The 121,896-nt window shown below is 41.0% G+C and overlaps 4 protein-coding genes across 6 annotated transcripts in view; 1 reads left to right on the top strand and 3 right to left on the bottom strand.

The window, feature by feature from the left end:
* Positions 1 to 7,330, top strand: part of CMTM6 (CKLF like MARVEL transmembrane domain containing 6) — an 11,243-nt gene extending 3,913 nt beyond the window's left edge. The window contains exons 2-4 of the mRNA XM_063408604.1: positions 848 to 1,024; positions 1,926 to 2,024; positions 3,479 to 7,330. Coding sequence (XP_063264674.1) covers positions 848 to 1,024; positions 1,926 to 2,024; positions 3,479 to 3,628 — 426 coding nt within the window. The 3' untranslated portion in view covers positions 3,629 to 7,330. The remainder of the gene's footprint in view (positions 1 to 847; positions 1,025 to 1,925; positions 2,025 to 3,478) is intronic.
* Positions 7,331 to 15,329: 7,999 nt separating this feature from the next.
* CMTM7 (CKLF like MARVEL transmembrane domain containing 7) lies at positions 15,330 to 41,625 on the bottom strand. Its single transcript, XM_063408639.1, has 5 exons — positions 41,329 to 41,625; positions 22,325 to 22,498; positions 19,398 to 19,496; positions 18,318 to 18,399; positions 15,330 to 17,962 (listed from the first exon to the last, which is right to left on the bottom strand). The coding sequence occupies exons 1-5, from the start codon at positions 41,488 to 41,490 to the stop codon at positions 17,949 to 17,951; spliced, it is 531 nt and encodes a 176-aa protein (XP_063264709.1). The 5' UTR covers positions 41,491 to 41,625; the 3' UTR covers positions 15,330 to 17,948.
* Positions 41,626 to 45,372: 3,747 nt separating this feature from the next.
* On the bottom strand, positions 45,373 to 80,241 carry CMTM8 (CKLF like MARVEL transmembrane domain containing 8). 2 transcript variants are annotated; one of them, XM_063408618.1, is made up of 4 exons: positions 79,866 to 80,218; positions 52,527 to 52,700; positions 48,467 to 48,583; positions 45,373 to 45,923 (listed from the first exon to the last, which is right to left on the bottom strand). In XM_063408618.1, exons 1-4 carry the CDS (start codon positions 80,031 to 80,033, stop codon positions 45,840 to 45,842), a joined length of 543 nt encoding a protein of 180 aa, XP_063264688.1. In that variant the 5' UTR covers positions 80,034 to 80,218; the 3' UTR covers positions 45,373 to 45,839. The 2 variants fall into 2 exon arrangements, with proteins under 2 accessions (XP_063264688.1, XP_063264697.1); XM_063408627.1 differs by lacking the exon at positions 52,527 to 52,700 and having other exon boundaries at positions 79,866 to 80,241.
* A 15,430-nt stretch (positions 80,242 to 95,671) lies between these two features.
* On the bottom strand, positions 95,672 to 120,508 carry GPD1L (glycerol-3-phosphate dehydrogenase 1 like). Of its 2 annotated transcripts, none has more exons than XM_063408648.1 (8): positions 120,358 to 120,508; positions 115,573 to 115,750; positions 114,696 to 114,836; positions 111,027 to 111,165; positions 109,866 to 109,978; positions 101,985 to 102,218; positions 101,469 to 101,575; positions 95,672 to 98,629 (listed from the first exon to the last, which is right to left on the bottom strand). In XM_063408648.1, the coding sequence occupies exons 1-8, from the start codon at positions 120,408 to 120,410 to the stop codon at positions 98,533 to 98,535; spliced, it is 1,062 nt and encodes a 353-aa protein (XP_063264718.1). In that variant the 5' UTR covers positions 120,411 to 120,508; the 3' UTR covers positions 95,672 to 98,532. The 2 variants fall into 2 exon arrangements, with proteins under 2 accessions (XP_063264718.1, XP_063264728.1); XM_063408658.1 differs by having other exon boundaries at positions 120,384 to 120,485.
* Positions 120,509 to 121,896: the final 1,388 nt, after the last annotated feature.

The raw sequence follows: 121,896 nt of genomic DNA on the forward strand, positions 1-121,896 counted from the left end.
TCTGATTCCTGCTCATAGTTTTGTTTTAAATTGGTGAACTCCTTACTATGAAGATCTGTAAAGCTATGCCAAGTTTATGGGATGAAGGAAACTAGCAAGAAGGGGCTAAAATAAGTGAACAGTTAAATAAAGCAATATTATTTCTTGTACAATAAAATAGAAAATCCAGCAACAGGGGTATGATGACTGTACAAGGAACTAAGTCACAGTTTTTTCTCAAAACACTGTGGCAGGAAGGTGAAGATAAACCTCTGCATAGATTAAACATTGTCTAACATAGCTTGAACATAGTGTAAAGTTTCAGTTCCTACAAGAACAGTTGAGCTTCCATCATTTCTGGGTCACAAGCGCTGAGTTCACGGAGTTTCTCTTAAGTTTTATCAAGTAAGGTAACATCAGCTGTGAACTTCTAGAGAGGTAGCTGAGTGTGTCAGCGCTGCCCAGTTTCCCCCACTGCTCTGAACCCAAATACATTCAGAACTGAGTGCAGCTGTATGTGGTAGTAGCATTTTTGCAGGATGTGTGTTCTCCACAGTGCCTCATCTGCTTTCAGCTGGCTGTTGCACAAGACCACAAAACAGGAATCTTGTCTAATCAAGAAGCCTCTGTTTGGCTGTGTGCTCAGCTTAGCTGAGTGCACATTATGGACCACCTTTAACAGCCAAGTGTAAACCATGTCATTGTATAATTATTTCCATCTGTAAGAAAATAGTGCAGAACTTCACCAAACTCTTGGTAGATTGAGAATATTTGTCACAGCTAGCTTTATTAGTCTTCATATCAGAGATGTCTGCTTGTTGAAGATGTTAGAGACTTGATCCAACTCAAGCATGTTATTTTTTTGCAGATTTTCTCTTTTTCAGCTGTTGTTTGTGAAGAAGTTGTGGACAGTTGCATCACTTGTGGTGGACTTTACTTCTTTGAATTCATAAGCTGCAGTGCCTTTCTTTTGAGCCTCCTGATTCTGTGTGTGTATTGCACTGATTTGTATGAATCACTGGGGGAAGAGAAAGTGCAGAAACTGGTAAGAAAGCTTTTTTTTAAAAAAACAAACCATTTCTTCTAAGTGCATAAAGTCTGCTGAGGAGTAAAAAGCCTGTGCAAAGTGAATTTCCTTTTCTTCTCCATGTAAAGGCTAGATTAAAGTATCTTATAGTTTAAAAATGAGTCAATTTTGAGATTTTATGTTGACATCTTTTTCAAAGTTGGCTACCTGCAGGATTTTAGGACTTGTGTGGAAAAGTCTTTCCGCATTAATGCTACCAATACAACAGTGTAGCCATCACACATGTGTACGCATATGGAATACACTTTACCACCAGCATGATGCTTGCAATTTATCCGTTTATCATATTTATTTTCCTTCTGAGTGTGGACTACCTCCTTTCTGGCAATAATGGTAACTCATTTATACTTTATACTTCAGAAGATCCAGCAGTGGGAGAAGGTTGCTGTGTAGTCAGTAGGAACATTATTCCATCTCGCAAGTGTCCCTTCCCATTTGCCTTCAGAGCAAACAGTAGGGTCTTTATTTGATGGTACAGATAAGGGAGTGTATTAAAAGGTTTGAATGAGCACATTTACTTACTGTTTTCTAATATCCCAAATGTTTTACTTAGGGAATAAAGCTCATCGTTGTCCTGAGCTTGAATTTGATGATGAAAAAAGGTTAGAAAAAATTAATTAAATACTTAAAAACAAAAATAGGGCAGACTCCTTTAAATAGCTGATAATGCTGTTTAAATAGCTGATAATGTTTAATGTCATTTGGGATGTAGTTGTAAAATGTATTTTCTGAAGCCTCCATTAGCATCAAAGTATCAAAATGTAAATTCAGGTTAACTCAGCTGTTGTTATGATGCTTGTTCTTTTTAGGTAACCTATCTCCAGTTAAATTATACGTATTTTTATATATTTATTTGCAGAATTTTTGGGCTGTGCCAATCATAGCTGCCTGGTTTCTGTTAGCATCGATAGTTTTTTCTGCAAGCTGCTCTGGCTCTGCTGTTGAAAAGGCTGCATGTGTAAGTCTTAAAATGGCAAGATTTACTTTGTATTTATCTTGTACGTTCATTTCTCTGCCCTCTAAACTTCACTCAATTTGCAGAGAAGAAACTGGGCAGGGAATAGAACTCAGTGATGTTTTGGAAGGAATTAGCTATTTCAGACCTTCCAGAATCTTACCATAGGAAATGCAAAGAGTTCCAGTTCCTCAGGATTGCTGGAAAACAATCCTCCACCTTTTGCCTTCTGCCTTGTGTGATGATTTGTGTGATGTTCTGTCACCTCTTGCTATTCAACATTGTCATCTCTTGAAGCTTGCCCAGTTCTCTGATACGCTGCTTCTGAAATTTCCATTTTTCCTCAATTGTCCTTTCATGATGTCACTCCCTCACAGAGTCATGAAGAAATCCTGTCTTTTGCTTTTACAGAGCACATGTAGACAACACTGACTTGCACAGTTGCAATTATTTCAGCAGTTTCCTCAGTGACAGAACTAGTAGAGCAACAGGGCATTCATCTCCTAGAGAGCACTGAGGAGGCTCAGGTCAAGGCACTGAAGGGGCTTTTGGGATGCTGTAGATGTCAGAATTCCCAAGTCATTTGAATACCTCTTTTGAACAGCCTTGCAATTGTGAACATGTGAGTTTAAAAGATCAAATTCTTGAATGAGAAAAAATGATTTGGAAAAGAAAGCAAGATAATTCTGTTTCATGGGCAGCATCAGCTGTTAGAGACACACACTTCTGTATAGTAATCTTAAGTGATGTAGATCTATTTAGACCTAATAATTGGAGCATAAATCAGTTTTCAGCTTTGCTTTTTATTCTGGTGCAGGAAAAATGAAAACTACTGTGATTTAATTCTTATTAATGTCAAATTCCTTTGGTCCAAACCAGTTGTGTAAAATTTAGGTAGAGTTAGAATAATGCATATGTTTCTTTCCTTGTTTGAAAAAAGCTGCCTTCTCTTTACCAATTCTCCTCTTGCCATGACTAGTAACAAAATGTCATTCACAAAATGTCATTTCATTTTCCCTTGCTGACCTAGGCTCTGCAGATCTTCTCTTCCTTCACCTTCTGCATGTTATTCTTCTTCATTTACTCATTAATCAGCAGCCCTCTCTTTGATAAATAGTCTGCTAACATGCCATGCTACTTTAATAACTGATTTTGACAATGAAACAAATATACTTTTACTGTTAAAGGTTGATTAGAACACAGTATAAAGTTCACATGTGATTAAAAGAGTGAGAACTGTAAAATCTTCAGCAATGAATGTGCTAGAAGGATGATTTCTGGTCTGTGTCTAATGTAAATAGAACTATCTATTTAAGGAGGACTTTAATCTTAATATATAAGCATTATTAATGTATATAAAATGGTACAGCAAATCTCTCCAAACAATGTTAGGACAATGTTAGGATATTATTACTGTTTATGCATATTAAGATCATGTATTTCTGTCACTTTCACAGGCATTTGGATATTTTGCAACTTTTGCATTTGCAGCTGAATGTGGTATAGAGATCTATCTCAGGCAAAAACAAAAGATCGATGAACGCTCTCAAAATCCAGCTAACATTCCGAGGGCTGCAGAAAATCGGCCATTGAATAAAAAAAGATAACTTCCTGAAACTGTTTCTTTTTTTTTTTTTTTTAAATTGGAGCAAACTGAGATGAACTTCCAGTGCACTGTAGGTAACAACCTCTGTTTATTTGTTCTAATTGATTTTGTATGCATTGCTCATCACAAGTTTTTATGGATTCCTGGGTCAGGTAATGGCATCTTGAGCATCAGGTTCTAAGGCAACTGGTCCTGCCACCTGCTGGGATGAGAGGCACTAAAACACCTTGGGTCTAAACAGAATAACTTCAGGACAGCAGTGTGTTGATTTGATTTTGACAGAGCTGACTAATAAAGGTTAATGCCTGAGGCATAAAATCTGAGCTATAGCTTAAAGATATTTCCTGGTTAAATGGACCAGATTCTTCTGTTGTGAGTTATAAATTAGTACAGCAGAATTGATTTTTGTACTTCCTGGTCAAACTGAATGCGGAAGGGATACCTAAATGGAACCTTACAGAAATGTTTATCCTTAAATAGGGGGGTTTGGATTGATTTTACTATGCCTATGTCTCAGTTCTGTCTGTGGAGATCATTTTAATGGTATAGGGACTGTAGGGGGTTTATGGGGAAGGTAATGTAAATGGTATATTAAGGAGACAATTTTCCACTCCATGATTGTCAAATTTTGGACTTGTATGCCAGAATCTTCTTTCAGATGGTTTCGAAAGCTGAAACTGAAAGTAACAGTTGCAAGAAGAAACTTAAAAAGCCAGCACTGAGAGGAATAAGATAAAGAATAAATAATTACGTGAAACAATCCCAGAAGTAGCCATCTGAATATCAATGGGAAAAACCTTACAGCATGTGGGTTCTACCCTGGTGGATATTACTTGCAAGGTTAATACCATATGCATCTTGTTTATGTATAGATAATGCTAAGTTTTGCCAGAATGGTTTTGAACCTCACCATTTTCTGTGTTTATAAATAAGGCAGTAGCTTGAGACTCCTTGCTGCTGACTAGCTCAGTTGGTAAACAGATAAATAAGCACTTGTCCCCTTGATTTGTTTTGCAAGCAACAGTCTGTAGGACTGCAAGGAACAGCACTGATGGGACACATATCAGACAAGTGACGGATGTGTCAGACCGGATGTTGATGGCTGTCAAAGAAATGAAGTGCTGAAAAAGCATTTTGCTGATCTCTGAGGTAAAATCAAGACTGCTATGCCTCTCTTAAGAGGAAAGCCTTCAAAAGCAGAGCAAATTACTGTAAGCCAGGAGATGTTCCAAAATACCAAAGCCAATAAGAAAAAGCCGATTATGCAATAACAGTTCTTGTCTGAGTGCTTGAGACACTTGCCGTTTCTCCCAGGCGTTAACTGCATTTCACCAATATCCCAATCTGGCGTGTTCCCCGTCCTGTGAGCTGTTGTGGCAGCACTGGGACCTCCAGAAACTGGCTCACCTGTATTTGGGAAAGGAAGAGAAAGCTGTTTTAAGGCAAAGGACTGTAATAACAAGTCAAAGTTGGTTTTTTCCCATTGCTGCCACTTTCTGATGAGTGTGAGTTTGTGATGTTCTCTTTCTCTATGGCCTGAGACTTAAGCCTAACACTATACTTTGCATGGAGGATGTAAAATTTTGCCAGGTGGTGTGAAGCACCAAGTTAAAGTTGTAGCTTGGTTTTAGAGCTATGCATAGAAGAGATACTTTCCTTTCTAGAATTGTCTGTGTTGTAAAGAAGAAATGATCTTTGGAGTGGCTTTTTTTTTTCTTGTATTTATTAGTGTCTGTTTGCACTAAAACTTGATTTCAGTCAGTGCTTGCTTAGGTGTCCCTGATAACTGGATAGATTAGAGATGTTTGGTTTACAAGCAGTGTTACTGGTGATACAAAATATCCATAATGAGAAATATCTCCTCTGTGATCTGCAATGTCTTACTCTGGGGACTGTGCCCATATAAGTAACATTCCAACAGTCTCATTTTGGTTTCTTTTTATTGCCTAGAGTCCTACTGAATTTTTTCCACATCAAAATGTCTATAGTCTTTAAATTTTCATCTGTAATTGGTAGCTGTAAATATAGTGTAAGAGCAACCCTGTGCTGCTAAGTATTTATTAAGTAATGCAGCACTGTGAATGGACTTTTATCTTGAGATAATTTTTCCTGTTATTTTTCTCAGCCTGAAGATAAGTGAATTGAGATTTGGTTTTGGTTGCTCTTTCTATAGGCTTTTTCCCACCTAAGTGGGATGTGTTACTGATGTCCATTCCTGGAGATACAGAAAGGGAACTGTGAAGTCATCTCCCAGCCTTGGTAGTTTACCTGGCAATAGTCTGTCACATAGCAGTTAAATACTAGGGGCAGATCACATAATGGTTATAGATTTAAGGCAATTGCCTATAATGTTGCTTCCAAACCAGTTGTTGGCTAACATGCATGATGGTGCTGTTAATCCTTGCACCTCATAAGGTGTTTTTGCTCTGTTTAAAATAGTTGAGAAGCAGATTTGCATGTGTGTGTGCTATTTTCTGCTTCTGTGAAGTTATTTTTTAACTGCTTTATCAGCTTATATCCTAGCTTTCCTTATCACTCCTACCTCCTCTGCCCTCCCAATATATGTGGGGGAGAGGCTTCCTTGCCGCAGGGACTGAGCAGACTGGTCTGCAGTCTTGACGTGGCCCTTTGATGGCTCTGGTGTCAGGTGCTGGTTTTAAATGTCTGTCTCTTAATTAGACTGATCGTGGACAATGCTGTTGGAGCTGGATTAAACATCTGGATCTGCAGGAGCTCTGTGTGTATGGCCGGATGTCTCTTACCCCTCGTGCTCTGTCAGCAAAGCCCTTTGCTTGTTTTCCAGCCTGCTTCTGATGAAATCAGCCGACCTTATTCAAACCACCTATTTAAATTGCTTCCATTAAGGTGGCTGATTTTGGCTTAAGTGGATTAGGGATTGTTCAGGAGAGTGATGGGAGCTCTGGCAGAAGTGCTGTTAGATGCAACAGCCTCAAATTTCTTCTGTTGGCAAAGTGAACATTTCTGTACATCATAACTGGTAGTGAAGCCTGTTGGAAAGATGTAAAAATCACATTAAAATCACAGTGCTACCAGTGCCCTTTGGTTCTGAGTATGGGAAGGAATTGTGCCTTACTGCCTGTGCCCTGTGCTTCAAAAGAGCAGGGAAGGGTTTTGGTCTGTCACAGGTGAGTTCTACCTTTGCACCTTCCAGCCTGAAAGAGCCGTGAGCGATCTCATGCAATTCTCAGGGCTCAGCTCAAGATGTTTTTGCATAAAGGCTGTCATGGTGATCCTTGTTCAAATTTGTGCAATAAAATACCAAGCTTTCTACACTGAAGGGAAATTCTTAGTAATATTTTTCCAAGGTTCTATAAAATTGTAACAAATCAAGATGCTGATAGTGCCTTCAAGATGGATATTCATCTCTTTTTTAGTCTATTGCTGTAAACATAAGCAGCTCTCTGGATATTAAATTTTGTGATGGACAGAGCTATATATCACTTTTAATACCATTAAGAATTAAAGCAGGATGATAATACAATAATTTTATATATATAAAGTAAGAATTTTATAGTTTTGTTTCCAGTGTTGCCTTGAATTTCCATCTAAATAATTTTTAAATGCTTAAATATTTTTTATCATTCTAAACCTGTGATTTTTTGAATGCATTATGCTTTCTTGATCTAACAAACTTCATAAAATATTTTGTAATAATTTTTTAAAATAAAGGTTTCATAAATAAGTGTTTCTTGTTTTTACTGTGATTTGGTGCTGCTGTGTAGTTGTCCCAAAGCCAGCCATAGGAAATAACATCATTCTTTGTTCCTGGTTTGGAGGAAAGATCTTGCATTGTGTGTGCCTGTTCCTGGGGAAGAGGGTCCAAGTGGCTGGATATTCTCACTGGAAGTTCCCAGGAAAAAAGATCCTATAAGGTCAGTATTGCTCCTGACCACAGGGTGCAGCCAAAGTAGCTTGCAGTAGCCTTTACATGTGGTCCATAAGTTAGTGTGAGAAGCATAATCCAGGTCCTGTTGTCCTTATTACATGGAACTGGAAAAAAGAAAGGGGCAGACTTGCTAAAGGAAGGAGCACAACTTGGCAAAAGGTGTTGAGAGTGAATAATTTATTCTGGTGTAGAAGAATGCAGGTCGCTGACTTCCTTAGTTGAGGGAGAGCAGCTTGATCTTTAAAAAATTGTTTGGCTGAGGAAAAGGAATCAAACCTGCATGTTTTGCTTTCTGGCAGAGGAGCACTTTTTTGTTTCATAATCCTACAGATTACTTATTACCTGGTGGTCATCTTGTACACAGGAGGAGAATGATGCTTCCTTCATTGTTGGCACAGAAACTGGAATGCCACAGAATGCTTTTTCTTTATTTTGTAACATGAAAAGATGAAACTGTCTCTTTGATGAAGTTGCCGGAGATGAGTGTAATCATAAGGAGTCAAAAGGGAAAAAGGCCTCAAATGCTTTTAATTATCTAGATGCAGGAAAACAGTTAAGGCAAAATGTTGTATTAGAAAAGTATGTGAATTTTACACCATGAGGAAATAACTCAGAAATACTAGATTTGATAATTTGAAGCATGACCACACAGTTTGTGTTGTTGCTAGAATCACGACAACCCCCTTCTGAGGAGTGTAGTCCAAGTTGGTTCACTGAATGACCAGAATGTAGTGCAGCAGGGCAGAATATGGGCTAGCAGCACGCAGCTTTCCTTTGTTGGTGCACAGGCACCGCCTGGCCACTGTGTGTCCGTCCCTCGGTCAAGGCACAGATGTGTTCCTTGCTTTGGGATGGCTTTTGTTCTTACAGCGAGGAGCAGGACCTGCTCTCTCACAGAGCTGCGGTCATGCAGGAGCCAGGCAAGGTCCCTGCCTGGCTGGGCTTCAGGTGTGGCTGTCCCTTGGGCTCGGAATGGCCATTCTTAGCCCGCGGAAGGAAGCACAGGGAAGGGCAGAAATGTATTTTGCATTGTTCCTGCCGTCGGCACAGGAACCTGCCGAGAAGCTGCAGGAGGGAAGGTTGTCCACAAGAGGGCAAAGATGATCCTAGAATTGAAATTATTTGGTCTGAAGGACTCCGTCCTCTTCCCGCCTGTATTTCCAGTGGGATTGAAGCCCCCATGTCCCTCCATTGTCAGTGTGGCTTTGAACTGAACGGTGCATTGTAGGGATACTCCTTTCATTAATTTTCTTATTTCTTAATATGCACCTTGAAGGATTTTTTGCAATATAATCTCATCAGTATTGTCTCAAGGAGATACTTTGCCTGAGCAGTTTTGAAAGGGTTTTACTTGCATTACTTGTGTTTTATAAACTGCCAATAAATGTTTTTAAAAATTCAAGTCGAGCTTCAGCTGCATGACAACACCTGCACTTAAAACACTGCACTGCAGTCTTGGGAAACTTTGTGGTCTGTACTATGCTGTGGTTTTCAATGAAAGGTCTGTGGATCATGGTTGGGAGAGGAATGGAGTGGGGCATACCTGTGCATTTCCTGGACTCTGCAGAAGTTAAATGAGGGAAGCTTATTATCCAAAAATGCAAATTATGCATGCTGGAAAAAAATAGGGCCCACAAACAGACATGTTGGCAACCACAGCTGTAAAGCATGCCAAGCGGGACTTGCAATTCCAGTCCTCTCCAGGCATCCCAGTGAAACTTGCTTTGAGCAGCCCACATGCCCTAATCACTTACTCAGTTTGTTTCTTATGACCTATTATTTCTTGGCTGAATTATTGGTGGGAAAAGAAACCAGACTTGGCTGTTTTAAAGCTGGCAAGTCCTGAGGTGAGAGTCAGGCTTCACGAGGAGGTGACAGCACAAGCACATTCTTCTGCAGCATGACACATATGCAGCCAGATGGGGACAGCAAATCCCCAGTCAGGTATGCACTGCTGCATGGAGGCAGGCACTATTCTGCAGTGCTGAGCCTGGCGTGTGTGTCAGAGCTCTCTTTTTAGTCCTCACTTGGACTTACAGGAAGCATAACATGGTAAGACAAAAAGGATGACAAGTTTTCTGTTACCATATGCTCTACCCTTCCTTAGAGAATGGAGCAGTGTTGCTCAAAATAATGCAAGTCTGTCTGCACTACAGCCCTCCTTTTAACTACTTCCTTTGCACCAGCTGTTCCTCTCCCAGAAATATCAGTGCAGACATGATTCTGAAATCCCTGCTCGTGTGGAGCTCTAGGTGGGGAGGGGACAGTTACTTAATTGTTCTGTGGTCTCCGCACTCCACTAACCAAAGGTGTGGAGCTGCTATCCTGATGTGAGCAGCACGGCATCCTCAGCAAGAAGGACAGACTGATCACTCCTGTTTTCATTAACACCCATTTTCATTCTCCTTTGCCTGCCTGCTCAGTTTCAAATGCTTCAGAGCCCTGAGTTTTGATACATTGCTAAAGCCCTGCTTCCCATTCCTGTACCCCAAACCTAAACTAAACCTCCCTATCAGTGCAACTCATTGCAAAAAGAGCTTTGGCTAAATCTCTGCCTGCTAGTTTCTCAAAACAGCTGGGCTAAAGAGGCTGTGGAGGCCTTTCTGAGAGGGTACAATACAGCTCTAGAAACAACTGGCTCATTAATGTAAGCCTGTTTTCTGCCTCATCGTCCTTCTGCTCAGAAAGGCTTGTTTTATGAATGAACCAATGTTGTCCTTGACTTGATACAGTTTTTTTTTTTAATTGTAAATGCTTGTTTCTGGCAATTGTGCCTCTCATTTGAGGGTAACAAGGGCATAATTATTCAGCTCTCATGCATCACAAACTGCTGAGCATGAGGTATTAATGGAGTGCTTTGCTGCCACCATAGCTTAATAGCTACAGCTGCAGCATTGTGCTCTTGTTTGGCAGGGGTTCATGGAAAAGGGGGATGCAGATCATTAAGCTTTATGTTAGGAGTGATTTACAGATGTAGCAATAGCAGTAGACTGTGCTAGACAGACAAAGCACTTCTGATGTAAAAGGAGCTGTTATACCAGCAGAGCTGTAATTCATACTAGTGGTGGTACAAAGCCCCCAGCACCAGTCCACCTCATATAACTCCCAATAATGATAATAAAGGAAAGTTGTATTAGTGTAATTGTGTGTGTGCTGGCAGGGGGAGAAGGAGAATCATACCCTACCATCACAGCTGGCTTGCAGATGTAATAGAAGGAAGCTGCAAATGGGTGCTTTTGGCTAGCTACAGGCTTCGAGGTGGTATCAAACCCCTAGCCTGGTCCCTTCCCATCTACCCAGCTGTTATGTGCTGAGATACAAGTGCTAGAATTAAAAGGTGAGTATTGCCCCAGCTGCACATGGGAAGGTAAAAGCAGTGTCTCAGCTCTACCCTGAGGTGTTCCAGCTGAGAGGCCAAGCTGCCCTGGTAGCTGATGGAGGAAGAGGCACATCTAGAGGGTGAATCAGAGGGGAAGGGTAACTCCTGCACTCTGACTTGCTGCCATGATTCACTCTTGCCCTTCTCTTCCTTCATTGGATGTGCAGGGGCGAGTGGCTGAGTATTAAGGCTGGCCCCATGCAAATGATCTCCAAGAAACACTGTGCTTTTTCCTGGGACAATATTTGCTCTCTTTGAGCTGTAAAAGTAGTGCAGAATGAGTGCTGTCTCTGATTTCCTAGTCTGACCTTGTATGCCGAACGGTTATATGCCTCAAGTCTGCACCTGTGGAGTTTTCTTCCCCAAATTCCAGTTCCTTCTTGTTACAATGCCTCCTGTGCTAAGAGGGTTGCCTGTCTGTGTTGCTCCTCGTACACAAGTGCAAACACGTAAGAAAAGAACAAGTGGTTCAGGCATACTTAATTTAGCAATGGCTCTCTATTAGTGGCCTGGGGTTATTCCCCTCTGCGGGGAGGAATGCCCCACAAGCCTGTGTAGCTGCCATGTCATTCACACCCATGCCAGCTCTGCCTCCAGAGCTGGTGTGTTCTTGTCTTTCTGGGAGCCCTTTCAGCGCCCATAGAAACACGCAGGTGCTTCCTTCACCCCCACACAGGACTGGTTTGCTACACATATCCACACATGCAAGCATAGAGCACTCAGCCTGCTCCTTTTCTTCTGTGCTATTCCCTCCTTCCCAGGTGCTTGGCTTGCTGCACAGTTGCCTTCCTGCCTTTGCACGGCCCCAGCTATCTGGAGTCCCCTGGGAGAATGGCTCTGAAGTGACAGATGTGACAGTGCCTCTGTGCACCAGGCAGGGCCAAAACCATTGCAGGGCCAGGCAGAGTAACCTGGGGGCTTTGCAGCACCAAGTGTTGGCACCAGGACACCTGGGCATTCCTGGGTTACACTGCACTGCAGGCAGAACTTCTTGTCATCATGAGGAGGGCAGGACTGCTGCTCTTCAGCTTAGGCTTTAGAGCTTGCAGTTTATTCCTTTCAAATGGTTGCTTTGTGTCTTGCTGTTATTCTAGGTCTGCAAACATCTAAAGAGCAATAAATGAAATTTACACTATCTTAGGCACTCTGAATTCAACTCAGTCCAAACCAGGATTATCAAAAATTAGTTGAAGCAAATTTATCTATGCTCTAATCCCTTTTTTTCTGCTTCAAAAATTCAGGCCTTTATGGCTGGCTCTGAAGGACATGCTTCACTCAAACACGTCTCACCTGAGAACCAGCATTTATCCAGTGACAAAACTGCTTTTGAAAAGAGTAATGTGCCTTTCTGTAATGCTGTAGTTCAGCAATATGGAAAAACCAGGTGCTGCTGGAGGTGTTATGCTCAGGAAGTGATATAAAAATATTAACCCAAGGAACAGCACTGTTCTGGGCTGTTCCCTCAGGAAAGGTTGGGTAGTGCTGCTACTCTGCACTGACCCCTTGATTTTAGCCCCTTCATCTGCACTTTCTCTTTTAGCTCTGTCCTCATTCCTCACCATCACCACACAAAAAGCCAAGGTCCCTCACAGCCTCCTTTCCATGAGCCCTCCTATCACACTGCTGTCCCCTGCAGCACATTACAAGCAGCCACAGTCAAAGTGGGCCTTTGACTATTCAGCGCTGGAATCTTAAAGCCAAGATTTCACAGCACTAAGCCAGAACAATGCCAGGGATTTTGATATCTAAGTTCTGCCTCCCTGTAAAACTGAAAGCTTGTCTTGGCAGCCACCTCATCCCTGAGGCAGGAAACTCCTGTGATGCTGCAACTCTTTTAATGATTGTTTTCTTCTTCTTCTTTTGTTTTTTTTTTTCCCCATAACTTTCAGTCTTCCTATCTGTGAAGTGCTGCTTCTGGGCATGGCCAGACAGCTTCACTTTCACTGTTAGCACAGCTCAGGCAGAGGTTTGGTAAAGGGTAAAAAGTAAACAGATTTTTTTTTTTTTTTTGCCAACTGCCTCAAGGCAGAGGGACTGGTTCAGGCAGGTGATGAGAGCCTGTTTGATCCTTAATAAACTGGCAAGTCATTTACACAGTAGGACAGTGCAGATATGAGATAACAAGAGGATAAATCATCAGTTAATTAGAAATATAGCCCTTTTTTACTTTATTTTATGCAAGCTCTGGGATGGTGGGAACCCGCTGTTTTGATCAGTCCCTAGTAACAAACACTGATGTGCACTTGCCATATTGGCCGTGAGAAACCAGTGTACTCACCCAGGGGACCAGCTGAGGCTGATGGACTGGCTCAGGACAGGCAGAACAGAAATAAACTCTGGAGCAGCCTGCTGTGGGTAATCAGTGACCTCTAGAAAGGACATAAATCTTTTCCTGTTTTCCAGCTGCTGTTGTGCTGGAAAAAAGGAATTGTTCTTTTCCGGGAGAGGAGGATAACAAGCACTAGTGCCACTTTCTGATCTGCTCCCATGTAGCAGAGTTAAACACGCCCTGGGACCAGGGATGGAACAAGAGCCACCTGTTCCCAACAGGGTGGCCTCCCAAGTGTGCAGCCCTGTGTGTCTGCAGAGGAGCGAGAGGTAAGCCAAGGGCATGGCACTTGCACTTGCTCCAGTGTGAAACTTGAAACAGCCCAAACAGGTGGATTGCTTAAGAGCACCCTGGAGATTTGTGGTGAGGGCTCTCTCCTGCCACCTGGGTGTAAATCTCTGCAGGCAGAAAGAACAGGATATGGGCCTCCCTCTCTCTGGTACCCACTTCTCCCTGGCTCACACAACCAGTAGCACAGATGCCCAGCAGAGGCCAGTGATAGGTAAATCCAGCTTTCCTTGGCTTTCTGATGGCACTCAGACTAAAAGGAGGTCCACACTTTGCCCAAGCTGCAGGGATGGCCAAGGCCTCTGGCCAGCACACGGCCTCAGCAGCACCATGTATCTCCATGCTGTCTCTAAGCACAGTGGAGCCCACAGCAATTTTAAGTTAAACAGGACAGAGCAGATGGCAACTTGATGCCACATTCCACAGCCTGTGGTCATGTCTTGTCCATCCCCCCTTTAGGAGAACAGGAAAATCCCAGCCACAGGATTTTTAGGCAGTAAAGAGCCTTCTCTGCCACTCCAGGCAGATCTGCCCTTTAATAACCAGCCCAGCCAGAAACTGTTAATATCTGCCACCACTTCTGTTAGTGCACAAGGCACTCACATTAGTTCCTCCCCTAAGCTTTCTACTGATGTTTGCACCTGATCTTCCTTCTCTCCTGCTCCTTTTTGTTCTAGTAAGTTCCTAATCCTCTTCCATGGGGCATCACTTGATACCCCATCACCACACACACACTTCTTTACAAGTTATCATTATCCTGGTGTCCTGCTACCCCTTTAAACCCCACATAGTGAACTGTTTCCAAACACTGCAACCAATTCTCAACAGCAGAAAGTGTGCAAGTTATACAGGTCACATAACCTGCACTGTCTTCATCCAGCACTGTGGTCCTCAAGCTTTTCAAAACCACTCTTCCTCTTTTTCAAAATGTTTCATTTCCCCTTCTCATTTTCCTGGTTTCTACCAGACAAAAGCACTATTCAATCTCTAGCTTATCTCAAGCCCTCAGAGCTCAAAAATGAGGTTTCGTTTTTTTCACAGTACGAAACAGTTTGTACTGCTGATTTTCTTCTCCCAACATTTACATTTTAATTTTTCAGTAAAAAATTGAATCCCAAATTCTGTGTTAGCTCAAAGGATAAATTACACTGATCTTGAGCTGAAGTGGATGGACAACTTTTGGGTGGGGTAGTTGGAGACCAGCACATCCAAACACAACAGCAGGGAGCAGGTTTTTCTGTGGCTGTTACCTATTGTCCTCCAGTGACAGGATGTATTCTGATACTCCCGTGAGAGAAAGCCACTGCTGTAATAGAGGAAAGAAAAAAATGACCACGACAACGGTCTGATTCTCCACATCACCCAAATAGCTAACAGAGTTTATTTCTAAAACAGCTGGAATCCCATATTTGACAAAGTTGCAGACAGATGGAGCTTTCAGAACCAGGTTGACACTGAAGGAAACTTAAAACACTTTTGCTGGCAGAGGTACAGCAGAGAGGTGTTGAATTCCCTGCCAGACGGAGCTGTCATTCAACGACCCCCGGTGGAGCTGGTGATAACAGAAAATCTGTGCTTTTCTTGGTAGACACACTTCACAAGGAGGATTTGGGAAAAGCAAGGAAACTTTGGCAGCAGAGATGTCAGTCTTCCAGCCTGAGAGCATCCTGATTAGGAGCATCTGGTGGGTCTATGGACCCAGCACTGTCACAACAGCCAAAGCTGCAGGAATATTTTAGCCCTGTTAGTAGGCACAAAAATTGAAAGGGAACTGGTAACTTACATCTCTTGATCCAGTATAAGCAAGTGCACTTATGGCAAAATATATTCTTTGGATGATCACAGAACATAGTTCAGAAATTCTTTGGTTGTTAGACTCCATGAAATTCCCCCTTACTTTTTTTTTCCTCCATATGGTGACAAAGTGGCAGAGTGATGTGAGAGGCTGAGGAAAAAAAAGCTAGTATAGTGCCAGGAGAGGGGGCCAGCAGAGTTCCAGGAGGAATTGGAAACAGACTTTTCTGCAGAGCAAGCTCAGGCTCCAGCCCCACTCCTTAGCAGGTGCTTCTCCCCACTGCCACCACAGCGCTGAAATCTCAGCTGCATTCACAGTGTCTGCAGCAGAACATTGGCTTGCCACAGGATTGCCAAGCGAGCTTAAAGCTTGTGGGAAGGTTCCTACTGTCAATCTGGGGTGATACCTCAGGAGGTGAAGGAGAAATAACAGTCTTTTCTTCTAGGGGAACAGGAGAGACTGTATCCTTGAACGTCTGTTTATCAGTCCAAATTACAGTCACAGCACTGATTTCCAAAAACTGTAAAGTCAGTCTTGGCAGGAGGACTGGTGATCAAGCAGCCCTGTTGCAAAAAATTAGACACACGTGTTTGTGTGTGTGAGTACCTTCTTCTGCAGGTATTTTCACTCAAAGTGCCCAGAATGAAGTCCCTTGTCACATAAGGCCACCTGACTGGTCCTGTGCTGGCAGTGCAAGGAAGGCTGAGCTATCACTGACACTGCTGACAATGGATTCCCAGCTGAGAAGAATCTTTGTTCTTTTAAGAAGGCTCCAGAGAGCCTTTGAGCCATGCTCAGTTCTGGTTGTTAAAAAGAAAAAAAATGGCTCATTCCTGACTAATCATAAAACACATCAACGGAAGGTAGGGGGCAGAAGTTGAACATGGTAAAAAAATAAGAAATAGACAATATGAAATTAGTAATAATATACCTGCCTGATATAAGGTTCATTTGAATAATCCTCTGTATTAATGTTGAAGCACTTTATCTTGGAGTGAATGTATGTACTTTCATCCACTAAAACAGGATTTTGTGCTTTCAAATTGTTTCATGCTCTATGTTGCTCTGTAATAGGGCACTTTTGAAAAGGAATAGCAAAAAGAATCACAGAAACTGTGCACCATGACAAGGGGAGTTCTTAGCTCATCAAGTTATCTGTTTAGTTATTTTTGTTTACTTACTCAAACTTTCGACACTTTAGCAGTTGGCCAATTTTCTGTTGTCAGAGTTAAAAATAAATTCTAAGCAAAGATACATATATTAGAATAGAAAAAAAAAAGGTGGCAACAAATATATGTTGACCTACCATGAGGCACAAAAAGTATTTTCTGAGAGAACCATTAAATTACTTAGCAGTATTGATGCAGAATTTCAGACAAATAGAAAAATATATAGCAGGCCAGAAAAGGCTTTTTTCTCCAGACTGTCCCTGGTAAACTGTATAAACCCAACTTCTGCAGCACTGTCATGCAGTTATCTTGACAGAATAAACCAAGCTCTACTTCCCAGCTAGACGTGAAAGGAGAAGCACCAAGGAGGAAGAGAGGCCCATGCTTCCTTTTTTCCTGCAAAGAATTCCCAGCTCACCAGAGATGGATTCCAAACGGAAAGACAAAGGTGCTGAGAAGGCATTGTCTCAGCACTGAAGTTACATAGAATTTCATGATGATACCAGGTAGGACAAAACGGAACTGTTTTGTCTGTCCAGGCTCTGGGCAGAGTCTCCAGGAGCACAGATTCCAGCTGAGGCAGAGGAAGTGACAAAACCACATGTAAGAGAGAGACAGAAGCACCTTGTTCCATTCACAAACACTGTGAGATTACAAAGTGAATAATTTATAGCAAAAGCATAGAGACTTTTTACAGAGGTGGTCTTACTATGAAAAGGAGAAGAAAAAAAGACCCGATAAAATATTAAATGTATGTTCTTGGGTACATATTTTTCTGTATCTGGCAAGGGAGTTTTTAATGAATAATCTTAGCTACAAATTCACTGAGAAAATCCTTGATTTCATCATGTACTGTTGGGGCTAGGAGAAAGTGCTTGCAGTGATGTTTTCAAGTTGCAGTTTATAATTTTTGATGCTGGCTGAGCTGATGTTAATAAAAGTCCACAGTTCTGATAGAAAGAGGTAACAATGGCTCGTGTCAGCTTATCCAGGCACAAATTAGTTTGTAACTCTTCCTTTGTTAAAAGTATAATCCTTGGAAGTTAAGAATCAGGTAGGAATTTGCAAGGATTCTCCTTGTGTAAACAGATGGAGGAAATCAGAAGGAATTTTTCCATCCCTCTGAAAGAAGAACCAAATGACTGTCCAAATGAGTTTTAAATACACTTATTGCAAATAGCTGGAAATGGCCACAGCCCAGCTTGAGAGACAGAAGCTGTCTTTCTCCGAAACAAGCAGGTTCTCCATTATAAACTTCTTTGGGTGGGGGGAGGTGGGGGGAGCAAGAAAACTTTGGTTCACAACATTGTTTTGCATAGGCATTCAAGTAGATCTTCCAAAGTTACCAGCTTGTCCAGGCTAGTAACAAAATAGCCACGGCTCTCTCCTCAGTAGTGGACACTCCTCTTTGGTATCCTGTTTTGTAAGGCAGACGTCTTGCACAGGTGGTGGAGTCACACAGATGCATCTTTGGAAAGGAAGACAGCGTCACTTGTGTCACCACAAACAAATTCATCCAGTCTATTAAGCAACATGCTGGAAACCTTTTGGTGAGGGGTGGGGGAGGGAGAAAAGAAGGCGTTGCTATATTCACTATTTTCTAGAAGCAAGTTATTTTGCTCATGTAGTTATTTGTTAACAGCTCTCAGTAGCTGTGATAATTCTGTGATGACAGAAAATTGGGAATTATTGCTTTTTGAGTAATTTTGAGTCACAACAACCAGAGCATTAATAAATCCTTCCAGGTAGACACAGCCCTGTGCCAGAAAATATAAATATTCATTTTGGGAAGCATTCTGGCAGTTACTAAGCACGATACTTACTTGTTGACTGTGTGATGCACGAAACCTTGTAGGATGACCACATGCTTATAACACAAAGTATTGTAGCCAGGAACCCGAAAGTCTGGATGAGAAAACAAACCACAAATACTTATGGAGCATTAGATGACACATATTCCATGCATGTAAGGGCACTTTTGTATATTCAGCTACACATTTTATGGGATTAACAGACCCAAAAAGAAGTGGGTTTTTTTACTCCATTCTGCCAGAAGACTAAAAAACCCAAAAGGTTCTGTAGTATAATAGCAGCTTATGTGTTGTCAAGATTGAAAGATAGACTGAGAGTCCTACACAAGGAGGGAGAAAAAGCTGGACAGCAGCACTGACTGTCAACTTCCAAACTTCTCACTAGGATTCTGCAACAAAGAAAAGTCTATTTCTAGCACCTCTGATTACTGCTCTTTTACTGCCCCATTCAAAGAAGTCTTTCCCTGCTGTCTGCCAAATAAACAAGTCAGGTAGGTCTTCTGGTCTGTTTGCATCATCAGAACTGTTTCTGAAAGTAATTCTTTATTCTGGAAGAGTGGTATTTCAGGTCCTGCTGCTGTGAAAATACTGTCACCCACACTTGGAAGTCATGTCTCTCTCTGTAAAGCCTTCTAGCCAAGAGAGGCAGAGAGCACCTGGCAGAAGTCAGCTCAAGAGTCCCAGTGGGTTTTAGCTCAGGAGAAATTATCTTGAGCAGGGCTCTGTTCAGGAGCAGGAAGCGTTGAAAGCAGAAGGATGAAATCCTTCAGGTAACTTCCAGCTGCTACAACAGTCTTTTGTCAAAAGTTAATTGTCCTAATTCTTCACCTAAACACATTAGTTCCTATGAGTTAAAACAGAAGCCTTTAGTTTCAGCTCTCTGGCAGACAAATATCAACTTGTATGGTGAGTCCAGCATCTGACAACAAAATATTTTTGTTGGCACTGTGTTACAGAACATTCACTGAAATGAGCTAAAAGGTCGTTCATTCAACCAAGACACAAGTAAGGCCAGTCTGTAAGGAAACAGAGGTACAAGTGATAGATATATTGCAAGTTTAAAAGTATCCAGCCTAATAAACACAGTCTTACCGCTCCAGCCACAAGTCCAGTTATATTGTAACTCTTGGCTGCTGCTACAATTGATCCAATGAGAAGCAGAATTGTACCAATTAAGTAATGAAGAAACTCCTGAAAAGACAGGCACAGCATGCATCAGAAGGGAAAATTATCTGGAAAGCATTTTGATATGTCTCAGAAAGCAAATAAGTTGGTAGCAATGACTCAAACCCTCAAACCCAGAGGCAAAAAACCAAAAAAACAAAAAAACAAAAACAAAAACAAACCCAAAAAAACAAAAAAAAAACCCAACAAAAAAACAAACAAACAAACAAACAAAAAAAACAAAAAAAAAAAAAACAACCCCCCAAAAAAAAAACCCCAAAACCCAACAAATCACCTTGTGAGTGGATTTTATACCAAACCTCAGTTTCTGTTCAAAAAAGAACAGTTTGGGTCTACAAATGCTACTGGACTAGGATTTGCTTACTGGGTATGGATGCAGCCCTTTCGATTCAGCATGGTACTTTACTTCATTGCATCAAGTGTGCACCTTACTTAAAGAGATGGTTCTGGAGGAAGGAAGGAGCCTTAAGGACATACTTCTCTAGCCTATATGAAATGGCATAAGTGGAAAACCAAATGCTCCTACTTCTGATAATCTTAGAAAGTAAGCACTGGATCTACTGCTGCATTTACTAAAAACTTACATCAGTCGAGACTGGAAACCACAAGGAAGGGAGGGAAGCCATGCAAAAGCACAGCTGCAGTAAAACATGATGCCATGGGGTTTTCTGAGAGAGGACCAAGGCACCACATTTAAACTCTTCTCTGGTGGGATAAGTATATGTCCAGGAGTCAAGTTTACCTTTTTACAAGCAGGAGTACCTGTGGATTTCGATTTTGAATACTCACAAGGCTTATGACAACCAGTACAGGTGTTTGCACACTGAACAGGGCTTGTTTCTTGTGCATGGTGGGGTGGGGCAGGTGGATATCTGCTTCTTTTATCTGCATTGCACTACCAGCATGAGCCAAGCAAATAGAAAGGAGAGGAGAGAGTCTGACTCAAACCAGAAGACAGAATATAGTCCCAAAAGAAAATTGTCCAAGGAAAGCCCAGAAGATGAACAGTCTCCCACACCAGTTTCACTCTGCTCAGGTGTTAAAAAGAGCTGAGGAGGATTTTTTCTGTAAAGTAGGCTCCAAGACCACAAGTTACTTTCCTAATTTGTAAACTTGTTTCGGGTAATCAAAATCTCAACCCTTTCATTTGCCAGAATAAATCATATGCATAAGGAGGCTTCTCTGACTAGCCCATGACGCAGCGGGCAAATGGGACATACCATTGCCTCCTTGGAGACATCAAATAAAGCACTGTACACAGGCTACTACTTTAGAGGAATCCAAGGGATGGGCAAAGCTGCAACAGAGTCATTAAAGGCCACATTAGGTGGAGAATCAACCCCTGCCAGGGCCGGAAGGGTGCCCCTCTGGAGAAATACTTCCAAGCTTTAAAAGGGGTCAGCAATGAACCTCTTGAACCACTTCAGCTTCACTGGCTGCAAATCACGCCCCTGATTGCAATGTAAAGATCCTGCCAGGAAACTCATCCAAATGCTAGCTGTAATTTCCCAGACTCTCTCACATGTCTTCCTCTTCTGTTCTAAAGATACTTAAATGTGACTGAAAATGATGTTGTTTCTTTTTTAACAGAACAGCAATGTTCAAGCATCATATCCTATAATGCTTTCTGAGCAGTCACAAACTTCAGTGCCTAAACTCTGGAATGTTGAGGAATAATTAAACACACAACAACAACAACAACAAAAACGGAAAATAGCCCATGTAGAGGCAAAAATAGCATAGTCCAGTTACAGCAATGAACACATTAAATGCTGCTCTGCAAAACTGTCATTCATTAGCTTACTTCACTCCTTTATTTCAATCCCTGCATCTGTATTATCTCTAGAAAAATAACTATGTTTAGAAACAGATAGCAGTGGCACACATTTGAAAAAAAAAAGTCTAACCATATTCTTCATCTGAAAAGAAAACCAAAATTAAAATTTTCTCTCTCTTTATAAGTGGATCGATAGACAAACTGTTATCTTAGATCTCTAAATTACTTACATAACTTTCATTAACCACCACCCAACCACTTCTTGGGTTTCAGAATTCCTGTCTATCTCTCCAGCTGGCTTTCCCCACTCCTTTGGTCCTTCTTCAGTGGAACTAACATATGTAAGGGAGGCATGTTCTAAGAGGCTGCTAAAATCCATCATCCCACATTAGAATGCAAAATTGTTCTGCTGGCTGACCTGAGCCAGAGCTACTGAGGAAGTTCAGGTCTCACATTTTTGGTGCTGCCTGATGGATCTCTGTTAGGATATAAGAGATGGATGTGTATGGGAAATGCAGGAATGAGGCAGGAACATCCTGCAGGATATCCCAGGAATGGCCAGGCTACGGCAATCAGGCCGAGGCTCCTATTTTTTGCTATTGTTTAAGTTATCTAAAACCATACCACAAAGAGGCACATCTGATTTAAATAGCACTCACAGATTTATTTTGGGACAGGATGTAGTACATGAATTCTAATGCTATGATTTGGTACTTTAGCAATCCCTGAGCTGCTATAAATGACCTGAGATACGACCCATCTGCTGAAGGCTTGATGATCAGTCGCTTCCTTTCGATTGTCTCTTAACGAAATTATGGCCTTCCATACAGTGAATCTAGATTTGTGTCTGTGTAAAGGAAGGCAGAATCATATCCAAATCAGCTGAAAATCTTACAGTTACAGAATCTGCTGAACTGAATACAAGCAACAAAAGGATTTGCATATGAGGCAAAAAAGAATTGAGTGAAAGGCAGTCTATCTTCGTGAGACAGCACAAGGGAATGGACTGAGAAAGTGAGACATCAAGCCCCAAGAGAGGAGAGGAACCCAGGCTTACCGCGAGTGGCCAGCTAACACAGGTCAGCTTCCTGTAGACTCTGAAAATGTGCATGATGTAGAAGAACAAAATCATAACCAAGTCGCACATGGTGACAATCTGAAAGAAGCTGTATGCACTGTAATCTGTCCATGAAGAATTATTTACGCTGATGAATCCAATCAGCAGGGAGATCTGGAAGACAAAAGGCACGTGCAAGGTTGTCACTATGGTGTTCAGAGGGTCGTGGAGATGATTTTAGGCACAACAAAATGGCGTTTAGAAGACAAATATCTAATGTAAATGGGATGGTCCCAACAAAATGAGCATGATAATAAGGTTTTATAATTAACTGATAAATGAGCTGACGAAACCATTAGGACTGGGGAAAGGGGCTACGGCCAGAAGGAAAGCAGCAGTTTCAGCCTGAAGAACTCAACTTGAATATGTCTCTATGTACAAAAGAAGAGGTTTCAAATAGAGAAATGGAACTGAATGCCTGGAGTTGCACCAGTGACTGAAGCATCTGAACCCCAGAGACTTTCAGGAGTTCACTGAAAGCTGTGAAAATGGAGGTGTCCATGAACACATCCATCTTCACTTTCATTTAGTGACATTTCTCACATGCAAAATCAGAGGACCTGAGCTAACAGTTTTACTCTTCCTTTTCTGCCACCTACAGAGCAGAAGTATTAGTGGACTGTAAGGCAGTATCAGAGTAAAAAATATAAATATTTGGAGGAACAAATTTAATTCACCTCACTCCCAAAACTTTTATAAGCTGCCACATAAAATTATAAAGCTTTATTGTACAATTTCTTTCAGCTGTAGGCTTGCTAAGGACAAAAGCCATTTCCTTTTTTTCTTTAAAGCTACTTGTTTATTTTACTAATCTTGCTACTTCCACTAGCTTGGCTAACCTGGGTGATCAAAATAAATCTATCAAGAATATATTTTTTTATTACAGACTCAGTCAATGCATACTTTCAGCCACTGTAATTTTTAGTTCATCTGAAGTCAGCCACAAGCTATAATGATTCACGTTTTAAGTGTTTCTCCTAGACATTAAAAAACTACCTGAGGAAGCCAGCACTTCAAGACTGCACCATCTTCTCCTGCACACTCATCTTCCAAACTCCTAACAAACTGCATTCATTATCAGAATAATTTCCTTAAGATTAAAAGAGAGAAAAAAACCAACACCCCAGTGCCCAAACAACATAGCTTAGATTCTCCCTAAGTGCTAGCCAAGCTTCACCTGCTCAGTTCTAAGTGGACAGGCTAAACATATGCATGTACAAGGGCACAAAAAGTCTGTATGTAAAAACTTCACAAGGACCTGTCACCTTCACCAAACTCCCTTCAAACAGCCACATCAATGTCTTGACAGTGAACCACCTCAAAACAGAGGTGTCAAAGAAAAAAAGTCAGTGCCCCGGATTCTTTCCTACACAGGTGTCTAAGCTGTTGTCAGACCTGGTCCAGCTCCACTACTTTTACTGTGGCACTCCAAGGAGTTGAGATTAGCCCTGTAAGTGATGCCCTGCTTTCTGAATCTTTATGACAGTCAAGCAGAGTCATCTGACTTAGCCACTGAATAACCTGAACAATCAGAAGGAGATAATTTACCCTATACTCTAGAAGAACACTCTAAGTGATGCAAGACACAGCTGTTATTTCCATAATTTAAAACTAAGTTTAATGAAATTTTATTCTATAGGAAGTCTCAACAACAAGTCACAGCAAGCACTGAGTCTTGCTTTTGGAAAAAGGTGGGATGAGGACAACATTCTCTAACCACCAAAGGCTAAAAGAAGTTTCCCTTGTTCAGGTGTCTTCAGAATAATCAGTTCTCAGTTTCAATTACACTGTAAAAATCAAGAAGGAAGCGTTAATTCACAGAAATATTAAATCTGCCCACTGGCTCATTTCACGCGTGAACAATTAACTTTAGCAGATTTTTTACAGTGTACAAAGGATAAAGAGAACTGGACTCTTGAAGTAGAACCATCATCCAAATAATAAAAAAACACTGGGAAAAAAACCCCTTAGTTTAAGCTAGACCCAGTTCTTTCAATTTTGTGGAATCACAGCAGTATTTTTCTTTTCAGTTAAAAGGTATAAAAAATTGAGAAGCATAAAGAAGAATGAAAGTCATCCAAGGACACAAAATATATCTGAGGTGTCACAACCCTCAGAAATAAGAAGATATATGGTACCAATGAAGAATCTGCTCAAATTCCGACAGGGTAGAACTGAGGATTTGAACAAACATGCTTTCCATTTCAACAGGTCTTCATGACTAAAACAACTCCAAATCCAATTAGTAAAGATTCCCCCTCTTTGATTCTAGATGTGCCTCAGCACACAGAGAGGAAAAAACCACCACATGGCAAGAGATATTTATTTCCAAGATTTGCTTTCTTAGCATAAAATCTTGCAACATGAGATTTACCTGCCATTTCTAAAGAGGGTCCTTGGTTCATTGGCATGTGATTCTGTTCCACAGTACAGGGGCAAAGGGCACCCTCTCGACAACTTTATATAAATCTGTACCACATCTGCCACACTATAGTGCCGGCAGGTACAGTCAGAGTTTAAAACTCACCTGTTGAAAAAAGAATGCTAACAAATACAGGTAGTAGAGCCACACAATATCACTTGTTCTTTGACAAATACTGAAGTTCCTTCACCAGATACCGGTTTATTGTGATATAAAGGGTGATGACTGTACCTTTTTTCCCCCTGGGATTCTGATTTCCAGAGAACTGAGGGATAAAGTGATAAATATGTAACTGTCTGGGATACAGTTGAACATCTATCTCAGAAGTCAGTTTGTGACACAGAGAGAGAAGGGAGTGGCAAAGCACTGAAGTGATCAAATGTTATGAGTGTTCTTTATGCACCTGTGCTAAGGGGAGCAGGTTTATATATCCTGAAAATAATAACTGGAGGCACAAAAAAAATCCAGGGCACTGCTATTTCCATTTCGATGTAGCACTTCACAGGTCATGAGAGCAACACAGACGTAAGCCATAGCCAGCAAGCCAGTGTGACCAGAAGCCCAGGTCAAGTGATGGTCAGTCTCACTGGAAGGTTTAGTGTGCCCCACAATATACATCAGGTCTCCAGACCTGCATTACATGAAGGGGTGAGGGACACATTGCAGGGCACTATTATTTAAGTGCTTTCTGGTTTCTGAGAAGCAAAATAAAGACCATACATATTAACCAGCCCCGAGGAGGGATTTCTGGATATAAATAAAGTTTCATATTTACTCGGTTTCATAGAAGTCCATCAGCTTAAACTAACCCACTGCTTGACTCTCCTTTGCACCAGATATTTGAAGTGAGTTGTGAAGCACGTTTAGGGACACTGATATATATACATATATATAAGGAACAATCTTGCAGTCAAATCAACATGAGCTAAAGGCAGTCAACACTCAGCAGACAGAAAAGACGTAACAGAGCCTTCAAGACTTTTACAGAACCTGCATTCTCTTTCCCACTTGGAGCTGAAGATGAGGTAACTACAACCTCGCAATGTGATTGTGCAAAATGCTGCCTCTTGAATAGCACTGACATACCTTCCCAAGTCTAAACCCCATTCTGACTTGAAGTTAACTCAGATTTACCAAAAAAATGAAACACAGTTTTTTCTTTCTTGATGTGCACTCCTTCCTAAAGCAGCCCAGGAAACTGTTGGCCACCATTGCCACAAAAGCACATGGTTGGCTCATGGTCAGTGTGTTGTCCCCCAAGATCTTCTCTGAAGAAGTGTTTTCCAACCTCCAGCCTGGTACTGGCCTTACCCTCAAATACCTCCAGATATCGGACATGGCATTTCCCTATGTCGAACCTGATGAGACTTCTCTCTGTCCAAGACCTCTGCCAAGACCTCGCCCCACGGCAGCACAACCCCCTGGCACATCAGTCACTCCTCCCAGGTTTTTCATCATCTACAAACTTTCCAGGAGTGCACTCTTCATCACCATTCAGGTCATTAATAAAGATGTGGAACAGTGCCAGCCCCACTGTGGACCCCTGGGATACATCACTAGTGACTGGCCTCCGACTGGACCTTGTACCACTGATCACAACCCTCTGGGCTGGGCTGTTCAGTTTTAAATCCATCTCACTGCCCACTTACCTAATCCACACCCTGTCAGCTTGTCTGTGAGGATGTTATGGGAGACTAGAACCCTACCATGATCAAGGTAAACCACATCCATCACTCTTCCCTTGTCCACCAAGCTAGTCACTTCATTATGGAAAGCAGTAAGGCTGGTCAAACATCATTTCCCCTTTATAAATCCATATTGACTACTCCTGATCACTTTCTTGTCCTTCATGCATTTGGAAATGCTTTCTAAGAGGATTTTCTTCATTTCCCAAGGGAATAAGGTGAAGCTGGCAAACCCTGGATCTTCCTTCCTGCCCATAGATACTACATCAGTCTGTTCAGAATGGCACACTTGCCTTTTGTACCTCTCAGGCTACAGAAGATAGGGAAGGACTGGACAAGAGGGATCATTTTCCTCCTCTGTGCAGCAAAATGCTTCTGGAAGTGTTCCCTGTAAATGCTATTTCTTTTTAAAAGTCAGCTGTTTTCCTCCTTGCTTCTTCTTGTCCCTGACAAAGAATGAGCATCTGAAGTCCACTGGTCATTTTTGTACTCAGTAAAAAAAAAGGAAAATTAATCTTTCACTGCAGGAAACTTCAACACCTTCTTAACAAAAAGAGAGGAATCATGCCTTTGTATTCAGAAGTGATTATATATAGGAAGAAGATATAACTTCCAATTACTCCTAAGGCAAATGCATACTGGTGAAAAGGCCCATGGCATTAGGCCCAGATGCTGTTGTACTCCTGATTTCAGATGGTTTGAATTCTGCCTCTAACTCCCCGTGCTCACTCTCGAGTGGTTGTAGTCCTGCAAATGCAATTAAGTTACAGGGAAAGCTGGGCTCCAAACACCCTGTCCACATGGGAGTGGGCTGGGCATGATGCTGGGACCCAGAGCAAGCCAGCCACACAAGCTCAGCCTCTCTGCTGGCAGGGTTCTCCTGTGGCTTCCAGTCCTGGTCACAGAGGCCACCAGTAACACTGCCCTGGAGCTGCCTCCCCTCGGGACTGACGGGCTGGGCTCTCCTGATGGAGTGCACCAGCCCAGATGGGTAAGCCAAGCTGGCGAGTTCAAAGCAGCTTCCTAGAGAATCACCTGCTCCAAGAGAGTGCATGCCCACCAGAGCAGAGATTACACGTACCATTTTCTTCACTAGTGCCCTGAGGGTAACAGAAGAAAGGACTTGTTTTGCTCTGCATGTACCTGCAAGCCAGCTGGCACCACAAAGCATTTTCTGCTCGTGTGGTAGGAGATTGTAGTTTATCTGACCACAGAACAATTTTATCACCCAGGAATCAATCTGTGCAAGTGCTTTGTATGATCTTTTTCTACTGTCCTGCTATAATGGATGTCATAAATAGAGCTCCGGCTTTATTGCCAATAGCTTATTCTTCTGTAACATTTGGATAGAACTAAATTTTCCACAGACACAGCTACCTGCACAAACATAAATCCTGCATGATCTCCAATACTGAAAAGAGCCTACTCTTAAAGGAAAGCCTAATGTTCTGAGGATGAGAGGCCCATTTCCACAGGCAAACACTGACATAGCGAGGGAAGAATTGTATGTCACTGACTCTTGAATCCTGACCCCAGTTTTGTGACCCTATTTCTGTCTGAACTTCAGTAAATCATGTATTTCACCACTTCAGCTCCTGCAGTCACCAAATTAGAACTAATAAGGACTTCACGTGGATTGTGCTAAAGTTTGCACCTTCAAAACACTTCAGACATGTAAAATAAAGGCAAAAAGGCAAAAATGTTGAGGACTGCCAATAGTCCACTCTAGGGCGAGATGACTGTTTTTCTTTACAGAGTGAATGAAAATAGATCCTCACTAAAAATTCCCCAATAAAGAAACAAAAAAAGACAAATCCCCCCAAAACCACACCAAAATACCCATATCCTTTTCCTCCCTCTCCAAAAAGCCCAAATGGACAATCAACAGATCACAGATGCCACAGACATGCAGGTGTGAAAATCATCCAAGGAGAAAGCCACACAACAAGCAAAAGGAGGAAAAGTTTCACTTTCTGAGAGTTGCTTTGAGTCGCTACCTCAGCACAGAAGATAAACAAAAAAGAGTCCTAGCTCACTGTTAAATGGAAATTGGTATTTATGTCCTGTCTATCATTTACCTACATGTAACTGACTGAGCAGTGATTCAAAAAGCACACCATGCACAAGACATTGCAAATAAACTGGTTTCTAATCTTTAATGCTAGGACTACTGTATTACTTGTCCTCTTGACCATCCCTGGCTCTTCAGGACTGCACATTTTCAGTCACCCCTGTGCAGCAGTGCTTTCACCACTCTGCCAGTGACTGTGGAGCACAGGTTATCCTTTCCCATTGTGGCCGTGCAAGGCCCTGCACAGTGGTGATGTTCTGGTGTGGGTGTGACACAAGCTGCCTTCACAGCAGCTCACAGGAGCTGGGCTTTCTGTGGTTAGAACATGGTGATAACGTTTCAGTGTTTCTGCTGCTGCTGAACTGGGCTCACACAGCAACAAGGCTTTCTGCCTCTCTTCTCCCTCCCCTCATCCCAAAGCAGTGGGCAAGACACTGGCAATGACGGCTGGCTCCAGCTGAGCAATGGGATTTTCTAGCCCATATGATGTTGTGTTCAGTGATAAAAGCTCAACACAAGGAGGTTTAAGGGGGAATATTTTAGGTTATGGCATGTCTCTTCCCAAGCAACCATTACATATAGAATCATAGACTCACTGGATGTTTTGGGCTGGAAGGGATCTTAAAGACCATTTATTCCCAACCTCCTGCCATGGGCAGAGATACCTTCAACTAGACCACCTATCCAGCCTGCCCTTGAATGGAGTAGTGGAAGAATTTACAGGTTTGCTTGTGCATGCAGCTTTTGCTTTCCTTATGACACCGTCATTATCTTGACCCATGGGTCTTTTTGCCTTCCTTCTATTTACTCCCCATCCTGTAGGGGAGGGCAGTGAGTGAGAGGCTGCCTGGCTGTTTGGCTGCTGGCTGGGGTTAACTCACTGCATGTGGCCTACCCCTTATCTGGATTTCTAGCTGCTGGGGAGTACAAAGAACAATATTAAAAAACTTTGTTGCAGAAAGACATAGGCTATGGTTTTTACAAATCCCAGGATGATGTACTGAACTGCCAGGCTGAAACTGCTATCTTACCATGTAACTTTAAGCTCTGGATAATAATTTTCTTTCTCTATATTGAAATAAGATGTGAAATGCCAACCTAACTGCAGGAGGAAAGATAACATTAATAAGAAGCAAAATTGCCTCAAGGTGCCCAGTTACAGAGAAACACTATAACTCTTATCTCAAAATTTTACCGTAATACACACATCCTCATGTATAATCCACCCAGCTCTGTGTTATCTTTTCATTTAATTACTTTGCCATGCAATGTACAACCACATCTTTGTGTTTCTCTGAGTATTTTTTTCTTTACTTTTCCCCTCTAGTATATCCTCCCATAAGAAGAGACAACTTTTGTCTCCAGTGTTTCCTTTCCTTTTTTTTTTCTGTTCCTTACTTCCCTTTCCTCTTCTTTTCCTCCATTAGACTCCACATTTCTTCTTCTTATGTATCTCTCATTCTTTCCCATCCAAATTTCCCTCTATACAATGCACCCCAATTCCCTCTTTTAATGTTTCTTAACTATCTTGACCACTCTCTGGGCATGTATTGAAATTGGCTATCCAAAAATTAGCACCATTCACGGGGAAAATGTCAGGGGACAGGATTCAGCATAGTGCTACACCTGCACAAACGCTGTAGGCAGCAGCACTGGCTCACCAGTTTCCTGTTGGCAATACCTGAAAGTGCTTTTCTTTTTCATCCACTGTACTTGCTGGAGGACTGATGAATTTTTTTCTACAGCTTTAACGTCCCTCCTCCTGAATATGAAAAGAGGAGGACCCTGAGAAATATTCATAAAATTGATAAAACCTGTTAGATTTCCACTATCTTAGAACTTACCCAAGTTTTAATGCAAACAATTGTACAGAAACTGTGTCTGCAAATTTGGAGCAAAGGACAGCACTGACTCACATGCAGTTTCATCACAGCCTTTAAAAAAATGTATAATAAGAGCTAAATGCTTTTTGTATTTGAATGAAAAAAAGTCAAAGTTTCCAGCTTGCGACACCAGCCGAGATAGTAAATGGAATTTTCCATCCCTACAAGAGCCAATCAGGATAACTGCACCCTGGAGAAATGTCACTGACTACAGCTGGACATTTTCAAATGTTACACCTCAGCACAGTGAAGCAACACCCACATATTATTAAGTACATACTTCTGGATGGAGTAAAATACTTTTTTAACACCTTTCCAAATCAGAAAGATGAGCAAAGCACAGACCAAGGTCACAAGTGCAGTTCATGCAAGACTGGTTCAGCTAATTTAAGCACCAATGTTGACTGCTGCTGTAATTGAGATTTCCTTCTTCCAGGCCGGTGTTGGAAATGTGAGCTGCAACAGACAAACCCCTACTAGAAAAAGAAGATAAAAGGTACAGTCCATTTGAGACCTCAGTAATGACAGATGAAATCAGCAGCCTGCAAGTGCATGGTTCTGTGAAGCAGTCAGCCTTTGGTTTCACAGTCATCTCTCAGCCCCTGCGTCTGGGCAGATTTCCTTCTTGTCTGGCTGCTTTGCTAAAATAAGGAGGCTGCCTGGCCTCTGATAAGTCATTTCTCTTGTGCACCACCATCCACAGGCTATTTATTGAAGATAAAAATGGTGGGAGGGTGAGAAAAGGCAAAATAATCTTATTCAGATCCTCTACAACACAGATAAGAGGACAATCCTAAGTACAAGTAAGTGGTGTTGTATATCTATTAATAAGAAATTATCTATCTGCTCAGGTCCAGGCCTCAGTGGTAGAAAAGGGCGTGGGGTAATCCCAGACCAGCATATGAAGGACATTATTACAGAGCCTTGTTGCAGGGTGTTAGCCATGATCATTAAAAAAGCAATTCTTTGTAATGACTGGCTGCAATTAAGTCTTGCCTGCCACTGATCACAGTGCATGCAGGATTTCAATCCTGCCCCTGCCAGCTGAGCTAGCTCCCTGCCTCAATCCCACAGCTGCCTGCACACACTGAAAGGCACCATACAATCCTGCATGTTATTTACTGAAAGCTGAGGACTTCATAGTTACATGGCAAACAATATGCTATATTCTCATCAGGCAGTGAATTAGTGAAAAAAAGAGAAACCTTGTTACCCACAACAACCTCATAATTTTATTTCTTCTTCTCTCCAATTCGTTTAAAAATCAACTTAAATTTAAAACATTCCAACTGTGAAAGCACTATGAGTAAGCTTTTCCAATCTACATAAAAGCTGCACACACAACTCTCAAAGTATTGCAGCAACTGAGTAACATTGCACAAGTGGCATAATGCAAGCTACAAACAAGTCCCCAAACACACAAAACCCACTGCAAAACACTATTAATGGCACAGCTGGCTGCTAGCACGTCTGCAAAGGACAGAAACAGAATTTTTAATACAGCAAATGCCCTAGCAAGGTTTCAGCTCTGGGAAACACATCTGCTTTCCCTCTAACTTTCAAAGAGGTGCCACCTGCAACAACTGAAAATACTACTGTGGACAAAGCCAGGAGAACCCTGTAGCTTGTTCATTTATTAATAAGGAATTAATTCTCTGTGCAGGCAACAGCTCTCATGTAAAAGTTAGCTGGCCACCCACTCCAGTGGTCTCTCCCACCAAGTAATAATCCCCAAATTATGGATGAGCCTGCTCCTTCAGGTAAGAGCAGAGATATGTCCTCTGTACAACTGTGTTATTTTTCTGTTGATACAAAGATACAATCACTCAGCCTATGCTCTCTGCCCTCCCCCCAGTTGTGGTGCTGGTTGGGAACCTGCATCACACATAGCTCATTTAGAAGAATACTACCTTATTGCTGCAAAAAACCATATATGCACATGCCTCCTGTTGTAGTTCAGCCCACCACAGGAGATCATCTATCTTGCATAGTAGGGAGAATCTCTAAAACACATCTCGAAAGACTACAGGAAGTAAAAAACATTGTAAGAGACTTGAATCTCCAGACTCCCCTAGGAGAAACTGGAGTATCTGGTGATAGCAACCAAAAAGTGAGGGGAATTAGTATAACCAAATCTCTCCAGATTCAAAAATTGCACAGCAAGCTGTGATTGATACTTCTCTCTTCTGCAAGTCGAGCACTTCCAACATCTAGATCCCCTTGGAGAGCCAGGTCAACCATTCTCTCCATCTGGCAAACCTGAAAGCCAGCCAGACTGACAGGAGAAGACAGTCCACAGTGTGAGTAGGTTTGTGTGAAAGGAGGACGACTGCAGGAGACTGCCCACCTCACCTGCCACACTTCCTTCTAGTTGGCTGGGAAGATAAACTACTGGCAGAAACCAGGCACCTCTGAGACCGCCACTCTGAGCCATTCTCAGATACATTGTTTGGCTTGTTTGGATTGCTTGCCCATTAGAAAGCCAGTGAAGTCCCATACTGCCAGTGACATACAATATAGAAAGAGATTAATCCATACTTGTGAGCTACAGAGCTCTTGCAGATAAACTTCATGGCTGTCTGAAAAGGGATCCACCAACTGTGCATGGCAATAGCACCTACAGAGAAGGAGCCCACGTTGCTGGCCAAACAAGCCTGGTTCAGACTGGCTGGCTGCTAGAAGCCCAGGGTACATTGTGTGTATTTACAGGTGGCAAAGCTCCCCCCATGTTCTGGATATCCAACATATACCTAGCAGCACAGAGCCGGTGAAAACTAAGATAGGAACATACAACACAAAAACCAGTACCCCATGGCAACCATCATAGTTAACCTATCAAATTAGATGCATGAAAAAACAAAAAGCCATCTCATCTTCCTGGAAGTTGTTGCTGAGATCAAGGGACGCCGTGTGGGCCGTGCGGTGACGTCTCATGCCTCCGCCTGCCAACCCTCAGCCAGCAATCTGCTCATCGCTTGCCCTCACAGATGCTGCTCACAACACAACCCCTTCTCACTGTCTGAGGCATTTAGTGCTTGACTAACTCAGATCTTCAGTTGACACCTGCCATATCTCTCCCTGCCTCAGAGATCACCACACTGACATCTGGCAGTCGCACAGACAGCAGTTAAAAAGTTCTTGTCTCTCATCTCCAGCAAGGGCTTTGCTAAGCCATGGAAATGGGGCCTTGAGCAAGGTCTCCTTGAATTAGAGGAAGTCCTATTAAACGAAGACTGAAGGAAGTCCACATTGTTAGCTGCGCTCGCATATCATGATTTTCATCAGAAAAACACAGGTGAGAGTTCCTGAAAACATCATGACAATCCCCAGATGAACAGGCATCATCACAGCCTGGATGCTGCATCAGAGAACAACCTTTTCTAGGTGTGAAAACTCAATGCTTGCAAGGTGCTAGAGAAGTGAAGGGTGATGAAAGAGGGGAAAAATGAGAATAGATGAGATTCCCCCCTGGCACTGTTGCAGCTGACAGCTTTCAGTGAGCGCCTGGGGACTGACAGGCTGGGACAGCACTTCTGTGTCTGCTAGGAGGTTGGATACGCAAGCAATTGCCAAAGGCTCAACAAGCCAGCAGGTGAGAACCAGCAAGTGAGGACTGTGCTTTTCCCAAACAAAGAAAAGAGCTCTTGCAGAGCACGATTACAGGCTCGAGGAAACAAGGCCAAGTCAGTCTGCAGTTCTGCAGCTGCTGATGGTCATCTCACATTAACAGCATACTTCTTGCCCAGCTGTCAGCACTTGTGCCTTGAACTCATTAGTGGTACTCCTAAAAAAAAGAAGCAACACAGCAATCTGCTAAAAATATTATAAGAAAATTCTCCCTGAAGCAGCTTCTTAATTTTGTCATCATCACAGTTCCATTTTCCTTAAGGGAAGCTGTGAGCAGAAGAGGAAGCCCTAAGCATTGCAGCTGCTGCTATTGTTGCAGGAACAGCAGCCAAGTTTGTTTTGGCTTTTAAAAGCCAGCCTTGACCAGTCATGCACATCTGTCCTTGCCATTACATTTATCAAATGACCATCATCACAGTGCAGGGACTCGTTTCAGCCACAATGACCCCTTTAAGAATCTCAGTTACGCACAGAAGAGGAAGCTCACAGGTGGGTGAAGGGAAATCACAGCAACTTCAGAGCCTGAACACTGTGTACAGAAAATAGCAATTTCTGGCTGCTGTATACTTTACATATCACCACAAAATAGGAGGACAAGGCCACAGCACATATGACATGACAATAGCACCAAGGGGACAGCTCAGCCGCAGGAGTGGGTGAGTACCTCACAGGGACTCCCCAGGGAGGGGAGCGGAGGAAACACTTACTCATAAAAGGACACACTGTCTGGCTTTGGGGGACAATACCCCAGTAATGCAGGGCAGGTACCAGAGCCTCAGGGTCAGGTGTGCCTCTCGCACTGATGGCTTCTAGTGGATCACAGTGAGACACAACGAATTGTTCCAGCCCCTACAGTCCCGGAACCCAGTGAAGGATGCTTGGCAAGATGCTCTGTCATGTTTAGGCTCTGAGCAGGGGCAGACTGAACTTGTGAACGAGGGATCCACTGGTTTCTGTCGCTCTGTGGCAGGAGAGGAGGATGTTCAAAGGGACACCATCTCCAAACAGAGTGAGGACAGGGAACACACTGCTCTTGCACAGCTTAAAAGGCAGTCGCAGAGCAGTAAGAATCCACATTTTTCACCACAGACACCATGTAACCTAAGATCTTTAAACGGCACCTTAAAATTTAACTTCCCATAAAACAGATGTGCCAGGAAACCACTGCCAATACTTCACTCTGCTCTTTCAGGCATACTAAACATGTCTCAGGTGAAGTGGTAAATTTCTATGCTTTATTTCCCTTTTTTTGTTGTTGTTATTTCAGAAAATGTATTTGTTGACCTGTGTTCAATCACCTCTACAGAAAGAATCACCTCTACATGCACAGAGATTGCTAATGAATGTATTACAACAAATCCTAATGGATGCATCAAATAAGCAATGAAAGATGGCTCCAACTTTGAGTTTTGAGAAAGCCTCTTTAAATAAGTAACAAATAAAACATTCACTGACATATTCAGAGCAGAGATAGCCTAGAGTTTAATAATGACTATAACTGCCTTTTTACAAAATGTACTGGAGTTGATTTTTTTAGTCTTCTAGAGTAGTTTCAACATCAGAAAAATTACAAGTTTATTTTTTTTCCTGAAAGAGGCAGATAGAAACCAAAACAGATGGTACAAAATCTTCCCCTGCCCAAGAGGAAAAAGCAAAAGGACTACATTCTCAGCTTGTGGTTTGAAACACATGGAACCACTTCAAGCTTATGTATTTCCTGCCCTTCCATGCCAGACACTTGTTCTTGCCCACAGTAGCCTCTATGGCTGCACTGTTCCCTAAAAACACTTACGGAAAAAGAAAAGCAGAGAGCTGAAGTAAAGCTCCATTAGTTCCCTGGTACTGGGTAACCTGGTGGACATCTGAGAACAGCTGCATGGAGACAAGACAGAAGGGGAAAACTCCTTAAAATGGTGTTGCTTGTGAAATTTCACCTCACCAAACAAAAGTGTGTCAGCCTACCAGCAGGCACTCCTTGGTTAACATGCAGAGAACATAGTGCTTGCTTCCAGCTCTTAAGCAAACACCTGGACAGAAAAATGGCCACCCAGAGCAGCAGCAGGGAAAAAACACCACTGGCTGAGGCAGCTGGCTTTGGTGTTCTCAGAGGGGAAATAACTGCACCTCCCAGTCCTACTGGGCTTAATTACTAAGCTTGGACATTCCTCACTCGAGTGCTCCAGATTACTTTGGAGCCATCTAAGACTCAGATAGTTGGGTTTTTTTTCTCTTTGTTCAGCATGCCCAGCAAGGTCCTTTTACTGCAGTTTCCAGCAGAAGAAGCAAAATAATGAGCAGCTACAACAGCTCTGACCTTGGCCTCAGAAAATGTGTCTCATCACTTAGCCAGTAGTTTATCTTGCACATTTTTGGGGTGATTTTCCTAGAAAGCACAGTCTATACAGGACTCACAGACAGGCTTACAATTTCAGCACCTCTGCATATCACCAGAATGCCTCCCTTCTGACAGAGCAGCTTTATTACCATAGAGGCAAAATCATGTCACTGACATACTGCTGCACAGAATTAGATGTTTTACTTAAATCACCTCCATGGACAGAAAGATGTTTCAGTCTCAAGATTAAGTTAAAAGACTGAGTAGCTCTCAAATAATTCCAAGCAGCACTTGCTTTTCTGAATTTCTTCTTCTTCCATCAATGATTTTGATTAGGAATTGTTTTCTTGTATCAGTGATTTTGATTAGGAATTGTTTTCTTGCACTGATTTTGCTTTCTTTTAATATTTTTCATATTTTAACTTCTTTTGAATATAGCTCCCCCATAAGTTTGTCTGATATTATACAGCACATTCAGAAATGGAACTTGGCTACAGCAACCTAACTACCAGCATTCCTAAAGCGTCAGTGTTAGATTAATTAATATTCTCTTGAATACTATTATGTAACTATATGTTAGTATACAAATAACCCAGAGAGGTTTCAGCACACTTCAAAGTTGCTCAGAATTACTGACTGTCTTGTTGGCCATTCACTTGTCAAGTATGTCATTGCTTTTGTCAAGGCATACTTTGGAAATTAAATAGATACTATGCAGAAAAGCTTTAGCTACGGCTTTTAACATTTTTAACAAGTTAAAATGACATTGTTAAGCCAACTTTTATTGAGTTTATCCTTTTTTTGCATTACAATTGCTTGTAAATATTTTCTTCAGCCTTGAGAAGGTAATTTTGATTTTTTGTTTTCTGTCTTGTGAAACTGATGGCTCATATTGAGCTGACAGAATCAGCACTGGTTTTAGCTTAAGGCACCCTGTGTTCTGAGGCTGTGCTTACTCTGACAGAGCTGGAACAGTAACACTGGTGTCACTGTGGGAACAATGGCCTTCAGTCTGAACTGTGACCAAAGTTAGCTTGGCCCAGCCAGGGGGAAGTGAAAGAGAGGCAAAGAAGGCCATGGGTCACCCCTCACCTCTCAGGAAAAAGGAATGGTCCAAGAACAGTTTGAGAAGCCTGAGAGACCTGCACAAGCATGTGCTGTGCCAGGATGGCTCTCCTACATGTGAGCTCTCAGCTCCTCTTTTCTCCCTTCAGCCTATATGGTCTCAGTCCTGCAAAGCTTTGCACCAGACACTTTGGACACTTTGGTGATACAATCACTCCTACCAAGTGCCTAAAGGAGTGGGACACCTACAGAGGCTCCCTGTCTAACATGGGCTGTGCTGAAAGCAGGGCCTCGTCCAATACAGCGTCAGTGGCATCCTTCAGACTTCAGCTGTAAAAATACAAAAAGCACATGAGGGCTCCAGGACAAATTCTGTGGAACCAGCCTTGTTTCAATCTATCAACGCTGGCACTTGAGCCACCCTGGTGACAACACAAATGCACATTCATACCACTGACCCTAATGGCACAGGATGCCTCAAAAAACTCCCAAGAACCCATCTACTGAGAACTTGCCAAGCTAAGCAACAGAGGTTCCCACAAAGGCTTACAACAAAACAAGGCAAGAGTAGCATGGACACAAAGCCAATGTGCCTCCACCAAACCAGCATGGCTCACGCAGAATGCTGAAGAGTGCCATCTGTGTCAATTTTGGCAAGCTGCCTGAAATTCAAGTCACTCAAGGCAGTTTCTCTGGTCCAAGTGTATTGTGCACGCTGATACACACCCACTCACACACTTGCTTAGTACACTGCTGCTACAGAACCAAGGTGGGCACAGCGGGATGCTGCATGCATCCCTAAGAGACCTTGGCAAAACAGCAAATACTAAAAAAAAAGGGAAGGGAAGGAAAGGAAAGAAAAAGCAAAAGCCATATTAACAGCATCAAGTTAAACAAGCTGGAGTAAGTTAGATGTTGAAATACTTTGCAATTTCCTGTTAAAATCATAGTGTCAGTTCCAACTGGATTTTGAAAAGAGCCCCAACTAAATTTAGTAACAGTCACACATGGAGAAGCAGCCTTCAAATTGTCTTACTGCCACACAAAATACACAAGTTTGCACAACTATGCTTTCTCCCCCGTTTTATTTTCAACATATTTATAGTCTATTTCCTAGGCCATGAAGTCAATGCATAAAATACACTGTCTTTTCAAAGCTATAACCTTTCAGCAAGGTTAAAGAAATTCTCTAGAAAATAAAAGTAGAGAAATTGTGTAGACTTATGCACAAGAAACACTTTCTTCTTCTTAATTTCACTCTATGCTAGACAGCACCCAGAATTTCAAGAGAAAGCACTGGTAACACCCAAATTAGCAACAATTCAGGCTGCACAATCTCTTCAATAATCCTGCCTTTCAGTCCTTCTGTCTTACAGCAGAACAGCGGTGACATTATCTTCTATTTCCTTCCTATGATTTCCATAGCATGTCGTTGTCATCTATCAGAATTACGTCACTCATATATACATACACATACAATTGTTGGGGTTCTTTAGCTTGCAAGCACAGCAAACAGCCCTTAACATTACAGTAAATGGTGAAATGTTTCTTTCTTGCTCTCTATCACATCCTTTACATCTTGGTAAAGGGGACTGAGGAAGAAAGAGAGAACGCAGCTTGTAACGTTTCCTCCTCACAACCACAACCACTCAGAGGCCCAGTACACAATTTAGTGTGATACATATCTAATCCAAATGATCTTAGCTTTGCCCTTTGCCAGCATAAGGGTTCTCCTTCTCAGTAAGACTACAGCCACCAGCCACACCAACACTAGTGCAGGAATGTTAACAGATTTAGCAGAAAAAAGTCCTTACCAAAAAAAGTTACTGCTGACACTTCGTACCAGGAGAACTAAATGCTACTACAAATGGACCTGTGGGTATAAATACTGTCTGAGAAGAGATAAAAGAGAATTACAAAAATATTTCACTCTCCCTATTTTATTGAGTGCAGGAATAAATATGGAACAAATGTATTATGGTTATTTCTACATGCTACAGTACAAACATAGTTTTCTTATGGAATTATTTGAGCAGACACTATTGTGATATGTGATATTGCAAGAAGTTCATTTGCTCAAAGTTCCTTGAATACCTGAGGTAACTCCTACTGATGTTTACAGGCAAGACGAAAACCAGAAAAATATAAGAAAGTGAAGCTGAATGAGTGCAAAGGAAAAGGAATTTAGATTATTTTAACTTCTGTTAAAGTCACCACAGAAAGCCACTTGCTTAAACTTGAATGAATTTTAGATTGAACAGCATTGGTAAAATATGTCTTTATGCAAAGTATGTGAAGCATTACATAAAATTACATAGATTTACATCCAGCACATTAAAATATGTAAAGCATGTAAAGAATGCACGCACTTAACACATGCACCAGAAACTGACATTACAGCACAAATAACCATGCTGTGGTAGCTTTAGGAGTCACACCTCAGAGCTGTAGAGCACCACAGCAGGGTGGAGGGCAGAGTGGATTAGTTATTTCTAGTCCATAAACGGAACTGTTTTTCCCACAGTGGTGGAAATAGACTTTCAGCTCATCAGCAGAGCACAAGTCCACTGTTTTAGGGCTACAGGTTCAGTTGCAATGTAGACACACGTGCACTTGTTTCCTCAAAAGATTCCCCAGATCCACTCAATGGTTTGGGAACAACCCAAGCCAGAAGAAGGCAGCAGACAACTCTTTGTGTTCGTGCTGCACGGAACTCATAGTGAAGGACAGCTCTGAGGGCTCACAAGTGCAGATGCTCAGCAGGTGGAGGCAGCCACGACCAGTCATGGTCAACCTCACCTTTTGCTACCGAGGGTCATTTCTAAGGGCAGCTGACAGCTAATCACAAACTGGAAGAAACCGGGCAGCTTTTACAGAGAAACTTGAGGATTTGACATTACTACTCAATAACTTTGAACATAATGACTCCTAACTTCAAACGTCAGTTTAGAAAATTGGGTGCTAACAAACCACACAACTTTCAAAAAATGACTGGACAAATACAGGCAGGGAGGAGGAAGGCATTGGGAGCTTACAAAAGATGAAGGCAACAACTCCAGGATAAAATGCTATCAAGGCAGAAGTTTTTACAGGATGAAAATGTACGTGTAGAGCTATCGGTACATGATGTCTTTCATGCTCTTTCCTGGGCATTATCACTGCCACTACCGTAATTAAGCTGACAAATCACTCCACAGATAATTATGGGCCATAAAAACGAGAAAGAGCTTATCCATCTGTTAATCTTCTCCACATCTGCATGGAGCTAAATTTCATGCACTGACTTAAGGCATCAGCTCAAATCCTGGCCGCGTTCCACCATCGACTGCTTTGGAATTCCAGCCATACATCTCCCACATCCCTCCCTGTGTCACTGGGTCACTGCTGGAGGCCTCTGGCAGGCAGGGCACGGAGCCAGCCGGAGCTGCAGCCTCAGCTGTGGTGCCTACCTATACCAGATCGCTGTGGGCACTGGCACTTGGCCCCGCTGTCTCCTAAAACTTACCCGCGCCACGGAACGGGGTGTTGCACTGCACACCCACGGTGCTAATGGCAAAAAGTTAACACTGCTCCTTTGGGCTCGTACACATCCGTCTGGTCAGAAGTGCTCACTAAGAAGAGGCAAAGGCAGCTTCCGACAGATGGTAACGCTTTGCTCTGCCAGAGGAACGTGGGCTTTTCGTCGTGCTGGGAGCTGCGAGAGCTGAGGGGCCAAACGCGCGGCCCCAGCACCGCCCGGCGGCGTCTCCGGACGCGCCGCCACAAGAACCGCCCGGCAGGACGAGCGCGATTCCCGCGGGCTCGGAGGGCCCCAGCAGGAGCCCCGGCAGCGGCCCCCGCCCCGCTCGCCCCTTACCATCTGGGCCACCTTCAGCATGCCGGCGCAGGAGCGGAAATAGCCGCCGTCCATGAGCTCCGCGTCCGAGCCCGCCGACGAGGAGGCGACGGTGACGGGCGGCGGGGCGGCGGCCCCCCCGCTGCTCACCCCGGTGCGGATCACTCGCGCCCCGTGCGACATGGCTGCGCTCCCTCACGGCTGCGCTCCCTCACGGCTGCCCGGCGCGGGGAACGGGACGGGACGGGACGGGATGGGACGGGACGGGATGGGACGGGGCCGGGCGGGGCGGAGCGCGGCGCTTCCCCGCCCGCCCAGGCTCCCGCCCGACCCCGGCGGGGCGGGGGAGGCCGAGGGGGAGCCGCGGGGCTTTCCCCGCCGCGGGGGAGACGCCGCCGCACCCAGCCGGGGCAGCGGGGCCCGGGACGGCCGGGAGCGGAGGCGCGCAGGGACGCTCCCCCCGCGCCGTGCCGGAGCGGCGGGGCAGCGGGACAGCCGCCCGGCGAGGCGGGGTGACATGGAAACCGGCCGAAGGGAGGACGCCTGCCGGGAGGGAGCTCCGCGCTTGGCGGGGACAGGGACAAACCCCGCAGCGCATCCGAGTTTGCTGGCGGTGCGATGCGAGGGGAGCGGCTCCCGTGGTTTGCTGTGGAGGTACAGCCGCCAACGGCGTCTTCCCACACGGCACCCATTCTTGGCAGCCCCCGCCTCTCCCCCCGTCCTCTGATTCTCCATCTCGTAAAAGATAAAAACGTTTGCATTAAATGGGCAGCAGCAGGTAAAACTGTAATGACTGTCCAGATGGTTCAGGCCCAGTGTTCGAATTAAATCATACAGTGGTAGTAACGAAACACAGCAAAGGAAGCTATATATTTCCTCAAGTTTAAAAATAACTTGTTCTGCTTTCTGACAAGTGAGGTAATTGTGGGCCTCTGAGCTGGGCATGTGCCACCTTTTTACTCACCCCATCTTCTGCTGCTTCGTTCTGCAGTTACGATGCAGATTCTGTTCATATTTAGTATTTAATGAGTTCCTTCAGCATTAAAATTATCCTAAGAGGGAAGACCTGTAAGCCCAGATGACCCCCAACACACATAAGGCCCCAGTGTAAGCAATTTACTTGAGCAAAATGGGTTTGCCAATGGGGGCAATGGTCCTTACTAAATTAAGCAGTACACAGTTCTGAACTTCAATTAAGCCATCTTGTGGGTTGCAATAAAAGGTATTACCTGTCCCATCACATTTTATCTCATGTCATTAGATATCAAAGCTACAACACTGGCTACCGCCACAAAAGTAAAGTGCAAGATGCTGAGAAAAAAACCCCACATTTGTTCCACTTTTAAATAGCTGCTTTTTTTCCCTCCTTCAAGTTCCCATTCAGAAACATGCATGGCTATAGGTTTCTATAAGCCCTGTGGAGGAAGGTTCCAGTAACTTCTTCACTTCCTATTTAGAAATATGGGGGGGTTTACCTGCTGGTTCAGCTTCTTTAGTTCTTTATTTCTTTTGAAAGTGTGTCTGTGACTGGGGCCCTCCTCATCTGAATTCAGGCCAGTGAAACAGAATTAACTTTAAATTAATAGAAGTAGAATAACATATGTTTTCTATACAGACGTCTTCTGTGAAGCACTGTCAAGTCAAATCAATCTAACTCTACTGCATTTGAAGTTTTTATTACAGTTCTCATGCTATTTGCTTTGTCTTGTTAAGTGCATTGTGTATGATGATGAAAAAAGGTACTGACAACTCCTTAATAAATGAAAATTAATGGCCATAAGTTGACATCGAGTACCTTTATGTATGTGATTTAGATTTTTCAGAGACTGTTTGTCTGAAACAAGTCATTTATAAGTCAAATACCTTCATTTTACAAGTTCATTAGCAGTTTTTGTATTCTTCTTAATATCTGTGTTAAGATTTTCACTAATGACTTCATCACTTACCAGTTGTTCTTTTAAGGCTTCTTTCAATCTTACAAGTATTAACCTACAGCAGATACAAACCTTGTTTTAATTGTCATATGATAAACCACAGCTAGCTTATCTTCTTTATCAATATTAGAATATACAAATGCATTAACTCATAGTTTGCAAATCAATATTTAAGACTAGTGAACTGGAAGATAACCTTTTGGGTGCTTATGCCTTTCTTCAGGCCTGAAACTGGAGGAGCAAATTCCAAAAGGAATACTCAGCTTGTGCTGATTCTTCCAATTTTAACTAGATATTCAGAACATTTGAAAAACAAGACAATTGGTATCTGGGTAACAGATGAGAAATGAAACAGATGAGAAAGAGCACGGGAAGTAAGATAATTATCTTTCTGAAAGGAAAGAGCAAGGCAGTTATGGTTTGTGAAGGAAAAAAAAGCAAGGCCAAGTACAAAGCAGTTTTTTGTCTAATATGTATTTTTTAAAATTCAGAATTAAGGATTCAACTCAGAGATTTGGAAGTCATTCTGCAAATCTTCCCTTGAGGGTCAGCACTGAAGTTTCAGACAGCACATGGATATTTTGCCAGAATCACTCCTTATCTGGTTTTATCTTACATTAAAGGGCTTACTCTGACATGTAACACACAGTTGCCATGACAGTTTTAGGCAAACTGGATGAAACAGAAATTCTTCTTAGCTCTACTCCCTCTTACTATCTCTGTCCACAAATGAGGTCTGGGTTATGAGTTTAGACCAGACCACTGCAGTTACTACAAAATCTTGAAATGTTTGTGCAAACACAGTCCCGTCCTTTGGACTTGAAATAGATACATCAAATATCAGTTAAAAAATAATTTCTATTACTACTGTAGCTTTTTTACTGATGAGTAATCACTGATGAAATTTTAATTCTGTCCATATTTCTAGTCACACTTTAACAGTAGGCACTTGGATCATTTCAAAGCCTTTGATTCTTTTTTCTCCCAGCGATGGAAAAGAGCATATGGGATTTTAATGACAATTTATCTGTGTAGATAAAATGCAGAGTTGGTATCCATTCTTCATTCTCACAACTGGATAAATTTAGCAAGCAGCAGACAGTCTGACCTATGTTGTGCAGGCCTAATGTAATTTGCACATAAGTACAGATTTTTAAATAATATCTTGGCTTCCCTTACACTGAAATCTTATGACTAACAGATAATCAAGAAGAAAACCACGTGAGCAAGAAGGGAATTAGCTGTCTGCTGATAAATCTTCTGCAAGGCACATATGTAAGTAACCACACACCATTTAGTTACAAGGAGAAATAAAGAAGTTTTTTTTAAGCAGTAAGGATTCTCTACTACCATATACTATCAACCAAATAAGCTTTTGAAGACTAGAAGGGAGTCCAAATCTTCTTAATCCAAGAATAAAAGGTTCAGTCATTTTAAATGAGGAAAACTTTAAATAACATCATAAAATAATCAAAACTTTCACTCACCACATAATTCCTGGAAAAAATCCTTAGATAATTTGTATTTGAAAGTAATTTTCAAAGGTATCTGTTTTGAAAGTCATATTCTGTCATACTTCTGCTTGATTCAAAGTTATTTGAATAACTTAATTTGGTAAACTAACAAGTTGCAGATGATGCCAGTAGACAGCAAAGGAGGGAGGAAATTCCTTGCTTGTAAGCACTGGTGTCTTGACAATTCTTATGTGGATTTAATCTTTGTATCACTTAATAGGATTTAGAAGCCCAGATTTTAATAAGAGAGATTAATGACCTGATTTGAGGAGAAGAAAAGCCAAACAACCAAAGCCTGCTGAGAAACAAGAAGTGTTACCTTTAGCCAGAGATTTGTGATACCCTCAGTAGGTTAAGCACCGTGCACTAGAGGGGGTGTTGTCTGGGCCCATGTTTTGGAGCCTGTTGGATCTGAGAAACCTGTTAAGATAATGTGTTCCAGGCACAACACATCTTCAGCTTCAGGCCTGAGCTTCAGACCTACAGTAACAGGTTCCAAAAGCAACCTCGTGATGGGAGACGTTGTTAGAATATGCACACTGACAGGATCATCAACATTCTTAGTAGTAAATATTATACTCTGAAAAAGAAATTTAAAAAGCAACCTTCTACTCCAGTTTACAAAACATGGACAGTTGGATCGTTTATTTATTTTTTTTTAAACTTGCAGGTGTTTTTTTTCTGCATAATATCACTTTTCATACATAATAATTATACAATATCAATCTTAGTTTTGGTAGCACTCAGTATCAAAAGTATACCTGTAACATTTAAAAGTTACATTTCCAAATGTGGCACATTGAGTAAGATTTATTAAAGGTCTAGTAGTAACAACTATACAATGTCTAATAAAAATACCATGTTAATTTTAAAAGAAGCAGTATGAAATTTTATTATATAGTACAAAGTTAGGTTAAAAATATCTCTAAAGATGACATCATATAAATAATAATTTGATCTTGGTTTCTATTGTGTCATTTCTAAGAGAAATGTTCAAAAATACCTCACCCCTCTTCCAAGCTCTTATCACAAGTGAATAATTCTCAAGGTACTTTACACTACAGAGTTCACTTTAACAAAGTATTTACTGCAAAGTTCGTGATCGCCAGGATATAAAGCTAAAATATGTATTTCCACCATAGCAGGAGGTAACCACGAAGGCAAAGAACTGTAGAGAGAGGGGAAAAGTAGATTAGGAAATACATATAATCGAGAGCACTGTCATTTCTAGGAAAAAAAAATAGTTATGGGACTTGGGGAAAAAGGAAAATAGCAAGCTGACTAAAATGGCACTCTCACCTCCTTGTACTTGTGTGGCCACCACAGTCAGCACTGTGTAAAGGTAAGCTTATACTATGCATGGAAATATGGGCTTGAGCAGACAAAACATGACATATTCAACTTTTCTTATAAATTCCTCCTTATATTGCCTCAGTAGGGATCTTACAGATTGGACTGCCACCAATCTAAATACTTGCTACTTTTAGAGGCTGAGGAATTGTCTGTGGGACAATGTGAGCTCAAGCTAACACTCCTGCCCTGCTGCTGTCTCCAGATATTGCCTACACCTGCCTGTACCTCAGCATGGCTCACAGTGCCTCTGTTTGCTTACAGGGAAAGCCTGGATTCAAATGCAGGGCCAGACGTGTTCTCAAACAGCACTGCTGATTAGGTTACCTGTTCCAGAGGTCCTCTGCTGATGAATAAAGATACTGCTCAGTGACAGCAGCCACACTGTCATATTACTGCCACATCAGAAATTGATAACAAAATAAGCTTTCTATAGCAGGCTAGATCTATTTCACTTGTACTGATAAAGTCCAATTCAGCACTAGTGCTTAAGCTCCTGTTAATCACTGTGTGTTGTTCAAAACAGACAATATTCAACACAGTCTTCATGACAATACCAGAATGTTTTGTGCTAGTAAAGGAACCAAGTAAAGCTGTCACTGCAAATAAGATTAACACCACTTTTCTAAGAGGGGAGCAGTGATAGGACAAGAAGGAACAAACACAAGTTACAGGACAGGAAATTTCAATTAGATACTAGGAAAAAAAAAAAAAAGAATCACAGTGTGAGTAATCAAACAGGCACACAGGCATTGTGGAATAGCCATATTTGGAAATAGTCAAATTCAGGTGGACAAAGCCCTGGCAGCCTGTTATGAGTTATCCCTGCTGTAGGAGTGGAGAGAGATGGACCAGATGACCTCCAAGAAGTCTCTTCCAGCTTCAAAATACGTTATGATTCTACAGTTGTTCCTGGCTTATATGCCATCATTAGCATGGGAAGGCACTGCTGAGCATTCATCCAGGCAGTAAATCTAAGCCTTTCAACAGAGGGCTCTTGGTGAGCATTGCCTAATGCACATTTAATCTGCAACACCAAAAAACCTGTAGATGATGATGTAAAATCTTATTACAATAAAAAACTGTAGCATTCTTCTTTTTCCAATTATTTTGTTTGTTATTAAATAAAAGCTCCATCTAAAATCTTTCTAACAGAATGACTACTGGGGATAGATGATTTGCTAAATCCTCTATCCATGAAACCCTTAATGGATTTTGAAAGCAAGAATCCACATTTAATAGTTTATTTAGGCACTGTGTTAGATAAACATTATTAGGAAGTATTAGAAGAGAATCCAAACCTCCCATGAGACACTGAACATTCGTACATTTTGCATAAAACCTGAATAAGCATGGAAACTGATCTAGGACCAAGCAAGTTCCTGTCAGCTGCAGTGGCTGAGTAACAGATCTGTAGTTACAAACTGCACAGAGGAGAGGACCCTGAACACCACTGAAATGACAGGGATTTAATGATTCAATTCCCAGGACAAAAACAGAGTAGGTGTTCAAGTTCCTGTGTTCATGGCCATATGAAATAAGCTTCAGACGGGATTTGTGAAGAGGCAGGAAGACAACTGCAGAAGCATGAACACTCAATAATTTGGAATTCCTGTATACAATTGAATATGACTCCTGTTGCTACAACCTGAAAAAAGTTCTTTTACTGTTCCTTTTTTGTTTTGAAGTTATTTTTCATCCACTTTGACTGTTTTGGATTTCTAAATCTGAGTACTAAGATAGTAATGTCAGACAAATTAGTGATTTCATCACGTTACGTGATTTTTCATGCCTTGCCCTTGCAACTCAAAGGAAAGACACTATCAAAAGTTGAAGCTGTAACAGGAAGATCATTGTGGAAACAGCAATAGCATTCCAGGGCTTTCCTCAAGGTGCTGTGTGGGCAATGTGGACAGTGGCTCAGCCCACAGAAAGCTGAATGCATCTTATCCATAAGTATGCAAAGTTTGCTGAGTTAGTTTAAACTGCTTCTGAAGCTGTCCAAGTGCATTGAGGTGACCTGATGATCACACAATCTTTTTTGTCTGATCTGATGTGCAGGCTCTGACCTCAGCCAGAGAGCTGGTAATAAATGAGAGCAGGAAGGAGGAAATCAGTGTGATCCTAAAGAAATTACTGCCTTTTCTGATGTGACTGTCATCTCCTGGTGGAATTTCTAATCACCTCGAAAGACAATGAACTAAATTGCAGTTACTTATAGGTTTTGTGTGTGACCTGTATCACTCTGCAGCTTTTCAAAATGCACAACACCTGCAACTTCAACCCACACTTCTAACGAGCCTTCATTTGCTATACATTTATTGGACGTAGAACTGTGATTTAAACAAAAAATGAACTCACTGAAGAAGCTGCCCAGCTGTTGTAATTGTGATTATCCAGATCTTTGGTAACTGAAGATGCATCTACAATGGCAGCAATGAGATACAAAACAAAGGCACTTCCATTAAAACACAGGCCCTGTTGAAAAGACAAACATACGTCATTAATATGCACAGGCACTTGTTTTCCAACATTACAAAACTCACTTCTGAAATACACCAAACACATGCAGTGTACACTAGAAATGTTATTCTTATCTATTTTTGCCTTCTTCCATGTTTCTATCTGTAAGATTAAAATTTAACTGCTTTGAAGATGCATAAACATTGAACCGTATTTTGGACAAACTGTTCTCTCCATCACACTAAATCCAGAAAGGTCCTAAAGTTGGTGTGCTGTGATTTTCCAGCAGCGAAAATAAGGACTCAGTTTGGTTAATGCAATCTAATGGTTAGGCAGTAAGGATATGACACTACATGATAAAAACAACAAAAAAAAGGAAACAATATGAAACTGCACTTTGATCACATTTCTAATCTACACAAAGATAGGAATCACTAACTCATGGCATACAGAGAATATTTACAAAGCTTCCAAAACCTTGTTTTCTACACTACTGAAGGAGATAAAGTGGGTGACTTTTTTTTTCCTTCTCAGTACCTTTCCCTTCTGCCTGTTTTTAAGAAGAGAAAGAAACAGGTAAATACAAGGAGGAGAACAGTCTGAATGGACTACATTGGTCATCAAGACCCATGGCAGATGCTGTGTTTTCTCTTTCAAGGGGCAAAGTTAATGTCTCAGGGTACTTCTATTTATTACTAAGAAAGAAGAAAAGTAGATGACAATGACCTCACATAACACTACAGAGAGCAAACAAAAAGTTTGTTTGGTTTTTGCATGTGAGAAAGAACAGGAATAGAAGAGAGAACAGATGTCTAAGAAGATGAAAGAGAAAAATGCATGAGGGTTTTTTTAAGGTACATGATTTTAATATTTTGTCCTTTACTTTCTCACTACTCGATCATGGAAATTTCTTCTTATTAAAAAAAGTCAAATATCAATCTTATTAAAAAAAAGTCAAATCCCCTCTACTACTTGTCTGAGGCATACAAATTTGGTGCCATGTTTAAGTGGAATGCCTGTGACATGCTTTGCATTTAGTTACAATTGCAGGAATTGATAACCCAATATAGACCTGGTCCTAACGTACATAATCAGCTCCCTTCAGCTTCTGACCCCAATTTTGCACTCCAGAGTGTCACACAAATATAACCTTTAACTCTGCTGTTCTAGTCATCTAAATTGTGCCACACTGGTGCAGCTCCAACTTGCTAATTCACACCGTGTGACCCAGTGGGTGCTAGGAATTTATACTCATAATTTAATTCACTTCTCCAACTTCGACAAAATCTAAAAGAGGCTGCAACTCAAGAAGAGACTTTAGAAGGAACAGTGGAAAATACCCAGTTACCCTTCTGCAGGGAACTGGACTGGGCAGTGCCTCAGCACTCAGATGGAGTCCAAGCACTGGCCCTTGAGATTTGATTCACACACTCACAAATGAGTGGGGGTTCATCTCATCAATATCAGTTTGTCTAATAAAAGGTGCTATGTGTATCCACAGATCTCAGCCCTTGTTTCATCTGGGCATTACAGCAATAACATATCAAACTCTCAACTTCAGGATGAGATGCCAACAATTGGCAGGTTGTAGTGAACTTCTGTAAGGCATTGATTTAGAAACTCCAAATTTGATTACCTAGAGTATTTGTTGTTATTTTCAGATTTCCCATTCCAAAAAGACTCAATTACCCTGGAAAGCTACAAATCCCTGCAATATCTTGTCATGCAGAAAAGAAAAAAGCACATAATTTCTGAGAAGTGCTGCTCTGGGAAATAACACTGTTGGGGAAGATGGAATGCAGTGCAAGCTGATTGGGCCTTTACTGCCAATATATTACTCAAACCAAATGGTTAATGCTAAATTACCATCTGCTTCTTAAATTCAAATTCACCAGATTTTAAAAGCTTCCATTGATTGTTTTAGCAAAAAAACTTGCACTATGAAGGAGAGTCGGTTTTGAAGCATGTCATTTGGGTTAATTTGCAGTAAAAGTAACTGCATCTTAAGCAATTTGGTAATGTGCTTAACCTGCAAAAAGTGAATTTATGACAGAGATGCCCAGATGTAATTTTGGATACTGCATACAATAGGAACAGTTTGAGCTAACTGTCGCCTAAGGAGGCAGAGCAATAAATGGCAGATACTGAAATTCAGGATTCTTCAGAGAATTGGGTAAAGGTGGGTGTAAACTCACTCAAAAAGGTGTGTGTTGTGCTCTTTCCAACAAAGATATTAAAAGCACCTCTCTGAAAAGAGACTCAGCTTTCCTCTTGGCCATACAGGAGCAGCAGAGGACCAATTCAAGAGCTGTTCCCAAAAGCTCTTTTAATACCTTAGGGTAAAACAAGCTGTAATGCAAGCATTTTTTACTTATTTTGTATTTATTTTCTCTTCATATGACCCTTTATATAAAAGGAGACTACCTTTTGGGCTTATATTTATGTACATCTACAATATTTTTGGAACTCAGAGCAAGAAATACACTCAATATGAAATAGAAACAAATCAAATATTCAGTTTGTCTACTACATGGATCAGGGGCAACTCATTTAGGTGCAGTTGTCTTGTAATAGTATTCAACTGATGAAAGAAGGGTAATGACCAAAGCTTTATTCAAATGGATATAAAGATGCTTTCCCTTTGAATGTACTTTACTTACATGTAATGCAATGGTGAAAAAAAAAAAACCCACACCTTTAAATGTACCCAGACACATTACTGCTGTAATTGAAATAATCCAACATTCTATAGCAGTGTTACAGCCTTAATGGTAATTGCTGGTTATGAAACTTGAAAATAGAGAAGCTATCTGAACATAATCCTGGTTGCTCTTATTAGTAATTGCTATAGTTGGCTATTTATTGCAGCAGCAAATGGGAACACTAAAAGAGAAGAGTATTCTAGAATTCAATTTTAGTCACATCCACAATATAGCTGATAACAAGCTGTTAGCAACATAGAAGTCAAATACATTTCATCATAAAAATAACAGAATTCTAATCAATAATATTTAGCTGTTAAAAAAAAAAAAGAACCGTTTCTCACTGTATCCAACAAATGCAAAGATAAAATTTATAGTGATTCTTAGATGGGTCACAAACAGCCAGTTGGCTGAAATGACAATGACTTTTAGGATCTACTATCCTGAAGACCAGACTGTTATGCAAATGAGGTAAAAATATACTGTTGAGAGTTAGAGCTGGCCAGGTTTGCTCAAACCATAAAAACTGGATCTACATTTTAAATGCCTGTGAAATTTTTCTGTAATTAGTTGCTGTTTATCTGATTTGCTTTAACTCTTGAGCTCAAAGCAAAGAATTACATGGTACAAGTTTTATATATATGTAATTTTCAGCACCATTTTCACAGCAGACTACAAATGGATTGTCAGAGTGTTGCTACCTCTGAACTATCCTTGCTTTAACTTTAGCAGAGGAAGACTCATGTTTTAAGAGCCCAAGTCCTGCTTCTAATACATGGTGTTGATTCCAGTAGGGATTTCTGCTGTTTAAGCCATATGGCCAGGTCTGTTAGCTCAGAGGCAGCAACAGACTCATTCTTCATGGGATGTAACCACTACAGAGAGAAAAAGAGGTCACTGTGCATAAGTAGCAGTCACACACACATAAAAAATAAAGTCACTACATCAACCACTGAACAAAATGGTGAAACATCACAAAAAAAGTGTTTTGAAAGTGTCTGGGTAGTATGAAAGTTAAACACTGCTGGTATGCAGCCACACAGTAATTAGGGAAAAATCTGCAAAGAGTACAAGTAGAATTGGTTAAATATACACATAGAATGCACCAATATTTAGAGTATGAGTTGGTTAAATATACACATAGAATGCACCAATATTTAGAGTACAAGTAGAATTGGTTAAATGTAGAATGCACTGATATTTTATTCTCTTCAAAACCCAGCAAACCTGAAACCACAAAGAATGGGTGTATTTACCACCATGGTCCATGGCACCTGGGGGATCCTGGTGTAGGTCATTGTCATGTAGATGATCAGAAAGAAGACAGTGAGAACCCAGTAAAACACAGCTACAAACATCACCCAGCCGAAGGCTGGATATAGAAAGTATTCTGTTCCAGCAATCAGAGTCCACACCAGCAGCCCCAATACCTGCAAAAGTTATGGAGAAGAAAGAAAACTGTTACACAGTTCTAGACCTCATACATTCATTCAAGGTCAAGGAGTGAAACCACTGCCATTCACATGAACCATTTGATGAGCTGAACTGGGATGCTGCACTGGCAAAATACTGATCGAACAAAAAAGAACATATAAAACTGGTTTTATTGTGGCAGTGTGTCACAAAGGGAAAGGCATCTTATCTGTTGATTTAGCTCAACCTTTAATTACTTTGGAGCCATACTTGCAGTGGTTTTACAGCTTGCTCCCAAAAGGATTGATTATTGTAGCTTACTTGCTGATGTGCATGGAGGCAAATTGCTGTTTTGCTGCCAGCAATGTCACTTTAGAAACAACAGCCTGTGAAAGACCATTGGGATTTCCAGGTTCTGTCTGCCACAGTCACAGGTGACTTACCAGTTGGAGTCGAGATCAGAATAGTCCACACCTGCTCTGTGGATTGGCAGGCACCACAGACACAGAACAACTCCTACACCTTACTGTAAAAGGTTTTAGTAAAATAACACCACTACAACATATAACTGTAACTGGAGAAGAGCAAGTCAGATTGGGAATGTCATTATATTCTACAGTTCTTAAAACATTTCCCAAGTGACTTGACCCTAAGTAGTGGACAAGGACTCACTCAAGCAAAATCCACAAGCAAACCAGTCTGGGGGAAAAAAAACCTCCCTCCAGATGTGGCAATCTGTTCAGATGTAAGACATGAAGAAATATGTGAACCAGAGGTTTTAACATACTCTCCAGTTTTCTCCAGTGTGAGGTGATCTGCAATGCATTAAAAGGAACAAGGAGCAAGTAAAACATAAGTTGTATGCCACAGGAAATAAAGGTTGCGTGTTTGCAAGTTGCCCAGCAATTAGAAAAATCTTAAACATAAAGTGATATTTTATACCTTAAAAACAAACAAGCAAACAAACAAAAAAGCAAAGCCCACCCCACACACTTTATTGGAGTCAGATGTGGGAACTAAAACTCCTGTATTTGCAACAAGGCTCATCTCCTTCTGCTATCTGGACTATGGTGAAATTGCCTAGCAGACAGAAATGGAAGGATTACAAAATTAACGTAAATAGCAACACATTTAACACGTAACAGCCACAGCTGGACAGTCTAAAGAACCTTCTACCCCAATATTCTATCTCCAGCAGCAGCTAGTACCAGACATCTGAGCACATACATTAAAGAACAGACCACGCAACAGTAATATTTCCCTGGACTACCTTTCTTAACTCTCAGGACTGTGTAGTGAAGAGACTTCTGAGCTTGTGGTGATTTTTTTTTTGTAATGAAGAGACCCTGGAAGCAGATGACAGTTTTACTACAGCTTCATTTGCACAAGAGCTGATCCTATTCCCATGCAAGCTGCTGGCCATGGTCACATTTAATTCTCTCTTGCAGAACTGAACATATATATAATGTTTTGAGATTTCATGTTTACAAGACAAAACTATACTGTTAAAGGAAGGTTTCTTGTATTTGGTCCTCCTACCACCTTACATCTGTTTATTTTGTATTCAATCCATCCTCCAAATTGCCACACAAATTTAATTCAGCCCTCTACCATGTATTGACAGTAGATTCAATGTATATTGTTTGTACATTCATCTACATCATGCATACATAAAAGCATTGCAAAAATGTCTGGTTTATGGTTTGTTTGGAGTTTTCTTTCTCTCTTAAAAGAGAAGACATATAATGGTCTGTTTAAGAGCATTTTCACCTCACCGTTTTCACCAATCCATCAATTTCTCCTCAACGGGAAGTTCTAGAACTGGCTCGGAGTGGGATAAAAATTCCAGCTCTTCGCAGCATACCAGGGGAGGGCAGCATTGCCTCGTAAGAACAGTTCAAATAGTGTTACGTGGATCCTTTAAAACACACTGCTTTCAATGCAAAGTTATCGGTTCAGCAATGCTTCCCATAGTTCATTTTAATTCTACTTCCAACAACATTTTACTAATAGTAGCAGTTCAGGTAATAGCACGTCAAATTGCATGAACCCACAATCAGATAAAAATCAACTCAATTTTAGTGTAACAAGTGTTTCAAGGCTAAACAATTTTGATAGATTCTTTACCTAACAAAATACCATTTTCTTATGATACAAAGTTGTTTCTCATTATACCTAGCCACTTTAATCCAAATTTAAATTCATCACCCAGAAATCATACCATTAAACAATTGATCTCGTGCTTGATAAATAAATATTAAAGGCAGATTTATCCTGGATCTGAGTATCTTATAAAATACCAAGAACAGAAGTTTCAAAGGTGAGAAAAAGAAATTAAACATCATTAAATAATCTGCTTGTGTTTGTTTTTAGAACACCTTAAAATATAGAAGTTGATTTTCTGTGAAATGCACAAGACTATGAAAATTTTTACTACTAAGTGCAATAAGATTGATAAGGATACCTCAGCTTATATAATGGATTATTATTCAAAAGAGCAGCAAATCTTCACAAGCAGCAAATTATTAAAATGAAAAAGGAAAATTCTGAGGTTACATGAGACCACTAATCTTACAGTGCCACACACTAAAGCTAGCAAGACATTCCCTAGAGCAGGAGTATTCATGCTGGGCCCTGTTTTTTCCAGCAGTATTCTAACCTGCAGTTACCACCCCTCTTTCAAGTTCATTTTATATTTAGGTGGCTGTACATCTCACATGTACATTTCTCCAAAGAATTGGTTTCAATCCACGTTTTTAGCTAGCTTGTATCGATGGCAGAACAACTCACCCAGGGAATTGAGATGCACCACAGATGTTGCAGATTTATACTCTTAACTGGTTCCTGCATTGTAACTTTGATGAGTTGCATATTAGAGCACATTTGACATTTTCAGTTAGATCCAGATAATCTTACAGCATATTACTGGAGCTGACAGGCTAAAATAATATTTCAGATTTCTTGATTAGATCTGAAAAGGTCAAATCAGCTCATGGTCAACAATTCACTCTGTGTAGTTAAATTATATGGCAAATGGTTTCGCTGCATATGTAAACATACGCAATAAATGGATTTAAAGTTCACACTGGCCGTCAGCATCTACAAAATACCTCAGGAGCCAAAGGAATACAGACATCTAGACAAGCCTTCCATGATTAGCTTGTATTCTCATGGCATATTAAATACTGCAGTGTTAAACACCTGCCTCATAATTTTTTGACTGTCCCTTACATGACAGGTTTGCTGTTCAACAGATCACTACAAACTGGGTGACACCGCTGTGTCTGCTGGAGCTGAGAATGCCACTTCTCCTACTGGTTTGGTATCACACCTCCCCACTGGGAAAAACTGGACTATGTTCAAATGTCATCTCAATGAGCATCCAGAGAACAGAATCTGGCAAGTGAGTGATAGGTAAGCAATACTGGAAAGCCAAGATCAGCAACAGCTGGGGAGTGCCTGCAGTCATTCAGTGAGCACAGGCAGTGCACAGACACCTTCTCTGCTCCGGGTCAGCTCAAAGACAAGGGAGGAAGCTCCACCCAGGAATTGGGAAAGGCCTTTATCTCATTATAACCAGGTAGGCTAGAGTGTATTAGTTATAGCTAAGTACTTGACTTCAATTTATGAGCAAGTCAGAATATGCTTAACTAGAATTACAGGACCATACCAGTATCCTGGAAAAAATGAGCACAGGAAAGGGGGAGGAAAAGGCATCAAGAAGGCCCAAGAAAACAATGCATGTGGTAATGGATGAGAGGGGATGCTGGGTCCTAAGACTATAAGGGTCTTTCCACCAACTGGGTTCAGTTTTTCAAGTCAGGTTGGAATGGAGATTTCAGTGCAAGATAAAGCAGTTTTCTGTTGTTTATGGCAGGTTCTGATTTCAACTCAGACATTTATTTTGTGGTCATTTGGCTGTTGCTTGATCAGGTATCTCCATTACTAAAATGCATTAATATGTCAAATGCACTAATGCATACTTCAGCAACTGGCAGATACCATAAAAAGGAAGTAACTTGGTGACAAAGTCCAACATTACTGACTGTGCAGGTTTAAATTAGATGCTTAATTACCTATTCAAGTCCTTAAACAGATGCCATAATTCTTCTGCAGTGTTGAGAACTTCAAAAGTATCAGATAGTTAGTCACTTATAAAGAAAAAAGGGCTTTGTTGTTAGTACATGAGACACATCTTGTCTCCTGTCACAAGTCAGCAGGTATAAAAGCAGGTGTGAGCTTCAATCTGTGTATCCAGTTTTGCTCTTTAAAGCAGCTTAAAAACTGCAAAAGCAAATTTGTACTTGCAACCTGCATTTAAAAAGGCTATGATGTGACAACTCCTCTCCAGCAATGCCAGGTTCTGGAATTCTCCAGCACGTCTCCTGAGTGGTTAACTCAGCAACACAAATAAAAATGTGTATACATCCTTCTGACAATAAAAGAAGTCTCATTGTAGCAGAACTGACAGGACGAAAAACCTAAGGTTCATCTATTAAAAAACAAAAAAGAAAAAAAAGAAAAGACATGTTTGCCAGAAGCTTTTTCTATCCTTTATCCGAGAGATGCTTCCTGTGACCATAAGCACAGCAGGATTTATATGGAGTTGCTACTGGCACAGATGAAAAGGATGGCAGATGGATACTGCAAGAGTTGTGCATTTGCAGTTTGAATTGCCTCCTGTATGCAAAACCACCTAAACATGGACAGCATCCAGCAAGGAGAATGCAAGACATCTTGTCTCTTCTTCCTAGCAAAGGAGATTTATGACTAGGAGACAGAGAGACCGTTCTAAATTATTACACATCATTATTTCATTACTAAATCACAAATTTGGAGCTACCTTAGCAGCAGCACAAGCAGCCTGTGAGTGTCTCAACCTCCATCCTTTTCTCCCTTGGCTACATATCAGGATGGTGGTGCTGGTGTGGTTTTTAAGGAGGAAAAAAAAAAAAAGGTGAGAAAAAGAGAATTCTCACTCTATTGTTCCTGTAAAACATGTCCAGGACAGTCAATCATAGGAACCGGCAGATTTAATTGTATTATTTCCATCTTTTCATTGTATAGATTTATTGATTTATTTGCAGATTATTTACAGATACAATTTTTAAAAAAATATTCTTAATGGGTTTTTTATGTTTTTCCAGCTCAGGCTAAATGGAGTAAATGTTTGCACTGGACTTAAAAACCGTCAATGAGAATTTAAATCAGAATTTTTGTGCTCTCATACATCATCCATGAAGTGACATACAACAATTCCTCCTTCTGCCACTAGAGCGAGCGCAGTCATTGCTTTTTTCTTTAGGAAAGGGGCACTTTGCCCAGCAGTAACACCAGGGCAATTTCCATGCAATGCAATCCCTGCAAATCGAAAAGGACCACTCAAAATAAGTAAAACAAAGGTGTATATATATGTGCGTATGTGTGTAATGAAAAAAAATCTTTCACAAGGGTAATTCCAAGTTTGAGTGTCTTCCCAAAGCAACTTTAGCAGGTTCACTTCCATACCAGGTACAATAGCAATGTCAGCTGTGGGTTTATCCATGAACTGTCAAAATAAGAACACTTGATATGTTTTACTTAAAAAAAAAAAGTATAAGAAAAAATAAGGTGAAAGCCTACAATTACTGCATAAATCAAACATCAATCCAGACTAAAATACAAAATATAAAATCTTATTTCTGCTGCAGTCAGAGAAAAGTTGATGAGCATGTTTTCAAATGGAAAGATTTAAACATAAAATATTTCTATTAACACTGAGTAAAGGTGCAAAGATGAGGAAATCCAAAAATGTTTTCCAGCTACAGTTTTTAGAGACATAAGAACCTTGTTTAAGTGCCTTTGAAATTTCAAGGGCCATGTGAATATACTCTGTAATAATCTAATCAATACATTGCCTTACTCTATTGCTTCTCTTTCCCAGTCTCAAACATTTTTTTTAAACATCAAACATTACAATGAGCTGACATCAACCACTTACTCCTGTCCCACTCTCACTAGATTTTTCAGGGCTTTGCCCTGCTAGAAAAAAATTTTAAAATCCATAGTGATCACAGAAGCATGCCAGTGGTCATAGTGGACATACCAATTTTATAATTTGCACACTACAACCCTTAGCAGCAAACTCAAGCAGCAGCTACAGGTCTCATGTCTCTCCTGGCTTTGGAAACACTTCTGCCTCATAAAAGTCCAAAATTCAGGCCTCTTCTACTTTCCCCACAATTTCTAAAAATCATCTGAATACGTGTTTAATTACTTTCAAGTGACCAACACACCTACATGTTAAATGGGCTTGAAACAGTGGCAGTACTGACCATGGCTTCAGAGAACGACCCCCCTCCGGAGTTGTTGTTTAGGACAGATTCCCTAGGAAAGATAACTGCTGGAAGCACCACGTGCCAAAATATGTTCCAGAAGTATGTCTTCATCAAAGACTGAACTCTGTTACCTCAGAGTTTAGTCCAAATGCTATGACACGTCAGAAAACCTCCTGACCCAGGACCGAAATGGGTGAAAGCCTTCTGGCAGACACTTCATTCAATAGGGAACACACCTATTCCGGAATGAGACTTCAAGACCTCTGCTGCCTTTCCCACAGCTCCACAAAGCAGGGAAGTCCTCCCACACCTACCCCAAACCCCCCTGAAAGAGTCCAGGAGCACCTCTGCCTAAAAACCTGGGGACCAGACCTCCTCATGTGCAAGCCAGTAAAGAAAGTCCTGTCCTGGTGTTCGGATCATGACGCTCATTATCCAGACCAGCCATGCAGTAAGGATGCACTGAACCAGCCATGGCATGTAAATAATGGTATCAGTTTGCACTTCCAAAAGGAGCCACACTGGGAGGCAGAGCCAGCACTCAGGAGTGCCCAAGAAACTGTAAAGTCTCCTTGGGAAGAGCGGAGAGTGGGAGGCGCTCAACTGAGAAACTTTTTTTTCTGATCAGAATGGGCACTGCCCAGGCATAAAGACAACAGCAATTGGGCAAAATGCAGCAGCACACCCAATTTCCTGCCAGCTTAGTAATCTACCACCTACTAAAAAGGTGTAAATCACAAAGGTACTCCTTCTCTACTGCAGTCCATGCATGAGGAGTCTTCTGTGATGTGGTGCTCCAGCTCACTGCATCTGGTATCCCAGAAAAATAACTCAGGGGTGGGAGTCAGAAAGGAAATCGTGCTGTCCATGCCAGCAGCACATTACAGGTTGCTTCACCTGAGAAATATTCATGGAATGTGTGAGACCAGAGCTAACACCAGTAACACAGTAAATTTAAGGAGCTAGCTTATATTAAAAAAACAAAAGATGTTTTCCGGAAAACACAGACACACCACATCAAAATTATGAAATCACCACAACAGATTTCTTACAGTTGCTCAGGAAGTTCTATTAATAACTAGAGGCAGAGTAGTGGCTATTCAGAAGGTAAACAAGAAATAAGAGTTTGTTCAGGTTGTAAATTTTGTTCATGTCATCAAAAATGTTACAACGGAAGATTAGAAATTCTTAGGAAAAAAATAAAAGTAATAAAAACCTCTACTAAAGAGAAAATAGCAGAGTGCTTTATAAATCAACAGTGTACCCACACATTGAGTATGTTCTGCTCATTCCTCCCTTCCACTTACAAAATGATTCAGTTGGATTATTCAAGGTACAGAGAACAGCTCCTACAAGAAAACAAAGTTAAAGCTGGAAAAAAGACAGATCCAATTTTCTGCTGAAGACTGAAGGAGGACATGACAGAAGTCTGCAGAATGTCATGTGGGATAAGAGGGGGGTGAGGAGTAGATTAGAACTTGCAGCAGAAGAAACATTCTGCTAAATTATCACACAAAAAGATGAAAAGCAAACAGAATGAAATGGTCTTTAAAACTAAACAAAATCAAAAAGAAGAAAAAATCCCACAGTACGTAACCAAATCACGGAATGCCATAGGAAACATCACACACAATCCAGGTCAGCCCTGTCTGTATTTATTACATACATACATGATGGTCAGGATAGCCAGCAATCTTCAGCACTGGAAATTCCTAAATGTGCAGTTTGCCAGAAGTTAGAAAACCATAACAGAGGAGAAAAGCTTGCAATACCTGCTCCTTACACTCCTCCCTAAGTTTTCAGTATCAGTGACTAGGAGAGACTGAGCTAAACAGATCACTGACCACATCCATTACTTCTGGTTTTAACTTGCCTTCCTTTCCTGCAAAAACCCAAGGACTGGAAGATATAAAAGTGTTAATGGAATAGGATGAAGTGATTACATGCCACATCAGTATATCATTTGTTTCTAAAGTAGAATTACAAGAAATAATCTCAAGCAACTGTGAAGAATCTGGCTTGAATTATATCATCATGAAATTCATCTTCTCAGTAGAGTGGAGGTTGATCATTAACAGGCCATTAAAATGTGTACAAAGCATAAAGATTGGTCCTGGTCCCAGGGCACTTTCCACATTAAATGCTCTGGAGTTTGAGGGCTGCATTCAGGAGCACAGTAGTGCTTATCATGCCTGTAAATTCTAGCTCAACCTTGTGTTTTGCCTGGGGATCTGCACACACAGAGTCATTTATATAGGTTACTGTACACTATGCATACATCAACTTGGTATCACAGTGCTACCCGTCATTTCATCTACAAAGAGGCAGCAGAAGACAGCCTTGTCTGTGCCCACCACGTTCTATAGTCTGAAAGAAGTACCTTGATGCAGAACACAGTGAGATGGGCAGCCAGGAGAAAGACCTGCAAGCTCAGAGCTGCTGCAGCTGACTGGGACCACACTGCTTACTGCTATCAGTGGCTCCATCAGGGCCACAGTGTAATGTAAAAATAAAGAGGGGTGGTACAAAATGCTACTGGAGACAAGCAGCCTGGCCTAAAGCAGCACTTACTCACCTCTCTGGAAGGGCACCTGGTGACACAGTGCAAGGCAATGACCTCCACAGTGCTCAGTCTCTAAAGGTTGACAACAAGAGCATCTAAACACCAAGGGGAAGAGACAGCCTAGCCTCTTATCTAACAATCCCCAGGGCTGCTACTTGAAAGCAGTGCTGCTGCCACTCCCTTTTCCTTCCACTTCAGCAAGGCCTGGCTGTGGCAGGGGTTTTCTCCCACCACCTGCTATTTCCTAGAGAGAAACACTGTGAGTTTTGTGCAGAAATGCTTGTTGATTCCAAATTCACTGCCTCCTCCCAGTCCTGTCAGGAAATCGTGAAGTGGCACTGCTACAGCAAACACAGCAATATCATGGAGCTGGGAATCACTCACTGGAATTGCTGCTACATTTTGCCCTTCAGCAGCAGAGAAAGGAGAATGCAAAGTAATAGCACATTAGAATCAAATACAAAATAATCTGCCTCTTCAGTTACTTTCTGAGCAAATTTTCATTTAACCATGCCTTCAAGTATGAATTTTAAAGCAGACAATTACAAAGCAAAATTGTCACATAGAAACACACAAGGCACAGCATATGTATTTCTTTGTTTCCTAGTGGCTGCTTTTGTGCAGCCTCTAGAGGTGATGGCTTTTCTGAGGAAAAATTGAAGATTCAGTACAAACACCTTCAGATTGAAAAGAAGCTATTAAATTCCATATTCCAACCATTTTTCCTTTCCAAAAGCCTGATTATTAATCAAGGTTGGTGAAGCTACAAGGCTGAATGATTTTTTTATTTAGCATTCAAATATTAATACATTTTGGAGTACTGAGTAGAAGCTGTAACAGATTTCTTTGAGAATTAACACTCAGGTTAGTCCTCTAAACAGTCCTGTCCCCACACAGGCAGTAGAGAAGTAAAAATAAATCCTGTGTGACCCACATGAGATACAGGGGGAATTTACTGACTTGATTTGTGAGGAGCGTATCATTGCAATCATACAATGCCATATGATTTAATTGGTTTAAATTTTAGATCTTCATACTATAAAATGATGAGTAGATTTGAGAACTCGCACTAGTCAGGAACATCAGCTACTTGGTGGAAGGACTTAAAAGAGCTTGCAGTGCTTCTTTGAGGCAATTTAAATTTAAAAAAAAAAAAAAAAAAAAGGAAAACCACGTTGGCAGGCTTTTTGAATAATTGTTTTGAGACATGAAGCTGAGATTTGGACAAAGGAAGAAGCTTCCTCACACTCACCAAGAATGTCAGTTGATGATGAATTTCACATCTCTTCTCAAGACAGAAGAGACTTCCAGAGTGCAGCTGCGGTTTAACTCTGGGATAGGGTTGCCCTCTTCCAGCTCAGGAGCTTGGGTGGGGCAGACAAAAAGCTTAACATACTCCTTTTCCTTTACAGAAATGCAGTGACTGGTTCACAAACACATGAGTGTTCTCCTGAGAAGGACCATGGGCTTTTAGACCAAGTAGTAGAGGTGTATTTCTGGAGGTGAAGACCACAGTATAGCCCTTGAGTCCTGAGTAGTATTTCTCCTTCATAAAGAACTTGCATAAATCAAATGTCTAGGCTTAACCTGCTGAATTGTGTTCACTGAATACAATGTTTCTTGCTTTTGGGAAGTGCATTGTGAGGAAATGATTGTCCTTGTACAGAAAAACTAGAAAAAAATGCAGTAATGTCTAACTGTCTGTAATCTCTTTTTCTTTTACTATTTAAACTGGAAAAGGGCAGAAGCAGATTCTGAGTTCAAAGATACAGGGGTATTTGTGTCTGTCTGAATGTGTCATCCCCAGTGTGGCTATTTACTATTCTTTTTTATTACTACAACTACTACTGTTTTTTTAATGGAGCATGACTGCAGAAAGGATTTGTTCTTCTGATCTAATAAAATCACATACATGAAAAGCCTTCCTCAACCTTGACATTGCCTCTTCTATCAACATACAAACTCTTCCTTTGAAAGAAGATTTGCAGCACTCTATCTTCCTTCCTCCCATCTTCCCTGAAGGGATATAGTTCCCGAGGGCAGAAAAATGCCAGCTTCTCAATAAATGGAAATGATTTTGTAAGTTGCTTTTAACATTTGGTGCATGTGTGCGTGTGAAATACGCACCCGCAAAAAAAGTCATTTTGCCATCATTTGTACATTAATAAGGTGAACTATTTTTAAAAGAGAATTCTTAACAATGGTTACTTATGAATTATGACTGATTATTTATGTAGTTCACTTTGTTTAAATGGTGTCTACGTTCTTCAAGAGAACAATGCTGTATACAGCTGCTTTATTAATAATGTCTCTGGCTCTTTGTTGCTATTTTTACATTTCCATCTTCCTGTTAGGCCATGTAAATAGAGATGCCTATAACTAGTGGGCATGCAGCATTGTTTCCCAAGTCTTAGCTGCTACATTAAAATAGGAAGCTTATTACTTCTTTGGGAATAACTTTTATTCTGCGCTATAGTTAAGATACAAAGTCATAAAGCCAGATATGAGGCAATGGAAATTCAAAGGGAGTATCTGCTATGAAAATGTTTTGCTGCATTCTTCATCCATTTAAACAGGAGGAAACCCTAACTTCTTATTCAAAAAAACCTTTAGATTAAAAGTACATTTTAATTTCCACAGCTGAAAACCACAAAAATTGATTTTGTACAGAATTTTTTCTTGCAGTGAGACAGAATCTTCTAGTCATCAAAAGTTGAAACAATTAACCTCACCTAACAAACAGAGGAGAAAATAAGATGATAAAGAGATAAGAAGTCTGCATTCAGATCTGTTGTTGTCTGCCTATTTAGAAGCTTATTGTATCTCTTGACTATTTCTGTACTGAGTCCCAGGTATAATAATCTACCCTAGCACTATGATTCACGTTTTTAGGTAAAGATTAAGGATTCTACAAAGACTGATCCACATATTTGAGAAACACTTCAACGAAAAATCCTTTTCCTTCTCTGGCAAAATTACTTTCTTTCCTGAGTACACTTTGCTATAACAACACAGAAGAACTGCATGCCTATAAATATTTAACACTTGCATATGCTGTTCTGGAGGCATTTGTGTTCAAAGACTTCACTGTCAGAAAGGACCATTTTGGCCATGTTGCCAATGGCATAAAGATTTCAACTTACAGCATGCTTTTTGGAAAGAGATGACACCTTAGCATAGACGTTGCAATGATAAAATTCATTTTGTCTCGAAAAAAAGCTGCCATAACGTCTACTGCTTTCATTGGTGAAAAACCCCGGCCCCACTTTTCATCTGAATTTTTCTGAAGTCAGTTTAAAGTCATGTCCTTTTCCAAAATGTCCATCTGTCACCAATATATCAAAGATAACTTTCAACTAAGAGCCATATTCAAAATTGTTGACAAGACACAACTGAACAAGAGATAATCACAAATATTAGCATTGCTTCTGGCAACAAGCTACACTGGGTTTTTAAATTCTGCTTTATCTTTCTCTTTATTCTTTTTGTGGTAGTGTTAGAAAGAGTTGACTTTGAAGGAATCAAGTGCAAATCCAGAATTAGGTTTTCAACAGAGGCCTATTTAAGGCTTGTTAAATGTTACACATTTAATGCTTTGCAGAGATGTTTAGGGTACTAAAGCAACTTTAGGATGAAGAGTTATATGCAAGTGAAAATATTAATACCAAATGAAAAAAAAATTAATTGGCCGAACAAGTAAAACAGCTCTACATATCAGTCATGCTTTTAGAGAACTCTTTTTCTCAAGCTCCACAACTTCATTTTCAAGGTTCTGAAGAAAAAAGGTCTACAAGCCTGAAGGACTTCCCATAGCCTCTCCGCCTGCCATAATAAATACTCAAGCAGTGCATGTAGCATAAAAGAACAAAGTAAAAAGGTCTGTGGGATACCTGACACTTGAAATTCAAACTACCGAAGTCATAAATTAAGTATACATGCCTGTTTGTGGGGCAGGGTATAATGTTCTCCAACTACTTCAATGGGCCTTATGTAAACAAAGAACAGAACAACTGGTGACAAATGTCAGCTTTCTAGTGCAAGAAAAAAGTCTCCAATCAAGGGGGAAAAAACCCTTCAATCCATTGGCATATTCAGATTTAAATATGTGACCAGAAATGATTTAATGTCCCTCAGATGTTTGCTCTGCCTTGGTGCCAGAGGTTAATGCCCTGCAAGGGTGACTGCAGACAAAGCTGCTCCTCAATTACTGCACTCTAATGCTCAGTGTATTTGAGGTAAACAAATCACTGGTTTGTGGTATCGCCATAGGCTAGAATGTGAACTGCACTGAACAGCAAGGCATGGAGACCTTGTCAGCTGTCTGCATTTATGAGCTATCAGCCTGAAACCAGAACTTCTATATTTGCCTCCCGTACTGCATATCACAGAAATGCCAAGAGCTGCTGCTCTCACTGCATTCACTCATGCGTCACTCTCCCTACAATACTGCTAATATACTTTGGGTTTTCAAGAATTTTTGATTCCATTTCTCCTCAAATCTGATTTCCCAATAGAGCTCACAGATGTCAGAATGGGTACAGGCTACACGGATTACTATGGATTAGTGAATCTTGCATGCCTGAAAGCGTTTAGAGCAATTACACCTCTTGGTGGAAAGGTACTTCCCACACATTCTCCTTCCAGCTCTGCTGTCAGCAGGGCAGTTTCCTCTGGGAGACAAGCATGTTGTTAGACCAAAAGCTGGTACAACCCCCAAACACATCTAGCAAAGTGTACCCCACAGTCCTAGCCCAGGCCAGAATTTTATTCTAAATTCCAGGGAAATGTCCTCAGCATGGCATCAAACTATTGGACTGAGATTAGTCCTGCTTGCTCTGCATCCCACCCAACCTCCACCCAGCCCCTGCACCCCCGAAGCCGCGTGAGCAGACCAGGACACCAGCTCTGTCTCAGGGCACAGTTTCATGCACAGACTAAGCTGTGAGAAGGGAGGACAAGGCTTCCGCAGCATCGCCCACTGGCTGATGAGAAAGGCAGATAAATGGAGAGCAGTCACCTTGTCAGACTCCACCACCAAAGAGTTCACGAGTCAACAACCTCTGCCGTGCTCAGGCCATGGCTTGAGCTGAGGGGAGCTGTGACTGGGTCAGCTGCTGGGTCGGTGCAGGCAGCTGAAAGTATCAGTATCCAAAAATGCAGCCACTGGCTTTGTTGAAGGCTGTCTGCATCTGAGCTGCGATTTATGAGCAGCAAATGATGCAGCACACATGCCAAGGTTATGAGGAGGAGAGCTCCTGGTAAAGGTAGCAACAGCAAGTTGCTGAGGGGTTACAGGCAGAGTGAAGGTGTGCTCCGCATTTGCTCTGGGGGAAAAAACATACTAAATATCTTTGATTGCACACAAGCTCCATTAAAAAAGCCTCCATACCACTATGCAAGCCTACAGCTTTCCCTTCCCACCCAAACGGTTCTTCTGAAAAACCCAAGTCTTTTCCTGTAGTGCTGTTTATATTATAGCATCCCAATACACACAATCAACTAAATTATATTTACTTAGCTAACTTCCACACCTTTTCCCCTTTCTATTTCCTCAGATTTGGATCACGGCTTTCTTCTGCTCAATAGTCTCTTCCCGAGAATGACAATAGTGCAGATACAATAAAGAGGTGTTACCAGCCTTTTGTTCAAGTGCTCTTTGTTGAGTATTTCAGCTATTTACTGCCTCCTCAGAAGTTCCTGTTTTCCCACTGAGGGGGGAAGGGAAAGCCTGTACAATGACATGGCAGCTCTTTGCTCAAAAATCTGTGTGCCATCAGAGATACTTAGCACATTGTCCATGCAAAGCCTGATATCAAATCAAAAAGGGGAAAATATTAAAATATTTTTTTAAAATGATACATATATATAAAGTAGTACTAGAAAAGCAGTACTTTGCAGATACCACTTTCTTCAAGCTATGAATTACTGTTATATCAAAATGCCCACATCCACAGACACTGAAAACTCAGTCCACTGTGATGAAATGTGCACAAACACAGAGGCATGTAGTGTAATCTCCTACTGCCAACAATATTACAGGTCTTAGCACATAAAACCAAGAAACTAAAAAGGAATTCGGGCACTGAAAGACAAACTGGAAGCTTTGCTAGTTCACACAAAGGGAAAAGGAAGAACACAGCACACAAAGCAATTTGTCTTTGATACAGGAAAAGGCATATATCATTTGATAATCCAGTGATAAGGTAGGACAGCTATGGGACAAACCCATTTGTTGTATTGAATAAACACATTTAGATTGATACCTGTGATGCTGAGCTGCTTTGATATGTAGGATTTAATAAATCACAATGTGGATGTAAAAAAATGATCAGTGTTTCATTACAAAATAAGGTATCTCCTGGTACTGTGGGATACATGACTATAGGGAGCTTTGAAGAAATACATAAATTAGACAATTGGGTTATAAAAGAGTATGTCCAAGCAATGGATCTGAACAGCTTCCCCTTCCATCATCTATCAGCTAGACATTCAAACCAAAGAAACTGTGTACAAGAAACAGGTAGAATGACACAGAATTTTTGGGGTAATCTTGGTACCAAGTGGGTTAACTGTGCCTTTTGTTTTCCCAAAGTCAATTTTAGCACAAGTCAACAAAAAATGGCAAAAGCTGTTAATTAGGCTCCTCCTAATCTGAATCTGATTTGACAGTGAGGGCTCCACGCAGGGGTATTTGAGAGGAAAGGTCTTAAGGGAGGTGATCTCTTTCATCAGACTAATCCGTGGCCCTGGCAGAAGAAGCCAATGGGAAAAGTTTCTGGGCACAGCCTTTCCTCAGCGCTGAAGGGAAGCAGCACCAGAGCCGCCCTTCAGTGAACGCTAACAAGTGGATAGGAAACGAGTGTCGGAAAGGGGCTGCTGGTCCTTAGGAGCCTGACAAACAATGCCAGCCCTGATGGGAGCACACAGGCTTCACGGGAGGGTGGCTTTCATGTTCTTTTCATTTTGTGTCCAGATTATGTCGGGATGACTGAAGTCAATGGGAAATTCACAACAGGTTCTAATAGAATCAAGAACTGATTCATTATAACCTTCTCTTCATAACAATATTGTTTGTGTACATTAGATCTTAATCTGATTTTGTTCCCATCAACTCATCCGGACCGTATTTACAGCAGTCCTCAGGGTCATCTTCTTGCTTGTGCACACTGTCCATGTAATCTGTAATCTACAGAAACAGCAGCCAACACAAGTCAAAATTAAATGTTCTTCTTAAATTCACTCCTCTAGCATTTTTTTAACTGGGACCAAAATTGAAGAGGCATTTTGAAATGAAGCTCAGTTTTCAGAGTGAAAATTACTTCAGGTATAGTAGGGTGGGTTGGGGGTTTTTGGGAGGTTTTTTGGGGGGACAGGGACTTTTTGTTTGGTTTGTGTTTTTTCTTTTTTTTTTTACCCCTAAGACTAGCATTCCACTGTACAGCTCAATAAGAAAGTGAAAATTAGATGTAACCAAGCTTAGAGAATTCCTTCTCATTTATCACTGTGTACTCAGTTTAATTTTAACTTGAGCTGATGAAACACTTTACAAGAGACCCCATTTCACCTTTAACACATTATCTTGACTTGCTTACTTCAGGCAAACATTTGCTAGATAGTTGTCTGTTACTGCACAAAGAGAATGTCAAGTTCTTTGTACAAGCGTCTGGTCACGTTTCATGATTGCCAAAGTCTGGGAAGAAATCCCCAGTTTGAAAAAACTGCTTGGAAACCTCATTCTCCTGGCTAAGATTCCTACCACTTTGCTGAGAAGTTAAACAGAAAATCCTTTCAATATACCAAATGAAACAATGAAATTGTACCTAGTAACATTTAAGCTGTTTATCACTGCTTCAGCCATGGCAAGTTGCATCATTAAATTACAGTTCCACAGGCCTGTGTTGTATATTACAGATTAGTTTTATACATCTTTACATGGATGCTCATATTTCAAACAGAAAACATACCACAAGAGCAGCCATCTCTTCAAGCCATCATTAATTTCCTCTTGCACACTGCCTTTTAAAGTGAAATCCCAGCAATATAAGAATGTACTCACAAGAGTAAAATAAGGATTGTGGTTTTCCAAAACTAAATATGACAACTAATGACAACTGTCTTTCTTGTCAAGTATGACTTTTATTTGGCATCCAAGCTCATTCCCATGCATTAGGAGAAATAAAAAGAACACTAATTAATGTATTGATTTGTACTGTGCTATATCTTAGTAACAGCATGGTGAAGGGAAAATATTTTCAGCTTGGAGGTCAACGGGCAATCCACAATAACTGTTGTGACTGTATTGCACAGTCTAATGAACATGGCTTATGCACATAGAGAGGTTTTGAAGCATCAATCAGAAATTCCAACAGAGATAAGTTTTGTCCACCCACAGCTTTATGAAACCATTAAAGATGGGTGTCTCATACTGAGTAGAGCCTGTTCTTTCAGTTGCCCAATACCTCCTCTCTTAAAACAACCTTTTGCCAAATTCTTAGTGTAGGAGCTGCATTTTCTCCGTCAAGCCTGAAGAAGAGCAGATGAAAATCATGCAAGCAGGCCTTTGACAGGTTGCCCTGAGCTGCTGGACAAGAGGGTTTGAAGAAATGACATGAGAGACAGCAAAACCCAAACCCACCACAGAAGAGAGATGGAAAATCAGGACTTGGGATGGAGGCAGAGGGGTGGACGAGAGAGAGACAAACATGTTGAAATACTTGCAGCTAAGTATGCAACACTTCCAGAAATGAGTTCTTCACATATCTTAATTCTATCCTTGGCTAAGAATACATTATGGTATAGCCTATAATTTTCTGACCACACACTTTCCCCTTCTCCACACCACCACCTACATGCAGCAATGGAAGGGAAAGCCTCCTTCAGAACAAATGCTTTTTCCTGTTTTGCTTTCTGCCTGTTTACTTGCGTGGCCTTGCAGAACTGCAACTCAGAGTTTTGCATCTGCTTGGGCTCTTGAAAAACACTGTGTTATCTGCATTGTCCCACAAGTCGATCAATAAACTATTACACACATCTCTGTGAGACAGAGTAGTATGTTCTCCCAGTTTCGGACAGCGCGCTAAAGTTAGGGTCAAAAGCCAATTCTTGCCAAATTTCTGGAAATCTCTTTTTCCACAGCCTTTATTATGGCACTGCATTTTGCATCTCTAGAACACAGAGTTCCTACTGACTTTTAGGTACACCTGAGGAAAAAAAAAAAATTCTGCAACTCAGACCCAAAGCTGGGGATTCAGAAAATGAGGAGTAGTAGAATGAACACAAAGAAATGTAGGGCTTACTTGCCTTGTCTAGCCTTGCCTTGTCTTGTTCCCATAGGAACATTGTGGTGCAAGCAGAAGATAAAAATCAAAATTTCCAAGGAAGCAATTAGCCAGGAGACCATCCTCTCCCTTTGAATAATCCCTTTCCTTACTCACAACATGACTTCCTCCAACACTGTGTGCACAATATCACAGTCACACCTAGAAAAGCTCTTCTGTGCAATGACCATGACAGAAGTTTCTTGATAAAAATGACACAATCAAGAAGATTTTTATTGGATTCCAGTACCTGCACACAATTCAATACGAAACCAATGCTACCAGGGTGAAACTAATTTTGATGCTTCTTAATTTCCAAGACCTTAACAAAATAATAATGTTTTTTAATTGCTTATTGAGTGCCTATACACATGTAAGCTCTTTGAAACAGCACATGGGGCTCCTGATAGCAAGGTACATCACAGTTTACAAATTAAACTACAACCAAATCAGCACAAATGCTGTGTTTTTCATTCTTTTTTCCCCACTAAGGACTGAATTATAGCACCACTCTCCCCTGCATGTATCATAGTTGTGTCCTGAGTCTGTAAAGGACAATTGTGCATTTGTTTATGCTTTCCAACCCACAGCAGTAGTAACAGACATCCACCACAGACTTACCTTCTCCTCACCTGATCCTTGTCAGCCTGCCCTACAGTGGCTGTCTCAGGCTGGGCACAACCAAAGCTGATGTTATCAGTTGAAGTGTCATTTTAAAGACACATTGTAGAGCTTTTCCTTTTGTTAGAGGCTTTTTTTTTTTGCCTCTTCCCCTGTCCCCCAGTGCTGAATTCCTGCCTGCAGCACTCTGTCTCCATTTTTAAGTTTCACCTACAGTTCCTCATACTTGTCTCAAAACTGTGCTGCTCTATTCAGCTATTATCTGCCATAGGAGCTGAGGCCTTTGAAATACCATTATTGTTGAATGTAGAGAACATATAATCCTCTAAAGTTAAAATATATATTAAAGGGACAGACACACACACACACACAAAAAAAAAGAAAGTAAGAAAACAGGAGCCTCTTAGCAGCTGCACAACTTTGAGGCTAAATAAATGGATCTGTGCAAAAACAGTGTCACCTTTAACATATCTAAATTAAGGCCTGGACACAGCAGCCACATTTGAAGCTGATGATGCAAACTGTTCTTATTTTTGGGTATGAAGCAGAGGTTCTTGACAGATTTCCTTTCAAGTTGTGCCCATTAGGCTACCAGTTAAACACAAAGAGCAATTACCAGAGTGTGATCAAAGAGGCTGCTTTTCCTACATGGCCTCTTTCCAGGGTCCTACTTGGGATGTTTTCAATTTATTTATTCCTCGTAACTAGATTATGATACATCCAGAGACTGACATCTTAGTGATTATTACCACACCTACTTTGTCTCAGTTCTACAAAACCTGAATTTAGCACATCTTAAATGAGACTAGAAACACTGTGGCTGCCCAGAACAAACTGTGCAGACTGCATGCCTCTAACAATACCAATTTGTTGAAACTGGTTTTGTTTTGCTCTAAAGATTTTTCTCTCAGCAAACCTGTGGTTCCATCATTGTCATCTGCACACCCACACATTGCAAAAAGAGTCAGTGTAAACACTCAGTATTGTGCTCTAACTTGGCAAAAATGCAGTCACACCCAGGACTCATCCAAACCTGTGCAGTGAAGAGGTCTGGCAAAGCCTGGACAGTGTATTAATGTGTGTAGAACCAAGAGCTCAGCCTCTCTAAGTTCATTAACATAAGCATAATACCAAACTTTCCTTGGACCAGTCCCAGGTGCCACTGAAAGCAGTGACTTCTTTCCTTACTCAATCCCTCCTTTACTGGAGTTTTAAGAGCCTTATACCTGATCTGGTCCTTTCAGAGGCAGGTGAATTAGAGCCAGCAGCTTCCATGGGGAACGGGCTCAGGCCAGGAACAGGAACTGAACTACCTTGCCAAAGGCCTGATGGATGCTAAAAGCTATTTGCTGTTTGACCCTAGATAAAAAAGGGCTAGGACCTCTCTGGAAGGACACTTTCTGCTGTTTTTCTGGAATTCAAAGGGGAAAGAGTGTGGAAATATCACACAATACAAAATGTACGTTATCCAAAATAAAATGAAGCTAAAACATATATATATATATATATAAAAATGTATGTGTGGATATGCATGTATATATATATGTATATTTATCTACATGACCATTATAAACTAAATATATGGCACTGTTATTCCCAGAAGAGAACAGGAAAGAACAGTAGGCTGAATGAGAAGGCAATCAACAAACAAGAACAACACATCATCATTCCCTCCACACTTCCCATTCTGAAGAGTTCAGAGTCCCCAAGAGAATTTTCCTGTGGTTTTGAGAATTCAGTTTTTAAGAAGAATCTTTGAGGCACTGCTGCTCCACTCCTGCCTGTTGGTGCTACACAGGTGGTTCAGAGCACAGAACAGAGCAGACAAACAGTGGGCTCCCCAGGTACACAGGAGTGCTCCCTTCCAAAGGGCAGGCAGGGAGTGCATGGCATCTGCTTGTGCTCTAGAAGCAGCATTTTGTTAATGGACTCAGAAACCCAGGGGCCATTAATGATTTTCCAAGAATCTGGAGTGATCCATAGACAACTTCTTTCTTTGTCCTTTTCCCACCCACATTCTTACTACACTGCCACCAAGCACACCTCTTCATCATACACTGCATGGAAAACAGGGTTCTTTAGGCAGGCATACACTACTTCAAGATCTTCTAATCTGCAGTCTTAACAGTGTGTAATAAATAATTCCAAACAGAAAGCAGGAATGACAGTACAGAAAGAGAAAAAAAGAGAATATAACAAAATGGGACAAAAAAATTCCCAACTGAAAACAACCAACCAACCAAAAAGAAAAGAGACACAGGCAAGCCCAGGATCTGAATTAATTTTAGGACAAAACACACCATCAGGTGTCTCCACCATTATCAGGTACCTCCATCAGGTATCTGCCAGTATCACTGTCTTCCCACAGTACAATTACCCAGGGATTTGGGACTCCTGTGCATATCTGGAAAAAGGCAACCTTCAGGAATGCAGTCATAGTCTCTTTGCAACTGCATCATCAGCATTTGTCCTCTGACCGTGATGGTCACCTCAGCATTTGCCCTCACGGCTCACACCCAGCCACAGCATCGTGCTCAAGCTAAGCCCCTGGGAAGCTCTGCCTATTCCATTAGGAATAATGGGAGGACTGCACATTTCACTATCATACAGACACAGGCCACTGAAGCCCAAAAAGATTATCTAAAATAAGTTTGTGCACTTAAGAATTTTTGCAGGCACAAAAGAAAAAGAAAAAGAAAAATCTAGAGTTCGGGAGGGGAGGAGGAGGAAGGATTTATATTATCTTCACTATCCACCCAACAACAAAGTTGATGTTTAAGTATGACTTTAAAGCATTCTTCTTATGAAGAGATAATAACATTTCATACATGTTGTACCTTAACTCTGACGTATAGAGAATATTTTGCATTTTTGACCTGTGGTAAAACATCTTCATTCAGTTTAAGAGGCATTTTCGCCCTCCTACCACTTAGCCCTAACACTGTTTCTATCATCACTTGGAGCATGTTCAAAAGGTTCCGTTTTCTTGTGTCCCCCAAACAGTTCTCTCTTCCCAAGGAAACACCCTGATCTTGTCCAGGAAAGACCTTACAGGAAACAGAACTTTAAATAACTATGTGATCCTAAAGGAAGATGGAGATCATACAGATGTGTGTATTAAGTACACTAAGGACAGCTAAGGGTTAGCAGTGGAACAACAGCACCTAGAAAAGGCAGAACTGAAACCTGACTTCAGCAAGAGTTTTGTCTGATCAAGACCAAAGGAGAGAGCTGGAACTCTTCATGGTGTGATTTCTTATTCATGCATAGGAACGTGAAGCTGCTGGATGAAGTGACTGACTAGTCAATACAGGACTTGATTTTTCCCATTCAGTAATTCAAAGTGAATAATATTATGATGATGCTTGTGTACATCTCCTCTAGGCAAAGCACTTGTTCAACATGTCAGGAGGTAGCTCTGTGTTGTCAACTAGTTGTGAGCAGACACACTATGACTAGAGTAAAAATTGCATTATAAGAAACAAGAAAAAATGTCTACTGTTCCTGAAATAAGAGAAAATCTTGCTGCTTTCCTCACTGAAGTGAGGAAAGGGGCTCTTTGGAACTCCCTCCATGCTTCTGAGTTATTCTTCTGAGCTATTCCAAGAAATGGGAGGACAGGAGGAGGATGATAGGTATACATAAAACTCTGAACTGCAGTCAGAGAGGGCATAAGACTAAAAGAAAAAGCTAAATGCAAGGAGAGATCTAAGTATAATTTTTGTATTTTAGCTTTCTCACAGTAGATCATCCCTCCCTAAAAACTTCTATTTTTCTTAACACTTATATGACTTTATTGCTGACTTAATTCAATGCTTGAATATCTGTAGGTGAGTTTGATCCATCTCTCAGGAAAAAGAAAAAGGTGAAAAGTCTATAGAACAAACACACTCATATTTCCAGTTGTTCTGGTTTTGGCAACCTCAGTATCTTAGATCTGACATAACTTTCAATATCTATTTAATATTCTGAGGGTCACCAGTCTACTAGAATAAACAAAGTCAACAACATAGCCTTTATGAATTAAACCGTCAAATGTCTAACATTTGAAGAAGAATAATGAACCAGTGATCAAAATTAGTTTTTATTATCCAGAAACATTAATTTGAACTGTAATTTTATGTGGTGCTAATAAAGTAAATAACTTCTTATGAGACTTCTATTTCAAGTATCTGTTTTATCCTGGGCATTTCAAAGAATAATGTGCATAGAACAGCACATAAAGAAATGCAACTGTAACTACAATTTACTAAAATTTACACCATCACAAGATCTCACGTACAGCAGCAGCATAGAAACTTTGTGAACTTTCCAAGCTATATAAGTATTTGTTTTTGTCAAGGTCAAATAGCCATCACAAGCCTTAAAATCAGTAGTGCAACTTTTACAAGAGACTCCATCTAGCAACACACTGATGTGAAGCAACAATCTGAAGAGATCAATGTCACCCTGCTAGAAAGTAAATACTTTTATAACTACATCCATAGCAACCACAAAACTCTCCACTTCCCCAAAGTGATCCATAATGCTTGACTTGAGAAGCTGATTTAAAGCTCTGAGAAGGTATCACTAGCCATCATTTTTCTTGGCCATAAAAGTCCCAGGAAGATAAACGTAGCTTTTCTGGGCCATCATTTTACAGAAAAGAAAGACTCAAAAGATATCTCTAGAAATTGCTATACTTGCTCATTTTGAAACTGTAAATCCTCCAGGGGGACTGGTGGTGCTACACTGTAGGAATCAGTATCAATTATTTTATATGATGTATTTTTACTTCAGTGTCAACCCAGGCAATTGACATCTCATTTTCTCATTTAATGACTTTTTAGAACACCACTTACATCTTCCATACTACTTTTCACCAATGGATCTCAGTGAGCCTTACAAAGATTTGTACACATATTCCATGAACAGATGAAACATTTTGAGAAGTTAGAGAGGCCCAGATAAATTAGCTTGCAGTAGTCAATGGCCAACTAAAGCCAGTAAATCCAAGTTTCCAAAGTCAGAAGCCCCTGCCCTGTCCAGCAAGCACTACTACTTGTGTATATAAGTGCTTTGGACAGCCTTCCATGCACCGAAGTTATGTTTTATGCCAGTTTCCAAAGGCCTCTCAGAAATGCACTGGCATTTTCCATTTTGCTCCTTCCACTGAAATAAACTGATCCCAGTTGTTTCCAAGTGAGTGGCAGGAAACCTTGCACTTGCTCTGGGTCGAAGGCAGTGGAAATCTGTCAGCACCAGGTAATTTAGCCTACACTTCAGGCTGAATTTCTGAGTTCATTCATGCTGGATGTGTGCAGTGCTAGACCAAAAGGCATTACAGAGTCAAGCTGAACCAGGTTTGGGTACATAACTCTATTACTGCTGAATAGGCACAGTCAGCCTCATCCCACATTTACACAGGCTCTAAAGCAGCCACATAAAGGACAGATAATACCTGATCCATCATAAAACCTGTCTTTATAAAGCTAACTCGTTTTGAACAAATTTGAAACAGCAGACTGAGTTAATGGCAGACCAGTGCTTTGCAGGAGTACAAAGAATCTCTTAGCAGGAACTGTTAAGCTGAATTTATGTGCCATTAAACCACAGTCTCAGTGCAGATGTAGGCTGGTTACCAGCACACGTGGAAATCCACACAGCAGTCAATTCACCTTCACAGTATGCAAATTAGGGAAGTGGGAGCAAAACCTGATCAAGATCCTTCATTTAAGGGGCTGGAATATTTCACGTATGTGGTAACTTTCTGCTTTTCCATTCTCTTTGGTCAAAGAATAACACAGATTTGCCCTCTGCTACACAGAGAAGAGAGCTCCAGTTTCACAGCCAGGATACACAGACTGCGCCCCTCTTGCTGCATACACACAGCTGACTGACAGCAGCAATAATCAAATATTTATGCAGCCCCACAGTGCAAACTCTCAGAGCATTTGGCACCATTGTTTAATGCCCCTAGCTCAGCTTCAACATGGACATGGGATCTGGCAGATGAGTAGCTGCACTGATAGCAGATATTACTAAAAACAGTCCTCTTCCCTGTCCATGTCACAGCTGTCCCAAAGAAGGGGCACCAGAAGCAAAGGGATGCTCCTACCACAGCAGCTGTTCTTTAGAGCTCAGTGCTTAGACTGGAAAAGAGCTATCAGGCTGCAAACTCTGAGACTGAATTACATGCTGGTCTTATCTACAGGTTTGGAAACCCTTAGCAGAAGGATCGTGCTATAAGCTGGGGGATCAGTACTGAGGGTCAGAAATATCCTGAAGGGTCAGTTGATGCAGGCAAGGCACAACAATCAGAACAGCCTGGTTTAGGGTACAGAACTCTAATACTGCTGAATATGTACAGCAAGTTTTGAAATAGAGATCTTGGGATCTCTAGTCGTGCTCCGTTAAAGCACATTTACTCTCAGGAAAAAAAAAAAGAACACACCTAACTGGTGGAAAATGTTTAACCAAAACCCAATGCCAAATATATATATATATATTTATATATATATACACATATAAAGTCACTATGTGATTTTAGTAACCGGGGTTCTTTCAGCTAATTCCATATAGAGGTCTTCACTAATATGTTTTTCTTTAATTTCACAGAAGAACAGCTACTCTAGCTGTTTTAAAATAAGTGGAGTTAAGAACTAGAAGTATTTCCTTAAAGGCGCTATCTATCAGTACTGTACTTCTGTAAGACCTGCCCACAACTTTCAATTTCATATCAGAACGGTACTCTGTTCTCTCAAGTACACTATCACAAACCAGTAAAAGTTAGAGACTTCTATTAGCTCCTTTGAGTTGGCCAGGGACTGCTCATCCTCACATTTTACAATTATTCCAGGAGCTAGGAATGGCTGAGAGGAAACAAAATCCCCCTGAAAAGTATCATCACTGTTTAGAAAGATACGCTGCACAACATCATCTGTCAACATGAACTGGAAGGCACACTTCCAACAAAGCGTAAGCAAGAGCCTGTCCATGCCCTGTGGCCATGTAGCTCAATGTGAGTGCAGCTGATCCAGTGCTCACAGCCAGGATGAATATATGACATTCCAGCAGGGCTCGGGAAAAGCCTTGGGCGCCTCTGTAACAATCTACAGTGGGATCACTCTTCAGATAAAGTACAAGAAAGGTACATAACTCTGCTGTAATTACTAACTGAAAAAGAGTGGAAAAGAAAGCAGCTGTTCTTTCAAAAACTTGTTTATTCACAGCTTTGACAGTGAAGCATCTCCTGTATTTAACAGTCAAAACCAGTCTACAATCACCCATCTACTAGAGATGGACAGAATTCCCAAGGACACTGGAACACAGGGTAGCAGCTGCTAGCAGTCTGACTTCACAGCCTCATCACCATTGGCCTGCACTGCAATCGGGCATCTCAGGGTGCATCCTCTCTCCAGTGGCACTGTTCCTGCCAGAGGTCCTACATCACACATCAGCCTGAAGCTTTGCCTGGTTATTTTAACTTCCAAGTCCGCAAAACCAACAGCCATTCCACTGCTGCGGTGAAGCACAATGTTTTCAGCCTTGGAAAACAAATGTGGGCTGATAAGTTAATCCTCAAAGCTTCAATACCACAAAAACTTCACACAGGAAACTCAAAAAGTTAGGTGGAGCAGCCAGCTCTTTGAGACCCTTAATTATTAATCGTGCAGATGAGTGGAATTAAACAAATCATTTTTAAGAGGAAATGCTGAGTATCTGTTGCTCAACACACTGATGGCACCCAGGCCTGCAGAGGGATCCCGGTGTTGTGCTGTTCGCCACCTACCACTAAGGCAAGTGACCGAATTTAACACTGCCCGGCCCTCTGTATGTTCATTTACACCTTACGGACTGCCCGCAAAAAACAAATTCGCTACCAAACCCAAAAGGTGTCAGTTCATCTCCCACTCTTGCACAGGTGTATCTAAGCACTAAGAGCGTAAGGAAATGCTTTTTATTGACCTAGGGAACAAAGATAAAATGTTTAATCAACTCTCACATCACGACTATTCGTGCGCTATATAGTGCAAAGCACACACAACCCATGTGGTTACAGAAAAGTCTCCAAAACTCAGTTCCCGATCTGCCAAAACTCGTCTTTCCTCTACGGGACGTGATGATACCGCAGATAGTACGGGAGGCTGAACAGTCCGCGGGTGCCCTGCGCTACTTTTCCAGTTTGCAGGCGGGACGTTGTGCCCCGGCCGTAGAGCCGCTCTTGCTTCCATGTGCTCGTCCTTTCCCGCGCCTCACCTGCGGGCACGGCCCCTCGGCAGCCGCGCCGGGTGATGCGCCCAGGGGAGCGCCCCGGTCCATCCCTCACCCCAGCGGCGGCCGAGGCTCCCCCGGCCCCCCGCGCCCCCGCCCCGGGTCACTCACAATCTCGGTCACCATGAGGAGCCCGGGCACGGTGCGCAGGAACTCCCTGTCGTAGGCGAGGGTGCTGGAGCTGGCCGACAGGTTGGCGGTGAAGGAGCTGCTGGTGGTGGTGACCGTGTGCGAGCGCGGGCGCGGCGGCTGCTCCTGAGGCGGCGCGGGCGGCTCCATGGCCGGCGGCTGCGGCCGGACGGGCGGCGCGGAGGCCCCGCCGTTCGCCGCTTTGTGTGGCCCCGGCGCCGCGGGCAGCCCCCGCCTGGGCAAGGGGGAGGAGGAGGGTGCTCGGCGCCCGGCCCCGGCCCGGGAGGCGGATCCGAGCGGCGCCGACCGCCCCGCAGACCGCCCGGCCCGGCCCTCCCGCCGCTGCCCCCGGGCGGGAGCCGGCGCTGCTGGGGCGAGGCATCCCCAGCGCCAGGGAACGAGGGTCAGAGCAGGGCCCCTCTCAAAACCATCTCTTGACCTCCCGGACTTACACACACTCGGTGTCCCGTCTGCTTCCAGTGCAGCCGAGGAGCCAGGCTGAGCCACGGCTATGTGTGCCACGGCTGTGTGTGCCACAGCCCCGTGGGCGAGCGCGGTTTGCGGGGTGCAGCCCCGAGCGCCGCCGTCACGGTCCCTCCAGGCTGTCACCCCCGGCTCCGAGCGCCGGCAGGAGCCGCGCTGCTGCTGCAGGTGGCTGTCCCCAGCGCCGGGGAGAGGCACCAGCGCTAAGTGCCGCGGGCGGGCAACAAGAGTCTGGGGGATAACACAGCCCTCTCAGAGCTGGAAATGGGGGTTTTGCTGGGGTCTGCCAAATAAACAAGAGACTGAACAACGCAAAAGACTTTCAAAAGCCGCAAAAGTCACTGGAAATGTCAAGTATGAAGTCATTATTGACCTGCTACCTGGCAGTGTTGAGCTGTTCCTTAACCTGTATTTTTTCAGGACTCCAGTCTGAAGTGTCATCTTTAAAAAAACAAACCCAAACATTTCTTGATCTTTTAAGAGCTTCTAAGGATATCTTCCATTCCACAAAAACCATGGGGTTTGAACAAAAAGCAAGCAGGTTATAGTTATTTTCAACGTTCAGGAACTCTAATTAGCAAAGGATTTGCATTGGCCGTTCAGTAAAAGTGTTTTCCACATGTCTGGTGGCTATTGTCCTTGAATTGTTTACTGCTGCTCTCCTACTGGATCACAAAGGCTGGATTTTGTGGTATTATCTTTCAGCAAGGGATTGAAGCAGCTGGGGAGGGAGGAGGAGGAGTATGGGGGAGTTTCTCCCAAGAAATACAGGAAACACAATTTACCCGAAGGAACTGTTCTTGTGCATTATTGTGTCTCTGCTCAGAGTGCAAGTGTGTCACGGCACAGGCTCCATGGGCTTCTGGGAATGTGTATTTTGGCTCAGGCTCTGTGAAGCCTTCATGTCCTCTAAACTTGGACTAGGAAAAGAAGTAAATTCTGATTAGAAAAAAAATGCAATTTGATGAAGCCTTTCAATGTAATTGTTTTAGACACTGGTGACTCTTTTATTTAAGATGGCAGAAGAAATGTGCCAGAGTTCTGCAAACATGAACTGGAGGTCATCGGAACACGATGTCTGTCACTTGACACGATAAGATATACAGATAGCATCTTTTTTTTTTTTTTTCTTTTTTTTTTTTTTTTTTTCTTTTTTTTTTCTTTTTTTTTTTTTCGAGGGAAAAAAAAAGATCATTAGTAAACCACACACTAAAACCACTGAACACAACTCCTTAATCATGAAACAAGGAATTTGACACTTTTTGGCATAACCATGATTTTTTTGTGACATTAACAGCATTCTGTATTTTTTGTGTTCCTATTTTATCCCTTTCGATTATATGAGTTGATATTTTAAAGGAACAGAACACACCTGTGCACTGGTCTGTGTGGAGGCCTGCTTCAACTGGCTTGCAAGTAAAAAGTGCTTTATCTGATTGTTCAGCACTGCCAAGGTTCCTTCCAATGCCAGAGCTATTTTGCCATGCCCCTGTTGTTGTTAGTGAGGACCCATTGTAACAGCACTGATTATCGCCTCTGAGAGATTCCTGTCTTTTCAGTTTTCCACCTAGAAGATCAGTAAGTAAAAGTGAGCAAATGTGGGTCTAAAATTCATGCTGCTATCAAAATTAACACTAATTTCAAAGTTGCTTGAGACATTCACATAACTTGCCCTTTGAGAGCTGATTTATTTTACACTGGATGTATATTTTCACCATGTTCTCACCATTTCCAGGATGTTATTCAGTGGTCTCAGTGTTCTTGCATAATTCTAAAATTTTTTCTTTATTTTGCTCCCTAAAGTCTTGAGGGTCAGTGTTGTTTTTCTTTCAACCATTAGAATCAGAGCAATAAATTTCTTTGCTTTTGGTCTGCACACCTGTCATTTGAGCATCCCAGCTCCTGTAGGGGAGAAAAAAATGTAAAATAAAAACACAGATAGGGAACCAAGTGTTTTCTGCTTCAGCTATATTAATACACTGTACACTTTCAGTGTCTGTTTTAGAGGTCTAGTATCATGATTAATTCAACAACAACTGGAGGGCTACACTTGTGGGCAATTTCTCTGAACACTGGCTGCCATTCTGACTTCCCTAGTTAGCTTATTTTTCCCAGCAAACATATTCAAATGAGTTTCCCTAAAAAACGGGTGAACACGCTAGAAGCTTTTCTGTATCTGATACTTCTGGAAGCAAATTTCATTCTTTAACTTGACAACATAATACTTGACATTTTGAACGTTAATTGTGAGGCTCTAATTTTTTTGTTTTGCATCCTTGCACTGAGGGCTAGAACTGGAAAGCCTTCAGGGACCAGCTAAGCCTAGCTAGATTTTTTTACATGTAGATAGCATCAGAAACAGAATAATTGAATGCTGCTGCTTGAACAATCAACCTTTTATTACAGAACTACCAAGAGAGAATAAGGTGGCCCATTTTCTTTATTTTAAATTAACCTTTCAAGGGAAGGATCGGCAAGGCTTTTAAATACCAGTCAGGATTGTAACCTCTTGTTTATCAGCTCCTATAAGGAAGTAAACTGTGATTAGGAAAAAATATGCAGTTTGGTAAAGTCTTTCAATGTAAATTGAAGGCTTTTTATAAAAGCAAAATAGTGGATACCAGTGTTATCAAGTTTCTCAGCAAAGGGATTACTCCTAAACATTTCAATATCTAATTAACAGATTCTTCCATTTAAGCTGGTTTTGTTCTCAGATCTTGAGGTATCAACATTTTTGGCATTACTGATGGAGCTCTCTAGAACTATTTTCTTAGCAACAATCTGGCCAGCTGGAAGTGCTAATTAAAGTAGACTCACAGGCCCAAGGAGTGGAACTGACTGGAATTTCCTGAACTGTTTTTCTGGTTTGAAATACAGCTTCCCTTCCCCCTTCCAAAATCCTAGACTTTTCAAATGTCAAACACATTCAAATTTTTTTTAGGTAAGTAAAACACATTAACATATAAAAGATAAGTGAGATTTTTCAGTGGTTATCAGTAGGTTTCAGCCCAAACAAAAATTTACTGTATTTAAACCACCTAGAAGTGAACTAAGAAAGCTAAGGGAGTTTGTTCTTAAGAGAGCAAGAAAGGAACTTTACTTTTCATGAAACCCAGGTCTCACACAAGGAACAGGGATTCATGTCGGATGTCCAGGACAAATATTCTCACCCTTGACATCCTACTGTGCTAATCTGAGGATATTTTTAGTTAGCATTAAATCAAGAAGTGATTGGAAATTTCCTAATGGCTTTTCATAATTAACGAAGTGTAGGCTTTGAGCTACAAAAGTATTCAAGTAAATAATTTATAACACATTTTACCCTTCGGCAGCTTACAACTATATGGAAAAGCTGATTTATACTAACCCAAACCAGAAATACTTGATTTGTACTTTGGTAGTAACGTGTGCCATAGACACATGATCAATCAAGGCAAATGTCTCTGTGTAGGAATCTGTATTTCACAGACTAAAGATGGTTTTCATGACTGAGATACTTGGATCTTCCAATGTTGCTGCAACAGAGTGAAAATAGATGAGATGCCCATATTTTCAAAATGGCTATTATTTGGCAAATCCATGGAGAGTCTTTGTTTGTACACGGGGCTACTGAACACAAGACTTGTTTTGTTTTGCAGCTTGGGCACCTAAAATTAATGAACATAAAATCAATTACCAATTCAAACAACAATCAAAGTAATGACAGTGCATGGGATTTTATCATCAGCTGTTTGTTACTACCCTAATGCTGGAAAAGGCAGGATTTAATGTATATGTTCTGTACTCCTCTTACCACAAATATTGCTTTCTTTGCATGAAGTTTACTTGAATTATATAGACAAAGTCCTAACTGTAGACACACAGTCCTTTTACCAGCCAGAAAGCCGTCTTACAACATATTTTGCCATACAAATAATTAACTCTGTGCTGGGAACAGTAATATACTGACTTTTAGATTTTATTTTCCAGTTTTGAAACCCATGACACTAAGTAAACTGTGTGGTGATAGAGACTGTGCTGAGAAAAGAAAGCACAGAGTACATAAGCTGTATATTTTCTTTGCATTAGGCTTTTACAAGGTGTTTTATCTGCTCTGGGAATCTAAATATCCTTCCCAGCCCTGAAACACAACTATGTCATAGATACTGTATTGAGGAAAAATTGATTACTTCTTTCAGAGCTGACTCGTACTTATAACACACTCATTGCACACTGAGTATATATGCTTAACTTCAGGGCAGAGAGCACATCTACTCAAATTAAAAAAGAGTTTGTAGTGAGAAGTGTGAAGTCTACATATAAATCTTTTCAGAATGGGAGCTGTGGTTTTCATGCTTTGGGGCCAGGGACCTGAGCTCTGTAGTGCATCTGCAAGAGCATGTCTGCATTTTATTTCCCAGGCTGCTTCCCAGCTGCTCTCGGCCGTCTTGCTCTCTGGGGAGCCTGCAAGCACAGCTCCAAGCACAGCTGGTGGCTGTGGCTTCTCACACCTGCAAATCAGAGGCCACCCGAATACTCAAGAGCGTCTGGTGTCATGTTGTGAGGAAGGAGCTTATTCTGCCCCTGAGCATGTCCAGGCAGGCTGTCCCTGAGGCACACTCACAAATACTTTCATTAGGGTCAGCAGTCCGCCACAGACCTTTAAATATAATTATGGAGCAAACACATACTAGTGATTACATCCTTGAGAATATAAACATTTCCACTGAAGACGTGCATTTTCTACTTGCTAAGGGTGGTGCTTGCCTAAGTGTTTATGTAAATCACAGCAGGTAATGTTTATACAGCACCCAAGCCCAGTGCAAAACAGCTGGAGGAAAATATCACCTTCAACAATTGTCAATGCCATATTTGTGTTTAGATAATTAATGAAAGATTGTATAATTCTACCATGGTTTCATCACAGCACCATCCAAGTTTAACTAGAGAGTTCACAGCCAACTCAGTTTGCTTGTAGGCTTAAACAAAATAATAAACAGTCAGCTCTGTTGCTCTGGTGTGGTTGGTACAACACCATGACACAGGCCTGAGACTTAAAGTCCTGTATTATCCCAAAGTATCCCAAAGTGTCATATATTATCCCAGATTATGAGGAGGTGACTTGAGCTTGTGGTATTTGTATATACCCTGAGAGAAGACATGGCTGGCAGGCAAAAACCTAACAAAATACTATGGCTAAAAGCTGAAACTAGGCAAATTCAGACTGAAAATAAAGTGGTTTTGTTGTTGGGCCTTTTTGAATTTATTTTTATAACATAGCATGATTAGCTATTTGTAGGATTTATTAAATAAACCAGTAAACTCTCCACCATTTTAAATCTATAATTCCAAGCTATAGGTTTATTTGAAATGTACTCTTTACCACACTTACATTGACAAATTTTGTGGTCTTTATTATACAGAACATGACAAGAGATGACCCAAATGATTTGAGAAACTGCAGAAATTAATTCCAGTTATTTCCATAAAGTGACAGTCTTTGTTAACACTAGTCACTCGGCTGTACAGTACACATGCAGTACCAATGCCTGACACATCTCCTGGAGTGGCAGCACAATAAAGGATCTCATGAATCTTACTATGTCTGGACAATGAAAGCTGCTGATGAAACCGCTGTACAGGGAGAATCAGTTTTATGCAGATATTCTGCAAGGTTCAGGGGTGGAAAATTTCTCATCCAGAGAAAGTTAAAAAGCTGTTGGGCTGACTGCAGGATCTGCAGAGAAAGATACCAGCTGACTGGGGCGAGGTGCCAGTGTACATGTACTTCTGTCACAGGGGGCTGAAGTGCAGGAGGAGTGACCTAAATCTTGGGGAACACAACACTGGAAGGAGAAGGCAGAGAAGTGCAGGCAGATGTTTTACTGCTCCTCGTGGTGGTTGACACAGCCTTTCTGTTAGTATGGATTTTTGACATCTCTCCATTTCCAGGAGAGGAAAATGTTAGCAATACACCACATAGTGGCCTGAAATCTCCAAGCAGCTGAGCGATATCATGGGCATTTTCAAATCAGCAGTTTATTTTTGCTCTAGACAAGTGCCAAAAGACTTCTGTGCAATGAAGAACAAAATGACCCTGATGTTTGTATCCTCAGAACAGTCTTAACCCTGAAACAAAACAAAACCAAAGAGACATTTCTCCCTAATACAAAACACAGTCAAAGCCGGACACAGAGGTGCCAGTGTTTCAGGATATACAGAATACTGCTCATGACTGTAAGTCATTGGAAGCTTTCATAGCATTAGTGTTAGAGATATGCAAAGAACCAGCATGCAAAGCCCCCAATACCTGGTAGGTCTTGTGTCAGTGCATGAAAAAACACCTGCAGTGATGCGAGGCATCCTCCAGTTCTAGCTTCCCAAAAACATCCTTTGCAAGAGAAGCAGGAGTTTGAAGAAACAGGAGAGAGGGAATAATGTTTCTGTTATGACTACAAATATTTATGGGGAATGGAGTGTGTTTTCTGCTGCTGGCCTAGTAAGACTTGCTGAGATTTTTAAATAAATCAGAAAGACAAATTTAGTTAAATTTCTCAATTCACTTAGTTTCCTAAGAAAATTGCAGGCTTTGGGCTCTGTGAAAACAGTACATGGTGTGAGACTATAGAACAGTTGGGGGTGGATGATGGGCTGCCTTTTGGAGGGATTGGGATTTCCTCAGAACATAGGCTTATTCCATTTATGCCATGTCTTGAGAAAGCTTATCCTGTCAAGTCGTTTATCACTCTGCTAACCAGCTACTGAGCATGGATAAAGCTTCTTCCCTAGATCAGTGAGGGTAAAGAGAATTTTAGAAGAAAGGAAGGTTTTCATTTGGGGATTTTAGGAGATTGGGAGAAGAGCAGATAGGAGTTAGGATATCTAAGCTCTTTGAATGATGAGAAAAACATACCAGCAAGGATTTTTCTATCAGTTCACAGTGCAACTAAAATAGTCTTTCTGCTGGGGGCATCCCAGGTATTTAAACTATGTGAACTGGCACTGCCCTGTAGTTTGCAGTACTAGATCTGGAGTAAGTAGAGGATGCTCTGCTTACTCCATGGATATGTCTCTAATTACTGACATTAAAGTGAATGAAGTCCATCATAGATTTACAAATATATGGCTTAATGCCAACTATGAGACAATTATGACGTGAGATTTTTAATTACACAGATGTTCCCATCCATCCCTACAATGAAAAAGCTTACTTTCCCATAAACTTTGAGGTTGGCTCACCTTAATGATCAAGTGAAGTTCAGACTCCATTGGTTGTGCTGGCTGCAGCAGGGGTATTTATAAGAGCAAGCTACTCCATGTAGATTTTTCTGCAGAGAGCATATTCTCAGTTAGCACATTCTTGGCATTTACAAGAATTTGAATCTTCTGGTAACCTTCCTCTTTGTTGTGTTCACCTGGAATTGACAGATCAGTTCAGACTCTGAAGAAGAGGACAGGTGGTGTGATAGCTTAACCTTCATCTTCTCAGCACTTCAGAAATTTGATTATATATAAATATACATACACACACAGAGGCATACAAGAGCATGTCTCATAGATCCAGACAATTATTGAAAAAAAAAAAGAAATGGTCATTAAACATGTCAAATCTATGATATTACAAGAGCAGTGTGATTCTCTGAATATACCAATCAAATAATTACTCACTTGCCTTCCTCACAAGGATTCAATCAGAGGCCCAGGAAACAAGCTGTATCAGTGTGTGCAAATGAAGGTCATGCATCAAACTGCTGGGCTTTCTTTTTAAGTGATACTATGATTGCTATTTCAATGAAGGAGTAATCAGGGAGGTCATGGTTTCATGATTCATAGTTCCAGCAGGCAGTGCAAGGAAAAATATTGAAGTTAGCAATGATTTATTTAAACCAGATATTACTTTGATGAAATCTCATTTGCTCCAAGGGAGGTTTAGATTTGATATTAGAAAAAAATCCTTTACTGGCCAGGTTTTGGAACAAGCTGCCCAGGGAAATGGTGGAATCACCATCCTTGGAAGTGTTTAAAAAAGCATGGGTATGGTACTTGGGGGCACAGTTTTGTGGTGAAGATGGCAGTGCTGGGTTAACAGGTAGACTCAATGATTTTATAGGCCTTTTCCAACCTATAGGATTCTATGACTTCTTGCATGCAAGCATCCTTCCTGTGCTAGAATACTTTCTATGGGCTATCTGAAATCACTAGTGAAGGTTTTCTTGATGTAATTAATAAGAAATACGAGTAAGTGGATTAGGTCAGTTCATCAGCGCTGAAATGCAGGATTTAATAAATTATCTTCATCAATAGCAATGAACAACACTGGGATACCTCAATGAGTATTTCAAGGTATCTATCCAACCAGCAGCTGATTTATAGGTGACATCCTACAGCGTGCAAAAATACTCCAATATATAAAACAACCCAGTGTAAGACAACCAGCGATAAGAAAAAAATACACTTAGAAAAGGGAAAAAAAGTGCTGATGAAGACATGTCTACTAAAAGGACGAGTATTCAATCATGCTTTTATAAGAGCACAGAAAGGGAGCCATGAAAGGGGGCCTCTCTAGGAGAAGAGAATGGAGGGTTTGCTGATCCTCAGCCTCCCTCGTCTGGGTGTGAGTGATACAGTTCAAATCCACCTCAGAATTTGGGAAAGTGAAGAAGAGGCAGGACTTGAAGGACTACACTCCCCACGTACTTGCTCTCTGTGTATCCCTACCTTGAAGAAGAAATCCTTATTTCCCAGTTTGTCATTAATGTGATTGAAAATATTTTTTTTAAGGTGAGTGACAAAGAGAGGCCATGATCAGACTCTCCATGATCACTACACAGAGAAACTACTTTTACACTGGGTATGTGGTAGTGAATCCTCTGACATAAGTTGTTCCAAAAAAAGCCACCAATTCATTATAATGAGTCAAGAATGTTGAACTAAAGCAGATGCAGTAAATTGCTTTCATTCAGAGGCAGCACAGAAAATTAAAAATTTGCCAACCCAAATCACCACCAACCCCAAACACTCTGAATCTGTATTAAACTGAATATCAGCTATTTCTTGAGATTTGCCTACTGGATTTCAATATATTTTACTAATCATCTCAAAACAGATAATTCCTTTGAAAGCAGAATAATCTTTCCAAAGCTCTGTCTAGCTACACAAAGACTTGGAAATAGGTATGCCCAAGAAAACTATATTGAATAGAGATAAATCACATGTTAAGGCTAATACTTCAGAACTGAAAGCAGACTTGAAAATTAAACATTTTTTCCTGTTCAAGTGTTGTCTGTGCATGCATTTCCTTTTTAAAAATGTGAATTTAACACACAGAAGCAGGTAGACAGAAAGCAGTCCCAGGGAATGATGTCACTGGTTCCTTAAGGTGTGTCCAGCAAGGTCAGCAATCCAAGGAACTGCCTTCTAACAGTCCAGTTGAAAAGCTTTTATCCTGACTCAAGCAGGCTGCCTTGAATAGTTTAGGTTCCCTGCTCATTCACCATCCAACTTCTGTAACAATAAACCACATTCTCATTTTTAGCGATGCATTCAAGGAGGACTCGTGTGAAGCCTGGTTACCTGCTGCAGAGTTCCCAGTCATTATAACATAATGAGTTTTAAATCAGGCTAGTCAAACTCAGTAATTAACACAAGGTACCTTGAGCTGAGCTTCTCAAGTTTCTGTTTGAGAAATACCCATTGAGGTAGCCCATTCTGTTTCCTAGAATCTGTCTGTCCATGCACTCTGGCCTAATTACTGTCCCAATGTTACAAAACCAGGGATGTTCAAATCTCCCAATATTTGCTCACTGCTCCTTGGATGCTCTCCTGACCCAGCCCACATGCTGACATGACAGATTCTAGCTAAAAACCATCATTTCACACGAATTCCTCTTCAAAGTCATGGAACCACATCCACTACTCTTCACTTCAGGATTAATTACAGTAGCAATTAAAAAAAAAAAACAAACCCAGAACAGTGATGCTGACTTTGTGCTAGGGAAGAGAGCTTGGGTACAACACGCAAGTTCTCAGATGGAAGCGACCAGGAAGATTTCCAGCCCACCTATTTTAGATGAATAAAATCATATCTGGAGTCAGGAGTGTCCCTGGAGTGCTCTTGCTCAATTATTTTGATTTAACCTCAACCTCTGGTGATGACAGGGCAGAGCTGCTGGCAGCATTATACTTATTTGGTTTTAAGATCAGATAAAAATGTTAATAGCCAGGGTTATGGCTACCTTGCCATTACCTAGGACTCCTGCTTCTAGTTCTAAATCTGCAATTGCAAAAGAGAAGGAAGATAATTCCCTCAGAAATTCAGGAAGAGCATTTTGAGGAGCTTTGCTTTGAGGGCTTATCTCTGACTAATTAGTCAGACTTAATCCTGCTTAGCTTAGCTCTGAGAAAAATCACAAACTGATGAAGAGGTAACCAATACTTCTTGTTAAATACAGTATGTGCAATCCTGGGGAAGTTGCAGCTATTTCTCTTGCCAGCCTTTCTCATGACCATCATCACATTTTTATGAACTCTCATCATCCCACAGCAAAGTGAGTGAAGTGCATATTTCCTCTGTATAACTTGTCTAGAACGCATGAACAGCATATTTTTCCCATCTTAATTTTCTATTTCTTGATTGTAGAAACAATACATGGAATGGAAAGGGAACTTCAACAGCAATGGTTTTCTCTCTATGCATTTTGATAACACCAAGTGTGCTTGTGAAATCTCTCTTTCACCTCAGCAACTGCTAAGTTCACTGAGGAAACATTTTCCTGGTTTTAGTTCTGAAAGGAATGCTGCTGCAATAAGCTGTTACCATCAAGCCATACCTGGTACTGACTGACAGGCCAAAAGGGGCTTCAATCAACTCTCAACAGCTTTGTCTTCACCCTTTCTATACTGTACTTCAGGGCATGTTCTTGTATTACCATCTCTTGCACTGGCTAAAACAGACAGGCTCATTCCGTATGTTCCAACAAATGCAATACTTTGCATTCTGTTCCCTCTCCACTCATAGTTCATGCATACAACACTTACAACAATTTACCTGTAGGGTTTGCAGTGCAACCCCATTCCACTCTAATCTGATTGCTTTCAGAAAGCTAATTGTGCCTGCTAGCAAACACCTCTGCTGCTCTAGCCTTGCCCAGCCTTGTCAAGGCATCTACTCTGTATTTTGGAAGAAAAGCCACACCTGGAAATTGTCATACCTGGAAACTGCACATTCCTCTGTCAAATGGTTTCAAGGAGCCGAATTACCAGTTTTTGATTGCATCTGTGAATAATGTATAGTCATTCATATATGGAGATAAAATTTCCGAGGGGAAAAAATTATGAGAGTATAGTAACTAGGTAAACTACACCTAAGTGTAGGATACTACAGCTCCAGAGCAGGAATATATTAGAATCAATACAAGCAGCTTTTGTTACAAAGCTTAAGCAGTGATGGGTTAAAGATCATTGCTAGCTACCAAGATCTTGGTGTGATCACCTACTCTAGAGACTTAAAGCAGCCTGAGCACCTGCACCAGAAAACACCACTAAGAAACAACTTGAGCTTCTGCTATTTGAAACCAGTCAATATATGAATAAAGATGGGAGTGGCATAAGGATTAAACCCAAGAGTATGAAAGCTTAGAAGACCTTATTCCACTTAACCTCCCTGCTGGGCATCAAACGTAAGACAAGGTTAAATGCACATGGCAGTATGCTGATCCTTTTTTTCCATGCTGGCTAAAGCTCTGGAAGCAATGAAAAGTATTCCTTATCTATAGTAGCCTACAGCCTGAAAAAATGCAGATAAAGAAAACAGGAGGGTAAGACTAAACAAAGACAAGGGAAGACTGGCACGACTAAGCACTGCTGCAACTACTACCTAGCTTGAAACTTCAAGAAAATGATGTTGATGACATCTACATCTATACATTTTATAAAAGCCCAGAAACAACAAAATACCCAAAGCATCTCTGTCACATTCCATTGGAAATATGCACAGTAAGTGGGAATTGGAAAAAATATAGATTTGGTTTAAAAATACCACTAAAATACTTCTATAAAACCTGGGCTTTAATCCAAAGCACAAGCACAGCCAAGGCTGGCTCTGCTCAGCTATCACAGTACAGACCACCTTGCTTTGTGCTCACTTTGCTTTCAACTATTTAGAGCCTCCTAAAGCATGGATCACAATACATGAAGATTTATTTCTCGATGCAACAATACAGGGAGTGAGTACCACAAAAAAAGAACAGCATGTTAAAAAAAAAAAAGAAAAAAAAAAGAAAAAGCCTCACAGTCCTGAGCAGCTGTGATGCAAGTGCTTGTGTTTGACTTTGCATTTCAAATACTAGTATTTAAAATGATGTAGATCAAGAACCCAGCCAGTGCTTGCTAACAGATTTGGCTTGGTTTCCAGTTCTCTCCAGCCTTTAAATAGCAAAAGAGCAAACTAAAAATCCCAAAGGCTGTACTTTCTGAGCCTACCACATGCCTGTGCTCAGTAATCATCAAACTGAAAGATACTCACCAAGTCCTCAAAAATACAAACCATACAGAAAAAATCTATCACACTGAGAGCTGAAGTATGTTCCTATGACAAGAACTGGCTTTATAATAAACCTGGATTTGGAGAAAGAAAGGGCAAAGTAGTTCAATTAATGTCACTATTATTTTCACCTGAACATGAAATATGCACTATTCTTTACAAACGTGGCATTTCAGAGCTTTAGGGACTGACAGCATGGATGTGATACTGTTCCTCTGAAAGAGTAACAATGTTTTCAATTATCCCAACCTGACTTATTGCCATCCGAGGGACCGAGGACAGGCTGGAAGAAATCTATGCACTAGCTGCACAGCCAGACAGCTTTAAATGGATAGACAGACACTAGCTAGTGCAAAGGCAGCTGAACATTAATCCTCTTGGTGGCCTTGCTAAAATCCTGTGCAAAATTCCCAGCACCTTGCAAGGCTTATTTGTGCACACAAACATTCAAAAGCAAGGTAAGAAGGGGTTTACCTGTGTAGATGAGCATGAGTGAGTGTGTACACACATCCACCTTCTGATATGAAGAAATCTTCCTAATGTTCACTACAAAACAGCACATACAGGTGCAGCTACACAAAGACGAGAAGGAAGCTGGAACAGGCATGAAGAAAAGCTGCAGGGTGAAGGACATTACATGACTCTCATCCAGGGGAGAAAAGGAAACATGCAGTGTAGCAACAAACAGCAATGCCAACATCAGAGTGCAACGTGGATTAGACTGAGCAGACTCTGGCAGCTACATCCACCTAAACAATCAGGACTGCTCACGCAGGTCAGAGCAGTACTTTATTTATCATTCACTGATTCCTTCAGCAACTTACAGGAAGAGCATACTTTAAAAATCAGTAATTCACACAGTTTCTAGTAACTTACAGAAATAACCAACAAATAGTTCTCAATGTGCCTACAATAACCCTTCACTAAACCTAAAACAGATACTGTAAATAACAGGTAAATATAACAAATAGGTAAATTCAATTTAGACATGGGGAACTCTGACAGAGATACCATCATGCTGGGTGTCACTCTATTGCTCTCCTCTTAAAATCTAGTTCTGCAACTGTTTTCAGTTAGAACAGGATTAGACTGACAGATCAGGAGTATCTCAAAGTCCTTACCCAAAGCAGTTGGGTAAGCAGTCTAAAATCTAGTTAGAACAGACTGAGAGAGAACCATGTTTCATTTAACCTGAATGCCAAACACCTTTCCTTTGCACAGGTTGGGATTGAAGGCAGATGCTCTTCTCATCCATTATTCAAAATGGAAGTGTTACCATTTAGTGCTCAGATTTCTATCAGCTCATGGCAAATCACAGGATTTTTCTCCAGCCAGGAGAGAGGCAGAAAATAAATAGTTTTATGCTTTCTAATAATATGACATTCCGTGTGTTCCTGGACATTTTATTTCAGCATTATCCAATTTCATTGCTGTGAAATCTATGTAATAATTCATATGACTCCAGGCTTACAATGAAGTCCAGGCTGAGAGCATTATGAAGAACCATCACCAAAGGCCATTGGACACTGATTTCTTGTCTGCCATGTTTCTTGTACAGCCTGGCTTTATTTGCAGACAGACAATGAGAGACACCCAGCTTGTTTGCACTGATTTTGTGAGAAAGCATCGCCCCTTCAGAAGACACATAAAACAAAGGTGTCCATTCTGATTCTCTTGTGATGGTTTTTACTATGCTGTTGACTCAGGCTAATTAGAATTTAAGCCCTTTTGGATGGTATGTCTGAGATACTTAACCTATTGGTTGATTTCATGCACTCTTAAAATAAATATAATTTTGAGATAAAAGTACCGCAAGAAATTACCTAATGGCTGAAATTCAGTCTTAAAATTAGGAATAAAATGCATCCAGACACAGATTTGCTGGGCAACCATCTTTAGTCCTCTCTATCCATATGTGTAAATGATGGATCAGGACATTGCTCTCATTTTATTAGCTGCTCTGAGGCTTTCAGTAGACAATGCATTATTCTGGTCACCAAGAAAACCATACTTGCTTTACAGTATGATGTCCCACACTAAGTATCAGAGCTTCCTCTCCCTGGATAAACACTTGTGACACCTCCCACCCCTTTGGCTGATGTACAGTGACAAAGCTGAGTACAATGTGCTCTTGTTAGTTCCCAAAGTCTTTCAGCTTCAACACCCAACAAACATTGCTTGGTACACAGTACAGGAACCCGGTGATACTGAGGTATCTCAGTGCTGTCCAACAGCTGAGGTAGTGGCTGTTGCCCTGTACTTGGGAGGGTCTTAGGCAAGGCAGTGCCTTGGGTGGAGGTTATACTGTGGTGAGCATTTTATACCAAGCTCCTTCCCTCAATTCCTGTGGATCTACAACACATGCATCTGGTGCTGAGCAATAACCATCTTCTAAATACAAGGAACACGCTGTAACACAGGTGCAGTCACAAAGGAACCTCGGGAACTTCAGAACTGCTCAGAGGAGTAACTCCAGAGCGGTGGAGCTGCTCCAGCCACCGCAGCCACTTAGCGACCAGTGCCCTCCAGTGGCTCCCACAGCAACTGAAGGAACTGAAGGCAAGAACCTCTTTTCAGAGGTCAAAGACACCACAATTGTATCACTAACGGAAAGAAAGAAAATGCCTACATCTGGACGCCAAATAGCACTTTTTAAAATTTATGGTCTTGCACGGCAACCTCGTATCTGCTATCATTACATACCACAATCAGAAAAGCCTGCATTTCATCAAGTGAATAAAATACTAATTGCAAGCCCTGTAAAATGAGACAACAGAAACCAAAGTGATTCCCAAGACAAAAATGTTTATTTGTACTAACTCTTCAAAACAACTATACATTCAACATCTCTAAACAAAATCAGTACATATGACAAGGGAAAGTTGAGTAAGTATCATTAGAGTGTAATGCCTTTCCCAGCAATTAAACTTCATAAATCAAGAATTAGTTACAAATTTATGACCCCCTTACACAGGGATTAATGTTTTCAGTAAGACTATCCCAATACTAGGCAAAACAGAGAGTTTGCAGAGCAGGCTTCTAATCATTCAGGTACCATGTCACAGTCTTTTAATGAGAAGTATTAGTGGGAAAAAAATACTTAGTGCCAAGCTGAGTGTTCTCCCGCACTAAAAAGCAAACGCAAATAGTGAACTATCAATAGAAATTTAAATAAACTATTTTAGTTGTTTTAGTTACTGAAACCTCACTTTTTGCCTGAAAAAGAAGAATATCGTAACTGACTGGAAGAAAGAATTCCATAAAAACCTTTCCTCTGGATTTGCCTTAGAATATAGGCTTCTCTACAAAACAAGAACAATTAAGATTTGGGAGTTTCAGTGGTAGAAGTACTGGAATAATAAAGAAATAATTTAAAAATATATATTAATTTACCACATTTAGCTCATATAGCCCTTTATGTATCTTACAAAATGCTACTGTCCTACATACTGCATGTAAAAAAAAAGTTTATATATATATATAATGTATATGTACACATACAAAGGAAAAGCCACCAATTTGGTATTAAAAAAACAGAACAAAACAAAGCATAAGCAAACACATTGAAAGTTATGCAGTAATGAGGAGTGTATACTCCAAGTGTGCGTTAGCATAACAGTGCCTCCAACCTTCAAACACCCTCTTAAACATCTAAGCAGAGTGCTTGCTCCAAGTCAGCTCTACCAGTGATGTTCCCAACTGCCACAAATATCTGATGCCACTTAACTTCCAGCCATCTCTTATATTTAGCACTAAATCAGAAGTAAGGCAAAGTAACTTTTCACATCCCTGAATATCTGAGGACATTCATGAGATCTTCCAAATATTAATGCAAAACAATACAGGAGCACAAAAAAGTGGTACCCCTGAGAGGAACAGTCTTTCTGTCTACACAAAGCTGCTCCAAAGCTTCCCTATTTCACAGTAATCCAGGCTATGTTAAGTATGACAATTATTCCCAGGCATTCTCTTTGTTTAAGCAAATTTTCAGTGACAACCTAACGTGTCAGGATGGGTGTGTGCTCATGATTCCTGACCTAAAACCACTACTGAGAACAGTGAGCAGCAGTTCTGATACTGCAGAAATGTTAGGTGTGAATATTCAGAGCAGATGGGCAGTCTTGTTCCATAAATTCTAATGCCAACCCTTATCTCCCATTCGGAAGAAGGATCCACTCCTAATGTACCTAGCATATATTTCACAAAAAAACCCCAAACCAAAACCCACTTTAGTTTACAAGAAAAGCAGAACAGATTTTATTTATCTTCTCTTGCCTCAATCATAAAAAAAAAAAAAAATCTAAGAAAACCAAACCAACCTCCCCCTTAAACCCCATAAAATCACAGATTTTCCAATAACAGATAAAATTAACCTCCCTGATATAACAAAGGTTCCTGAAAAAAACCTAGCTGAGATCCCTGGGGAATCCCTGGGGTGGACGCCTTTGAAAAACTTCCTGGGAGATTAGTTGTGAAGGACTTGATTCAGCACCTATAAAAGCTTTGTCCAGTGAAAGAGTAACTCCAGAACTGGGAAGGCTGGATCAGGACTACAGCCCATTGGACGTGCCAGTCACTGGCAGGCACTGGCACAGATGCAGTCATCGTGCTGGCACACAGCCCTTCTGATGACACGAGCACGTGTTGTACCAGGGAATTCCCCTGACATTCCCTGGAGTGTTGTGTGGAGCCCAACACTTCGCAGCTAAGCTAAAAAACACAGCAAAATAACGTGGAGCAGTGGGTACCCAAGGGTATTCTTCACCACCCAACCAACACTGCCAGTGAAGAACCACCATTGGTAAAACAATAAACTGTAGGCTCTAGGGTGCAGAACCCCACGTCAACACCTCTGGCTTGCTTTGGGGAGTGGGATTCTAGGAAAGCCTAACACCAAGGAATAGTATGGCAGAAACAGAGAAATACAAAAATGCAAGGATTAAAAAACAGAAGGGGAGGCCATGATCCCCGTCTAGAATATTCCCTTTAAAATAGTGTGATTAAAAACTTTAAATTCACTTAGAAATTGGTTTCAAAGTAGCCTGACAATTTCAACGACTTTCAAAAATCGAAATATTCTTCATTAGAGTTCATTGAAATATCCCTGTAGCCCCCTGAATAACTGCTACGACTTGTTTTGCATTAACATTGCTTAAATTAATATAGTCATAAGCATGCAAAATGTTAACATTTAATTGTGTATACAGAATAAAACAAAGTTCTAACAGATAGATTCCTAATATTTCAAGGTTACAGGCTTGATTCAGTCTCTGATCAAAACCACTGGGATTCTTCCCACAGTGTCCAGCGGATTTTGGACTAGGCTTTAATAAGAGACAACAAAGCATTGTGTTTTATGGTGCAGGAACAAACTCAAAGTACACTTGTGTATATATACCAGGCATGTAGTGCAACTTTTGTATTGCGTATTTTAAAAGAGTTGCATTTTAGCCAGTAAAAGGACAATTACCAAGCCAAGGCTGCATGCTGTGTCAAACCAGGCTGGGTAACAAACACCCGCTCAGAGACATTCATGTTGTTCCCGTTGCCTAAGAGCAACTTTGAACAAAGCTTAATGACAGCTACGTCCACTTGAACCCCGACATGAAGGCAGAAAGCTGCATGAGTACAGCAGCCTGATGGATTTTACTTGTGCTCTGGATGACTTTGAAGGCAGGATATTATCTCTTTAACAGGTCTCCCTTCATAGCAGATTTGATACACAGCCGTGAAGAGTGGAAACCTGAGGAAAGATGGTGGGGAAAGTCAATACAGTGTAAATTTCTTCTGCAACATTTTCTTAAATTTAAGAAATAAAAAGGGGCGAGGAGAGGGAGGGGGAAAAGGGAGAGGTGGAAAAAATTATTTCTTTCTTCTACTTGGCAGGCACAAATGCTGGGCTGAAAAGCAGTGCATAGCTACAGAACCTGAACACATCTCTGAAATACAGTGACTCTCAGAAGTGTAGCTAGCTATAATGGAGGCTGATGCATTCATTATGTATGGCACAACCATAAAGTGATCTAAAAAATAAATTTAGAACATTTTCCCTGGCTGTTCTTACAGCAGTACCCATCTGTGGTTAAAAAGGATGACTGGCACATCCGTACACATCAGTACATCAGTTATGCAGTACTTCTGAGCACTAACTTCATAATAGAGAATATGACAAGAAAAGACCCAAGAAGACATTGAAGGTCAAGTTTTTAATAAAAATCCAAAATCAAAACTGGATTTTGAAATACAAAATTCCACATCATCTTTTTTTTTCCTTTTAGATTGGCCACGTCTCCAACAACCTCCAAATTATTCAGGCTTCTCTGATAATCTGAAGTTTTGTTAAAGGCAAGATGCATTACAGAAATTTGTATTTGCTTTCTGTCCATCTCAGACAAACAGCCAGACAAGTTCAATTTTCATACAAAGACTGGTGAATTTTAGCAGCTGATCTGCTCAGCAAGTACATATACCACTTTACCACTTCATGGTCTTTTGACCATGGAAATAAAAAATAAGGTTCATTGGAGATGGTGAAATAGTTAATTTCTGAGTGATTCAGAATACATCTTTCTCCTTAAGAAAGGTGCCCCACCAGTCACTCTAAAGCTTTACCTGTAATGCACATTTCAGTGTTGAGCAGTACTGAGCACCATATATGATGGCCTATACATTCTGCTGTCACATATTACATTTTAGGAACTCTGCTATCAGCACACTGCTCTGAACTAGACCGACTTGAGTTTTGTTTCCACTTCATAGGTGGAAAAAAAGTATCATGCAGCCACATAGCTGCTCTCTCAAATCCAGTGCTTAGATTGCAAAACCCTTACCAGGAAATCTGCAGAAAAAAATCACACCATGACTTCTGCATTCCTTAACAAACCTTACTTACCACTCACTTTGTATGATGTACTGGGCTGAAAGAGTATAACATTTGCTATTACCATAAAAGCTCACATGTAGGCACTAATAAAATTTGCTATGCCTATGTGAGAGGTGGCCACAAAACGGGTGAACCTTCTGAAGCAAAAGCAGGTTTCCCACAGGTTTAGGTACAGTACTGGCAGTTACTTCTCAGTGAAGAAGCACCACTACTACAAACCACAACCTTAGTCCTGCTGCTTATCCTAGAGAACATCACTGTGCACAGGTCTGCCACACTTCACATGGAGAAACCTGTACCAAGGCTGACTGCAGGCTCAGGGCCAGCAAACTGTAAATGCATCTCAGGCCTGAGCACATCAAGAAAGCAAGGACTAAAAATGCTGAAGAAAAGTAATTGCACCACAAGTATCAATAAGCATCAACCCTGCTACCAAGGCTCTTCTGAACTTTGACTTTTGCACACTTCTACATAGCCTTGGGAATAGTTTTGCAGGATCAGACTGTGAAATTCTACTCTTACAAGACTCTTACCTCTTCACTTTGAAACCCTGGCTGCTCCACTGTGTTTTATGTTTTAAAGTTGCTTTCAAAAGTCTTGTTGAATGAGACCTTTTATGAAGAACTGACACATATATGTTGGCATACCAAAAGGAAATCAGCAACACTGTTTTCATGTCTTTGATTAAAAACACAACCCAAAATCATCTATAATGCACTCAATTTGTTATAAGATACAACAGGATACAAAACAACCCTCACACAGCATCCTGTTTCATTTGGGGAATCATAAACAGGAAAGAATGAAGCCAACATTTTAATTAATTTTTTCTGCAGTTAGCTTAATTACTGTACACTGAGGAGACAGACTTAGGTACCTTACATCCAAAGATAATACTAAAACCTTAATCATTTAATGCAGCTGATCCATTAAAACGAGACTTTAAAAAATACTTTCAAAAAAACTAACAAGGCTTAGTCTTTTGACTAGCAGTTTTTTTAATTTCTGATTTTTTCCTCTTTTACAAAGAGGAACAGATAAATGCATCCCTTAATCTCATAAGGAGACAACCGTGTGTGTTGGTATAGGAATCCTTCATGTTCTGACTCAAATACAAGCGAACCAAGCGAATATTCTGCTTAATTTCATACCACAATAAAAACACCCCCTTACCTACAGAGGCAGATGGGAGGTTTTAACCTACAGCTCACTGGAAGTCACATTAAGATGGAGAACTGCAGTATCTAAGCTAGAATCCATGTGGTGGAGGCAGTCACTCTATTCAGATGGTCACCAAGCTCCTCTCCTTGGAGGTAAGTAATGAATTTCCTACACTGAAATCAGATGTAGCGACTTTTCACAGTCTCTTTAGGAAGCTCTACTTCTACTTTCATGCATTTTTTCTTTTCACATATTAAAACGCACTTGCTGTGCTTTTCTGTAGTAGCAGAAGGCAACAATACACTCTGCAAACAGAGGGACATTCACAAATTTAATGTCACTCTAGTAGCTCTATCTACATCAATATTATTTTCAGGTTCTATTCACTTATTTCTTTGGTTTTAACTTTTAATCTAGTGTTATTACAGTGATTTTCTTTTTGGCTATTACTTGTATGAAGATATCAAAACCATGCAGAAAGAATTATGGAGATAAAAAAGGGGTATATGTGGAAGTTGTTTTATCTGTTCTTACTCACTTGTCCAGCATTCCTTTCTGCTTCAGGATGCGGTGCACTTCTGCAGAAGTTTGTGGTCCTTGGAGTTTCTGACCATTCAACATTTCTTTCTCTAATTCTTCAATAGGCTACGCAACAGAGGGGAAAAAAAAAAGAAAGCAAAGGAGAGCTATGATAAAATTTCAGAAGCCTGACAACATCACCTGGATGAAAAAAACGAAAAGCTACTGAGAGTATTTTTATTTTTCAAAACTGATCTTGAGCGAGCATATAGAATATTCTCCTATGTTCTGGTTTATAAGTATTCTTAAATTTGTGTCTCACAATGTCTTCTCTCACAAGTTTTTTTTTTTTTAAATCATCCCCCCCTTATCTTTTAATACCTTTATACTCATTCTAACCAACACGAAAATACAAGAGGAAAAGAGAAGGGTGCCCACTCAGTGAGTTACCAAGACTCAGGTAACTCTGCTATTACTCCAGCAAAGAAGGAGTGGCAGTACCTATAAGAACAGATTCAGCCAGTGAATAAGGTACCTTTCCAGTTTTAACGAATGCCTCTGCTATGCGTCGGTTCCGGCCACCGTAACACGTTGTGATGAGATCAGCAATGCCACAGCTCTCCAGGAAAGTGGCAGTAGAAACCTGCCCTTTGCAAAAAACTTTGGCAAAGGCGATCATCTCCATTAAGCCAAGGCGAATAACAGCAGCTTTGGTATTGTCACCGTAGCAAAGGCCATCACAGAAACCAGCTCCTACTGCTACTACATTCTAATAGGAAGAGAAATGGGAAATGACTCAATTACTGCTTACAGATGTCCTTAAGAACTGCAAAGGCTTTACTACTGCAAGACTAGACTGTTAGTTTGGATTATTTTGGTTTGGGGATTTTGACGTCTATGAGGATAACTTAAAAAAAAAAAAAAAAAAAAAAAAAAAAGGAAAAAGGCAAATCTTACATTTCCAAGGACAGAAGCATAGTTAAAGTCTGACACAAGTTGCTTCTGAGGCTGTGGAGGTATTATTATTGACCATCTTTAAGAACAAAGAGGTTGCACTACATCCGAACGAGGTTTTAGGTAGATTAGCTATTCCTGCCCTGAGGTAGGGGTGTAGTTAGACTGACATTCTACAGTCCTTTCATACAGTTTTTCTTTATGATTCAAGCAACAGTACAGCTAAAAAGCATTTATTGACTTCCGTGATGACATGCTAAGGGACCAAATTCAGCCATAGTATCCAACCCTTTTAAGTATGCAGAGTTTCTATAACCCTAATAGTTAATAAAGATGACATTCTGACATATTGATAAAGCAAACAAGGAAGTAATGTATGTTAATATCTTCCTGCATGCAACAGCAGCAGCAGTGATGTCAACAGAACACACAGGAGAACCAACATTATGATCCCTAATGTAGCACCTGATGCAGGGAAAGAATAAAATTAAAAAATCAACTCTAACTGTTGATGAAGAAAGAATAACAATCAGAAGATGTTACTGAAAACAACCAGCTGATTAACAGCTGGTTTGGTTTTGGACTGTAAGAAACACAAATGGCAGGCAGCTGCAGAGCTGTGTGGCAAGTCATGCCTAGGTGACTCTGAATCAAATGAGGCCAGAGAATCAGTCACTGCTTTTTGAGCAGCTAGCTGAGATCTAAAGGTGACCCTAAAAATTGCAGACAGATATCTAACATTAGACCTGAAGCAGCCCAAGACAGTCAACTTTAAAATTTAGTTGTTCAAATGATCTTGGCTATGGTGATTCAGTCAAGGCATGTCTTCATCAGAAGACACCTCTTGCAGAGCAACCTCTAATATTCTTTAATTTGATGACAAAGCAAGAGGAAGTCAAAGAGATATTTAGGAAGTTTTCAGATGGGATAACCCATTCAAATGGATTTTACAGTCAATGTGAAGTCTGTAAGTATTTAGCACTCATCTAAAAACACACACATGACTGAGCAGCCTTTGGGCTTTCTCCATGTACTTCTTGAACACTCCTATACTAAAGCTTCCCCTTCCCTCCAGCTTTGTCTGCCTGACTTTCCACTTTGGAGCAGTCTACTTAATCATAATTTACAGTACGATTTGTCCTATGATATTTCATTGTACTTGTACCTTTTGCAGTCTTTGAAGCAACAGAAATACTCTTTTAAGTAAGTCGTACCAAGACTATTTACTTCTGAGGAAATGGGCTAGGGAACAAGGGCAGTTGTGAGTCCAACTTTAAAACACTGAGCTCCTTGTTTGTACAAGGTTCCCATTGTATGCTCTTACAGTTTGCAAATAATGAGGAAACAAGACAACGGATTATGCTCTAGAACACACCCCCATGCCTAGGGGACTGTTATATCCTGGTATACATATCCCTCAGGCCATAACTATTAACTTGGTCTACCATCTGGTTTTATTTAAATCCTTGAAGAATCTCTGACAACTGTCTTGTGCCTAATATACTGCAGAGAACTAATTATACCACACTGAAAGTTATACCTTGCTCAAAGATGAGCCACCCCTTTAAAAACCAACAATAACAACGACAAAAAAAAAATCTCACAAAACTTATAACTGAGTTATCCTTCAGACCCAAACAAGACCAAAACAGACAGTCTGTTACTTGAAATCTCTGGCTATAGGCACAAAGCTGAGCTTGTTTCAGGAAGATGCACAAGGAAAACAGAAATTGACACACAAGAGCCTAGTGGCACTATCACTACTGTGATCCTCTGGGAAGTACCCGAGGCAGGAAGGGTGATTGACCTGGCAAAAACATCTTTCTGTATCTCATATGGTTGATTTTGACTGCTGCCACTGACTAAGACTACACCTGAAGTGTCCTGGTTTCAGTTAACTTCCTTCTTAGCAGTGCTGTGGTTTGAGCTCACTATGAGAATAATGTTGATAACACATTGATGTTTTGGTTGTTTGCTAAGTAGTGCTTACTTTAAGAAAGGAACTTTTTACTGTCCCATGCTCTGCCGGTGAGGAGGTGAACAAGGGCCTGGGGAGGGGTCAACATAGCCAGGGCAGCTGATCCGAACTGGCCAAAGGGATACTCCATACCATAGAATGCCATGCCCAGTACATGAACTGGAGGCAGCTGGCTGGGAGGCATCATTCACTGCTTGGGGACAGGCTGGGCATTGGTCAGCGGGTGGTGAGCAACTGCAGTGTGCATCACTTGTTCTTCCTAAGTTTTCACTCTGTCCTTCATTACAATTACTATCACCACTGCTGTTCCTATTGTATTTTCCTTTATTTCAATTGTTAAACTGTTTGTATTTTAACCCATGAGTTTTACTTTTTTCCCACTTATTCTCCTTCCCATCCCTGATGGGTAGGGGGTTAGTGACAGAGCAGCTGTGCGATACGTAGTTGCCAGCTGGGATTAAACTGCAACGTGAAGTTACAGGAATTCATGCACATGCAGTGGATATGTATTTGTGCAAGAGGAGAGAGTCCACACCTCCATGAGATTAGAAACTGACTGTATTTGCATGCACACATGGGAGCACGAGAGCCCAATAAGCAAGAGCCTACTGACAAACATGTTCCAAAGGTTCAAAGATACTGTCACAATAACCCCAAAAAGACAGCAATACAATATTGCTCCTCTCGGCTTGAGGCATTCAGAGCTCTCAAAATCACTACAGACTTAAGCAAACACACTTCCCCTATCTTGGCATTAACAGCTTCTTACATGAAAGCACACATCCTGTAACCATGATGCACAATGTTTTTATATGCATATGGTTTTAAACTACTAAAATACTTTGCCCTAACAGATGAGCTGTTCTGGTATCCTGAAGCTAGTGTAAGTCCTAGTCCTAGTTATTCTAGAACATGAGCAAGGAATGGATTCAGTTACTTTATCACTAGGATAGTGAAGCTATGCTCCAGAAAAGAAATGCTGATGCCAGGCAGTGCTCACAGTGTGTGTCAGCACAAATGAGAGAATGTGTCCTTTACTTGCACACAATCTGCTTCAAACATGCAAGAGGTCACAAACACAAGGTCAACAGACGACCAAGAAAACAAGGACGAGTCTGCAGACTCTGCTAACAGACTGTTCTCCTACAGAGTCAGTGCTCAGAAGTATCCAATATCCAGTGTACAGCATGTTTGTGGAGTGCTCATGAAGACAGCTTCAGCAGCCATTTCTGAGGAACCATCACTTCTCCATAATTAAATGGATCAATAAGAGAACTAAGCAAAAATGCTATTTTATCTTTCTTGAGGCAGTGTCACAGCTCAGCACAGCCTGCTTTCCCTCTGTTTACACATGAACTTGGAGAAGCTCACTGCTTCCCCTGATGGTTGAGAAGAGGTCAAATGAAAAGACTCAAAAAATCAAAGACGCTATCAGCAGGACTGTCAGAGAGGTTAAGAATAAACTGTTTGGTTGCTCCTGGTGAACTTGAATTTCATTTCCACTTAATCTCAGGAAAAAGGAAAAAACTCTCACAATCAACTTCTATAGTGCCTAGACTGACTATCCCACAGTGACTGCCCTAAACACACTTTGCAAGTAACAATGCTGAGTTACATAACCTGGTAAACAATAAATCATCACTGTACTTCTTCACTTAAGGCTTAGCTGGAGCCGGAAGGTTTAGAGGAGCCTGAGGCAACCTGAAAGGCAACCACAGCTGCTGCTGCTCCTCCTTCCTACAGTAACTCACATCTGTCTTGGTCCTTGGCTGCTGCCACTTGAGGGTTTTTAACTCCAGATCCCTGATCATCAGGCAGCTGGAGCATGGCTGTTTTGCCACATCCAGAGGTTAGATTCTCAATCCTCCTCCTCTCAGCCACCCCTGGCACTCCTGCACTGGGTAGGTAAGGGAAACTGGGGTACAGTTTACCCCCAAGATTGCAGCTACCAGTGTTTACATGGCCTCTCAAGGATGTGGCCAGGTTTGTACCCAGCTCAGTGTTGCCCCACATCTGTGCTGCTTCTAACACCACACTGGCACCAAGGACTCTAAGGACACCTCTGAGGTGATAACCTTGGGTCCATGTTGCTCTGCAGTATCACATCCATCAGTATCCAACAGCACCTCCATATGTGGGCATATCTGCACATACTATTTTTAGGTGACACAACCTTTGAGCATTTCCTAGGAAGGCCCATTCATTGTCTGGCAAATGGCAGCTGTGCTTGCAGGTGGCCTTGAGTCATGCTGCCTGTAAAGTGCACCAGGCACCTTGAAACAGCTATCCAAATTCCAACTTCAGCAAGTTCTGTCCTCAGTCCTAGGAGAAGGTCAACAGACAAATGTGAAATGTTCATCAGTCCTCAAAAGAAAAAAATATCCTCACAAAGAACATGCCAAGCACTTTTTGTTCCAACAGCCATGGCAGAAAGCTGTTCCTCCTCAGTACCATCAAATTTTGTAAAGTCACTGCCACTACCTATTCAGCCAGTCTCCAAGCTGACACAAGAGTGCATTTTCACGGCACTGATTGCTGCACTTCACTGTATCTCCACCAGCCCATTGTCACAAATCTAAATACAGTAAATGAAGTGGATACTCTATACATATCCATATATAAATAGCAATCAAGCACATGTTCTCTTATGATCACCCAGCTGCACTACCTAATATTACAGTCTGAACTCAAATAGGCTTCCAAAAACAAATTTCAAACCTATAATTATCATTGTAAGGGAAAGCTGTGCTCAGAGCATTCTTTGTTATCCTTCTGTATTTTTTCCCAAGCTTTAGGCAACACTGGCTTTAGGCACCCACACTGACAATCTTCCCTGTTTAGAAAGGCTTGCAGAAATAAAAAGTGAGGTGGAGCACAGGCTTTTAATAGCTATTATGTTTAACAGCTATTTAACAGTCCATTATGCCAGTAATACCAGGAAAGTCTCCTTGTCCTAAGCTGGTATTTTCAGAAAAGTGCAGAAGCTGAGAGAATATACTGTTTTCCATAGTGTACTGTCTCTCATCCCTTAAAAACCAACACGGGAATTGTTTTTACTATTTCCACATTGAAAAGCACAATCTGGAGTGATGTGTTTGCCTGCTTACCTGTGTTCTCCTTGCTGCAGCTAGCAGTGCCACTACTGACATTTTGAATTTGCACTGCTTTTGAATTGGCCTCTCTTTTTATGCCTCTCTCTCATGCAACATGACACGGTCACCTTCTGAAATTGGAATTTCCTCCTTCCAGGAAGTTAAACAAAGCTAATTTTTACTATTTTTTTATGAAGTAACTTTCCAAGTTTAACAAACTGTCAGCTGACTGAAGCTACACATTAGATTTTACTCTAAAAAAATACAAAAAGATTACTAGTTTTCAAATTTTTATTACAAAGACTATCAGATTTATGATTAAAAAGTGAAGTTCTGGTTGATACCCTTAGCAAACAATTCTAATAATAGAATATATCTACAGCTTCTGAGAAAAAACACTATTCACATCTGAGTTTTGCATTTTGCTTTGCACTATGTCAATAAAACCTTATCCATAGGTTTAATTTTAGCTTCTTTATTTTCTTTCAGAGCCAGACATGCTCCCAATGCATTAATAAAATTTTGCAATCTTTGAGAGTAAAACAGCTCAGGACATTATTTACATCCCGCCAGCACAAGATTTAGGATTAACTAGAAAGGCTTTTAAATTAAAAATTATTTTAAAAAAATACAATTTTATTAATATTTTCTTTTAGATTTTTATTTATGCAATAAATCCACAGTATTTTAAAACCAGTTAACCTACCCTTAATTCACTTTTTGTTTAGGCCTTATACCATGCATTTTTTGGAGATCTCAACTTAATTATCAAAATACACTGCAATCAATATGAAATGACTAGAGCACACAGAATATAAACATCTTTTTAGAAATACAACTAGACAGTTCAGTCTGTAGGATGCATGATGAATAATGAAGCAGAAGAGAGCAACAAAGCAAGGTCACAAGAAAACCCCAGAAGTTTCACCTTAGTATCTTTCCAGGTCAAGAACAACAATCTATTTAAATTCCTTTGCAATTCCAAAGAAATACTGGTATTTTGTCTGACTTAGACCTTTACAGTGGAGTTTTGAGTCTGCTGACTACCTGCCCAGTTGATGAGCATGCTCATCTCTAATGCCCTTTCACGAGATTTGTCTGAAGAAAAATTTCCCGGGACAGAACTCCTCTATCAGACAAGAATTTAAGCTAGTCAGAAAACATCCTGCTGAGCAGATTTCAAAGAAAAATAAATCTGCAAAACTTTTTCAAGGGTCTATACACAGGGATTTCTGTTCTGGTAACCTCCCACATCCCCACAGCATTTTAAAGCAATGGCTGTGGAGCCGAAAGCTCCATAATCTCAAGAAATTGCTATCTATACAGTAACTCCAAAGTATGTTGCCTCAAAACACCTAATCCCATCAGTGCACAGACCCATAACCTTCTCTTTCTCAGGCCTTCCAGTATGACAGCTGTCAAGATGAAATTAAGGAAATTAGTATGCCAAAAAAGATGCTATTATAGCTATCTGTCTACTTTCACTAAATAGGAATCAGAATTCCTTAGCTTAAGACATCATTGCTTGGTGTGGTAGCTTTGCAAGCCAATTAATTTAGTTTACACAAAATTTCAACAGCAAAAACAGAGTCAGACAAAAAATAAATAATTAAGCCAAACGAATTATTAAACCACTACACCCATCAGAAGTGATTCAGGATAGGTATCAGATAATGTGAACTGATAATGTGAATATGGTACTGTTTGCTAGGGTATCAAAAAACTAATGTCTCCCCTTCACAAATAGACTGTAAATTAATCTGAAACAATAGCCATTAAACAATGTTTACGTTGGCCTTTGCTTCCTGTCCGCATCAATTTTGTTATGAAAAAAATTTTGGATGAGTAACTGTCCAAAGTAACTTTTTTCCTATCCAGGTCATTTCCATATGTGGTTATCCACACAAACCTTATGTAGTATTCATCCACAAAATATAAAACATGAGTGCTCACATTGCTTCAGAGAAGAGGGGGATAGTTTTGTCAACAGATATGAAGCATTAATGCCAACTTCTTTCTCCCTTTCTTTTGGTGAACACACTGTTGCAAAAACGAAAAGGGAACTAAAACAGATTTAGAAATATACCAGTCAGTTAGATGAAATCAATACTTGCTTCATGACTGTGTGTAAGTTAAGTGGAAGATGTAGAACGAGAACCTGGCACACAGTGAGACAAAGATCGAAAAGCCAGCTCTCAGGAAATGCTGCTCCCTCATTTCCCATCTGGTTCTTCCAGAAATGTTATGTGGCAGTTTTACACATTATATAAAATACAATCAATTTTTTTTTTTTTTTTTTTTTTTTTTTTTTTTTTTTTAATGGAAATACCCTCTTTTTTTCTAAAGGAATCAGTGTTTCATCTGTGTCTCACTTGGAGCCTGTTACTCTTACCTTCAGAGCACCACATAGTTCAACTGTATCTGCATCATCCACTACAGTTATTCGGAAGTTTGGAGTCTGCAGGAGTTCTTTGAAGAGAAGGCCATTTTCCAAGATTTTGCAGCCTATTGAGAGAGCAAAAGGAAAGCTAAAAAAAATGAACAATTTATTTGTATGATATTTAGCCTTTCCTGTGCAAGCCAAAATGCCTAAAAGACCAGGTTCTAAATAACAATTCCATGAATTCTCTATACACTGTCCATTTTTGATCAGTGTCTTTAAAAAGAACAGCTAATAATAAAACAGAGATGGATTAAGAATATGGTAGGAGCAATTCTACTGATTATTTCAAAGTCTGCATTCCAGAAAAATACCTACTGATAAACATATGTAAAAGCTGCTTTATTAATCAAGCATGCTATCCCTGACAATTATTTCTAAACACTAAGATGTTGTTCAACCATTCAAAATTAAGTTCAGAGCAAAAGTTGTGAATGAGATGTTACAAAGCTAGCAGTGCACAAAACTGTAAAAATTAACACTGAAAAAAACCACAAGATGAGCTCTGTGCTATAAAGTATGAGTAGCTGTATGCATATACACACACACATGTCTTTCTAGAAACTGTAAAATCCAACACTAGGCACATCCTCATGCTGCAAAGGTGTGCAGACATCAACACAGAACTAAAACAATTTCTAGTTTCTGTGGGAACAAAGTATTTTGAAAAATTAAAATAAGAGTCCTTAAAAAACAAACACAAAAGTCAAGCCAAAACAAACATGCATGAAGGTACCATCTTTGACCCTAGCACCTGAGCCGGAATACAGAATTTATAATTGTTTATCCATATAAAGCCATTCAGACCTAAGAAAAATCTTGAACAAAGTAATGAAATGAAGCAGTTTGTTATATGAAGGGTGATAAAAAATATGCTTGTATTTCACATGCTAAGGTTATAACCTTAGTAAGAATAGGTAAAATGGTGCTCTTCTCTCTCCCTCTATTCCCAGTACTGTCCTAGTACTTTTGGAAGTGTAAACACTCTGGAAATTCAACCAACAGCTTCTGGTAACAGTGATCTAATGTTGAAAACAGTGAAATTTGAGCTATTTGGTGTGCACCTGTGAGGACAGGTGCATAATTAAATATTCTTACAACTTGGAACAGTACCTATTGTGGTTTCACAGAATTTCTCGGCTGCCACCTCATTGGCAATGTTAGCTCCCATCAGCACACTGATGTCTATTCCCATCTTCTCTCGAATAATGTCAGAGATCAGTTTGAGTCCCTCCGGGCCTTCATCTATTCCCTGCAGCCAACATTAAATGGAATTACTAAAAAGTCATTCATTAGGCACAGTAGAGATGGAAGCAGAACACAATTAGTCTTGTCCACAGGTGAGAAGTGAAACAAAGGACTAAGATGACAGGTGTACTACCACAGACACTTCTGCTATTTTGACCTCTCTGAGATGTCTTAGAATTGTAGGAGGTTTAAGATTTAGGACTAAATTCTAGATGATGAAACCAGTTTTTATTTCATCCTCAAAGACCTGATTCTAAGAAGTGCTGAACATTCTGCTTTGTTAGTTCAGAAATCAGGTGCTTATTATCAGTGTATCCTAATCATGAAGCATAACCAATCCATCAGTTATGAAGCAGACCTGAATTTGGATTTGAAATTGCACTGAAACTCACAAAATGGCATCTGAATAATTTCTTTTGTGAAGAGATATCTGAACTGAAATATCAGAGGCAGGTTCCCCAGTGTGTAACATCAACAACAGTTTACTAGTAGAAATAGAAATGGAACAGCCATTCACAAATACATACAAAGCGGAACAACTGAGAATAATTTAATGTTCAGCTATTATTACAGGGATATGGCAGACCAGCTATTGAAATAGTCATTCCTTCCCACAGTATACCACCCTTTATACAATACTCTTTTTCAATGCTGAGGATTTGATACTTTTGGAAATTGGTAATTTTGAATTGTGATTTATAGCCAAAAAGTGTGATCCTATATTACTTCCATATATATATATACATATACATACATATATATACATATACATATACACACACACATATATATATATATATACACACAACACTTGTATGCTGCCAGTAGTGACATTTCAGGCAGGAAGTAATTTGCACTTCCACAGGTTAAAGGTGCTGCTCCTTAAACAACATGGTGCAATCAAGAGACACACAGACATGCCTGTATAAAACCTGCCAATTGAACTAGTGCTTGCACTTCTGCAGTATTTTTTGATTTGTACTGCCTAATGCACAGCTCTGCTCTCTCATCTTTAATGAGCCATATGGAAACAATCTGAAAGCAAGCACACGATACATGTTGCATTTTTTCCTCATAGTGCCAAAAATGTCCTCAAAAATAACTGTAAGGCCCCTCTTCCCCTCTTCCTAAGCTGGCAAATAATAAACAGAAAAGAATGCAACACTTTGGAAACAACTCCAAAAATGTGAATACCCACACAACAATTATTCAAGCTCAACCAGACCAGAAAGGCTTAGGTGCCAGATTGTGCTCCATTGTGAAAGAGATGCAACTCGTGACAAAGTCAAGGAAAGCTGTACCTGTTTCTTGCAGTGTTCAATCCAATACTGAATGACAGAATAAAAACAAAACACCCCCTCCTCCCTGCAAAACCAGGGCTCCAGCATGGGCATTTTCACTGGGCAGCAGTGGTCTGCAGGCAGTGCAAGTGACCTGATCGCTTGCATCCTAACATGCCTGTCAGAGCAATCCCTGGGGCAACAGGGAAATGAAAATGAGACTGATGTTCAAGTTGTCTGAAGAGTATTTTGAATGACTTTCAGCTACCCTGCTTCCTGTGCTCACTGCTGTACTGCACTGTAAGTTTTATGTGGTTCCTCTCCCCACAGCCACACCGTCACTTGTTAGGTTTTCATAGACACAGAGCTAATGTAAAGCAACACAGATGCAAATGTTTCAATGGAAATGCGTATTAACCAGCCGACAAATGTCTTTATTTCCCAAAGACTCAGTTTTATAGTCAGATATAGTCTTCAAGCTCTGCTTGAAGATTAGACTGTCAGAAAGAAAAAAACAAGAAAAAAAGCCTAAAAGATGACACACTGCTAACTTGACAACCAATTTAGAAAGCACAGAAATGAGACATCCCACGAATATTTTTCAGAGCATAACTGCACTTTAACTATCAAAGTTAACACAAGTCACTTTAACAGCATTAGCATTGGGACCCAAAAGCTATGACACTGATGAAAACAGCATGCCTAAGGAATATGCAAAAGTAGAGGAAAGAATGAATTGTTGTTTTAAATCTCTACCCTTTCTTCTCAAATGATACTTTTAATGATGCACAGTTATGCCTTTTTGTAAAAACTGACATGTACTTTGCATTCTCCTGCAAAATATTACTAATCACAGCATTTCTTTGGAAAGGTAGCCTATGGATGCAGTGTTGCAGTGTGACACTGGGAAGCTGCCCAGTAACCAACTCTGCACTGCATGGCAAGCACCACAGTTTCACTACTACACTAAGCATGGACTTCTTGTTTTGCTGGGGGTTTCTGTCTGTTTGGAGTTTGGCTTTCTTTTTTTTCTTAAACGTAAGCTTTTCTTCCCCTTCACTCCCCCAGCTTTTTTTTTTTTTTTTTTTCAAATATAGCCATTAATCAACACTCCATTAGAACACTGGTAATTAGTACCCAGAACAGTAATTCCAAGGGAATATAGGCCCAGGACCCTGACTTCATATATGCCGAAATAAATCCTCAATTTAATCCAGAAATTTCATTAGTTATTCCAATCACTAGGAGAATACAAATCACATTTAGCAAATTAATGGAGAATGAAGTTTATCTTGAGCACTTTTAACAGTGCCTTATTTGACCCTTCTATGATATGAGGAGCTTTTCTACAATTCGGAGCAAGAACACCTCAGAAGCATTAGCTTTTCATACATCTCAGCAATACACCAGTCAGCACTGACAAAACAACAGATTTGATGGGCTTTGTTAGCCAAACTAAAGAGACAAGCTTGCAGTACTCAGTGATAGGGGTTTTTTGTTCTTTTTTGAGCACAGATCCATAAATGTGTCATTTTCCAGAAATGACAGGAAACAAGGCAATGTGTGCTGAGAAAATGGCCTACAAAGCAACAACAAACCAGAATCTTCCAAACCTTGTGGGAGTAGCTTATTATTTCCAGCTAAACATACAGAAGAAAAAAGCCCATCCACCCAAAACCAATCCCAAAAATAAGCTAATCCACATTTTAAATTTTTTCTGCCAGGAAAACTACAAACAGTCCAGCGAATTACCTCTCACTTCTCTGCCCCTTCCTATTTCCTATGCTCAAACTGTCTTTGGGCGATACTGAACAGACTCTCTTGTTGCAACATATTTGACATGAACAAGAGCGCTATACTCTCAGTCACATGAAATTCTCTCAGCAGTTCTTGAAATGATGAACTCAGCATGTGGGACGTGCATTAACAATCAAAGCATTATGCTTGTGCCCTGCTCTTCATCTAATGATGCTTTTGGAAACAACAAACAAAAGACTGGAAAGCTCAGTGGTGCGAAACATACTGACTCCCTCTTTCTTTCTAAAAGTCTTGTGAAGAGCCTCATTGTCCTGCAAGCGCTGCATAACAATGCACTAATGCCTGAGGCAAATTCTAACCTTACACCTAGAAAGGTTTAATGGACCAATCAAGTGAGCAATGCAGGGAGACTTTTCATGTCAAGATATCAAGTCACCTTGTCTTAGAAGATTCCATGACACATTCTCAAGTTATTAATGGACAGTGTTTATTGTACCTTTATGAGAGTTATGCCGAGCGCTTTCCTGCGTACTCGTCCTGTGATTTCATCGCAGACTTTATGGATGAACTGATGAGGAATGACAAAAACCAGCAGGTCTGCATCCTGTACCGCTTCACGAAGGTTTGGGATAGCAACCTGTGTAGTTATGGGAGAGAAAGGCTACGTAACTTTTCAAAATTAACACTACACACAAGTGTTATCTGATAAAAGCAGACTCACGGAATCAATTAGTTTGGAAAAGACTCTGAGATCACTGAGTCCAACCTTGCAATGAACACCACCCAGTCCACTGGACCATGGCACTGAGTGCCACATCCAGTCTCTTCTCAAACACCTCCAGGGATGGTGACTCCACCACTTCCCTGAGCACCCCATTCTAGTGTTTAGTCAGTCTTCCTGTGAAGAAATTCCTCCCAACGTCCAGACTGAATCTCACCAGTTTGATCTTGAACTTGAACCCCAGTTTGGTCTCATGCTGAATGCTATAAACTACTGCATTCCATCACTGAAAATAAACAGTAGCATAAACTTCCCAGACCAACAGCTCCCATCCAAAGTTCAGGCCAATTCTTTTTTTAATGGGTATAGTCAAAGCTGTTAATCTTGCTCTTGTTTTCACATTTGCTTTCTTATATAGAAATGGGAGTAACATAAATACAAGAGTGACACCAAAGAAGAAGGTACATTGGATTTACTTAACTGCATAATTACATAATTTTACTTGTTCCAATTTCTGATGACATGAGGAAAATAGCATTGTCTGAAATATTATAAACCCTAGAGGTGTTAACAAAACAAATTTCTAACTCCATTTACAGCACAAGCAATATTCCCTCTGCTCCATAACTATAATTTAGCTTCTGAGCCTTACCACATTATCTGGCAGCTTGCATCCAGGGAGATACTTTACATTTTCATGGTCTTTATTTATGATGTCTGTCAGTTTTCTCCCATTAATATTCTCCTCGAAGACCCACATGTTCACTGTGGAAGCAAACTTCTGCAATTTTTTTACATTATTACCTATTATTTTGGCAACCGCAGAACCCCTGCAGAAAAAAAAACCAAACAAAAATAGTCTTAAAAAATTATGATTTTGCTGCAGAAAAAAGAGATTGTCTTTAAAACAACCACAAATTCACAGATGATTTGACTAGTTACCATACAGCATTTTGATCTAGTAAAATAAGTGGGAAAAGACACTAGTCATTCACACCTGCTGCTTTCTCTCAACTACAGCTAGAGTAGGATGGACTGAAGCATTTACTGAAACATCCTTACTTATTTTGTACTTATTTTTCTTATTGGCTACCCATTGAGAGTTTAGGTTACTGTATTTCCCCAAATCAAATTAATTGTATCTTCACAGCTGAGGTAAAAGTGACACACAAAATTTTATTAAATGTGTCATTTTCACCTTTAAGAGATGAGAAGCCTCTTTGCTAAGATGACTGACTCATCAGCTGTTGTACAGTACTGATAGGCATTGAAAGCCAAGAATCATTTATATGTTGCAGAAGTTAGAAGCTTCATGGCTGTGCAGCCAACCTCACAGAACATAACTATTGTAACAGAATCCTCTGAAACTGCAGGCAGACAAGGCCTTTACTGCCCCTCATATTTTCCCCAAGAACAGCATACAGTGAGATTTGAATTACAGTGATCAATTCTGCTTCTCAAATCTCTAAGCAATAACAAAATTAATCCAAATTACAAGAGGAAGAACAAACATGATCTTCCCTTTCATCGTTCTATTAAACCTGCAAACCTACGTCCCTTCCCTGGGATAGGAGGTAGTTTCATAATTACTGATAACCTGCTAAGGAGACACAACAATTTTTAAGAGATACGATAAAAATACAGAGTTATTGATCTAAGCATACGTGTGTGTCTGTGTTGCGTGTGTGTGTGTGTGTGTAAATGCCACATTTTATTAGGAGGTAAGAACACTAACTTTTCCAATCTAGTTATACTCACACAATCCCCTAAATTTATACTGGATGTTGCTTGTAATAAACCCACAGCTGGCAACTGAACAGAATGGGTTCATTCTGCTTCAAGAGCTTTTGATATGGCACAACTCGTGCTGTACTAAAGATGTGTGCTAGCACATAGCTAAGGTCACTCTTTAAGTAGCAACAGAAAAAAATTCAGTATCCCAAACAGACCTTTTATAGTTAAACCATAAAACTGTGTGTCTTAAAAGACTGGAATTTACTTCTCTAATAGCACTTCACACACTAAAAATGACCCTGGGTTCAGGACGTGATACAGAAGACAACTGCAAGCCATCTCTTATCAAGCTCATCCAGCATGGCTTCTGCAGCACTGCTATGCAGCTCACCAGCTCAGCCTCCAAATGTCAGATCCATACAAACAGCAGAGCTCACATTCAACATACACAGGTATGCGTTCCTCAGACAGAGCTTTCAGTTCCTTGAACAAAAGCACTCCTACAGATTTATATACAAAGTTGGGATCCTGGCAAACCCACTGCCTTCTGTTTTGAACTTCACTACACATTCTCTGTGCTTGCTGGTGACAGAGCAAGACAGAAATAACTGATTCAGCAACTCTCTGACTGGGATTCTCAGTCTGCCAGCAGAAAGTCTGGCAGTGTGTACTACTTAAGCGAGACATTAATTCTATTACTATTTAACGCTTAAATGCCTGAGCTGTTGGGTTGGGTTTTTTTTTCTTTTTCTTTTTTTTTTTACCCTTTGAATGCAGTATTTAAAAAGAGAAAGATTGCTTAGTCTTAGTTTCAAAATCCAAGATGATTCTCCTGACTGGCTTCTCCGGTTCATTATTCCCCACGATGTTGCAACCATTCTTTCAGGATCATTTCACAGTTGGTCTGCTTTCCCCATATCACTCTTTAACTAAAGCACAAAGCCGAACAGCTCCTTAGCTTGCCCTGATAACAGCAGCAGTGGAGGTCACAACATGCAAGTGCAAATTATATAATTATCTAGTTCTACCATTATCCCTGTAAAATCACTTCAGTTAGGCCACAGTTCCTCCCAGTTTTGTACAAGTTCCTAGCTGCACAAACCCTTCTGTCCAGTAACTTCCCATCTCTTCCCAAATTTTACAGTTTCTATTCAAGTTTGGCAATCAGGTTAATTAACAACCGGTTCCAAGAAAACAGTGAGGGATGAACTCTGGCTGTGCACACCTCATTAACCTGCCCTGAAAGTGTTATCAGAACAGGCACGATCAAGGCACTTGCAAAGCTTTAAATGACTCTGGGCACTGTCCTGGAATCCCAGGGCTCCGAGGCATATTCCCTCTCCACACTCTAGACAGTTTACTTTATCCCCTGTCTTAAAAGATCCTAACACAATCACTGATCCACCAGCTGAGCAACCCTAAAAGGGCAAGGCCAGCAGACAGCACAGCTCCTGCTCTTCCATGCTGAGCCATCTGTCCTGTCCCATGATCTTCCATCAGGTGTCAAGTGACCCCTGCCAAGTCAACTTCATTGTTAAGGTGACCTTTCTGCAGCAAACCAACCAAACAAGTCTGACTGGAAGCAGTTAATCAGCCAAGGTGACTGGCTTAACCCTTCTAAAGCTACTGTCCTGCCAAGATCCTTCAGGGTTTTTTCATCCCAGATATAGGTTAAAGGGCTTTGAGAGGGCAAAGACTTGTCTGACGGAATCATCTCACAGAGAACCCCAAAACCCAGTGTCTCCAACCTGCTCAAGATGCCGAAACCTATTCAGATCAACTACTTAAAATGCTTACAATTCAGGCACCACCAATCACACACTCCTATAACTCAGGCTTTGAAAGCATATGATCCCTAGATATCAATGATCATAAATGTTTATAAATGCTTCAATTTCTTTCTAATTATCTGCTTTAATGCATTGAATTTTAATGCTTTAATTAAATATTTTAGAACCACAGGCCCTAGTTCAAAAGGCACTTACAAGGTACACAAACTTAGTCCAATTTAGTTCAATGGTTACACCTACTACTGAATCACAGTGCTCTTTGCAGTCAGGGTTTGGTGTCTATCATCTTTGAGGAAGAAACCACCTACCTCTCCAAGAATTACTATTTTCAATTTTTGATTCCTTTGGTTTCTGCTTTCCTCACACGGAAAACCCTGCCATTACATATCAAAGAAGCTATAAGTTATTTAACTACATTTATCCCCAAAAGAAAGAGAGAATGCTACTATCAGGCATCAGCTTTTTTCTTTCTCTCAGCACAGGAGATATGGGCATTTTGCCACCAACTCATTCCATTAGGAAGGAACTTTTCTTATTTTATTAAACTGATCCAGTGAGGTGAAAACAAAATACATGTGCATGTGGTCATTGCTAGTAGGCATATCTACAAATCCTTTTGCTTCTGTGAGTGTTTCACAGTAAATCAAATATAAATGGAGTAAAACTTCCTGTAAAACTTTTTCTAGACTTCAACTATGGAACAACAATCACAACACTCCTAAAAGAAGAGGTCTAGCTGCATAATTTCCTTGTGATATATAGTGCAATGCACACATTTTACAGGCTAGTGCAAGGAGAGCAAGAGATGATGCACTGAAACGTCAGCCATTCCCTCAACAAGGGGATCAGAAAGAAAAATAAAACTTGGCAGCTGCTGGTATTTTTAACAGCAGCAAAAGCCAATTGTATGGAGTGGGTAGGGGGTGAGCAACAAGTCCAAGATCATTCAGACAAAAGACTGGCAAGTTAGGTTTAATAAAACACAGTGCCTTGCTCTACACAGAGTTCCTCTGAGTTTAATGTCTGCAAACCCAATGCTACCCGAATAATGTGTGTGTAGCATTAGTAATTGGAAGTGACAAACTGTGAAGACCTATTTCTGTAACACATTGTACTTAATTTATTCACTGCAAAGAGGGATCTGGTGAAAGAAAATGAAATAACTAAAGAAGACAAAGGGTTATTAACACGATACTCCTCTTGAAGAACGATGTAAGTCTATTGCTTTCACTGGATGAAGAAGCAGGTCTATTTAAGTCTAATTATAAACTAGAGATAGAGACAGCAATAAAACCTTGTCTCAAGCTCTCAGTGTCCCTCGGCATAATCAATTTGGGGGGAAAAAAGGAGGAGGTATTTCAAATAACCTAGCGTCTCGCAATTCTTCTTTGAACTGTCTTGGAAAATAAGCACATAGCAACACAGAAAACCCCGAAGAACACTTTTGTAGACAAGTGAGGCTGTTAGTGAAGCTCTACAAGCAGCGCGTAGTCGGAAAAAAAAAACCTTTACAAATGTACAGCATCTTCAATGCCTACGTCACCTGATATTGGACAAAGCACACAACACATACCAGGTTAAAAATATCCTAGTACAACTTCTTCGCAGAACACGCGGGTGTTTACAAGCACTAGACCTGCGTGTTCGATTCTGCCGCTGCTTCCCCCGAGCCTGTCGGGGCAGTACCTCCCCTCCGAGGGAGCCGCGGGCAGGACGAGCCCTCCCGCACGGAACAAGCGCGACCCAGAGCCCGCCACGGCCCGGCGACACCGCGTTCCGCCGCCGCCAACCGCAAGCGCGGCCACGGCGCCGGGCGGGAACCGGCAGCAAGGCCCGGGCGGGCACAGCCCCCGGGCAGGCCGGGCCGCGGCGGCCGCCGAGGTGCCCGCCCTGCCAGGGGCCGCCGCACTCACCAGTTGCCCGAGCCCACGATGCAGACCTTGAGAGGGGCGGCGGAGAGCGCCATGGCAGCGCCGCCCGCGCCCCGCCACAGCGGCCGCGGTGCAGAGCTCCGTGAGGCGCCCGCCCCCGCTCCCGCCTCCCCGTCAGGGCATCGCCCGCTCTGCCTCCGCCCCCGCGGCGTGACGGGAACTGTAGTTCCGCACCCCCGGCCGCCGGCTCTGCGGCTCACAGGGAGGACTCCCTGTGGAGGACGAGGGTAAATGGGGCCCTCGAACTAAGCAGGCAGTTCCCGCAGACACTGTGCCATATCACAGAACCACTGAATCATTTAGGTTCGAAAGGACTTCTGAGAGCATCAAATCCAACCTATGGCCGAACACCGCTCCTCGAGCATGGCACTGAGTGTCACGTCAACTCTTTCCTTAAACACCTCCAGGAACGGTGACTCCACCATCTCCCTGGACAGTCCATTCCAGCATCTAATCACCCCTTCTGTGAAGAAATTCCTCCTAATGTCCAACCTGAACCTCACCTGGCACAGCTTAGGACTGTATCCTCTTGTCCTGTCACTTGTTACTTGGGAGAAGAGGCTGAACCCGCCTGGCTACATCCTCCTTTCAGGTAGTTCGAGATATCAACAAGGTCTCCCCTGAGCCTCCTTTTCCCAGTCTAAACAAACCCAGCTCCCTCACGCACTCCTCATAGGACTTGTGCTCCAGACCCTTCCCCAGCTCTGGTGCCCTTCTCTGGACTCATTCAAGCCCTTCAATGTCCTTCCTGAATTGAGTGGTGCAGAACTGGACACAACACTCCAGTTGTGGCCTCACCAGTGCCAAGGGCAGGGAGAGAATCCTTATTACCACCATTACCTGCTGTACTAATACCATACATTTCAACTATATATGAATATATATAATATATACGTAACAACAAAACTTCTGCTCTTTACTAGGGCTATATAACTGGAGTCAAAGTCTGTGAAGGCACCCAGGTGTGAGGGAACTGACGTATCAGGTAATAAAGCAGCTTAGGCCTGGAGGTATCTTAAAAACAGAAATATGAGTGTTTTCAAATACTCCTTTGCCCTCAGCCTTCAGCCAAAATTACATCGTTCTCCATCCTACATGCTTCCTCAAAGGCGAAAAAAAAGTGGATGAGTTGTTGGTCTGATAGGTGGGTGTGACTCATCTGTGATAAACTTTTCCATCAAATGTGTATTTCTACTGAGACTTCTGACTGTATTTAATATTCATTTATCAAGGAAAGACTGAGGAGTGATCTCGTCATGATCTGCAGCTTCCTCAGGAGGGCAAGTGGAAGGGCAAGCATTGATCTCTTTTCTCTGATGACCATTCATAGGACCCAAGGAAACAGCAGTAAGCTGGAGTGCGGGATTAGGTTGGATATTAGGAAGCGGTACTTCACCCAGAGAGTTGTTGGGCATTGGAACAGGCTTCCCAGGGAAGTGGTCACAGCACCAAGCCTACCAGAATTCAAGAAGCATTTGGACAAAGCACATGATGTGATTCTTGGGGCTATCCTGTGCAGGG

This window comes from Prinia subflava, chromosome 1, assembly GCF_021018805.1.
Source record: "Prinia subflava isolate CZ2003 ecotype Zambia chromosome 1, Cam_Psub_1.2, whole genome shotgun sequence".
In the NCBI taxonomy this organism is placed as follows: domain Eukaryota; kingdom Metazoa; phylum Chordata; class Aves; order Passeriformes; family Cisticolidae; genus Prinia; species Prinia subflava.

Coding starts and splice junctions, on each gene's coding strand:
- CMTM8 (XM_063408618.1), bottom strand. CDS start 80,033: ATGGAGCCGCCCGCGCCGCCTCAGGAGCAGCCGCCGCGCCCGCGCTCG. Junction 52,701..79,865: donor TCCTCATGGTGACCGAGATT/GTGAGTGACCCG, acceptor TAACTTTTGCAG/GTATTGGGGCTGCTGGTGTG. Junction 45,924..48,466: donor ACAGCTGGGCAGCTTCTTCA/GTGAGTTCATTT, acceptor CTCTCTCTACAG/TTCTTTGCCTTCGTGGTTAC.
- GPD1L (XM_063408648.1), bottom strand. CDS start 120,410: ATGGCGCTCTCCGCCGCCCCTCTCAAGGTCTGCATCGTGGGCTCGGGC. Junction 115,751..120,357: donor ATCGTGGGCTCGGGCAACTG/GTGAGTGCGGCG, acceptor TTTTTTCTGCAG/GGGTTCTGCGGTTGCCAAAA. Junction 98,630..101,468: donor CAGAAAGGAATGCTGGACAA/GTGAGTAAGAAC, acceptor ATCTTTCCTCAG/GTTTCCACTCTTCACGGCTG.
- CMTM7 (XM_063408639.1), bottom strand. CDS start 41,490: ATGTCGCACGGGGCGCGAGTGATCCGCACCGGGGTGAGCAGCGGGGGG. Junction 19,497..22,324: donor GTGTTAGCTGGCCACTCGCG/GTAAGCCTGGGT, acceptor CTGTCTTTTCAG/GAGTTTCTTCATTACTTAAT. Junction 18,400..19,397: donor CTGGACTTGTGGCTGGAGCG/GTAAGACTGTGT, acceptor TTTCTCATCCAG/ACTTTCGGGTTCCTGGCTAC.